The sequence below is a fragment of the Natrix helvetica genome (genome assembly GCF_964273705.1).
Source record: "Natrix helvetica genome assembly, chromosome: 8".
Taxonomy (NCBI): Eukaryota; Metazoa; Chordata; class Lepidosauria; order Squamata; family Natricidae; genus Natrix; species Natrix helvetica.
Genome location: NC_138559.1, coordinates 14,879,379 through 15,023,557, shown reverse-complemented (window position 1 = coordinate 15,023,557; position 144,179 = coordinate 14,879,379). Strand labels below are relative to the sequence as shown.

General features: G+C 39.3%; 1 protein-coding gene across 1 annotated transcript; it reads left to right on the top strand.

The window, feature by feature from the left end:
- Positions 1-59,927: 59,927 nt before the first annotated feature.
- On the top strand, positions 59,928-138,320 carry KCNU1 (potassium calcium-activated channel subfamily U member 1; the record flags this gene model as incomplete). The annotated part of the gene is made up of 25 exons (XM_081960713.1): positions 59,928-60,080; positions 61,102-61,203; positions 64,368-64,429; positions 67,335-67,425; positions 68,080-68,191; positions 69,241-69,316; positions 70,274-70,349; positions 74,022-74,192; positions 76,841-76,932; positions 78,274-78,384; positions 80,028-80,133; positions 82,546-82,628; positions 83,687-83,756; positions 85,369-85,521; positions 87,522-87,634; positions 88,467-88,535; positions 89,890-89,976; positions 90,272-90,378; positions 94,052-94,151; positions 107,836-107,956; positions 110,220-110,444; positions 114,785-114,959; positions 128,573-128,694; positions 136,873-137,073; positions 138,210-138,320. 25 exons carry the CDS (start codon positions 59,928-59,930, stop codon positions 138,318-138,320), a joined length of 2,889 nt encoding a protein of 962 aa, XP_081816839.1.
- Between the last annotated feature and the right edge of the window lie 5,859 nt (positions 138,321-144,179).

The window sequence follows — 144,179 nt, the reverse complement described above, 5'->3', positions numbered from 1 at the left end:
CTTCTGTGCCTCTCAGGTTTCATCATCATCATCATTGATCCACTAATGAAGAACTCGTCATTCAAGGCATACTCATATACCTATGTATGGCTTGTGTAAATAACTGACTTGTATACAGACTTGTGTAAATAAATAAGAGACTTCTGAAAATAACATACTTTTCTCTACAGATTTGTGTAAATACATTACGGTATTCAACAACAAGTTTCCCAGTCAGTAAAATATCATTGTAGCAAATAAGATTCTATTATGTAACAACTGATGATTTAAGACAACTGACAAGCTAAACTCTCCCCAAGACTTATGATTATTATTATTTCCCTTTTTTTCCCCAGAACCTATTTAAAAGATAATGATCCAGCTCTATAAGGCTGTTGTGATGACTCAGGGCTGGGCCAAGTAACACCGCCAGAATGAAAGCTTAACTCTCCTTTATTGCTCCAACTTTTCCCCAAAGGTCCCACCACTCACTGCAAGTCCAGGAGCCCAGCTCTAAACATGCACCTCCAATAGTTCCTGGCTGCTATTAGTCCAGAGGAGCAGCACAGAACGGAGAGCAGCCACAGTCCAGGGAGTTTGGTTCCAAGGATTCCTTGTCACAGGAACAGTTCGCTGGGACTGCAGGATAACCCAGAGCAGAACTGTGTCTCTGACAACTCACACATAGCCAGGCCAGGCGAGCAAGGCAAAGAGGGCAAGGCAAGCGAAGTATCCAGATATCGGTAACAGCATGTGAGACTAAAAGGAGACAACACTTTATTTATTTATTTATTTTATTAGATTTCTAGACCGCCCCCTCTCCCCGAAGGGACTCGGGGCGGTGTACAAGTATAAATTTTAAAAAACCATACAAACAATAGTATACATAGCTAAAATTAGATTAAATAGCCCCTGTACGAATTTATAAAAATTAAAAACTTAGACCATAAAACCAATCATAAAAAATTAAAAATAAAACTGAGGTGGGAAAGCTGGAATTAGGCCAGGCCGGCTAGCTGAAACAGGTGGGTTTTGAGTTTCTGACGGAAGGAGCGGAGGTCCGTAGTCATTCTAATGTCAAGGGGAAGGTCATTCCAGAGGGTCGGGCCCATCACAGAGAAGGCTCTTCCCCTAGGCGTCGCCCGCTAGCACAGCCTAGTGGACGGCACCCGGAGGAGTCCCTCTCTGTGTGAGCGAATCGGCGAAAGGGATGTATGGGGCAGGATACGATCCCGCAAATAACTAGGTCCTGTGCCATGGAGCGCCTTGAAGATGATGGTCAACACCTTGAAACGCACCCGAAAAGCCACAGGCAGCCAGTGTAGCCCGCGCAGGAGAGGTGTTACGTGGGAGTAGCTAAAGACTCCCGAGATTGCCCGCGCGGCCGCATTCTGAACTAGCTGCAGCCTTCGGGTGCATCTCAAGGGGAGCCCCATGACAAGTGTCCCTCCGAATGGCATCTCTTTAAATCTCATTCCCCAAGTGAGCCTTGTGAAGAGGGGTGGGGTACCCTCCTCCAGACTCATCAGGTCACCCTGCACTGATTCTGCCTCGTCTCCATTCTCCATGCTCAGGGATTGGGGGGTGGGGTGGGAAATTGCTCATGGCCAGAGCTTCATTGCTCCTCTGCTCTATTGCCTGCCTTCTCCTCCCCACTTGCTTGGTCATCCTGCACCTTCTCTCATTTGCTGGTGACCCTTCCCAGGCCTGAGGGACCTGGGATTGTGTTAGATTCGGGCAACGAGAGAACAGACTCGAGACGATAGTGACAACAACAGCTCTTTATTTGGTAGTAGTAGTGATCCAGCTTGCTATGGGGTCATGCAGGTCCCCTTTTATAGGGATCTGGCAGACCTCCCATCCAATCAGAACAACCCCTTGTTCCCGCCCTAGTGGCGGACCTGAGTGGAGACTACAGCAGTTTATGCAAATATCTAACAGATTGCTTCACCGTCTTCCTCCAGTCATTCCTCCATTGGCACTAGCTCCATCTCATCGTCCTCCTCAGACCCAGGTTCCGATGGGACCATGACAGCTGTGCTGGCGTAAATTATATACATCAGTGGGGGGTTTTCAGGGTGAGGATTTCAGTCTTGGAATGACAAGCTAAAGTCTGTAATCCAACAGGTTAGTAAAGACAGAGCAAAGAATTGAGGAAATGGCAGGGTAGAAATTCATTCATTTTTATACATCCTTTATTATGTTTGTAAATGCCTCAAAGCAATTAACATGCACAATACTTTTACCTCCTCCTCTTTTCTCCACAACAACCATCCTCTGTGGTGGGTTGGGTTGAGAGAGAGAGAGTTCCTCACTCAAACTCATTCAACTGACTTTCATGTCTAAGTCAGAACTAGAACTCACAGCCTCTTAGTTCCTAGCCTGGTGCCTTTACCATTAGGCGAAAGTAACTCAAAGTTAATTGAAACTTAAAACGTAAATTATAAACTCAAAAAATTAATTGCAAGCAATTAAAATGACTTCCCATGATTTAAACAGTTTTCCTGTCTGTAACAAGACTGCAAGGAACTTTGCAGGGGGGGGAAGGCGAAGTTTGAGAACTGCACCCCAAATTTTCCTGTATTTGATTGCACCACTGAGGCTTCAGCTTGTTCTGCATCAAAGTGGCAGGAGTGATCAGAGGTTGGCCAGTGCTATAATTCATTCAGAGAGTAATTGATTGACTCTCTGGATTACCATATTTTTTGGACTATAAGACAAACAGGAGTATAAGACGCACCAAGATTTTGAAGAGATATTTTTTTTAAAAAAAAGTTTTTGCTCTCCCTGGCCCCTGGGAGCATTCTGCAGGCCTCCCAAACCCTCTGCACGCCTCACTTTTTGTGAAAAACAGGGCATGCAGAGAGTTTGGGAGGCTTGAAAAGTGCTCCTGGGGACTTGGGAGGGCAAAAACGTGATGCGTGGGGGTTTGGGAGGTGAAAAGGAGACTGGTTTTCCCCAAAACAAACCTGTTTTTCACAAAAATGAGGTGTGCAGATGGTTTTGGAGGCCTGTAGAGTGCTCCTGGGGGCTGGGGAGGGCCGAAATGAGCAAAAAACCTGGCATACAGAGAGTTTGGAAGGCCTGCAGAGTGCTCCTGGGGGCTTGGGAGGGCAAAAATACCCCAATTTTTGTGAAAAACGGGCCCTTTTCCACTCGTTTTTGCCCTCCCCAGCCCTTAGGAGCATTCTACAGGCCTCCCAAACCCTCTGTGGGTCCATTTTTCCGAAAAATAGGATGCATGGGGAAGAGGGTTTGGGGGGGGGGCAAAATGCTGTATTAGGTGTATAATAATAATAATAATAATATATTTATTTCTTAGCCGCGCCCTCTCCCGAAGGACTCGGGGCGGCGTACAACAAAACATTCGAAATAAATATGCAGACAAAACAAACATATAACAAGGTACACTAAAACATACATACATATATATAAGGAGGAGATCGATTAATAAAAACAATTAAAATACTGTATTTAAAACCCCTAGAAATTAAATGTAATTAAAATACCCAGTTAAAAACCCGTCAGGAGCGATATGGTTAAATCAAAGTTGAGCCAGGCCAGCTGCTTGGAATAGGTGGGTCTTAAGCTTAATACGGAAGGAGCGGAGGTCAGAGGTATTCCTAATATCCGGAGGGAGGTCATTCCACAGGGCTGGGCCCGCCACAGAGAAGGCTCTACTCCTAGGCGCCGCCCCACGACATTGTCTAGCGGACGGCACCTGGAGGAGCCCCTCTCTGTGCGAGCGGATTGGTCGCAGGGATGTATGGGGCAGAATACGATCCCGCAAGTAACTAGGTCCTAAGCCATGGAGCGCTTTAAAGATAGTTATCAAAACCTTGAAACGCACCCGATAGGCCACAGGAAGCCAGTGCAGCTCGCGCAGGAGCGGTGTCACGTGGGAGTACCTAGTACTCCCCATAATTACCCGCTCGGCTGCGTTCTGGACCAACTGCAGCCTCCGGGTGCATTTCAAGGGAAGCCCCATGTAGAGAGCGTTACAGTAGTCCAAGCGAGACGTCACCAGCGCATGAGTGACTGTGCGCAAGGCATCCCGGTCCAGTAGGGGGCGCAATTGGCGCACCAGGCGAACCTGGTGGAACGCCCCCCTTGCCACGGCTGTCACATGGTCATCCATGGACAGCCGGGCATCTAGGAGGACGCCCAAATTGCGCGCCCGCTCCACGGGGGCAAGATGGATGCCCCCAATGGCCAATGATGGAATTAATTGGCTGAACCGGGGGGCTGGTACCCACAGCCACTCCGTCTTGGAAGGGTTGAGCTTGAGTCGGTTGTCATCCATCCAGATCCGTACGGCTTCCACACACCGGGACATCACTTCGATGGCCTCGTTGGGGTGGTTCGGGGTGGAAAAGTACAGCTGAGTATCATCAGCGTACAGATGGTATCCCACCCCGAAACCACGGATGATCTCACCCAGCGGCTTCATATATGTGTTGAACAGGAGTGGCGAGAGGACCGACCCCTGTGGCACCCCACAGGTAAGGGGGCGTAGGGTCGACCTCTCTTCTCCTGTCAACACACGCTGCGTCCGGTCAGAAAGGTAGGAGCCGAACCACCGCAAAACGGTGCCCCGGACCCCCAGCCCCTCCAGCCGGCGCAGCAGGATACCATGGTCGATGGTATCAAAAGCCGCCGAGAGATCTAATAGGACCAGGATAGAGGAACAACCTCTATCTCTGGCCCTCCAGAGATCATCCACCAACGCGACCAAGGCCGTCTCCGTGCTGTGACCGGGGCGGAAGCCGGACTGGCGCGGGTCTAGATAATCATTTTCCTCCAGATGTCGTGGGAACTGGTAGGCCACCACACTCTCTACAACCTTCGCCAAGAAGGGAAGGTTGGAGACAGGACGATAATTAGCCAGCTCCAAAGGGTCCAGGGAAGGCTTCTTGAGCAAGGGTCTCACCACCGCCTCTTTCAAGGCGGCCGGGAGAGACCCCTCTCCCAACGAGGCATTCACTAGGCCCAGGAGCCAGTCTCGTGTAACCTCCCAGGATGCCAGTACAAGCCAGGAGGGACACGGGTCCAATAAACATGTGGTGGGTCGCAGTCGTCCACGCAATCTGTCCAAATCCTCGATGGCAACCGAGTCAAACTCCTCCCAGATAGAAACCTCAAGACTCGCCATGGGCGTCTCCACTGGATCACTGACAGGAACCCAGTCTCTCCGGATTTGAGCGATTTTATCCTGCAGATATTTACCAAATTCCTCTGCCCTGCCCTGTAGAGGGGCCTCCCGCGGCCTCTGAAACAAGAGGGAGCGGGACACCCGAAACAGGGCGGCAGGGCGGTTCTCCGCGGATGCAATGAGAGTGGCACAGTATTGACGTTTGGCCATTCTCAATGCCACAAGGTACGTCCTTAAATGGGCTCGTACCTGTGTTCGATCAAATTCGGAGCGAGAGGATCTCCAACGACTCTCTAGACGTCTCTTGCGGCATTTCATCACCCTCAGCTCCTCGGTAAACCAAGGGGCCAGGGTGGATCGTTGCCGCCGGAGAGGCCGCAAAGGCGCCATCCGGTTCAAGGCCCCGGTAGTTGCATTATTCCACGCAACCACCAGGTCCCCTACCCGGGGGCGGGTCAAGGTTACAGGAGGTGGCCCAAGCTCCCTCTGGAACCTATCAGGTTCCATCAGGCGCCTGGGGCGGAACCATCTAGAACTTTCTTGTTCCGCCTCCCCGCGGCGGGAGGTAGCACCAGGGAAGTCAAGACGAAGGAGTGAGTGGTCTGACCATGACAGGGGAGTGATGGTTAAGTCACCTCCTCCCAGATCACTCAGCCACTGGCCAGAGACAAAAACAAGGTCCAGAGTGTGACCTCCCTCGTGTGTTGGGCCCTGAATCATTTGAGTCAGGTCCATGGCTGTCATGGAAGCCATGAACTCCCGAACCCCCTCTGATGCTTCTCCCACCGACGGCAGGTTAAAATCCCCCATCACTAAAAGTTTGGGGGTCTCAACCGCCACCGATGCGATCAGCTCAAGGAGTTCAGGCAGGGCCGCTGATGTATAGCGAGGAGCCTAAGATGCAGAGAGATTTTCATCCCCTTTTGGGGGGGAAAGGTGCGTCTTATACTCTGAAAAATACAGAAAATCATTAAATCACATCACTGGAACGATTTGAAGAGTTAAATCAGATCAGCTTAATTCAACAATTACATTGATTTTTATGCATAAGCCAAGGTGTGTTTCTGCATCAAACCAACCATTCAAATTGAATCAACTTGATTTCATTCCATTGTTTGAAATCAAGCAGTGTTTTGAGTCTAGACAATGGCTCAAATTGGGTCAGAGCTGAGCTGCATACCCCTAATCAGATGTGCTTTTCAAGAACTTTGCCTGGGAAATAAATTCTGCCTTTCACTAGAGAAGACTGAACTTGCATTAAAAGATTGTTAAATGGGTTATTATAATCATGTTGAACATAGAATTGCTTCTGTAGAAAATTTGAAAGCCTTTGCTAGTGAATAATCATACAGCCCATTATTGACCATGATGTGCAACATAAAGGATAGAAAGAATTGCTGTAATCCAGCCATGTGAATATGCATTAGAGTCCTGGGCTCAAGGTATTCGTTAGTTTTAAAGCCACATGTTAAAGAAGCGTCCTTCCTTCCTTCCTTCCTTCCTTCCTTCCTTCCTTCCTTCCTTCCTTCCTCCCTTCCCTCCCTTCTACCGGACATTTACATTTTCTAATGTAGATGAAAACAGGACATGTAATTAATTAAAATTGAATTATTTTTTAAAGTGAATAAAGTATTACTGACCCTATTACCCAAAATATTTATAATAATCTTTCACAGGGAACAAAGATTATCATCATCAGAAATGATGTGGATAATAACTTTTGGACCATCAAAGGCCTTTAGTTTAAACAATATCTATGTCTTCCATATGCTAATCTAGTGATATCAGAATTTCACCCTCAGTTGCAGAGATAGGAATTGCTTGTCTTGTTTCCAAAATGGCATCAGTGTCTTCATATATTTCCATTAGATTCAGAAGTGGCAATTTCATACCACAATGATATCAAAATGCAGTGATCTTCTTCAGTTTTCCCAGTTGTTAGTGCTTTGTTGATATATAAATGCACACACAATTGGGAAACAACATTTAAATTGTGAAATGGGAATACATAAGGCTTAACCTTTTCTTCTCTTTGATATAAAAATATTTTGCTTTGAACTCAAATAAAAAACAATGTATTTGCATATACACTGCCATCAGATATAGTTTTGCTTTTCCAATAAACTATAAATATCTACTATTTTCCTGCAAATTTCAGCATGGCCTTGTTTTTCTAAGCACATAGCTTAATAATTGTATATATCAGAGGTAAGTGCCAATGTTCTTAAAGTCATTCTTCCAAAGATTATTTTATATTTATAAATTAAAAAAAAAAATCCCACTGGGTGAATATGCAGTCGAGCAGTTGACGAGATCAGTAAGAAAATGTTTCATAACCCAATATGCCTCTTTTCCATCCCATCACAATTAATATGACCTCAGCTGAGCTTGCGAGGATGGATCCCATAGAGCAAACCAATCAACCACTTATTACATTAAATCTCAGAGTAGAAATTACACTCTTTGGATATTTCCTGAATATCCAAATCACTTTGTGCTAGAGTTCACTGGAGTGGACAGCCATAACAAATTTAATGAAATACATAAATACAATTTTGTGTATTGCTGCTGAACAGTTTGGGGGAATAGGACAGGGAAAGATGAATTTGATCCCCAATTCTTCCAGCGTTTTGGATAACTCTCAAAACTTAGATAAGCAAGGCTTGGCTTAGGGATCCCAATGGAGTTGCAGTGTATGTAGTTATACTGTGCTCGCTTCTGCCTTTTTATTTAATCCTGACTGGCTTGAAGTTGTCTCATCCTTCCATCCTTCTGGGGTCAGTAAAATGAGAAGCCAGAGTGTTGGGGGTAATATGCTGACTCTGTAAACCACCGGGAAAGGGCTGTACAGTGCTATGAGGTGGTATATAAGTCTAAATAACATTGATATTGCTATTATTGTATATTTTAGATATATTTATTTATTTGGCATATCTAAGAACCACCTATTTCCCTCACTCTGGGCAGTGTACAATAAAATATCAAAAGCATTAAACATGTGAAATTTAAAAGAGGTAGGCAATGTTAAAAATTGATTAAAAGGCAGGGGTTTCAGGATGCCAATCAGCCCCAAGGTCACAGTCCTATGTTTTTAAGCCTTTATGAAAGGCCCAAGACAGTGGGGAGCTGCCTATACCTCTGTGGAAGATCATTGCATAGGATAAGGGCAATGGCAGACAAGACTCTCTTCCTAGACCCTGGCAGTTGAAATTCTTTGATTGGCAAGTTCCACAACATACAGTTTTTATTTTTTTAAAACAGGTTTTAATGGTGGAAGACTACAATTGTTTCTCATGTCTGTGTCTGCTGCCCAGAGTTAGGTACAAGTGAGAAGAGTGGTCATTTAATTTAACAATAAAGGAATAATTGCATTAACATTTTTAGAGTCTGACAAAGGTTTATGCCATTCTAGCAATATTTGAGGTCTTGTCTTGCTGTTAAAGATGAAGTAGTGTATATCGACACAATTGTATTAACAATAAGGATGAGCCAAGGATCCCTTCCAAGGCATGTTTCACAAAAACCCAGAAATTTACAAAGCATCACTAATGATCACTATGTCTCTGCTGTCATAATCAAGAGTTCAGTGGTGACAAGTGAAGCTTCTTCTAGAGCAGGGGTGTCAAACTCTGCCCATGGGCTGGATGCATCACGCACTGGCCACGCTCATGCCCAGTTTAGCGAAGGAGAAAATAGTCCCAATATGTCATGTGATGCTGCCGTGATGACGTGAGTTTGACACCCCCGTTCCAGAGGAACCTTGCAAATAAATGCATCCTAACATAGTCAAAATAGAGCCCATGGAAATTGGTTTTACGTTTGTGTGCATTCCAAATCAAACTGGAAAATCTCACTTATCACCAGGGATGATGTCAAAGGGCCCATTCCAGTTTAAAATATTTTAATAATATGCAAAGTGAACATTGGAATTCTTATTATTTTGAACATTATCTGAAAACAATAGAACAAAGGAGCTTGTTTGTTTTTTCCTTTATTAAAGTAGTCAATTTAGCCATCTCTGCTAACTCCATTGCAGCTGTTCATCATTTTGGGAATCAAAGGGTCCTTCCATTTTTGTCTATTAAGTAATCTTGCTGCCATCAATATATGTTATACCAAAGTTCCAATTTTTTTCAAGTCTTTTCCCCCCCCCATTAAACTCAAAATAAATGCTTACCTTTATATTCCCTTTAAGAATCTTCTGTGGTAGAATATGAATCCTACTCCAATATTGCTCGGCTTTATCAGATGTCCACCATAAATGATAAAAAGTCCCTTCTTTACATTTGCATTTCCAGCATTCACTTGAAATACCCTTATACATTCTTGAGAGTAGGACATGATTGGGCAGGGGAAACCTTGACCTTTATTCCATCAGGATGCCTGAACTTTTCATAATTGTGATAAAAAAAGAAGAAGACGTCTCTATATAGCAGCCATAGGTATAATATCACAATTGAGGTTCATACTTCTACAATTTTAAGGAAGTGTTTGCAAAGAGTTCATGGGAGAGTTATATGAATTTAGATAAACTTGAGAGATGAGAGATTGGCTTTTCATCAACTCCACTTTGAATCAACAGATAAAACACTTCTGCTCACTCTGTGTCAAGAAGCAAGGGCTATTTAATGCCCAAGGTCCTAGTACATTAAATTCCCCAACTAATATAGAGCATCAGCAGCTTTTCAGTCATTAGTTTCATGTTTTGATAATGAATGAAGCTGGAATGGAAGCAGGGGAATGCTAAGATATAATGGTTTTAGCTGCTGTGTGTAATTATGTACCAATTCCATTTAACATATTTTCAGATGTGTTATCGTTATTCATAAAGTTTCAACTTGATGCTGTCAAATCTTCCCTGTATTCTCCTTTATAAGCATTTCCAATTAATTGAATAGAGATAACAGAAACAGAATGTCATTGAATTTCTTTTTACTTCTAATACAAGGAGGATAGGTTTAACTATGTTTTTTCTTTTCCTTTTCTGGAAAATACAATGCTAAAATTGTCCTTCTATTTTCCTGAGATTTTTCCTGCATGAAAAAAAACATTTTTTTTCAGTTCTATTCTTTTTCTACCTCGTTCTCCAGGCATATTGGGACTTCCTTGACCTCCTTTTTTATTAAACGTTGTTATCTTTCTTTTTTTCTGATACAAGGTGGTGAACGTCCAGTCCTCCATCATTTTACAGCTTTGGTAGTTTGTTCCTATTTCCCTGTCACACCAAATGCGATGAAACTGTTTCCTAGTCATATCAAGTCCAGTGCAGGCTTGAAGATCTACAGCAGGGCTTCAAACTCAATTTCACTGAGGGCCGCATAAGGGTTGTGTTTGACGTTGGAGGGCCAGGGGGCATGGCCATGGCCATGGGCGTGGCATGGTGGGTGTGGCCACAGTGGGCGTGGCCATGAGACTCATGTTGGGGGCAGCTGTGGTGGCCAACTGCTAATGCAAGACTTCCCTGAGACTCTCCCTTACTTTAATTAACCTTTGTTTTTCCTTCCTTCCTCTCTTCCCATCTTTCCTTACTACAATACAATACAATAGTAGAGTTGGAAGGGACCTTGGAGGACGTCTAGTCCAACCCCCTGCCTAGGCAGGAAACCCTATACCGTTTCAGACAGATGGCTATCCAACATCTTCTTAAAGACTTCCAGTGTTGGGGCATTCACTTCTTTTCTTTGGGGCATTCCTTCTTTTCTTTGTCTTTTCTCTTTTCCTTTTTCCTTTCCTGTCCCTTCTGGTATGCTCAAATGCAAAAGGGGAAACATTTCTCTTTTGGTTTTCTTTTAAGTTGGTTTGGTAGCCTTCTGCCAGTGAAAATGGAGCTCAGAGGGGCTGCTCTTGGCCCACCACACACTGTTTTCACTGGCAGAGGATTGCAGGAGGCCATTGTGGCTGAAAATGGGGCCCTGGGGGCCCTCTGCAACTCCCCCCCCCAAGCTTCCTTTTGCTGGCAGAGCTGCTGCCAGCTGATCTTTTGCTGTTTCCAAGCCAATCCTGTTCTGACCACCCCCCTTCCTCCGTTGCCCACACAGAACACGCTCCGGAACAGTACAAGGGAACAAGGTTTATTGCACAAACAGACAGAAGGTTCCATGGCAGCAAGCCACCAAGACAAAACTCACAGGAACAGAACACAAAAGCAGCTATCCAGCTTGCTAGAATTCCAGACTAGAACTTCTGGCATAAGTCCTCTGTTGACTGCTGCAAAGGGCGTATGCACAGTCAACCCTTTTTATAACCTGGAGAGGAGCCTCCCAAACAGCAGCTGAGAGCTCTTACCGCCGATAATTATGCCCACGCTCCTTGCGTCTATGGGCGCGGCGGTAACGAGCGTCCAGAAACTCCCTGCTGAGTTCTGACTCACTGTCTCGTGACTCCTCCCCGCTGCTCCAAGGCATGGCATCGGGAGCCCCCGTCCTCTGGCTCTCACCGCTGCTCCATGCCTCAGGCGCCTCCTGGTGGCCGACCAGACTCTCGGATCCCTGCTCAGCATCCGAATCCTCTCCAGGGTCGCCCATCTCCTCTGGAGCTGACTCGTAGGGACCCTCACTCTCGGAGTCTGGTGGCAGCGGCAACGGCTCCTGCTGGGCCACAACACAATCCTATGGGCCAGATCTAAGTACCCTATAGGCAGGATCCAGCCCCTGGGATTTGAGTTTGGCACCTCTGATCTACAGCCACCTTATTGCTCCATAAACTTCATTAAATCCAACAACTCCACACTTCCTCTGCAATAATAGTTTTGAAATAATCTTCTCCATCCTTTGGGGGAAAGAAAACAAAAGTTTTCTATCAGCATAAGAATGGCTGAACAAAAGATTGGAATAAAAGTTTGCTACAGCAATTGTATATTTTTGCTTTTGTTATTTTTTAGATGGTGTGATCACAGCTGATGTTGCTTACATGTGAATTGTGATCTTCTTTAAAAAAATAATGCTTAGAGGCAGGAGCAGGTTACGATAATGCTTACCAAAGGCCTTGATTTTTACTTCTTTATTTCCTTTATTTATGAAGGCATTTGTTTGAGATTTAATATGCTGCCCCACTGTTGCCACTCCTGATTCATCTTTTGAAGACTCTCTGTCAATGCATCTTCTTGGTCCCATTTGAGTCTTGGGGCACTGTTCTCTTCTGTTGTGACATTGTGAAACGAAGGTCATTCTGCTGACATTTCATAAATCAGAGGAAAGCCAAAGTTACATGCAGTAGCTTTCATCATTGTTTGCTTTGCCTTCCAGTGTTCTGAAGCCTTTTCACTTTGTATTTGGTTCTCACACGAAATAAAACGAGCATGTTGACATCTCAGGCGTCATTCCCAGAAGGCAATACAGGAAGGGATTATATGGGTAGAGGACACCAGATTTGCTTCTCCCAAGAAACACGTACTGTGATCTTGAATCTATTGTATTAATACAGAGAATAACCTCGGTCTCCTTCACAATAAAACCTCATCTGTATAAGGCCTGAGACAGGAAAACATATTTTCTGACTGTTTGAGATAATCAGCTTTTACAAAATTCCAGATTTCATTATGTTCGAGCTTGCTTTATTTAACACAGCAGCATACTGTAGCTTAGACTTTGATAAATGAATGAGCAAGGAAAATATTTCATTAGGTATTAAAATATGCTTTGCAATTTCTCAGTAGTTCCCTTTTAACAGAGGTTGCTGTTTTTCAGTCTTGATGAGGGTAATGGACAAGTTCTAAATATTTCTCAAATCTTAGAACACTATTTTTGGTTGGAAGAGGCTATTGATGTTTTTTTTAATATCCCATATTTACCGTCATTCAAAAAAGTTCTGTTTCCCCAACTGTCCAATCTGAAAAAGAGATCCTTCCCGATACCTTTGTTTTATAAGTTTCTTCCTTCCTTCCTCCTTTTCTCCAGATCCTTCCCCTGTCTTCATCTTTTTTTTGTTTAATAAATTTATTTTAGAACTTTACCATATAGCTTTCATTTATTTATTTATTTTCATTTCAATATGATGGAAAACTGAGCTATCATTTCTCAGCAATCATATCAGAGGGCTATTGAAAAAGGACTTAAACTTCAGATTTCCCACAGCTGTTTTAAGAGATGCTTGTTTGATTTCAAACCATCGATTGACATTGAGTTGTTAGGAGATTCTTTCTCCAGACTTCAACACTTTCCCTAGTTATTTTTAATTAGTTTATTTTTACTTTATTTCATTCATTCGGCCTGACTTCCAATGATGTTGGGAGGTTTACAATGTAACAAATAAGAACAACACAACAATAATGGGGAGAAAGACTTGGAGCCATGTGGCCGTAGTCTCAACCATCAATTTGCTCCATAACATGGAGAGCATGTCTTCAATAGCCTGTGCAACACCATCAGGATGAGAACTACCTAGATTTCTAGTGAGATACTACAACACTTCTTGGTTCTAATTAGATGAGAACACTGGTTTTATCATTCATGCATGCACATATGCCCAAAGTACTATGATGTGCAAGAACAGATAATGTGTGGCTTTCCAGATGTTTCTGAACAATATATATCAGAGATCCCAACTATAGCCAGCGCTATGAGATTCTGAAAATTGTATTCAGCTATTGTTGCTTTTCACACATACAGTGAATAGCTAGTATACAGTGAAGATGTAGAGTTCAAATTGAACTCTGTACATGTTCTTAGTATCTAACTAATGAAAAAAGAATTCCTTTGTCTCTTTAAATTACTGGAATAAGAGTTGCTTAAACAGTGAATGAATAGAACAAAGACAGAAATTTTGGCAAAGTGATAGAGAAGCAGGGATGAAAAAGAAGCTTTAGTATAGGCAAACAAACACTGAAGCCATGTTTTCATTTATAAATGAAGAAGAATATGCAGCAGCCCACAATTAAACTGGATAATTAGTGGATTGTATTCAATCTAAAGGATAAAGAAAATCATCTACATTTTATAGTCCATCTGCAACTCTGCACTTCTACATTTTTGTAATGTTAATTCTGGCATTTAATGGAGACCAATCTCCCATCACCATCAGGAATAAGAGGAGAAACATATAGAATGTTTTATCTAGGTAGCAGATATCTGAAGAGTGGAAAACAACTAGCAAGCAACATATAAAATCTACTTTGCATGTAATCTCTTACACATCATTTTCTTAATTCAATTGGAAGTCACTTTTTTGCTCACCCAACTTTTGATTAGAATCCATCCTTAATGCAATTATTTTTTGCAATGGTTAAGCTGGATATATAAAATATCCTGCATTCTTTTCAAATCAAGAAATCTAAATTAGATATCAGCTGTATGAGTTTTAATTCCCCTCCATGGACAATATAGTAGCCTTCATCCATATCCCCCCCCCAATATTTTATTTTACCTTGATGTTGCTTTAATTTCCAAAGCCCTCTTAATGGTCAGTTTAGAGCAAACTATATGATCTATGTCTTCTCAAGGAGCTCTGCAGATCAGGAAAAGGAGCCCTTACTTGAAAAAGAAATTAGAACACAAAAAGTGATAATCAGAAATAGACCAAATGGACAGTTCCATCAACTTTGGATTCCAGATTCATTCTGTACTTGCTTTAACCCTATCAATCTTGGTTATAAATGCAACTTTCAATAGGGGATTTTTTAAATGTAGCTGTCTCCTGTCCTACCCTTATAAATAGAATTAGTCTCTAGCTGTCAAAATCACTTCTCCAATAGCTTCCTTGACTCCTTGATTATTTCCTACCAGCTCTCAAGTAAGGTTGAAATAGAAGACAGGTTTGTCAAGTTGCCACAAATTGTATTTTCTTTCTCTGCTCCCCATGTCTATTTCTATAGTGAATTATTTCAGCTGTAGAATGAAATCCGCACTACGAGTGTCAAGAACTTAGGACTCAGTCTTATAACATGGAACTAATTAAGAAAACAATGAAGCTGACAAATATCAAAGTTCTACATCCATCTCTGCCTGTTAATTCTTCAGATCTAACATACTTTCTCCTCTTGGTTGAAATTCTCATTTTTAAAGTTCTGTAGAACTTCGCTAGAGTAAATCTGAATTGGCTTCTTCGAAGCTGTAGGGGGCAATGATCATTTTTTTTATTACAAAGAATGTACCATTTACTAGTACATTTGCTGAATTATAAAAAGATAATTCTAAGAACTTCTCCCCAAAGCTCCTAGTTCGATGATGGCGAACATTTTGGGCACTGCAGCCATGCACTGGGACATCAGAAACCCAAAGACCAGGTAGAAGATCACACCGGCCACCTGGTCTTCAGGTTTCTGGCTCTCCAGTGTGTGTGAAGAGCAACTGCTGGCATGCATGTGCATGCCAGAAACCAGAAGAGCAGCTGGCGACAGTGCATGTGCCAACAGAGAGGGCTCTGTGTGCCACCTCTGGCACATGAGCCATAGGTTTATCATCACGGTCCTAGTTTGTACACATTTATACTGACATAGGGTTTCCAATCATAATATAACAATTTAAAAAAATTCTTCAACTTAGAACAGGAAACGTATTGTTTCTATAGCTACACTTGTCCTTTAGAACATCATAACCCTCAAGGTTGGCCCAATTCTGGTCACTTTTCAGTAAGTCTTCATGTTTGATTACCCACACGTAGAACTTGAGAGAGTAACTGAATTGTTGGTCAATTGTGTCTTTGGAAGCCAATTGCCCAGAATGGTATAAATTATATAAATTATTTAAAATAAATAATTACAATGGAAATCCATCCTATGGTCTAATTCTTTAGAGCATTTAAAAAAAAATCCTTTGTGGACATCTGCCCAGTTCTCCTCAAACTGTGATTAATCTCTTGAGTTTGGACAATAATAATAATGACGATGATATTTTGAGTGGCAATTGAAAACATGCTGATTGTCCACGTGCAAACTCTCAGCTTACATTCCAAGTCAGAAAGAAACTTTTTGAGAAACAATGAGGCTTGATTTGCAATCCAATTGACCATTGCAATCTGGGTATAGATTAGTATTTGAATATCAATGCAAACATGGGGGTGATCACAATGCAACCATATATAATGAAGCAAAACAATGTGAAGAATGGAATCCCAATTCAAACCATTGTACAAGCTTAAGTCTGTGAGTAATGGTTAGGCCAGCTCCTCATGAAAGCCTTCTTCAAAGATACTGCAAAGAATGCACAGGCTACCAGCTGGTGATGATGAGCAATTAGTGTAAGCAAACAATGACATTTTATTACAATCTCCTGCAAATAAGGATGAACCTGTGCATTCATGTGTGACCTTTTGGTCTTGTCTCTGGAAACTGCATTGCCAGAATAAAGTCAGTCAAAGGACAAAAGGAGGGTAATGATTATGACCATGAATTAATATTAAAAGCTGAAAGAAGATTGTGATTAATTACAAGCTACGCAAATGAAAACATTCTACTCTACTAACTAGCTTAATTATTTCCCAGTTCTGGTCTGAATCTTGGATAATATGAAACTCTCTCATCTTCGGAAGTAGGAAAAAAAAAATAGGTAAAAAGGAAGAAGCAGTTGTGATTCTGAAGACATGAAAAACTTTAGAGATGTGTGGTCTAGAAGAGATCCACATCTTTGTTTTCTTTTCTATTCATGCAGTACATATATCCCCCACTGATAAGCTCTATAAAAGGCTTAATGGCAAAATGGGTTCTATAGACTTTCTCTTTTTTTTTTAAGTGCTAGCAATATTTCTGAATGTGCTGCTGAATAGATCCCTAATTGTACAAACCCATGGAAAGTACTGCATCACTTGATCTTCTACTGATGATTCATGTTTTTTCTGAAGATGATAAAGACAGATGGATGACTAAACCAATTTGAAGTTTTGGGAGGGCACAGCTATTAACTGAGACTCACAGGGTAGGTCTTCAATGGGGCTCATCTTATTTATTCTTAAAACAAGAAAGAGACAAATAGAAAACTGCTAAAATGCTTAAATTAGCAACTCTATCGATTGTGTTGTGTTTATCTGCGTGATAATAGCATGATGATAGCATGATAGAAGGAAAAATGAATTAAAAAACGGACAGCTCCTATTAAGCCAGAAAACTGTGGTGCTTTGAAATAACAGAACAGAATTCGAATGGAACTTGGAGAAGTTCTCGTCCAACCCCTTGTTCAGGCAGGAAACCCTATACCACTTCAGAAAAATGGGTGTCAAATCTCTTTTTTAAAAAAAAAATCCCAGTGTTGGAGCACCTGCAACTTCTGTTGGCAAGTTGTTACACTGATTAATTATTCTGCCAGGCAATTCCTCCTTACTTCTAGATTGGATCTCTCCTTGATTAGTTTCCATCCATTATTTATTGTCCTGCCTTGACAGGTGCTTTGAACAATAGGTCCCCCGCCCCTATTTCTTAATGCCTCCCATTAAAAGCTACTTAATTTTAATTTTTTTTTTCAAATTTTATGTATGTATATAGTGTATACATATTCATAGAGGAAAATCTACCTTAAGTCACTAAGTGTCAATAGATGATGATGCCATATATATTTATTTTATTTATTTATTCATTCATTCATTTATTTTATTTATTTATTATTTATTTATTCATTTTTATTTTTAATGTTACCTTTGCTATGTTATGTTATGTTGTGTATGTATGTATGTATGTATGTATGTATGTATGTATGTATGTATGTATTTGTGTTACAACCCCTGGTATGCCCAAATATGCTCACTACTCCCCCTTTCTGTCCTTCGGCTCATTAGAGAGGACCATCCAGGCAGAAAACCATATTTTTATTTTTAATGTTGCCTTTTTATATTTGTGTTGTATTTGTGCTGATAAATAAATAAAAGGAGACTAAATCCTTACTGGGATTTGAACACAAATACATACCTATTTCCCTGGCTCAGCTGATAAGGAGGAGAACCTGTGGCTTAGTGGCTAACAAATCTGCCTAATATGTAACACAGCCCAGGTTCAAATCCCAGTAAGGGTATGGCTAGCTGATGAGAGCTAAATAGCTTGGAATAGATTTATACTAGTCTCCCTTTATTTATTTATCAGCACAAATACAACACACACACACACACACACACACACACACACAAATTTATATATATATATATATACATATACATATACATATACATATACATATACATATACATATACATATACATATACATATAAATAAATAAAATTTATATATCTGTGCTGATAAATAAATAAATAAAATTTATTTATCAGCACAAATGCAACACAAATATAACAAGGCAACATAAAAAAATGGCTTTCTGCCTGGATGGCTCCTAGGGTGAGCCGATAGACTGAAAAGGGAAGCAGTATGCTCCCTCCCATATTTGGGCATACCAGGGGTTATGACACAATACATACACACACACACATACACAGAGATACATATGTATGTGTGCATGATATATCTATTATAGTAAGCATCAAAATGGGGGACCTACATTCTTATCACTCTAGCTTCTTCTTTGATTCCCATGTGTCTCTTAAAATTCTCCATCATTGTTGAGGATTCAAAAGTGTATTGGTCTGATTTGATTTGACACCACTATGCGTCATCTTGAGCCCTGTATAATTTTAGACCAGTTTACTTGTAGTTTTTGGATATGTGTTTTTCTGACTGTATAACAGATTGTCCAGGGGGAAGCCACGAAACCAGAGTGACTGTCTGAGGAAAAGACAACATTTTTTTTCAACATAGATGCTGCTCCAAATAAATGGACCAAAGAATAAAAAATAATCACACAACTGGTAGATTTTGGCAATTAAAGTGTACATATCCAAAGACGAGTCAGATTGCAGGAGACTGAACCACTGAACCAAGTTCTTACATCCCACAGTCATTATATCCTCATAAAGAAACCATCCCTCTTTTTCCAAATTCTGCAGCTTCCTTTGTTGTGATGTGCCTATATAACCTGGCTCTACATATTGAAGCTACAGCTACATCTATGGTGAACCGAACAGAATAGCAGAGCTGGAAGAGACCTTGGAGGTCTTCTAATCCAATTCCCTGCTCAAGCAGAAAACACTATACCATTTCATAGCTGTCCAATCTAGTCTTAAAAACCTTAAAAATGCACTATGAACAGCTGGTTTCTTAATATCATTTTTAAAAAAAGAAATAAATGAATTAATTAAAGCCTCCTCCCTCTTTGCTCCCCCTGGCCAGCAGACATGTCATCTGTATCTCAAACTGCCTGACAAATGAATTATACAGCAGAGCTTCTTAAAGTTCAACCCATATTGAATGGCAGATGTTCCAATACTATTAATTCAGGAGCTCTGTGCAGACATCCTATTGTTAGCTTTTTCCCTTGAGGCAATTTATCGCCTGCTCCTGTTACACAGTATCATATTACAGCCATATTAATGCAGAGGATGCATTGACTTCACCTCTGCTTCCTTGACTTTTTTTTCTTCTTCAAACCTTTTACATGTTCACGTTTATTTCTTCTTCCCCTGAAGGTTCTAGCATTCTGCTCTATATGTTCCTATTAGCTTCAAGGTGATCGTTTTCACAAGCTCCTAATTTTTATTCTTTCTACCATCGTTTATCTTCTAGCACAGGTGTTGATCTATGCATAGCCCCTAACTCAGAGTCATCCTTGTAATTTTGTCCCCCCACCATACTAGGAAAAAGAGGCTAATCGTCTGACAACAGTTTATATTTTATGTCGGGGGTTAATTCTCTCTTTTAAAAATGGCATTAGAAAAAAAGGTTGAGAAATAAAATATGCCCAGGATGCTAAGAATTCAAGACTTGCGAATGAACTTCATGTTAAATTAAACTTCAGAAATGTTTTGGATCAATATATTTATCTTATATACTTAATTTGTAACTTGTCCTTTAAGCTACCGGTATATACTGTATCACTTTTCTGTTTGGGTTTAGGTTCTGTTGGGGTTCCATTTATTTCCCCCTCCTGTTACAACCAATTTTTGGGATGTGCCATTCAGTATCTGTCCACCCAATATGGTTTATACATTCAGGGTCTAAGCACGTCTCTCCCTAAATAACATTTGCTTTAAAAAGTTGCTTTTCTTTTCTTTTAATTTAATTTCCCAGTCAATTTCTCTTTCAGATTTAAGGAAAGCTTTTTTCATATGCTATAAAATGCTACATACACTATATTGCCAAAAGTATTCACTCACCTGCCTTTCCTTGCATAGGGACTGACTGTAAGTGACATCCCATTCCTAATCCACAGGGTTCAATATGACGTCAGTCCACCCTTTGCAGCTATAACAGCTTCAACTCTTCTGGGAAGGCTGTCCACAAGGTTCAGGAGTGGGTTGATGGGAATATTTGACCATTCTTCCAGAAGCGCATTTGTGAGGTCACACACTGATGTTGGACGAGTTTGCGTGGCCTATCACTTTGTGGCTGAGTTGCTGTCATTCCCAAACACTTCCATGTTCTTATAATACAGCTGATGGTTGACTGTGGAATATTTAGGAGCGAGGAAATTTCACGACTGGAATTGTTGCACAGGTGGCATCCTATCACAGTTCCACGCTGGAATTCACTGAGCTCCTGAGACTGACCCATTCTTTCACAAATGTTTGTCAAAACAGTCTGCATGGACAATGCTCCTCCAGGCCTCCCTGTCCTCTACCATCCTCTGGAGTCCATTTAAGTTCACACCAACTGCTTTAGTGACTCCAGCCAGCCAGCTCATTCTCTGTTGTCCCTTCTTCTTTTGCCCTCAAACTTTACCAACATTAGGCTCTTCTCCAGTGAGTCCTTCCATCTCATCAGGCGGCCAAAGCATTTGAGTTTCATCTTCAGGATCTGGCCTTCTAAAGTCAGGGTTGATCTCCTTTAGGACTAACCGGTTTGATTGCCTTGCAGTCCAAGGGGCTCACAGGAGTCTTCTCCAGCACCATAGTTCAAAGGCCTCAATTCTTTGGCACTCAGCCTTCTTTATGGTCTAGATTGTAGGTGTTAGATACTTGTTCTAACTACAGTGGTTTCCACCAAGGTTTAATCCTATTGGTCGAAGGGTCTTACAGCTCCCTATAAAAGGGCTGCTGTCAGACTCAACCTTCGCTGGATTGTTCTCACTTGTTGTACTTAATAAAGAGCTGTTGTTACCATTAAGCCTGTGTGTGCCTATCCATTACCCAATCTAACAGTACTGTTCAAGCTATATCTTTTTTTTAAGAACCTCTGATAAGTTTTAGATTCAGGCTTTTTCTCAGAAGCACCTGGCATAAATATGGTCATTACTTTCTAGCCCCACCCATCACTAACCACAAACATCTAGATCAGCCATTAAGTCTGAAATGTAATAGTGCTCTCCAGTTGATTTCAAGAATGATAATATCCCATCCATTTTCTAGAAAATTATAGTGCTTTGCAGAAACACATTAAACTATCAAATCTTTCTCATTACAGATTTCTCACAAGGCTTTTCATTTCAAATGAGCTTTGAGCCCACCTAAATCTCTAATGGAGCTGCCTCTTTCCCCTCTGCATGAAATGAGATGTGCAGCTTCATTGCAGTAATTTGAAACTGAGCCAATTGAGTGATATTTGGAGGAGGAGGGGAGGAAAGACAAGGGAAGAAAGGAGGGAGGGAGGAGGAGGAGGAGGGAAAGGAAGAAAGGGTAAAAGCAGAGGAAGTAAGGGAGGGGAATTAAGAGTAGGAGAGAGGGTAAGAGGGAGGAGAAGAGAGGAGGAGGGGAGGAAAGAGAGGGGAAGAAGAAGAAATGTTACGGTTGGGGGTCACCACAACATGAGGAACTGTATTAAAGGGTCGCGGCATTAGGAAGGTTGAGAACTATTGCCCTAGATATAAATTATGTAAATGAATATAAAGGGAAGCCTTGGACAGTTATTCAGTTAGATAGGAATAGTGACATACTGTATTTTGCAAAATATCTGAAGGGAAATTAATTTTCGATTCCAGCCTGTGTTTTCTGTGTGATATTTGTGGGTCTAATAAAGAAGAATATTTTTAGCTCAGGATTGAAATGAGGAGCCCTTGGTGTTCTCTGAGCTTGGTTGTTTTCTTGAAGACATTTCAACTAGGTAACACCATCAGGCTAGCACTGATGTTACCTTGTTTGGGTAATGAAGCATCTGCAAGAAAACAGACAAGCTCAGAGAGCACCAAGGACCCATCATTTGCTTCTTGTTCTGTCTTCAGTACTTTGGAGAATAGGTTGACCCCAAGGCTGGGATTCAAAAATGTTAGCAACCAGTTCTCTGCCCGGTTGCTGGGTGGGCGCGGGCATGGTGGGCATGGCCTACTCGGCTTCCTGCACCATGGGGGGGGGGGCAGACGTTTTCTCCATCCCCAAGCTCTGGAGACTTTCTTCGAGCATCCAGGAGGGTGAAAACGGTCTCTCCCAGACTCTGAAGGGCCTCCAAAGGATGGAAACAGGCACGTTTTTGGACTTCTGGCATTTCCGGTAGGCCTGTTTTTCATCCTCACCAGGCTCCAGAGGCTTTCCCCAAGCCTCCTAGAGGATGAAAATAGTTTTCCCTGGGCTCCCCCCAGACATCCAGGAGGCCTGTTTTTCACCTTCCATGTGGGCCCTGCACTTAGCTTGTACTCAATTCCTACAATTGTTCTTTATTTTTTATCCTCCGTTACCCTAATCATCTTTGTTGCTCTTCTCTGCACTCTTTCTAGAGTCTCGACATCTTTTTTTATATCATGCTGACCAAACCTGGATGCAATATCCCAAGTATGGTCTTACCAAGGCATTATAAAGTGGTATTAACACTTGTCTTACTTATCACCCAAGTATGTGGATTTACTGGCTATTTCTCCAAACAGGATTTATAGCCAAGGAACAATGGGAATAAAGAAAATGCAGATGTTTTGTCCATGCAAGACATTATGCACTCTTGATGAAGTGAATAATCTATTTAATATGCAGAGTTATTCAAATGCAAGAAGGTCTAAACTGGCAAAGCAGGTTGATTTAGCATCTCTTTTAAATACTGCTTGTGTTAGAGCTGTTAACTTTACTGCTGAATGGTGACAACTATTTCTGAAATTTGCATTTATGGAACCATTATAATTTTGCAAGAAAGAAAAATGTCGATGTATGGCTCCCTAAAGTCTATGAAAATTTACAAGTTGAACACATCTTGGCATTTCATCTTTCTCAGTAATTCAGAGCAGGAGCAATGCAGATGCTTGTGGGTTCCAGAAGGAGGAAGAGGAGAAACACATTAAAAAGTACAGTTTGGGAAACTGGATTTAGTCCTTTAAATGATGTGGGACGTTTCTCATAATGAAACTGAGGATCCAATTCTAATGCGTAGGAAGAAAGATCCATGTGGTTCCAAGTTGTTGGAAATAAAATGTAGGCTGATTGGAAAGAAGGGTTCAATTTACTGCTGAGCAGAATCACAGCATCCAAATTACCATGATGAGTGCAAGGATTTTTATACAGTTTACAGGGTTTTTTACAATTTTTTGAGGTTTGCTTTGTGTGCTTTTATTATTGGATTAGTTTCACTTGTTTTGCTAAGGCTCAAGATGGGTCTTCATTATCACTTCCTTGGTCCTAATCTTGTGAGGTATGTGGAATTGATTTTATCCTGGTATCTATTGCCCCTAGCCTGCCTTTCTAATGGACTGGTGTGGTTTTCACTTTTCTCAATGAATGGGGTTAAGAACCTGCCCTGTCCTTAATGCCATCACTGAAGGTATTTGGTTTGTGAATAGGCTGACCCAGTCTTTCTATAGGCTGTTTTAGTACGCAGGAAATTGGGACTGTTTTCTGCCTCCATTTCTCCTTTGGGGAAAGGTACCGTATTTTTCAGACTATAAGACACTCTGGGCTATAAGACGCACATTAACTTTAGAGGAGGAAAACAAGAAAAAAAATCTGCCTCCGCCATCCATTTGCAACCGGGGCCCGTTCGCTGTGGCCCCTTTGCCACTACCGGGGCCCCATTTGCCGCTCCCCACTTGCTGCCACCATGGCCTATTTGCCACCACTGCTGCAGCCTGTTTGCCGCTGGCATGACCCGTTCACCACATCCCATTCGACGCTGCCGCAGCCTGTTCACTACCACCACTGCCTGCTCACTCGCCCACATGGCCCATTCACTGCCGCGATGGCCCATTCACCACAGCCCATTCGCTGCCGTCCATTCGTCATCAATTGCTATGAATGGGTGGCAGCAGCAGTGATAGTGGCGATCCCCACTATCCTAGAACCAAGCTCCTCCCCCCTGCCACAATATTGACTCTATAAGATGCACAGACATTTCCATTCGCTTTGGGGGGGGGGGGGAAGTGCGCATTGTAGTCTGAAAAATACAGTAATATTCTATCTCTTTTAATATTCCCCAAAACATTTCATTCTCTAGGGTGTGTGTGTGTGTGTGTGTGTGTGTGTGATTATTTCTTAAAAATGGATTGAGAAAACTGTTCATACTGGTTGTGATTAGATAAAATCTCCAATAAATGATCTAGGGATGCCTAGAAGCTGGAGCTTTTTCTAAGAGGGGTTTCAGATAGTTCAGGTTTATTCTTCTATTTGTATAAGCCCCCTTTTCTTCTGGTTTGACTTGGTAGACAAAATGCTTCTTGCACATCTTATGCATTCCCTTATGCATGCAATCATTTTTTTATAGTACTTTATCAATGCATAAAATGTAGCAGCTATGCTTTGGAGAAGAAATCCCAGAGGGAATGCAAAAGTGTAGCATTCTTTGCAGGTATACCTAGCTTACACAATTTCACACTAACCTTTTCCATATTATTTACAATATATTGACTTATAGTGTTCCTTCAGAGTTGAGACAGGAGATTTTCTAGAGATGCCTTCCTCATGCAAAGTTTGTACTTTGCCATCAACCATTGTATGTATTTTCACTGAGCCAGTAGAATCAAAATAGGGTATTTAGAACCTTACTGAAGGACTTCAACATGAATAATAAACACTTTAAAATGAAAGGGAATTAAAACAATCACCCTGAAAAGTCAAGGCAGGAACAACTTATCAGGAATTGGAATTGAGAGTCTTCTTGAAAATAAGGGACAATGAAGGATACAAAAGGAAAGTCAATGTTGATTCCAGATAACATCATAAACTAATCCATACTGCAGTTTTGTCAATATTCCAGAAGTGATTTGCCATTGCTTTATCTCTAGATCAACACCATCACCATCATCTCCCCATCCTCTTCCTACTGCTCTCTCCCAATCCTAGATGCTATAACTGTGCTCAAATCACTTTTAGAATTATGTATCAAATGTATGATCAGAAAAGGAAATCAGGAATTATAGATTACTGGACAGGGGATTGCACACTGCATATTTCTTAGGTCACTCTGTAACAAAAATGCCACATTATAACGAGGAATCATAATATTCTCCTTTTATTTGACACCTACTTTAAAAGCAAATTCTCTTCTGTCAAATTGTACAGAGAAAAGTATAAAAAAATCTATGCCTAGCATTTTTGCAAAGTTAAAAAAGAAATGTACTGTTGGAAGGAAAATCCATCTGGTTCAGTTCCAAGCTGGGGAAAATTTTTTTGGAAACAACATGGAGGCTAATTGGAAATAAAGTTTATTGATGAACAGAACCACATACAAAGACAATGTGTAGTTCCGGTTCAGCTGAATAAATGGCTGAATGAGCAGATGGATCTTTATAGTTTCTGTAACTTTGAAGTTTGGGATTTGTGCAATATGGGCTTTGTGTTCTGAAAGGGTGTTGGGTAATTCTTATTGTGGCTGATGGCTATGCCTTGGGTTAGATTTTTGGATGAGGGGCTGCTTGCTCTAATCCTATCACTCTGTTTTTTGTTAGACTGTCAAAATTGCTGTAAGGAATTTCAAAATATTCTGTCTTGAATGGACTTCTGCCGACAGTATTTGCTTTCCTTATGTATGGAGCCATCTAGATAGTTGGCTTCCTCTTTCAATAAGCTCATGATCTCCTTAAGTGCTGGCATCCATCAGCAGTTAGCTTCTTATTACCATGTTTTCTTTAAGTGTCTGGCTGGAATGTGGAATGGGCTTCAGGCAGTTTTTCATTAGCATCTTGGTCTTTTGCCTTTTCTGAGGCTTTTCTTTATGGTTCCTATTTTATTTGGGATAACGAGGGAGGGGGGTTGGTTTCATGTTTCAGTGCTTAGAAGGAGGTGAGATGGATTTCTTAGCTGGAGCCTTTTATATCATTCTACAACAATGCTACAGAGATCTATATTGCCAAAAGTATTCGCTCACCTGCCTTGACTCGCATATGAATTTACTGTAAGTGACATCCCATTCCTAATCCATAGGGTTCAATATGACGTCGGTCCACCCTTTGCAGCTATAACAGCTTCAACTCTTCTGGGAAGGCTGTCCACAAGGTTCAGGAGTGTGTTTATGGGAATTTTTGACCATTCTTCCAGAAGCGCATTTGTGAGGTCACACACTGATGTTGGACGAGTTTGCGTGGCCTATCACTTCATGGCTGAGTTGCTGTCATTCCCAAACACTTCCACGTTCTTATAATACAGCTGATGGTTGACTGTGGAATATTTAGGAGCGAGGAAATTTCACGAGTGGATTTGTTGCACAGGTGGCATCCTATCACAGTTCCACGCTGGAATTCACTGAGCTCCTGAGAGGGACCCATTCTTTCACAAATGTTTGTCAAAACAGTCTGCATGCCTAGGTACTTGATTTTATACCCCTGTGGCCATGGAAGTGATGGGAACACCTGATTCTGATTATTTGGATGGGTGAGCGAATACTTTGGGCAATATAGTATACATGTACTCTTTAGTCAAACTGTTCATTTGCCATTATGTCTTGATGACTCAAATTGCTTATATGGTAAGCTGCCCAGGAAGTGAGTTTACATAACAAAAAAGGCCAACAAGAAAATGAATAATAATAATATTTATGCCAGGTTTCAAACCAATGATTTATTGATTTTTAATATGCTAATGAAGAATCCTAGCTAAAAAGGTTTTCACCAGAAATTAGAGAGCTAAAGGACAGCCAACATTAAATCAGGTGAAGGGGGTTGACTCAAATGCAGAGAGTTATCAAAAAGAACGTAGCATACAAATTTGATAGAAGCATTTGAGTTGGCCCAAATAAAAAGCCTCAAATTTGAGAAGGAAAATAAGAGCAGTAGGCTGGAGGTGAATAGAAGATTTATGTTCTTGTCCTCCAGAAATACTTAGTGGTTCATGGTCATAATGGAGTAATCTTGCAATATGGTTAGGACCTTTGAGACCTGATACTAAATTAGAATTTAGCTGCATGTGATTGATTTTATGTTACATCTATTTAGATCAAGAAGAAAGTGAAATAAAGCCTCACTTTTTCTATACTATTATGCTGTCTACTCTTTCTCCCAGTTACCTGCAACTATAATGTATACATTTGAGTGTGTGTATATGTGTGTGTGTGTGTATATATGTTGTATTTGTACTGATAAATAAATAAAGGGAGACTAGTATAGATCTATTTCGAGCTAATTAGCTCTCATCAGCTAGCCATACCCTTACTGGGATTTGAACCCGGGCTGTATATATCTTAGGCAGAAGTCTTAGCCACTAAGCCACGGGCTCACTTCCTTATCAGTTGAGCCAGGGAAATAGGTATGTATTTGTGTTACAATATCAGTACAAATACAACACAAATATAAAAAGGCAACATTAAAAATAAAAATATGGTTTTCTGCCTGCATGGTCTTCTGTGATAAGCCAAAGGACAGAAAGAGGGAGTAGTGACCTTCCTCACATATTTAGGCATACCAGGGGTTGTAACACACACACACACGTATGTATGTATGTATGTATGTATGTATGTATGTATGTATGTATGTATGTAGTACCCATATACACAGAGAAATATCCATATATCTGGGGAGGGGTGGAGAAAGAGGGAGAGAGAGATTGGGAATGTTCAGGGAAGTCTCCATCACCTCTGTAGTTGGAAATAGGCATGTAAACAATAGCTAATATTTAACAAAAGAGTAAGGCTAGACCTGACACGAATCACACACTTCCATTCAAAAGCACACAATAGGAAGACTAATGCATTTTAAACATACTCCCAACTGTCTTGTCAGTAACAAATTAGACTTGTCACATTCGCCAAACAGATTTAGCAAGAGCATTAACAATGTCAATGATCTGTGATCACAGCAGGAGAAAGAAGTTGAAACCTAGCTCTAGTCCCTGACAGACAGCGAAGCCCCTTTCCTGAAGACTGTCTGCAGGAATGAATTGCACGAAAGCAATGCCCAAACACATCTTCACATTTGTTTATTTATGTACTGTATTGATATCCTGTCGCATTTCCTGATGACTCAAAGTTGCTTGAAGGAGTTGAAATCTGAGGTTGCCATTATTGGAGAGATACAGAGGTCCAGGGAAAAAAATAAGGCTCCCAATGCAAATTGCCCTAGAGTTGCTTTTTATTTTTTTACTCCATGCTCCCCTTCTGTATTGTTCTTACTTCGTTACTTTAAGCTAACGTTTCTCAATGTTGACCACTTTAAACTGTGTGCTATTCACCAGCAGGGATACTTTAGAAGCAGAAATAGCAATGGAAGCAGAAATAGGAGCAGTGACAGCTTCTCCCCATATTATTCCCCCCCCCCCATAATATTGACACAGCTAAGACTCAGTGGGAGAGGACAAGCAGCATAAATAAATAAACAACTTTGAATAAATACACTAAGGGGCACTAAATGCACTAAGGGCCACTAATAAACTCTGTGAATGATATACTTCATTGTATGCTAATCACTGTACAGAAATCAGGAAGCCACTGTGTGAACATCACAGGGTGACATTGGTTGGTTTAAGATAACAAAAAGAGTGTGTATGCCAAAATGATCTTGACTGTACAGGGGTCGGATTCAGCCGGTTTGTACCGGTTCACCCAAACTGGTAGCTAACTTTTTCTGCAGTTCAGCAAGTCAGCTGATCTCACCATTGGCTGGCCCCGCCCTGCCCCTCACCCCTCTCATCTCAGTCACTCTTTGCATGAGTGGCTTTTGGTCTAGGTTTGTCTGTCTGTAGGGGGGGAAATGGATGGGGGCCTGGGGAGGAGGGGCCTCCCCTTCTGTGGCTGCCAGCTGGCGGGAGGATGGCCAGGGACCACAAGGCTGTGCTGCCCACATCGCCCCTCCACAAGTTGGCCCTCCCACACCTGCTTACCAACTCAAAAGCCCGTGCCCTTCAGCCGAGTGTGGTGGGCCTGGAGCAGATCTCCCACCCTCGCCATCAGCCTTCCAACTCCTGGATCTTGCACCACTTTGCTCATGATGGCTGCCTGCAAAGGTAAGGCTGAGATCAGGAGAGGGAGACCCTCTACGGGCCCACCACACTCAGCCAGAGGGCATGAGTGGGTGGGCATCTGGGTGGGGAAGGGCCAGCTGGCAGAAGGTGATGCAAGCGGTGCAGCTTCATGGTCCCTGCTTGCCCCCTGCCTGCTGGCAGCTATGGCAGGTAAGGCCCAGCAGCTGCAAAGAATCCGGGTAAGGGACAAGATGCAGGCTGGGGAGGGGGCTTATGGGCGACAGCTCAGCCCTGGCTCACCTTCCTCTCTGCCACCAGCCACGGGAGGAAGGAAAGGGCAGGTGGGGATCATGGGTTGCGGCCAGCCGGGAAAGCTGAACCGCTGCCCAGTTCAGAGCTACTGGTGGGGGTGGGTGAGGCAGGAGCTGTGGGGCATGACTGCCTTGAAGTTCCCAGCCCTTTCTTTTTAAATCTGCCCAAATGAGGGAGTGGGGAATCCCCCCCACTTGACCCCTTTGTTGGACATGGAGTCTTTATAGGCATGATGGTGGGGAAAGAAGGCTCTTGAAAGAGCTTGCCTGCCTCCAGACACTCATCCCACAGTGTCCTGGTTCAAGTGTTTCACGGCTTTGGAGTTGCCAGTCTTTTGCTAATGTAGTGGCAATCCCAGGTATGCTGCCACTTCACTGTGCAGCAATCCTCCCACCTTCCTCTCTGCAAGGAAGCCATGGCAAGTGGAGGGAATTCAGAGCTAAACTGGCTGAGTGTGATTCATTTCCAGGAGAGAAAATAACAGCGCTGTCAGGGTTCCAAGTAACACGTCCCACTTAATAAGAACTCTGAGGCAAGCAAATTCCTCAAGGAACATTTTATTGGGACATATCAAATTGGCCTGGCTTTCCTGGTGAAAAACCAGCCCCCTGGTTTTTCACCCAATTAAAAATAAAACTTCACTTCCCTGCAGAGTCTCCAGTCACATGGCCCAATCAGCATACAGTCCAGTTGCTGACCTCAGTCTCCACCATTGGAAGACCTGCACCAACATCCTTGATTCCCAGGGAATTTTTTTTTTTAATTTAGCCTACAAACCCCAGTTATCGCTACACCTCCCTCCTTGGCCCCTTTGCTCCAGGCTGTGTCAGCCCAATCCTCCTTGGGATTTTACATATAAGGGGAGAGAGCATTTATTTATTTATTTTTATTTATTTACTGAGCGCTTATAGACCGCCCCCTCTCCCGAAAGGGACTCGGGGCGGTGTACAGTCCATATCAGAAATACATCATATAAATAACTATAAAATTAAACAATTAAAATGATTAAATAGATAAATAAAGACAAAGGAGGATAAAAAAGGTTTAAAGAACTGTACAGCTGAGTAAATAATTTAAAACCCCAACAAATATCCCATAAAATTAAATTTAAAAAACAATTCCCCTAAAAAACCAGTTAAGAAATATGTTTGCCAGGAGGTAGCAGTTATGATTATGCCAGGCCAGCCAATCGGAACAGGTGTGTCTTCAATTTTTGTCAGAAGGAGCGGAAGTCGGTGGTGGTTCTTAGGTCCATTACCCTCCCATATCTATCTATCTATCTATCTATCTATCTATCTATCTATCTATCTATCTATCATCTATCTATTTATCTATCATCTATCTATCTATCTATCTATCTATCTATCTATCTATCTATCTATCATCTCCCTCCCTCCCTCCCTCCCTCCCTCCCTCCCTCTCTCTCTCTCTCTCTCTCACACACACACACCTACCTACCTACCTACCTACCTACCTACCTACCTACCTACCTACTGATCAATCGATTGATCGATCCTCACTCGAAATGACTGGGCAGCATACAAATAAAACCAAATTCACAAATGATTTATTCTTTAGTATCCTGCTCTGCATAAAGTTGGTACGGTATTAAAGCAACGTTTTTAAAGAGCACAACTGCAAAAATCATTAAAAGCTATAATAATGGCAATAAAAATATAATAAATAAGGCAATAGAAAATAGAAATACCAGTAAAAGTTATAAAAATGCTAAAAAACAAACAAACCCAACAACCCCCAAATCATGAGAAAATAAAAAAGAACTTGCTCTCTAAGGACGATTATAAAAGCGGTTCAGTTACTCTGCAGGACAGGAGCACCATAACTGAAAAGGCTATTTTTTCCTGCCTTGCCATTACTTTTAGAAGCTCCTTTTCTAGCTACTGATAAACTGTTCAGCCTGTGATTCTTTTCCCCTGAAATCACTGTTATGAGATCCTGTGCATTTCAACTCAGAAATAAGCCTTGGCTTGTATTGGTACAACATGGTTATCCTATAAAAGATATAATACAGCCCAGGTTCAAATCCCAGTAAGGGTATGGCTAGCTGATGAGAGCTAATTAGCTCGAAATAGATCTATACTAGTCTCCCTTTATTTATTTATCAGTACAAATATAACACAAATATAAAAAGGCAACATTAAAAATAAAAATATGGTTTTCTGCCTGCATGGCCTTCTGTGATAAGCCGAAGGACAGAAAGAGGGAGTAGTGACCTTCCTCCCATATTTAGTCATACCAGGGGTTGTAACACAAATACATACCTATTTCCCTGGCTCTACTGATAAGGAACAGAGCCTGTGGCTTAGTGGCTAAAACTCCTGCCTAAGATATATACAGCCCGGGTTCAAATCCCAGTAAGGGTATGGCTAGCTGATGAGAGCTAATTAGCTCGAAATAGATCTATACTAGTCTCCCTTTATTTATTTATCAGTACAAATATAACACACACACACACACACACACATATACACACACACACATACACACACACATATATACATATATACATACATACATACATACATACATACATACATACATACATACATACACATACATACAGTAGATTTAAATACTGTATTTTGGATGTTCATTAGTAGTAAATAAATAGAGGGGAAAATTGTACCTTGTTGAGGCCTTTGAGGCAAGGGGCCCGGTGAGGCGAGCCACCTTGCGAGGTCAGGCCAGGCCTGGCAAGGAGTGGTGGGGAGGGGAGGAGCCAGACGTGGCAAGGAGAGGCCAGGCAAGGCATCCCTCGAGGTGAATGACATCAAATTGGCCATGCCCACCCAGTCACATGCCCACCCAGCCACGCCTACCCAGCCAATCATTAGGGCAAAGAACCGGTTATTAAATTATTTGAATCCCACCACTGTCTGGACACCATCAAAAGTGATACCAGCCAGAGCATAGAAAAAATTCAAAGAAGACGAGCAAGGTCAGAAGATGTGAAAAGACTTAACTCCTAGACTCACCAAGAGTCTGACATGACTGAATGGATAGCATTAACATCAACATCATTATGCTAAAGAAGATCAGTTTTGGTGGATTGTAACATCTCAGTAGAAAAGAGATTTGTGATGGATATTTTTAATTCTTATCTTTAACCATTTGTGAAATACATTGTTCCTGGTGTATCATTAGTGAAAGCTCCAGCATCAAAAGACTGATGTCTACCAGATTTTCCAGTGGAGAATATTGTCAGTTGTAGATTCTCCAGCATGGGTTTCTGCAGCGTGGTTGCTATTGGCTGCCATAGAAATGGGGAGGGGGGCTTGGGCATTTGGGATGGGGAATGAGCTACTATGTAGCAGTCCCATGAAAATTGGAAGGGAGGTTTGTACTCATGAATTATGGCACTGCTGATTGGAGTGGTTTATACTGTGTCAAGGCCAATCATCTAGAGATCCAGCACGAAATACCCGAAGAGTAGCTTTCCCACAAACTTGCCTTGTTTTTACTGCTATCATTTCAAACTTAGTAAAAGTACCTTTTCTCTAATTCAATGGAGTTGGGGTTTTCTTTTTCAAATTTTGAATGGAAGCAGGCCTGAAAAGTACAATCACTCAGATGAATATATGTTTCTGCCTACAAAGCTACTTCCATCAATTAAGATAGTCTTCAACTCTATCCCAATTTCTTGGAGAGTATAGATCTGAAAACTGGAATAGTTTTCTAATTCAAATGATAGACCAAAGTAGTGATATTAAGCAGATCCCAGAAATCAATTTCCCTCTCTATTCCTACAACCAATTAATGGTTATTTGCCTTGATTTGTCCCACTTAATGATATCAGTAAAATAAAATAACAGATTAATGATGCATAGATATCAATAGATCACTATCTATTCCTTTTATCAATCAATTGTATTAGGGCAATGGTGCATATTTATTTATAGAGAATGAAGGATGATTCATTCAAACTGAAGACAGTTTGGTAATTAATTCAACAAAACAAACACACTAATTACTAAAAGTAATAAAACTTTACATTACTTTAAAAGATCTAATAGGTTTTCTAAGAGGATTCTATTACATTTAGTGTGATAGAAATGTGCTATTTATAAAAGTGAGCTTTGACAAATGTCAATAGCTTGGTATTTTCTTTAGAAAATTGGAAACCGTAAGGGGAAAAAACCTTTCAAAAAGCACATTTGAAGATTATTTCATTAGTAAAATTAATTGCATGATCTTAATTGCATTGATAGGACATGAGTGGCTCCTGTGCAGGGTGATTTCTAAAAAAATATATATTAAGGAATATAATTTGTTTGGGGAGGGTGTTCTATCCTCATTCAGATATTTGGAAAATACAGCTAAGAAGTAAAACCATCTAGAAGAAGAGATTTTGAATGCAGAATTGTAATCAAGAGAAAACTAAACTTGAGTGTTTTATTACTTTTGTTAGTAAGCCAGAAATTAATAAAGACTGAGAAAGAAACAACCTAGAGAATTCTTGCAATATTGTGGAGGGAAAAAAAAACTAGAAACTCTGGAAAGAAGTTAGGAGACATGAACTATAAAATACGGAGAGATGCACACACCCAGCATCTGATGAGACACTGCTTCCTGCTCACAGACAGATAGTGTTATAGGTTTGCAAGAAGGAGAAATGAGAACTGCCATTCCCAAGAGACCCTGAATGCATCTTTTTTGGATGACAAGCAGTTAACATTATGGATCATGTCTTCCCGGTTTTTTTTTTTCATGATTTAAATTTGTTTTTTTATTCACCAAGCTAGATTTCAGGAGAATGCTGAAATGTGTGTGAATCACCTGTCAGAAATTTTATTAGCATCTCTGTAGTGATCCTAGGGCAGAGAAAGAAAGTTTATGAACAAATAGGAGTACAAGATACTCTGTCTCCTCCAATATTCCCTGTGCAAAACTGAAAGGTGTAATTGTTTTTTCTAATAACGGAGAAAATACTCCTTTGGAAGCGTAATAGCACATTTTGAGTCCATGTCTGAGTTGTGTAATCCACACTATGTGGGGCCACTTGAGTCTTTTACTGCAAATGTCTTGCAGGCTTATTTGGTCTTCCGAATGAATGCACAACATTAGAGATTCCCTAACCACTGAGGAAATTACATAGCCCAGAATAGTTATTTATTTTTCAGAAACATGGAATCCAGAATAGTAGATACCGAGTAATGAAAGAACAAAGGCTGTTTTGTTTCCTGTCTTTCCTTGCAATAGATCCCAAGGCATGTCACGATTTCATATTGACCTTTTTTTAGAGTTCTTTCATTTTGTGTACCTGAGTTTTGGTTGTTCAGGTGGAAGGTGGCATTAAATAAGATGGAAACGATGCTGATTTCTAGAAGGTATTTCTAATGGTATTCAGGAATTGTTAGGGTTCCGATCGATGCCTTAATTCATCGATGCCTTAATTAAATCATGAGCCTCAAGCCAAGCTTTAGAAGAAATCCAGTTATTTATTAGGAGCTGCATGTCAGCACGTTCCAAGTGAAGCCAACTCTGACCCCACATAATTTACGGTCCAGCTCTGACCCTGTTTCCCCACTCCCCACAAGGTGTGTCATTAGTCACATTCTCCAACAAAGCAATTCTGTGGGTTGTACAGATCATTCCCCTCTGGCCACTGTGGGTAAACCCGGAGACTGCCTTTACAGATATATGGCTGGAATGTGCTTTTGTTTTGACTGACATGCTGCCCTGCCACAGCTGCAAGTTTGTTTTTCCATCTTCCTTCCCTATGGCAACTCAAGAGCAGGCCACGGATGCTTTGTGAGTTGACAGGAATAACAATGAGAAATTAGGCAAAGGGACACTGCCAAGGGAATGGCAATAGCCCTTAGACTTATATACCACTTCACAGTGCTTTACAGCCCTCTCTAAGAGGTTTACAGTCAGCCTATTGTCCCCAATAATCTGGGTCCTCATTTTAGTGACCTTGGAAGGATGGAAGGTTAAGTCTAAACTGCTGGCAGCCAGTGATCAGCAGAAGTAGCCTGCAGTACTGCACTCTAACCACTGTGCCACAGCAGCTCTTCTTATGTTATCTGAATGTTCAGATAAAATATCCAGCATGGTCTGCAGCTGGATAGTTGGCAGGGCAAGAAATTCAGAAGGGATCCTTTCTAGTTCCTTAGGCTGTAAAAGAGGCAAGATGAGAAACAGACTTTGAGGCTTGCAAGATTCTGTCAACATAGGTTTATCATAAAGTGGAATTAATCCATTTGTTTGCATTTCCTATCTGATCTGTCCCACAAAGCCAACAGTAATAGACTAAAGGACAAGTATATGTGCTTTAACATACCTTGGGCTAAAACATACCTGCCATCTACTGATATTGAGGAAAGCAGGACTCCTACTGGCCTTGCAAGTTCTCCCACCCACCAATCAACAAACACTATCATTCAATTACACAGAATTGAATGAGAGTCTTGATCAAGACTCTCATTCAATTACCAATGGTACCAATTACCATTCCAGACTTACCAAGTCTTGAATGGAGAGAATGAGAGTCTCTCCATGGGCTTTCCTCATAGACAGCGTAAAATTGTAAAACGTGAATGAGGTGGCAATTACAGAGGTTCATAACACTATGATGAGGGTTAGGGAGAAAATTGTAGGCTCTTTTGCCCCTCCCTCTTTGTACAAAACAAGACCTGGGGAAATCACACCATAAAATGCTTTGCAATGGACCAAAATAGATTTTATTCTCACAGAGTGGTGGCTCCATGGCTTAAAGATGCTGATGCTCCCAACACTTGCCTCAGCTTCTGCCAATTTAGCAGTTCCAAAGCATGTTGCATGCAAGTAGATAAATAGAAGCTGCTTTGGTGGGAAAAATAATGGTGCTTCATGTGGAAGTATGAACCCAAACTGTGCCAAATCTGCTTGAATGTTATACCTGAATGTGAGGTGACATCAATAGAGGTAATGCAGATGATGCTGCATTAGCCTTTCTGAATGTGGAGCTTGTTCCCACTCTGTGGTTCACTTCTGGATAGTGTGTGAAATGAGCCAACTAGACTTAGGCAGCCAAACAACTGCTCTGACTTAACACTGTGACCTCTTGGCTAGTGAACCATCACATATGTTAAATAAATAAAGTAAGTAAGTAAATCTTTACTACGGTCAAAGATCAGCAATGCACATTAGTTTTTACAATATGTTAAAAAGTACTGACATTAAGGTGCAATTAAAAAGTATTGACATTAAAAGTGAAAAATAGCATACATGTTCTCAGATTGTCTGGGTCACTCCGTGGTTTACCTGGGTGCAACGCTGTTAAGTATAGGAGTAAATACAATGGTCCAAAGATTGTTAGAGATATATCCAGATAATTGGTACAAGATGACAACTATACTTCTGTAGCCCATTTTTTTCTTATGGACATTGCAGCAGCACAGAACTTTGCCACTGCATACGTGGTAACCAATACAATGCAATGCAATGCAATGCAATACAATACAATACAATACAATACAATACAACACAACACAACACAACACAACACAATACATTACAATAATACAATACAATAGTAGAGTTGGAAGGGATCTTGGAGGTCTTCTAGTCCAACCCCCTGCCTAGGCAGGAAACCCTATACCATTTCAGACAAATAAATATCCAACATCTTCTTAAAGACTTCCAGTGTTGGGGCATTCACAACTTCTGGAGGCAAGCTGTTCCACTGATTAATTGTTCTCACTGTCAGGAAATTTCTCCTCAGTTCTAAGTTGCTTCTCTCCTTGATTAGTTTCCACCCATTGCTTCTTGTTCTACCCTCAGGTGCCTTGGAAAAAGTTTGACTCCCTCTTCTTTGTGGCAACCCCTGAGATATTAGAACACTGCTATCAAGTCTCCCCTGGTCCTTCTTTCTATTAAACTAGACATACCCAGTTCCTGCAACCGTTCTTCATATGTTTTAGTCTCCAGTCCCCTAATCATCTTTGTTGCTCTCTTCTGCACTTTTTCTAGAGTCTCCACATCTTTTTTACATTGTGGCGACCAGACCTGAATGCAGTATTCCAAGTGTGGCCTTACCAAGGCATTATAAAGTGGTATTAACACCGGTTTAGTGTCCTGGAGGAGAATGCCTAGATAAAAATTGCCTGCCCTCCCTGGCAATCTCTCTAATAAGGGGAGAATATGTGCAGACCTACAAGCTCTGTATAGCTCACAGTGTAATAGAACATGCGAATTATCTTCCCCTTCTCCTTTACCACATATACAAACCCTTTCTGCTATAGGTGTTATCTTATACCTGCCCCGGAGGAGTGCTGAAGGGAGTATGTTAAATCTGGCTCTGAAGAAAACTATTCTTTGTTTTGGGAAGATCAGGTCATTTAGATATCTTGCTGATTCCCACAGACCCTGTTTGATTCTATCCCTACTGTGGATAAATAAATAAATATTCTCTTCATAATCCTAAGGAATAATCCCAAATAACCATTTTAAATGAAAGATCTGACTGTTTAATATAACTGAGTATATTGAAGTTCTTTCCAGGTATGATAAAAAAAGTAATTCCTAAAATTCTAATGCTGAATATAAACATAGGGAGCTGGGGGGCAGTAGCCTGGGAAAATAAATGAGGTATAGGTATGGAATTCTTCAATCACAGGTTAGAAGAATGAATATCTCCCTGTTCCGAGAACTTTACATTTGTGCTATTATCCAAAAATATGAGCAAAAATCAAGTACAGAATCCATCATGACTAATGAGTGGCATCTCATTCCATCTGCTTCATTCCTTCTTGAAATTGCATTGAGCACCTGCTAAGTTGTGAAGGGAATAAAATTCACTGTAATTCAAATCGAAGGGAAATCAAATCATAGCCAACTCACAGTCATGTGTGACTTATTTCCCATCCAATCTGAAGTTCTAATTGAAATAGCAGCTCAGGGCCTAATTAAGAAATATATTTGCGATTATTAGCCAATTTATCATTTGTCAATTAAAAGTCAAAAGGAGGGAAGGAGGGAGGGATCGGAGTCCAGAAAAACATATCATTTCAAAAGGAAATATATGTTTAATGTTTCCTTTTAAAGAGTGGGAGTAAATAATTTGCTTAACTCCAGCAATACAGAGGATCAGCAAAACTCCTGACAATATATTGACAAATATCTGCTTATTATCTATTCATGAACCAAAGTTACTACAGGAATTCAGCTTCTCGGTTTGGTTTTGCAATTTGGATTCTTTAGAAGGTTGCTAGTCCATATAAATGTGATCAATATTAGCAGTGCCATGTTCTAGATAAAACACAGCTCCAATAACATCATCATGCATGCCTCTTCCTTTTGCAATTTGATGATTTTTTTTGTTTTAAATTTAAGCACTAATAAACAATATTTAGGTGGGGAGGGGGAATGAAAGGTCCATTCTAATTAGATGCATTAAGCTTACCAAAGGCCTGGGAAATGTGTATAGGAGAAGAGTAGACATAGCAGGAAGGTGGAGTTAAATGAGTCATCAGCCTAAAGTTACATTTCCATAAATAATTTAAGTCCACCCTCCAGAATTCTGTTGACCCTTATCTGATGCCAATTTAATGTTGAATTTTAGTTGATTAGATTCTTGACTCTACCCCAAATTAAGGGATTACAGGATCATAAAAAAGAGTTTTTTATTCTTGTCTATAAGCATGAGCAATAAATATTCTGAATTCCAACTTAATGTATGATCCTGATTCTTTGCACCTGATATAGTGCCAATGTAATTTTCTGAATTTTGATGGTCTTATTATGGGGGGGGGGGGGGAGGCCACAGGACAAAGGAAGTTCTAAGGGAAGAAATCAAGGGTATAATAAAAACAATATTTCAGTTCCTAAAAGCAAGCGGTATAATTAAAAATTACTTTGAAGCAGCCACTGCTTCACATATAACACACTGCATTAGTTTCACTTATGTGTTATTTTGGAATAAGCTAGAATTTCCAATCAACTGAAGAGTGTATTTTGGTACAGAAAATTTGATCAGTATCATCAAAGAAAATGTTTGGGCATCAAAATGTATTTAATATCTGGGAGAAACTTTTTACAATTTCAGGTTTTTAAATATACTTTATATGTAACATATTGGAGGACAAAACTTTATTAGGCAGTATGAAGTTTTTGGGGATGGACTATTTTTTTAAGGCTTAAATGAAAATAAATGATTAAAATTGGAAAGCGAACACATAAGTAGAATAGATATAATTTTGGAAATGGTGCTGTTTCATATTTCAGGGGTTGAATTTTTGCATGTCATATGCTTCAGCCATTTGAGTTGAATAAATTGCCTATGTAGACATACAATCATGCAGGAATCAACTTCATGCTTCCTTCTGGAATATTTAGCTTTTTCTTTTTTTCCCCTCTCCAACTTTTTCCAATCTAGCCTACAATCCAAGTTCAGTGCTGATTTCCTTTTTTAGATCAGTCAAGATCATATATTAGGAAAGTCATAATTGATATCTTATGAGAGATATCTTATGAGAGAATTGAATGTGAAACATTGATCCTAGAAGACAAACTAGAAATAGCACAGACTTATATACTGCTTCGCAGTGCTTTACAGCCCACTCTAAGTGTTTTACCGAGCCAGAAAATTGTCCACAACAATCCCCATTTAATTTGAACTTTCCTGAGGCTGGTGGGAGAAGCTGCTGGCTGCAAGGAGGGAGTCAGAGAGATACAGAGGACTAAGGTAGAGTAAAATTGCCTCCATTTCATTTGAACTTTCCTGAGGCTGGTAGGAGGAGCTGCTGGCTGCGAGGAAGGAGTCAGAGAGATACAGAGGACTAAGGTAGAATAAAATTGCCTCAATTTCATTTGAACTTTCCTGAGGCTGGTGGGAGGAGCTGCTGCCTGCGAGGAAGGAGTCAGAGAGATATAGAGGACTAAGGTAGTGGCCCACGTGCATGACAGTGCACAAACCATATAACTATAAACCAAAAAATAGCAATAATACATTCTGGGTTAGTGCGCTTGAGATTGTGATTTTATTTTATTTCAAAATGACCTGCTTAGTTCAATGTAATAGTTGTTTTGCAGATGTCTTTCACAGTACTCTTTTCAGATTTTGATACTGACCCCTTTGTAAACAAATTACTAGTCCATATAAACAGATTACATATCTAGAATCTCTAATCTGTGCTCTCCAAGCAAAAATTAGGTGCTCAATTAAGCCATTCCACTCTATGGAGATGCTGCACTATCAGCCCCCTCTACTGCAAAGATCCCGCAGGAGAAGAGCAATCTGGACAACCATGGGATCTGGCAGGGTGAGAGCTGTGAACCATAAACACAAAGCTTTTGCTGTGTCCCAGCATAACAGATATAGTGCCCTTGCTGACCTTAATGGGGACACTAACGTGACAGGTCAAGATAGTTGTGATAGGGATGACTCAAATAATCAGGGGATCGTGGTCCAAAATGAAGAACTTACTTTGGAAAGGTGAAAGTGTGAACCAGGTATTACACATCAGTTGCACAAGAAGAGCAAGGTATCCAAAAAGAGAAGTCATCTTCTGGTTGGTGATTCAATCGTAAGAGATATAAATTTAGGAAAGGATATGGAGGTACTGAAAGAGGTCAGGTGTCTTCCAGGTGCTACTGCCAACAGAGAAAAGAGGCATATTCTTAAGATAGTCAAGAATGTAAGTAAGGACTGTGATGTTGATGCTATTATACATATCGGCACAAATGATCTGTCCCAAAAAGATGTACTTTCTGTGCAGAATGATTTCCAGAGCTTGGGGTATGAACTTAGTAGTATGGGTTGTAGGTTTATCTTTTCATAGGTTTTACCAGTATATAAGAAACAAAAAGGAAAGGGCCAGCATGTAGCGGAGTTTAATGTGTGGCTAAAGGAGTGGTGTAAAAGGGAAGGCTTTGGTTTTATTAGTCACGATGTCTGCAGCTAGTCCAATGAAAAACTGTACAAAAGAGATAGTTTGTACCCATCCAAAAAAGGGACTGAGTTACTTGGCATTAAATTCATAGATTTTCTGGATAAACATTTAAACTGAACAGCGGGGACAGAGAATTAATTGCTACAGAACATTTCTGTTCCCAGCAATCTAAAATTAATAGGGTTATCAGTGCATGTAACATAGCTGTTTGTGAGAGTAAAATTATCAGTCTTGCTGTCAAGTAAAACCAAGCATTTAATAGTGAGTGCTATACCATGTGCACAAATCAAACAAGTGGCAAGAAAGTAGGGGCAGTCAGGCATAACACAGGTTATGTAGGCAGCAAACACAGGGTCAATCAAAATGGATTCAAATGTCTATACACTAATGCATTATGTATTAATGTATGAGTATGAAGAATAAACAGGGTGAATTAGAAATTCAAGTAAATGAGGGCAGATATGATATCGTTGCTATTACAGAAACTTGGTGGGATGAAACCCACAAATGGAACATATAGCTAGAAGGATTTAAATTATTTAAAAGAAATAGACCTAATAAAAGAGGAGGTGGAGTTGCACTATATATAAGAAATAACTACATCTCTTCAGAAATAGAGCACAACAGTGACGAAAATTATATTGAATGCATTTGAATAAATATAAAAGGGGAACCTTGGGGGCAAGTGATCATGCAATATTGGAATTCAACATTATGCAAACACAAGTAGTAGAACAAAGTCAAACTAGAGTCTTCGACTTTAAGAGAGCTAATTTGAATAAACTTAGATAGAGCTTGGGAAGGATTCCATGGATGAGAATCCTCAAGGGGAAAACAGCTCAAGAAGTTTGGGAAATTTTGAAAACTGAGATTATAAAAGCCCAGTTAAACACAATACCAATGAAGAAGAAAAATAACAGCTCTCAAAAGAAACCAGCATCGTTGCATCAAGAACTCTCTGACAAATTGAAAGACAAAAATGATACGTATAAAAAGTGGAAAGAGGGGCACATAACTAAGGCAGAATATCAGCAAATAGCCTGAGCCTGTAAAGTTGAAGTGAGGAAACCTAAGGCTCACAATGAAGAAAGGTTTGTGACAAAAGTAAAAAATAACAAAAAAAGCTTCTTCCAACATGTTAAGAACAAGAAAAAAGTCAGGGAAACAATTGGTCCATTGCTGGGAGATAGTGGCAAGAAGGTGACAAGCAACAGGGAGAAAGCAGAACTATTTAACTCATTTTTTGCATCTGTCTTTACACAAAGGGAAAAAAACAGTCCAACCTATTAAAAACAGCACTACAAAAATCAGATTAGGAACACAAATTGAAATAGGGAAGAAAATGGTAAGTGAGCACCTAGACAACTTCAAATCATCAGGACCGGATGGATTACACCCCAGGGGAACTGGCGAACGAGATCTCAAAACACTGAACTATATCTTTCAGAGATCCTGGAGCACCGGGGAACTGCCAGAGGTGGTGGCTGTTGTGGCTGTTCCCATCTACAACAAAGGGGAAAAAAATAGATCCAGGAAACTATAGACCTATTAGCATGACCTCAATACCAGGGGAGATTCTGGAAAAGAGAATCAAGCAACAAATTAGCAAACACCTAAAAGTAAACAAAGTAATAGCCAAAAGCCAACATGGGTTTGTCAAAAACAGATCATGTCAGACTAATCATATTGCATTCTTTGACAAAGTGGCAATATTAGTGGGCCAGAGGAATGCCATCAATATAATTTACTTGGACTTCAGTAAGGCATTTGATAAAGTAGACCATAACCTACTACTAGATAAAGTAGAAAAATGTGGGTTAGACAGCATCCCCACCAGATGGATTTGTAACTGGTTGAGCAACAACACTCAATGTGTAGTCCTCAATGGAACTGCATCTACATGGAGGGAACTATGAAGTGGAGTACCCCAAGGCTCTGTTTTAGGCCCAGTACTCTTCAACATCTTCATCAATGATTTGGATGAGGGGATAAATGGGGAACTCATCAAATTTGCAGATGACCCCAAACTGGCAGGAATAGCCAACACTCTAGAAGATAGGCTCAAGATACAGAAGGATTTTGAACATTGGCCACTATCTAACAACATGAAATTCAATGGTGAAAAAAGTTAAGGTTCTACATTTAGGCAACAAAAACAAAATGCACAGGTACAGTATATGTGGTATCTTGCCCAATAGTAGTAACTGTGAGAGGGATCTTGGAGTCCTAGTGGACAACCATTTAAATATGAGCCAGCCGTGTGAAGCAGCTGCCAAAAAAGCCAACACGGTTCTAGGCTGCATAAACAGAGGGATAGAATAAAGATCACGTGAAGTGTTAATACCACTTTATAATGCCTTGGTAAGGCCCACTTGGAATACTGCATTCAGTTTTGGTCACCACGATGTAGAAAAAATGTGGAGACTTTAGAAAGAGTACAGAAAAGAGCAACAAAGATGATTAGGGGACTGGAGACTAAAACATATGAAGAACGGTTGCAGGAACTGGGTATATTTAGCTTAAGAGAAAGAAGGACTAGGGGAGACATGATAGCAGTGTTCCAATATCTCAGGGGTTGCCACAAAGAAGAGGGAGTCAAACTATTCTCCAAGGCACCTGAGGGTAGAACAAGAAGCAATGGGTGGAAACTAATCAAGGAGAGAAGCAACTTAGAACTGGGGAGAAGCTTCCTGACAGTTAGGACAATTAATCAGTGGAACAACTTGCCTCCAGAAGTTGTGAATGCTCCAACAGTGGAAGTGTTTAAGAAGATGTTGAATAACCATTTGTCTGAAGTGCTGTAGGGTTTCCTGTCTAGGCAGGGGGTTGGACTAGAAGACCTCCATGGTCCCTTCTAACTTTAAACACATTGGTATTTGTTATCAGTTGATTGCAATCCATGCACTAGCAAAAAAATGTTGTTGTTTGTATCTATTGCCTCCTTTACCTAAAAGTAAAATTGAGTTATCTTTGGGAAAAACATTTAATGGTTCATTTGGTGGCACAGAAAATCTACAGTCCCACTTCAGTTCCACTTCTGTATGCAGCCAACAATGGAAATAACTCCTAAACTTCCTTCTTTAATGGTCCTCTTTTAAATTATTGACCATAAATGCATCTAATTTGGCAGGATATCTGGATTTAAGCCATCATGTCCCATTTGGAAAGGTTTTAAAATATTGACGCTGTCAGTATCATTTATTTCCAAGGCAGACAAATGAAGGTGGGAATAAAGGAAAGAAAATGCATATAAATTGAGCTCAACAACATTGAAAGGGAAAAAAGTTTCTCCTTTCACCCAAACAGTGTTAATCAGAAAAGGCTGAAATACAGAATATCATTTCTCTTGAATAAAACTGACAAAATATAAATCATTCTTAATACTGCCAACTCTCCGCAAGAATGTAGAAGGAAGGTGTGTTATTGCTCTATACACATTTTGTATGCTTCAAAGCCTTCCACTTTGTCTGGAAATTCTGAATAATAGAGGATCCTCAGCCATGTATATGAAAGTTGGATTAATGTGCAAGATTTAATCTATAGTTTGCAAGAACCAGGCAAATTCCAGGGGAAATCAAGAGTTTAAGCAGTCTCTCCCAAACAGGAAATAGGTCTCAAGTCCGACTTGTAACATATTGCTTATGACACATTCCTCGTTGCAAGCCAATTTTCTCTTCCCCTCCCCTACTGAATTGAGTGTAGTAGTATGAAAAAAAAACCCAAGTAAGGTCTCCAAAGAGTTCAGAGCTTAGATTTTCTAGGAGGCGAATGCGAAGATTAAAGCTGTGGTTTTAACTGGGGCTGATGAGATCACTGGACTTTGATCTGCATTAAAGCATGTCAGACAATCTAAGCATTCATTTCTGCATTGTCCATTGCAACCTTCTCTAACTTGGTGCCCTCCAACTGAATTGAGATTAAGACAGATCTCTCGGCATAATAATAAACTTGTATCTTGAAGTGATGACCCAAAACTCGGAGTTTATGGAACAAGGAGAAAGAAATATGTCATAAAATGTTGACCTGGATTTGGAAAAGGAGCTAATAATTTCTCTAGGAATGCAATGCAGCACATCATTGCTTACTACAGGGCCATGCTAGCTGAACTGATATGAGAATGAATGACTTTTTACCCCTGGACATCCCAGCTGAAGCTGATCTCAGCAAATCTTACACTGCAAATAACTCGGAGAATTGCAGATTAGTGATTCTTCTCTATTTTAGCACTAGCACTAGCATTTAAACTTCTATACTGCTTCATAATGCTTTACACAACTCTCTATGCAGTTTACAGAGTCAGCATATTGCCCCCAACAATCTGCGTCCTCATTTTACCAAACCTCAGAAGGTTGGAAGTCTGACCTTTCCTTGAGCTGGTGAGGATCAAACTCCTGGCAGTGGGCAGAATTAGCCTGCAACACTGCATTCTACCCACAGCACCACCATGGCTCCTTATGAGTTATGACTTTGTTTTGTTTCTATCATGGGAGGGTCCTCCGAGTTCCCCATCTCTATAAGTTTCTCCAATTAAAGTCTTGTTGATGTTTTTACTGGTGTTACTATTTGACATCACAACTGAACAAAAGCTGAAGCAGAATGCAGAGCTGTCTTCTGCAGGAACAATAGAGAAGCTCTTGCAGCATTTCCCTTCTCTGTCATTCTGACCAACTCTAATCTATATTATTTAAGAAATGGGACAAGCATCTTTTCTATGAGCAGGAAAACATAATGATGTGGATATGTCTGATATTTCCCTATTTTTTGTGGAGGGGCACTTTAACAAATTGTGACTTTGGAACAGCTTGTTTGGTGCCAACAATTGCAGAAAAACCATCAGGTGAGAATTTGGAAGACCCAGCCTTCTTACATTGCTCAAAAGCAATTCTTCAGTGTTTCCTGAAAGTGGGAGTTTGAAGTACTTAATGATTAAAAACATGATATCCTTGAATACAAGTTAGGGGAAGTCATGGTCCTTTAGGCTGCCAAAATGAATAACATAAAGACAGCGGCAATGAGTCTGCCTGGAGTGATTAGATTTCTAATTAGAAGAACACATACCTCGTTCAAGTGTGGTAATCCCTGCCTGTTTGTGACACCAGTTGGCTTGCCTCCATCCACATTCTGGAATCTAAAAGAGAATACACAAGATGGAATGCCATACAAAACCTTCCTTTTACCAGCCTACCACTTAACCTCGGGTTTTCCAAAACATGTCTGGGAAAATAATTATGATGTCACTTTTTAAAAGTATACTTTTCCTTAATTTGCATTCAGTGGCTCAGCAGTTAAAGATGCTGAGTTTTTTCACTGAAAGCTGACAGTATGGGTTCAAGACCTTAGCACCATACAACAGGGTAAGCTCCCATCCTTGCCCCAGCTCCTGCCCACAAAAGCATGCAAATGTGAGTAGATAAATAGGTACCACTTCAGTGAGAAGGTAATGCCATTCCATGCACCTTTGTTGTATAGCCATGCTGGCCACATGGCCATGGAAAATGTCTTTGGACAATGTTGTCTTCCTTGGCCAAGAAACAGAGATGAGCACTGCACCATAGAGTCAGATACAACTGGACAGGGAAACCTTTAGCTTTACCTTTAGACCAATGTACACTACATGAAGTAAGGGAATGGAATAGATTATACATGGATAAGCAGTTTTCAACCCTTTGGCATGGAATAGGGATACAGGTATTTCAGTTTATCCATAATCTGCAGGACCTGGGGTGGAACAATGATTTCCCTCCCCTCTGTATTGTCAATGCTGCAATGTTCAAAGAACTGAAGAGAACCATGGATTATTTTCATGGAATGAAGTATCAGGAGAATGAAAATGATGCTGGTGTGAAAACTGCCTTGGGGAAGCTTTAAATTGACAGATGCTCATTCGGTGAAAGAGGAGCAGAGCAGGTGGTTAAAGAGTGCAACATGTTTTCCATTCTAACAACGCTGTGCGAAGAAAAGACCACTTGCAGTCACTGAAGAAAATAAGGTGCTTGTTAAAAGATTCAAACTTGCAAAAGTGTCCAATTCTAGGAAGAACAACTAAAGAGAACAACAGCAAGTTGTCCTTAAAATAATTGACTCTATATACTACTAAGAGTCTTGTGTCTGTTGGATTGTAGCATTCATTTGGCCAAAATGGTACATAGGGCAACATTTTTTTAATCAACATGCCTCTGATGCGGTAATTTATGGAATGTGTCAAAATGGGAATCCATGGCTCCTATGCGCTTGAAATTTCACAAAGTTGTGGCTGCTTCAGTGCTGCCATGCTGCTACAGTCAACTGTAGTCACATGGTCGTCATTTGTAATATTCCCTGTCAGCTTTCTACAATTCTTGCACACCTGGCAGTTCAAAACATGCAAATGCAAGTAGATAAATAAGTACCACTTTGGTTGGGAAATAACAGGGACATGAAAGGAGCCCCCTCGGGCATCCCTGGGGCAATGGTGATGTCACTGGCTAATCCTTTCAACCAGGAAGCTTCTGACATGAATGCAGCAGCAGCTTTCTGGGGAAGGGGAGGGGAGGGGAGAGGAGAGGAGAGGAGAGAAGAGGAGAGGAGAGGAGAGGAGAGGAGAGGAGAGGAGAGGAGAGGAGAGGAGAGGAGAGGAGAAGAATACTTTATCTGACCAAGTGTGATTGGACACACAAGAAATTTGTCAATGGTGCAGAAGCTCTCTTTGCTCTACTTAAAGTCAGAGCATTTACATCAGAAACAATAGAAAACATTGTACAACTAGCTGCAAGGTTACTAAAACACTAATCTGGAAGAGAAAGCAATTGTAAACTCATTAACCTTATATCCAAAGAGTTGTAACTAATATTTAATATTCAATTTAATACCAATTATCCCTAAAACAATCCCAGGCTTCAAGATGAAAAGCATTTGTTTCTTTAGGTAAACACTTCCTTTAATAAATTAATTTCTGCTCATCTTGTCACCAGGGGGTGTCCACAATTCCTTCTACCCCTTTATCGCCTAAGAGCTGTAATGCCCAGATTCCCAGCTTTCATTTCAAACAACAGCTGGTTTTGAATAGGGCTGCTGCAAAGTTTCAAAGGAGTACTTGACTTTAATGAAGATTCATGAAAACCACAACTTCAAATCTACTTTGCCACACAACAACATCTCTCTTTGTTTAAAAACCAAGCCCCACATGACATCCTTGCTTCCTCCAATGACTCTAATCTGCTTTTAGAAACATTAGAAAAAAATTGCATCCGTGTGTAGTACATATGAAAGTCTTTTCCAGCTTTAGAATGGCTGAATGAGAATTCCTGGTGATGTAAAAGATCCAATTAAGGAGAAATCAACTAACTGACTAAAACCGTAGTAAGTGAAAGTGAAATTGAGAATTGGGGAGGAAGCCAGATAAATTTATTCATTAGTCTATACCTGGCTTTTCTTTCCAGAATCTGTTAAATACATCTAAAAACAAACCTGTCCAGACAGAATTAAACAGAGTATAAATCCTTCCGTTCCCCACAGTCAGTCAGAACTGAGGAAGCTTATTGGATGAAGTTCAGTTGCCTCTTGAAAAAAAACACCTTTGGGATATTCAGGTAGATAAATAATAAAAGTTTCCATTTGGCTACGAGGGAGATCAGATTTTCTTATGAGTTCTCTATGGGCAGCTGAGTTTGAAGCACTACAATCTGAGCCACAGCAACCTCTTCTTAGGGCCTATGGCCTTAGGAACTGGAAGGGAGGCAGGGAAGGAGGGAGGGAGAAAGGAAGGATAGGAGGATAGGGAAAGAGGAAAGAAGGCAGGCAGGCAGAAGGGAGGGAGGTGCAAGGAAGGAAGGAAGCATAGATAAGCAGGAGGGAAAGAAGGCAGGCAGGCAGGAGGAAAGAGGAAGGAGGGAACTGGAAGGGAGGCAGGAAGGAAGGGAAGGAGGAAGGGAGGATGGAAGGAAGGATAGACAAGTAAGAGGGAAAGAGGAAAGAAAGCATCTGAATGTACTAAACACGAGTCTTCAGGGGAAAGATGCATACATTGTGAAAACTCAGCTGTCAGTTGATCATAATGTTATGAAATGACATTTGCATTTAATTGTAATTGTTCAAAGAATGTTCAGAAAAATGTTTGGCCCTCCAGCATGTTCACTTCATCCAATCTGGCCCTCTTTGAAAAAAGTTTGGACACCCCTGTCTTAGGCGTACCAGTAATGGGTTGTTTAATTATGCATTGTAGCTGCCTTTCTCCCTTAGGTTTTTAGTTACAGATTAGCATATACCCAGGCATGCACATAGACATACCACATAAATGGTCTGAGAGGCTCCACCAGATAAAAACACTATTTCAAAATTAGCTTGGTTGAGGCCATCAAGAGGCCTGTGTAAGGCTTTCAAGAAAATTCCTCATTAACCTGAAGGATCTCTTTTCATAGTGAGCCCTGCAGCTAAGGAAGGTCATCGACCGCATGAAAGGAAACTATCAACCCTGAAGAAAACAAGATGAGGGGTCAATAAAGAGTACAGCGACTGTTGTGCAGGAGGAAAACCATCCAGCCAGTTGTGGGAGCAACAGGACTTTCTCTAAATCCATGTGGAATAACCTTTGGTTGCTAAGTAACCATGTCTGTGCTTGCATGCACCTTTGTGTCAATTGTTGATTCCTGACGACTGCCTGGACTGGTCCTTGCAGTTTTCTTGGCAAGGATTTTTGAAAGTGGTTTTGTCATCTCTTCTTTCCAAGGTTAAGAAAGAATGACTGATCCAACGTCACCCAGCTGGCTTTGCGCCTAAAGCAGGACCCTCCCATTTTCTAGTGTCTGCTCTACTATATTTAAATGACTTTCTTCTATCAAAGTGGCTATCCGAGTAACCCTAATAAGATCCAATGCTTGCTGGGGTGAAGTCACTTCCAACATCTCACGAATGAAAATAGAGGCATGTTTGCAACACTGCTTTGCCTTCCTGATTCAATAGCTGGGTTCACACATCGTTCTAAATCTGCATTTTTCGGTTAATGATTTATTTACTTTTTTTAATTAAAAAAGTTTACCTCTTGTTCACACACTATGCTATGTGGTGCATTGTATTTTATAAATTACAATGACAGGATATTTATTTTTTTACTAAATCAGACCAAGACAAATCACTTAGCACTTAATGTCACACAAGTAAAAGCAGATTTCTCTTTAAATTCACTGCTACATACTTTGAACATGCAGACAGAGTCTTTACATGTATATACGTACATGTATGTTGATGCTTTCATGTACTTAGGAGCCCCTGGTGATTTGGATTATTTCTTGTATGGACACTCTACCTTTGTAGCAAACTCTTCCACTCATTCATTAGGAAGGCATAAATGTTGGAACCTGCAAGCATCAGAGGACATGGAAAGGATATTAAAATCCATTATGAGGCAAAGTAGATTCTTATCTGAAGGGGACACTGTTCTCATAGCAAAAATTAATGATGGAAAGGTTTACTGAGGTTCTGAAGTTACCTTTGAGGATAGAACCTGCCAAAACCTCTGGTATCCATGCTAAAATATTATAGGAAGGTAAGGGTCATCTATCTTTCTTAGACTGAATGACAGGAGGGTGAGGAGTTCCTAGCATTATCATAAGAAAAATATGTAACACAAGATTCTGGCTACCTGCTGATATTCTGCCTTAGTTATGTGTCCTCTTTTCCATTTTTGGTGCTTATCCTTGAGGCAAAATTCACTTAACAAATGTCTCACTTAACAACAGAAATGTTGGGCTCAATGATGGCCGTAAGTCGGGGAGTACCTGTACACAATCAAGAACTGCATCAATTCCTATCTTGTTCCCCATCTATTTTAGCTCTTTTTAACTATAGAGAGAGAGACTGAGACAACATAGTTGCAATGACTCAAAAAGGGACCCCTCACTTATAAGCAGCAGCTTCTGAAGCATGCCTGGCTTAATCCAAGCTTCTTTATGTGAGGTGGGATAAATTAGATTGGCTAAAGGAAAGATCCAGCATTTAAATACACACAATGTGTGCGTACACAGACATGTAGTCTACCTATTATGTTCTACTATGAGGTAGACTTAACTGAGAGATAGCAACAGGCCAAGAACTTACAGTGAAAAATCAAAGGAAGGGGTGAGGATTTCCTGATTCACTCAAGCAGTAAAGCCTGTATGTGAGAAAAAGAGAAACAAAGAGATTCAGTTTGTTTATCTCTAAGCACTATAAAAGGAAGTATATTTGTCTTGACTGTTGTTTGTTATACCCTGGATAAGGTATGGTATTTGTCTTTTGCCTTAGAGAAAATACAGATGATTACTGTTTAACAATGCATTTTTAAGAATCATATTTTTTGTTGAATATAACATCTCTTTCTGCATGGCTTAGTAAAGGATTGCAAGCAGAACAGATGAATCTATTTTCTACAACCTGCTAGCCCCCAAGCCTTATGATGGTCCTGATCCAGTCCTAACCTGGAGATGATGAAATTGATGGCAATTATAAAGCCCTCTACCATGCTGGACCTATTTTTGTCATGTATAAACTGAGCTTACAAGGAGAAAACCTATTTTCTCACCCATGTGCCCTTCAAATTAGCATTAACAAGGGTCAATTAAAAGAGAACCTCATTAATATACCATCAATTTCTTTGCAACGTTTTGGCAGATTCTTGAAGAGGGAGCAATTGTTGGTGCCCCCCCCCCTACAAATCTTGCAGGAAGCTTGCTACAGCTAGAATCTTCTGCCTGTTCTCTTCCAAGTGCAATGGGACATCTTTTGCTCAGAAGGAGATTTTGCTTTGGCATACTGATTATTTTGATAAATTAAAGTCAGCATAGATCCATCTCTGCAGCATTTGGGCCCAATGCATCCAAAGAAACATCACATTTTCACTCAACCCATCCTTGGAGCTTGACAGGAAAACAGCAAGTGGTAACCTCAAAATCAATTGACAGCAACTCCCTGTATTCTCTTCCTGAGCTAGATAGATAGATAGACAGACAGAGACATATTCTTATTCTCTGTGGCTGCCATTTCTTCCTAAGTCGTTTGTGCCAAGACAGAGAATAAAGGCAGCACTGAATCTTAAAAGCAAGTATATGCTGCCATCCAATGGTAAACCCTAGCCATGACCAATAAGATGTCCCAGACAGGCTACGAAGAAGGAACAAAACCTGGTGTTAAATTATAGTTAATAAAAAAATGACAGCTGCTGGTGAATTATATTTCTGAATAAACATAACCCGGGAATGTTGATAGAAGAGATAAGAAAATGATATTTAAAAAATGAAATTCCTTCAGGTCAAGTTCAGTTCCTGCTGTCTTAGTGGGCTTATATGGTGTTCTTGAAAACAATGCAGAATTCGGTGTGTGTGTGTGTGTGTTTTTCCTTTTTATTTCCGAGTCTACAAAATCCCATGAAGAAATTCACTACTAATTCACTATCCTTTTGCCACTAGAAAAGTAGCTATTGGTACCATATCAAGTAGGAGATTATCGGGTGCAAGGAACCAAGAACAACATGATGAATTGCTCAGAGCAGTTTCTTTGTTGCTGCTTCCTCATAGAAAGGAATCTTGCCAGACGAAAGCAAAATTTGGATAGCTATAGCAATTGCAATAGCACTTATATACTTCCCATGGTGTTTTACAGCACTCTCTGAGTGGTTAACAATGTCAGCATATTGCTCCCAATAATCTGGGTCCTCATTTTACCAACTTCAGAAGGATGAAAGCTGAGTCAACCTTGAGTCCTATCAGGATTGAATTCCTAACTGTGAGCAGAGTTAGTTTGCAATACTGCTTTCTAACCACTGTGCCACCATGGTTCCTATCATGTAAATCCTGTGAAGTCTAGGGAGGATCATTCTGTATACCCAGGACTCAAGGCTGATTTGCTTCTTAGCTCTTGGGAAAGGACCACTCTGTCCTGCAACTCAGCACCAGATTCCACCACAGTGTGGAGAGTTTTAAAGAAGCACTTTTCATTGAAGCTTTGCACCATGCAGTCTATTGGGACTAAAATCACACACACACACACACACACACACACACACACCTTCTAGGGGGCTGAATGGAGCACCATCTCAAGTAACCAAAGTGGTTTCTATAAATGTGTAACAATCAGTAAAATCCACTTTGCAAGGTAAAGCACGGTAGAGCTAGCCTATTTCATGCAACTTAAATATTGGGATGGAAATACTTTTAATCATCTATTTTAATTGAATGCAGGCGCTTGTAGCTCAAAAAAGTATATACGTATTCTTATCTAAAAATACCTTCCCCAAATATAATTTGTGTGTAATGATGGTATATTGGCATGTGACATAGGGATTTTATTTTTACACATAGATTTTATTGAAAGACATGGTTTAAAATTTACTTGATTCAGGAACATGCATTTTTGAAGGCACCTTCAAAAATAATTTAAGCTGAGGGATACATTGCAAAGTGTAGAAGCACAAAAACTGCAGAAGCACAAAAACATAAAGAGAATTATGTTCTTCTAAATGCATTAGAAGAGGTGTTATTCTAATTGGGCTGCAATACTTGGTTGATTGATCAGCTAAATTAATCTATTGAAATACTTTGTCTGATTAAAAATACATTGCTCAGTTACTCAAGACATTTATTTTGTCTAATTAAATTTGCATTCTTCCATTAATCAGGAACTTTAAAAATATTAAAAAATACATTTGCTGTAAGACCTTGGGGGGGATGGGGAGTATCATACAGGTGGTCCTTGACTTATGACCACAATTGAGTCCAACATTTCTGTTGTTAAGTGAGACACTTGCCAAGTGAGTTTTGCCCAATCTTTCTTGCCACAGTTGTACAAGTTGCAAATAGAACTGCAGATCACTACAGTTGTTAAATTAATCACATGATTGCCAATCTGGCTCCTCCATTGACTTTGCTTGGCAGAAGGTCACAAAAAGTGATCCCATGATCCCAGGACACTGCAACTGTCATAATATGAGTCCATTGCTAAGCATCTGACTTTAGGTCACATGACCAAGACCATACTGTAACAGTCATAATTGTGAAAAATGGTCACAAGTCACTTTTTTCAGTGCTGATGTAATTTTCAACAGTCACTAAACATGCTGCTATAAGTCAAGGACTATCCATATATGCTATTTTAGGAAAGTCATTTTCATGTTTCTTCCTTTACATATAGGTGTAATATTTTTTTTCCAAAGACTGGTTTTATTCAGTGTATGCAATGTAAATCCTATACATTTTCCCTTTCTGAATTAATGTGCATAGATATGCAAATTTCATTGTTTATTAATTCCTTAAAACTCACACAGTAAAAACGAAGTTTTCTTTACAATCCCTTGAGAATTTTAAAACACAGAGCTAAACCATCAAACCATGTGTGTGCTTTGAAAATGATTTGAAGGAGGCACTTTGGAATGGGCAGCCTCTGCTTCGCTTACTTACTATCGGCTGCCATAAGAAACGGGGAGGGTGGGGCCATGGTGTTTGGGATGGGAATAAATAGTACAGGAGTGAGTTTTCTTCTCACCATCTTCTGCGCATGCTGGTGGCCGGGGTTTGGACTTGGTCAAGGCCAACCGTCCTGCATACCAACGTGATGATGCCTTTTGGAGATGCACCCCATCTGACACCTAAGGGAGTTGCAGATTGGACACTGGGGTGGGGTCGTTGGAGGGAGGGGACTGGGTTATCATTTGATATGTATTTGTTCGTGCCTTCCTGGCTCAGATCTTGCTTTACTTTCGCTGCTATCTTTTCATAACCAGTAAAAGTATTTTAATTTCACGAACCATGGAGTTGGGAATTTTCTTTCTTGGTTAGTGAGGGAGGCATGCCTTACAGATACAGCCTCTTTAAAGCAGTCACATCTGTTTCTAGACTCTCCCATGATCTTGAAAAAAAGACATAGCTATATTAATAAAAAAATTTAAATGATACAGCTGTTTTAAATATTTCCTTGTAATATCCTCATTGGAAATGTTTCACAGCCCTGCTTCGATAGCATCTGAATCTAATTGTTATTCCTGATTTGAGACCTTTCTTGACCTAAATTTGATTTACACTCAACGTATAGTTATCATGATCAAAACTTCTGACAGTTTGGTGATACTGCAAATTCTAGCCACTTCTTAGGCATGGAACCTGGTTGGGTGAGTATGGATTGATCACTATCTCTCAACCCAACTCACTTCACAAGGGAAATGTTGTAAGGGAAATATAAGAGAAAAGCATAATATATGCTACCTTCAGTTATTCAAATAAGAGTGGGATATAATAGCAATAACACTTCTATATCACATCCCCCCAAAATAAGATCTATCCCAAAAATAAGACCTAGCTTGACTTTTACATGTGCGCCTAATATAAGCCCTACCCCCAAAATAAGTAGACACTCCGTCCCACCATCTACTTGTACAAGCTGGAATGAGGTGCATGAGCTAGGCAGGGGTGGGGGGGTGGAGATGCCCCCCACATACTGCACCGAATTACCTTAGAGTCTCTGCAGCTAGGCCTCCCATGCTCTGACACCTGTCGTGCCATTGCCGGATATCTTCTGCTGCCACTTGTGGCTAGACACCACACGGTGCATGCGCCAGTGCCGATGCTCATGGTAGGAGGCTGTGTGGTTTGTCACACCAGTGCTGCTACTTGTGACAGGACGCCACATGCCACGTTGCGCCAGTGCCACTGCTCGCATGAGGAGGCCATGTGAAGCATCGCACCAGGGCTGCCACTTGCATTCACAATGGCATGACATGCCACGCAGCATCCTGCCACAAGTGCAATGTGCCATGCGGCATCCTACCACAGGTGGCGGCACCACAGAAGTCGGGCAGTGGCACAATAGGGTGTGAGAGGCCTGACTACAGTGGTCCTAAGGTAAACGGGTAAGACATCTCACATAAATAAGACCTGGTGCTTATTTTTTGGGCCCAAAAGAAAATAAGACCGGGTTTTATTTTTAGAGTAAAATGGTTGTACTTTACAGCACTCTCTAAGAGGTTTTCAGAGTCAGTATATTGTCCCCAACAATCTGGTTCCTCATTTTACCAACCTCAGAAGGATGGAAGGCTGAATCAATCTTGGGACAGTCAGGATCGAAATACTGCCAGTGGGCAGAGTTAGCCTGCAATACTGCATTCTATTTATGTCTATCTATGTGTCATATGTATGTATGTATGTATGTATGTATGTATGTATGTATGTATGTATGTGTTACAACCCCTGGTATGCCCAAATATGGGAGAGAGCTCACTACTCCCCGTTTCTGTCATTCGGCTCATCACAGAGGACCATCCAAGCAGAGAACCATATTTTTATTTTTAATGTTGCCTTTTTATATTTGTGTTGTATTTGTGCTGATAAATAAATAAAGGGAGACTAGTATAGATTGATTTCAAGCTATTTAGCTCTCATCAGCTAGCCATACCCTTACTGGTTCGATTCCCAGTAAGGGTATGGCAAGCTGATGAGATCTAAATAGCTTGAAATAGATCTATACTAGTCTCCCTTTATTTATTTATCAGCACAAATACAACACAATATATGTATGTATGTATGTATGTATGTATGTATGTATGTATGTATGTATGTATATACTGTATATGACAACCTGACACTTTAGCTCTTCTTTGGTCTATACTGTCTATACTGTATACTATACTGTGTACTATAAATGTCTTCATGGTTGCTGCCCCTTTAAGGTCAACTCTAATAATGCTCTGGATTATAAATTATAGGCAATTCTGATGACAAGATGAGATGACATTAGTTTCCATCCTTGGAGGATCTCAATGAAGGGCAAACTTTGTTTTGGAAAAAAAAGTTGGTTTATACAAGCTTGTAGACAGGAATCTGGTCAACTAAAATCCAATACTAAATTGGTGCTAGATAAAGGTCGATGGAATTCAGGAGTGATTGGACTTGGAACAAATGTGGGAATGCAATAACTTTAAGCTGATGATTTGTTGAACTCTCCTCTCCAGCTCTATCTGCCCTTCTTCTGCAGTATGATCCCATAGATTGAATGAACTGATGCTAGAGAGACAAGCCAAGAAAATCCTTTATCTTGTTGTCTTGACTTCTCCAACCTTCCAGATGAGTTGAGCCTGTTTTTCTCAGAAGTCTTAAATGTGATTTGGAATTCTGAGTGCTGCAATGCTGACATATCTTAATCGGTGTTAAAATGGGGGGGGAGGGAGTCTGATTTACCTTCACCTTTTGGGAAAGTAAGTTTTGAATTAGCAAGAATACCTCCACAAAATGAAACATAACCTTTACAGTAAGGCCTCCCTCTCTGTGTTGAGCATATAGGCGAAATGCTGGAACGTTTTAGCAGATGCCAGTTGATGTATTAAGATATCTATAAAGGAGAGATGATTATAATTATGCCATTAGTCAGAATGACTCCACATATGCCCTTCAGTTGAATAAGAAGAATCATTTTCTCAGAGTTGCAAAATGGCTGCTATTGGCACATTATGCCATTGTCTTTCTGTCTGTATCCAGATGCTCTGTCTGCAAATGGGCTCCTCTGGCTTTTAGAAAGGAAGAAGAAAGGGCATCAACTAATCACTGCATTTGAAGCCCACTGAATTGTCTTATGTATTTGCCACCTCCCATGCCAGTAAGCGAGCTGTTGTTTTCCTACTTAGTTTGCCTGAGCGTGTGTCCTCTTTTCAGATAAAACCATCCCTCTCCCTCTCAGCTGTTCTGATTGCATGAAGAGGAACCTGATTGCAATATTATTCTTTCATCAGCTACATAAAAGATTAAAAAAAGTCTTTTCAGGAATCCTAAAGGGTTGGATGAGATTACATTTCAGTAGGGTGTAAGTCGGTTGAGCTCAGAGGCACATCTGATCCCAGCAGCTGCAAGGGGACTTCAAGGCTTGATTAGAGAAAATTGGGCTGTTGTGCTTTATTTAGCAATTTGTAGAATGTAATACTTGGATTTTTTTTTCCTCTTTCCTTCTGGTGGTTGGAGAAGTCCTTTCCTTCTGCCTTCAAGCCAACGTACGTGTGACCTATGAGCCATTAATTCTTTCTGTATTTCTAAAAACATTAATGGAGCTGTGGAGAAGTAAAAAACATATTAAGGTTCCAAGAAGTGCCAGGTATGAGGAAAAACCTCTATGCTTATAATAGAATAATAGTTAGAAGGGACATTGATAGGTCTTCTAATCCAAGCCTTGCTCAAGCAGGGCATCCTATGCCATTTCAAACAAATGGCTGCCCAATCTCTTCATAAAAATCTCTAGTATAGGAGCTCCCACAGCTTCTGGAGGCAAGTCATTACATTGGTTTATTGTTCTCACTTTCAGGAAACTTCTCCTTAGTTCTAAGTTTGTTCTCTCCTTGATTAGTTTATGTCCATTGCTTCTTTATGTCAGCCTCTGCTTTGCTGCTTGCTTTCGGCTGCCATTGAAACGGGGAGGGGGGGAGATGATATGGTATTTGGGAGGGGAAGCTTAAGCACAGGAGTGAATGAAGAAGGGAGTGATTTTCTCACCATCTACTAAGCATGCCGCAGATAGTGGAATTGCCGCCAAGGCCAACCATCCGGCATACCAACCTGATGATGGGTTTTGAAGCTGCAGCCCACATGACACCTGTGGGGTGTGCGGATTGGACTGGGGGTTGGGGTTACTAGGTGGAGGGAGTTGGGTCACATATTGATATCTATGATTACGCACGCTTTTGCCTCAGATCTTGCTTTGCTAGCTGCTTTCTACTCATAACCAGTAAAAGTACTCTTAATTCTGAAAAATGAAGTTGAGTGGTTTCTTTCTTGGTTACTGATGGAGGCCGCCCTGACACTTTATCATCCATGAATTTTCATGAAGTGATCCCTGGGTATAATCCTTGGATATAAATTATGTAAATGAATATAAAGAGAAGCAGCCTTGGTCTGTTTGTCAATTAGAAAGGAATAGTGACATATTGTACAAAACATCTGAAGGGAAACTAATTTTCTATTCAAGCCTGTGGTTTCTGCATGATACTTCTAATAAAGGGTCTAATAAATAAGGATATTTTTTAGCTCAGGGTTGAAATGAGGAGCCCTTGATGTTCTCTGAGTTTGGTAGTTTTCTTGCAGACATTTCATTAGCCAACTAGGTAACATCATCAGGCTAGCACTAATGTTACCTTGTTTGGGTAATGAAAACAACCAAGTTCAGAGAGCACCAAGGACCCATCATTTGTGGATCTATAAGGTCTCTCTCTCCCTCCCTCCCTCTCCCCCCTCTCTCTCTCTCTCTCTGTCTCTCTCTCTCCCTCCCTCCCTCCCTCTCCCTCTCCCTCCCCCACCTCTCTCTCACAGACAGACAGACAGACATTGTCTGCATAGTGGAAGTGACATCACAAAGATTCTGCAAAGGAATAGAATTTCTTAGAATTCCCCAAAGGAACAAAAAGGAAGTGGAAAAAATGGCCAACAAGCCACCAGTAGTCCAAAGTACTTCTCACTTCACCGAGGAATGGTCTGAAAAATTTGGAAGCCACTGTAGTGATATTGTCCAGCTGGCCTTTATCACATCTTGTCTCTTTATTTTTGTGGGAGGTATCATTATCATCTTGATGGTGAGAGTAATCCGATCCCTATTACATAGGTGCTTCTTTAGATATTCCATTCATTTTCAGGTAAGTGTGCTCTATAAGTCATCAAAAGAAAATGTGGCTGGGAACTATTAGGATTATATATCTGAATATTGCACACCTTACTCATGAAGTTAAAATCAGATAGAGAGTTACATGTAAAGGAAGTGGAATATCTTGGGCTTTTCTGAGAATTCTGATGTAGAACCAGTGTGTTGATTGCATATTATTGGTGTATTCATTTGATATTCATTGCTTATTTACAGTATTCCCTAATTACCTATGGACACCCCCCCCTCACACACACTTTCCATCTCCTGAAGAAAACAAACTCTACCACCATTTGAATTTCATCACATGTAGGAAGAAGTAGGGTATAATCTATAAAATGATAGATCAGAATATTTCCTGGTAACATTTACTATTTTGGGGGCAAATAGGTTTCTGATTTTGTTTTCTATTATAACACCCTGATAAGAGATTGGCATTTCAGTTGAGGGTACTTTTTAAGGCGCTTTCCATCCCTTCCTTTCCAGATGTTATACTTCATGGTTCATAATTCACTGGAAGTTTTTATGAAGAGATTGGACAATCATTTGTCTGAAATGGTATAGGGTAGAGGTCCCCAAACTTGGCAATTTAATTGCTCTGCTGGCTGGAGAATTCTGGGAGTTGAAGTCCACAAGTCTGAAAGTTGCCAAGTTTGAAGACCTCTGGTATAGGATTTCCTGCCTGAGCAGGTGTTTGGACTAGAAGACCTCCAAGGTCCCTTCTAACTCTGGCATTCTGTTGTAATCCTAAAATAACCAATGAAAAGAAGTAGCATTGAGATTGAATTTTGGTGGTGCAGTAGCCAAATAACTAAATAAATCTGTTTGACAGCAATTCCAGAATAAATGTTTGGCCCTGCACCTTATGAGAGGCACACAGAGGGCAATTAATTAGTACCCTTATTTTAATGTAGACAAGCAGTGTAAAATGTTAACATTTATTTTTATCTTGATAGTTGTTTACCAATAAGATGGGCTTGCTGAGTGTATGGAAAGGGAAGTTTCAAGACAGGGTGGTCATGATGATCTCAGCTCAGACGTCTATAGGCCGTATTCTGGTGAGTTATTTTAAAGGTGGCTAAAATATTGTTGGTGAACATTCATTAATTATACTGCAGAATGATTTCATGATTATTTCAGTATTTGACGTTAGGCACAGGAGTCAATGCTTAGGTTACTACAATAGAATTTACTATGCACAGGAGACAGGCATCAGCAAGTATAAAGGTGTCTTCCAAGATTTATAAAAATGCAGGATGAAAAGTGGTACCAAACCCTGCAAGAGAAGATTTCATGTAACCCACTTAAAATGAAATGGTGTCATGGACAAAATAAATGGTTGATAAGATTACCGCTTTGGTGCTACTAAAGCAGGTTTAATAGGTCTATCGCTTATATGACAAAAATAAACACGAAAAAGCTAAAGGCAACGGGGAAATCTATATTAATTTTAAATCATTGTCTATTGTGAATTTAATCAAGAATAGGTGAAACAATGAATACATACATAATGAAAGGGAGGATGACGATGTATTTACTATAATTGCATGTGAAATATTATGTCAAATCTCATTTGAATTGAATTCAATTCTGGATGAATTCATGGATATGGACATTATGGGGTTGTTACTTTTTTAAAAAAAAATAGGACAAAAACCTGTCTTTGCCTTCACCCAGGATATTCCAATTTCCTAATTTAGCAATACCTTAATTTCCATCCAAAATTTAACCATATTTGACTTTGCTTTGCTCTTAAATCAGTTTAACAGTAGGGATGTATAAAAGCGCATTGGTCTTCACGCAAAAAGAGACTATAGCCCAACCTACCAGAAACATAACTATAAAAAACAAATTGAAAATAAAAGTTAAAATAAGCAAAATAAATAAATAAATAAATAAATAAATAAATAAATAAATAAATAAATAAATAAATAAATAAATAAATAAATAAATAAATAAATAAATAAATAAATAAATAAATAAATAAATAGTAAGAGAACACCTGTCTGATCTGGATGAATACAAATCGCCAGATTACAGATTACATCCCAGAGTTCTAAAAGAGCTGGCAGATATCATCTCAGAACCACTGTACCACATTTTTCAAACATCCTGGAGCACCGGAGAACTACCAGAAGACTGGAAAAAGCTGGTGTGGTTCCCAGCTTCAAAAATGGGGAAAAAAGCAGACCAATCAGCGTAATATCAATACCCAGGAAAATACTGGAAAAGATAATTCAAAAAACAGATCTACCAACACCTAGAAATGAGTAAAGTAATAACTTGCAGCTAGCATGGGTTTGTTAAAAACAGATCATGCCAAACAAATCTTACTTTATTCTTTTTTTTCCCATTTTTTTTTATTTTTTATTCTCTTACATACCATTGTAAGTATACATTCACATAAAAAACTTATTTCATTCTTCAACATAGTGACTAAATTAATACTAAATTAGACCAGCAAAATACTGTGGACATAATGTACTTAGACTTCAGCAAGGCATTCAACAAAGTAGACCACAACCTACTTCTTGGTAAGCTAGAAAAAAGTGAGATAGATAGCTTCACCACCAGATGGATTCACAACTGGCTGACAAACAGTACTCAATGAGTAGTCCTTAATGGAGCTAAGTCTACATGGAGAGAAGAAACAGTGGAGTACCACAAGGTTCTGTTTTAGGCACAGTACTCTTCAATATCTTCATAAACGACTCAGATGAGGGAACAGAAAAGGAACTTACCAAATTTGCAGATGATACATTGGGTCCTATCTAACAAAATGAAATTCAATGTGGAGAAAAGTAAAGTCCTATACTCAGGCAAGAAAAACCAAAAGTACATATATAGACTGGCTGAAACCAGGCTTAATAGCAGTGACTGGGAGAGGGATCTTGGAGTCTTAGTGGACAACCAGCTAAGTATAAACCAGCAGTGTGCAGCGGCAGCCAAAAAAGCCAATGCAATCCTAAATTGCATTAACAGAGGGATATAATCAAGATCAAGTGAGGTACTAATACCACTCTATAAAGCCCTAGCAAGACCACACCTAGAGTACTGCATCCAGTTTTGTTCACCACACTATAAAAAAGATGTTGAGACTCTAGAAAAAGTGCAGAGAAGAGCAACCAAGATGATTAGAGGACTGGAGACGAAAACATATGAAAAACAGTTACAGGAACTAGGCAGGGCTAGTCTAGAGAAGAGAAGGACCAGGGGAGACTTGATAGCAGTGTTCCAATATTTGAGGGGTTGCCATAGAGAGGAAGGGGTCAAGCTATCCTTTGTGGAGAGGGAGCGGCCTATAAATTGAATAAATAAATAAATAAATAAATAAATAAAATAATCTGTTAATCAGTTCCTATATGTTTTCCTCTGTCCATTCCAAATGTAGCTTTCCTTCCTTAAGACCAGTGTTTTGATTCCTGGACAGCTCTTGGACTAATTCTTGGCAAAATTTCCATAGAAAAGAATATTTGTAGCTCAGATTTGAAAATGAGAAATCCTTGGTGCTCTCTGAGCTTAGTTGTTTCTTGCAGAAGTTTCATTACCCAAGCTAGATAACATCATCAGTACTAATGATGTTATACTACCTAGGTTGGGTAATGAAATGTCGGCAAGAAAACAATCAAGTTCAATAGCACCAAAGATTCCTCATTGGGAAGATTTTTCAGAGGTGGTTTGCCATGGGCTGTGAGAGAGAGCCTAAGGCGTGCATTATTTAAATGAAAAGTTTAAGAGTGGCCAAATTGTTATAACAAACTGGAGATAATCAATGGTTTATATTTATGTATATTACATTGAAGTGATAATGGAGAATATCAAATATATGTTTTTATTCTTACGCCACCTAGTAGTTCTTGAGTGTAAGATCCACTAGGACAGCCAATAGCAATAGCACTTAGACTTATGTACCTCTTCAAAGTGCTTTATTGCCTACTCTAAGCCGTTTACAAAGTCAGCATATTGCCCCAACAATCTGGGTCCTTGGAAGGATGGAAGGCTGAGTCAACCTTGAGTCTGGTGAGATTCGAACTGCCAAACTGCTGGCAGCTGGTAGTCAGAAGTAGCAGTCTGCAGTACTGCCTTCTAACCACTGCACCACCAAAGGCTCTTTTAAATGGTAAATATGGCATTAGAAAAACTAGAAACCCTAGAAAACTCTGGTTTTGAATTAGATTGGCAAATAAAGAGTGAATTAATTATACGGAGTTTTCTGTTTTAGGTAATACTGGTGTTCCTATTTAGTATCGGGTCACTCATCATTTACTTCATCAACTGTTACAGGTAATTAGAACCTTGTAATTTATCCTATGTGCATGTATTTCTTTAAAAAAACATATTTCACATGTCTGTTAATTTTTTTTATCAAAATATAGTTGCTTTTTTTTTTAAAGGAAATCTCTCTCTCCCTCCTTCTTTCCTTTGGTTAAAAAAAAGTCATTTAATCAAATGAAAGAAATACATTAAACTTACCATATAATAAATTAAATTGAGTTCAACCCCTAGCTATTTCATGTGCATATTTTCTTGTAAGAATATAAAATTGCTTTGCTGTTGCCTCCTCCTAGGGTATTGTGTGCTATATTTGTGTGTGGTTAATTTCCAATCTAGCCCACAGCCGTGAAATTTTATGGTTTCCCATCAAAGTATGAATCAGAACTTATCCTGCTTAACTTGGGCAGATACTGCCATCTGCTGTAGACAACAATAAATTCTCTGCAGTTTTCTTGGCAAGAATTTTCAGAAGCTGTTTGTCCTTGCCTGCTTTTTAGGGCTGAGAGAGAAGGACTAGATTCATCTCAAATCACCCAGCTGGCTTTGTGCCTATGGTGGGACTAGAACTCACAGTCCTCTGGTTTCTAGCCTGATGCCTTAACCACTATACCAGACTGGTATATCTTGAGGGCTGGATCTAAAAGCTGTTGTCTGTTTAGGGACAATGGAGGATCAGAGGCTCATTTCTTTTTTGTCACTGAGAATGCAGAAATGCCCTGCACACTCAAAGCAGCAAGGCTTCAGCAGATGTTCTGCAGCTGCTTTGCAGCACTTACTACTATGATTGTTTGACACAGTGGTGTATAGACATGCAGTCATTCCAGAAAGCATTGCAAAAGGAGCACAGCATCCAAGGAGAGCCCCATGCTATTACAAACATCTGGAATGCTTTGTTCTAAAACAAAGGAAAAGATCAATCATCCTCCAAAATGTTAATGCTGAGAGATGTTAGGCAGATTTTATTCCTTGCTTGTATTTATCCCATTATGGTTCAATTGGAAAGAAAGAACTCAGATTCATCATCAGAAGCATCTGTAATGTTATTCTTTCATATCCCTAAGAATAGTTGTATGATCTGTTCTAAGTCTCTCTGACTGCCTGTCTCTAATTTATTTGCCCCTACTATCACTATCTAAATAGCAATGATAGGTTATCCTCAACCTATGACCACAAATGAGCCAAAAAAAATTGTTAAGTAAATTTTGACTCACTTTACAACCTTTCTTGCCTGTATTGTTAAGGGAATAACTGTAGTTGATAAGTTAGTAACCTGGTTGTTAAGTAAATCTGGCTTCCTCGTTGACTTTGCTTGTCAGAAGGTTGTAAAAGGTGATCACATGACCTTGGGACATAGCAATGGTCATAAATACGAACCAGTTGTCAAGCATCTGAATTTTGATCACGTGATCATGGGAAGGCTGCAAAGGTCATGACTGTGAAATACAGTTATGTAAATTGATGACTACCTGTATTTCTCTTTTTAGACTAGTTCTTTTGCATTGAATTAAAATATCCATATTCCGCTAAAGTTGTCCATTTAACTGGTCAGGATCCTAAATTCAGGATGTGTATACGCATAAGCTTCTGGAGTACACCATGCAGTGAAAATAACTACCATATCTTTTTGATACTTACAGCTGGAACATCTTTCACTTTCGAAAGATATAAACCACATTTTTCAAACAAGAGATTTCTTTTTCCACTACTTGATTGAAAAAAACAAAAACAAACCAATAACAGCATCATCCTTTTGCAAAATGCAAATCAAACCAGTTTTGGCAATTTCATTCTGTCATTCCTCATTTGTCAACAACACAAAATGTGGAAACTATCAAAAATGTCAAATAAAATTTGAAATTCTACTTGTTGATATTCTGCAGCATACAGTGAGAATATGGCTTGGCTCATATGCTGCCAGCTTTTGGATCATTCAGTTAAATCATGTTAATATCAAATGCTTTACATTGGAGTACCCTTTTGTACAAGTGCCAACATATTTGGTGTCTGTGTGTGTGTGTGTGTTTTTGTGTGTTGTGTGTGTGTGTGTGAGAGAGAGAGAGAGAGAGAGAGAGAGGGAGGGAGGGAGGGAGGGAGGGAGGGAGGGAGAGAGGGGGAGAGGGGGAGAGAGAGAGAAGCATAATCTGTATTTCCAATGGAATGCATAGAGAAGAAAGGAGAGGCAAATGATGACATGCCCTTTTGTGATATTATTGTATAAATAACCTTTATGAATTTCCATCAAACATTATTCATTCCTTTTTGTCCTGCCTTCAGGTGCTTTGGAGAATAGATTGTCCCGCTCTTCTTTGAGTCAGCCCCTCAAATTGGAAGACTGTTATAATGTCACCTTTAGTCCTTCCTTTTTCGAGATTAGACATAACCAGTTCCTGCTATTTTCATTCTATGTTTTAGCTTCTAGCTGTCTAATCATTTTTGTTGCGCTTCACTTTTTCAGCCTCAGATGTGGGTACATATCTAACTCCTTCTTTGTGTAGTCTGTGGCTCCTTCCTTTGCTATGACAAAGGATTTCCATATTAAGAAGCAGCTCCCTTCTCTGCCTGGGCAAAGATTCCTGGCCAGGCACCATGGGAGGATGGTTGTGTTTTTTTATAGAGCCCACACATCTGGATTTAGAGTCAATCACAGACAAACTGATCTTCCATTAATGAATTTCATGAGGACATGTAGAATTCTTACAAATGAAATCAGACACTTGACTGAGTTTTGATTTCCAATTCTCTTCCTGCTCTGATTTTTCTTAATGATTATTAAAACTTTTTTTGAGGAATATGCAACCTGATTGTTTTAAAGAATTGCTATGGGTTGATTTCAAAAAAAATTAATGAAAGTCCTGCCTTAATATAAACAACAATTACTCATAAATCATAAACAATATTTTACCCCTTACTACAGTGTTAAAGAATTTTGCCTCACCTTTGAAGACCAGACAATTGTGATCGATCTATTCTTTAATTTATTTTTTCTTCTGCATTTTGGATTGCGGGTAAGAAATATTTGCAATTAAAAATATTTTAAAAGTGTTGGGAAAAATAAAATAAGAGGGAGAGATCTAGGAATGATTCAGAAATTTGTTTAAATTTGCAACACAATGTGGATTGTAATACAAACATGCCTACTTCTCATTTCCTTAAACCAACTGAATAGCAATGCAATTATTCTGTGCGTTTCACATTCTTCCATTTTTTTTCTAGTTGGAATACTTTTTAAAATAATTTGTAGAAAAGTGCATGCCATAATATATCTATCTGTGAAAATGAGCATATTTTTTGACAAAGTTATTTTACATATTTATTAAATTTATTTGCTGTCCATCTCACCATCAGGAGATTTATAATGAATACAAAATTGTATTAGTTTAGAGAAGTATGTAAAAAAACAAAAGTACAAAATAAGACTCGACAAATTATTACACTGATAGAACTATTAAATTCCTACTTTAAATTAAAGATAGGTCTGGGAGAACAATAACTATATCACTCAGGCTGTGGGCTTTCATTTGACATTACTTCTTCTTTTCTGAAGTCTGATCACATCATGAAGCAAAAAGACCAGGATAGGCTGAAAATAGTTTCATTATCTCTGACTATGTGTAGTGCTGTGTTTGTTTGTTGTTTTGATTTTTTTGTTTATGTTTTAGTTTTTGGCAGCAAGTGACAAGCTAGCATTCTGGTTGGAGCTTAATTCCATTGTGGATTTCTTCACCATAACTCCAGTCTGTATAGCTTTCTATCTAGGAAAAAATTGGCTTGGTAAGTACACACCTCAGTTGTATATTTCTAGGGAATTTTCAGTCATCCATGTCATGGTTTTCCCAAAGGTGCTTTTTTCAAAAGGCCACTGGACTTTCTTTGTTTTTCTTTGAAGACATTTTGCTTCTCATTCAAGAAGCTTCTTCAGTTCTCTGATTCAGTGAGAATCAGAATAAAGGAGTGACATAATGCAAATATTACCAGAAGCAGGATTCTCTCCCAATTCCATGTGTAAAGCATGAATAAAAACTGTATTAAGAGAAATTAGAAAGAAATTCTAGAACATCCCGAGAGAGAACATTAATAGTTTTCCCCCCTAAAACATGTGAGAAATTAGATGCTTGTTAAGGCAAGTGAAGTGGACAGGGGGGGCTCAATGGTTAAGATGCTCAGGTTGTCAATCAGAAAGGTCAGCAGTTCGGTGGTTTGAATTCCAAGTGCCGTGTAACTGAGTGAGCTCCCTTTACTTGTCCCAGCTTCTGCCAACCTAGCACTTCAAAAGCATATAAAAATGCAAGTATAAAGATAGGATTGGTGGGAAGGAACAGAATTCCATGTGCCTTCGGCATTTAGTCATGCTAGCCACATGACCACGGAGATGTCATCGGACAATGTGGCTCTTCGACTTTGAAATGGAGATGAGCACCACCCCCTAGAGCTGGGAATGACTAATGCATATGTGTGAGGGGAATCTTCATCTTTACCTTTAAGGTCAAGATAATTTCCAGTGAATAAAGGATTCCTTCTAATAAACTATCAAAAATGGCTGAGCCATTTTAGCAAATAATTGTGGAATTCAGTAACTTCAGATTTTCTGTAATGTGCTATATTTAATGTCACATTAAATGTGACCAAATATATATTTATGGCAACCATCCCACATCAAATGTGTTCAGCTTTTAATTCTCTGCAAAATGATAATAATACCACCTACTACCTAGAAATTAGTTAAATAGGTATGCATTATTTCTAAATGTTGTCACCATATTTCAATCTCCAGAAACCCAAAACACAATTTCACTTATTTCCTCATTTCCTCCTCTTTCTAGGTTTACGCTTCTTAAAAGCATTGAGATTGGTGGAACTTCCCAAAATTTTGCAGTTCCTTCAAATCACAACTAGTAGGTAAGACAATTTTTATTTGTGTCATTAGAAAAGTCATCTCTCTCTTTTTTGCTTCCAACTGGCGTTTGTGCAGTGGTCAGCTAGAACAAAATCAAAGTTCTCTCCAGCTCAAAATATGTTGATATCCTTTGTCCCAATTTGAAGAGTGGGCTTATAATCCTGGTCAGGTTAGCTAAATAAAATTGATTTTAGATCTTCCTATTCGGTTATCTCTTGAAGGTTAATAATCCTTGTACAAAAGACCAGTGAAGATTCAATTAAAGTGATTTATTGCTATAGCCCCGGGAACCTATGGCAAGTGTGCCACCAGAGGCAAGCGGAGCCATTTGTCAGGGCACGCAAGGCATTGCCCTGTCAGCTGGCCAGGGCTCCAGTGGCTCTATAGCAGGGGTGTCCAAACTTGGGAACTTTAAGACTTGTGGACTTCAACTCCCAGAATTCCCCAGCCAGCCATGCTGGCTGGGGAATTCTGGGAGTTGAAGTCCACAAGTCTTAAAGTTCCCAGGTTTGGACACCCCTGCTCTAAAGGAACCTGGGGAGGGCGAAAAGAGCTGCTTTGTAGTAGTATTTTTTTAAAAAGTACTGGGGTAAGTTAAAATAATGGCATACAAAAAACCTATGATAAACTGCCTACTCTATCTGAACTGTTACAATTCAAACTCTACCACAATGGGCTGATAGAAGACCTCTAATGCTTCGATTCCTTTTGGTAGCAGAAACGGGGATTAAAACCTTGTATCTAACATATTATTATTAGTTTCATTGGGTCACTGTGGGATCTCTAGGGCCAGAAACAGGATGAGAAATGCAATTAATAAAACAATCAATGTCTACTTGAGTTAAGAACATTAATTAATAGTGCCTCACTTGGAAGATCCTCAAAGGATTAAATGGAGGTGAATGTTGCACCTATTCCTTTGAAACTCATCCACATCAACCCTCTCTTTGCATTTTCAGTACTGCAATCAAGCTGTCTAAACTTCTTGCGGTATTTGTCAGTACTTGGCTCACGGCTGCAGGATTTCTTCACTGGGTATGTATCAGAACTGGGTTCCTCCCTATACTGTCTGGTACGCCAGAAGAGGTAGTGAAAATCTGGCATACTGGATGGGACCAGTAGTAAAAATGGTGGCTTGGCCACGCCCCCGAACCTGTTCTCTCATCAGAAGATTTTCTAAAAAAAGTTTTTCCCCCCCTGCCAGTTCAGCTTTAAAAAGTAAGAGGGGGGGAGGGAGGGCGGACTAAGGAAGAAAACTCACTTTTCTGCCGGGAGATTAAGCAAAGGAGAAAAATAAATGTTGTCACTTTAAATTGGAACTGAACATGCCTGGCTGTGGAATTCTGGGAGTTGAAGTCCACAAGTCTTAAAGCTGCAAACTTTGGAATCACACTTTAAATTGAAAAGCTGCTCAGGTTTGCAAAGTGACATTCAGCGGTTATTTTTTTTGGGGGGGTTGCTTCCCACAGAGGGAAGGGAGAAAGAAAGAAAGAAAGAAAGAAAGAAAGAAAGAAAGAAAGAAAGAAAGAAAGAAAGAAAGAAAGAAAGAAAGAAAGAAAGAAAGAAAGAAAGAAAGAAAAAGAAAGAAAACAGAAAGAAAGAAATGGAGGGAGAGAAGGAGGGAGGGAGGGAAGGAAGGAAGGAAAGAAGGAAAAAAAGAAAGAAAGAAAAACAACACAGCAATTTAGGGCTAGAATTCTACTCAGAGGTCATCTAGTCCAACCCACTGCTGCAGCAGGAAACCCTACATTGTCTGAATTATTTTGGTGCGTCTAACAGAGAGGAAAATTGCCAGAAAAGAGAAGGAGTTTACTAGGACAAGACTGCCATGCAGTGGAAGGCAGAGACAGTCCTTGACTTATGACTACAATTGAGCCTAACATTTTGGTTGCTAAGGATTGTTAAGTAAGCTTCACCATATTTTACCCAATCCATGACATCTCCTGGTGAGTGACATCAAGTTGGCCACACCCACCCAGTCACATGACCATCAAGCCATGCCCACAAAATAGGCCACGCCCACATAATAGGTAGTAAAAAGTTTTGAAACCCACCCCTGGTATGTTTCAAGATGCCTGATCAAAATACCAGTGAAAGCAAATGTTTGGTTATTTAACAGTAAAGGCAGATTCCCTACTGAATATCCTGATGGAATGTAGTTTGATTCAAATAAAACTGCAGGGTTTAACTTTGAAACTGCTTGCAATCTATACTAACATGTGATGTTCCCAAAAATACCTTTTAACTTAAGTTGACATTAACTTACATTGGATTTTTTGTTCTGTAGATGCTGATAGAAATAGTGATCAGTGAATGTTTAATAGCAATAGCACTTAGACTTATATACTACTTCATAGTGCTTTACAGCCCCCTCTAAGTGGTTTACAGAGTCAGTATATTACTGCCAACAATCAGGGTCCTTTTTTACTCATCTCAGAAGGATGGACGCCTGAGGCAACCTTGAGCTCGTTAGGACTGAATTCTTAGCAGTGAGCAGAATTAGACTGCAATACGCACTCTAGCCATGACTCTATATCACTTCACAGTGCTTTAAAGCCATCTCTAATCTCGATCCTTATTTTGCCAACATATGAAGGATGGAAGGCTGAGTTAACCGTGAACCAGTCAGAATCGAACTCCTGGCAGTGAGCAGTGAGTTAGCATGCAATACTGCAGTCTAACTAATGCACCAGAGTGGTGGGCTTGACATTTTTTTAGAACCTATTCTGTAGGTGTGGCCTGTTTTGTGGGAGTAGCTTGGTGGTCATGTGACCGGGTGGGAGTAGTTTGGCGGTCGTGTGACCAAGTGGACGTGGCCAAGTTGGAAAATGTGGTGAAATTCACTTAACAATGCTCTTGCTTAGCAACCAAAATTTTGGGCTAAATTGTGATCGTGTTCTCTTTCTCTTTCTTTCTTTCTTTCTTTCTTTCTTTCTTTCTTTCTTTCTTTCTTTCTTCCTTCCTTCCTTCCTTCCTTCCTTCCTTCCTTCCTTCCTTCCTTCCTTCCTTTGTTCTTTATGTCTCTCTCCCCCACATTTTCTTTCTTTCTCTTCCTTCCTTCCTTCTTTCTTGTCTTTCTCTCTCTCCAACTTTCCTTCTTTCTCTTTCTCATTCTTTCTGTTTGGAAAGCCCCACGTGGAACTCCCCTCCTGTTCTTTCTTCTGCTGTTTGTAGAAGCCACGCAGGGTGCGTTCCCTTGCCTTTCACAGCCGCCTCATTTCCAATTGGGGGGGATCCATGGAGAGGGAGGAAAAAGATGGCTTTCTTTCCCCCCACACCCAATTGGAAATGAGGCGACTGTCAAAGGCAAGGGAACGCACCCTGCGTGGCTTCTTCAACAGCAGAAGAAAGAACAGGAGGGGAGTTTGGCTGTTTGAAAAGCTGGAAGGACCTTGTAGATCTTCTAGTCCAGAGGTGTCAAAGTCACGGCCTACAGGCCATAAGCGTCACGGTCTGACCCCACCCCCGCCTGAAGGGGGGAAAAGTCCCCATACGTCATGTGATGCCACCGTGATGCCGCAAGTTTGACACCCCTGTTTGACAACCCTCAACCAAATTTGACAACCACCTTTTCAAGCAGGGAACCCTATACCATTTGAGACAAGAGCCTGTCCAGTCTCTTCATAAAATGAAACATCCAGTGATGAAGCACCACAACTTCTGAGGGCAATCTGTTGCAGTGGTTTATTGATCTCACTGTTAGGAAATTTAATTCCAGGTTGCTTCTTTCCTTGATTAGTTCCCATCGTTTTTTTTCTTACCATCCCCTCTTGTGCTTTGGAAAAGGTTGACCCCCTCTTCTGTGTGGCAGCTGGTGAAATCTGGAATGCTGCGATCTACCCTTGTCCTTCTTTTCTCTCGACTAGCCATGCTCAAATCCTGCAACAGTTTTTTTTTAAAAATATGTTTTACTTCCAGGCCTTTAATCATTTTAGTTGCTCTTCTCTGCACTTTTTCCAAAGTCTCAACATCTTTTTTGTAATGTGGTTACCAAAACTGAATGCAGTATTCCAGGTGTGGTCTTACTAAGGTTTTATAAAGCAATATTAATGCTTCCCTTGATTTTGATTCTGTAACTTTGTTCATGCAACCAAGGATTGTATTAGTTTTTTTTTTTTTTTGGGGGGGGGGGGGTTGCTGCTGCACACTGCTGGCTCATATTTAAGTGATTGTCCACTAGGATTCTAAGGTCCCTTTCACCATTACTGTTTTTGAGCCATTGTATAATTCAGTAGATAAACTCAATTTTATTATATGTAATCGAGTTTTCTTGTCTAATGAAAGAAAGTTAACACAGACTTCATGAGAATGATACGTGACATACAAGAGATCCAGAAACCTAGTCACTGTATTTAGCATGTTGTGTGAACTATACCATCTGCTTAAATTGTGGCATAGGTTACCCATTTGAGCATATTATGATGTGTGAATAGAGTAACTCACATTTAGAATGCACCAACCTAGTCAGTTGATATAATGAAGAAAGCTCTGAGGACAAGAATAATGTTAATTCAGGAAAAGCCTGAACAGATGAATTTCACAAGAAGTTCAAAGTTGTTGAATCTAAGAACATTTTATCTCTTATTTTTAATTTACAATGAACAATGACTTAATCACAAGCCTACCAGGATGATGTCAGCAAATGACAATGTCTTGCTGTATTGGCAACAATTCTCACCTTTTTTTATAATTTATTTTGTTATACAGATGGAGAATTCTGGAGATCCCTGGGTATATCACAGCAATCATCAAAACTTGACTTACTTTGAATGTTTATACTTGATCATGGTAACTATGTCTACAGTTGGATTTGGAGATGTAGTTGCCCAAACGACCACAGGACGTGTGTTCATACTTTTCTTCATTGTTGCTGGTCTGGTAAGGAACCTATTAGGATTTGGATGAACACAGAAATTTTAAGTCAGCTTCACTTCATATATTTTTGTTGCCCTATAAGCTGCCTGAGAGGTGGTGCCTGCTAGTAGAGAGTGGCAGCAGTGAAATTGTGAGAATCTAAAGTACAGCAAGGGTGTCACTTATAGAGAAAATAAATAATAATAGTGTAATATTTCACTATGGACAATCAGGAATGATGGAATCTTGTTCTGTGATCATTAGAGTTGATTAGGAATATGATAAGTTTTCTCATATGATCAATAGAATGTTGTTGTTTGTAAATAAGCATGTTCAAGCACAATTTGTAATCTTCCCTTTTTAAAAGGTGCTGAAAAAAGAATAAAAAACGGAGCAATACAATACAATACAATAGTAGAGTTGGAAGAGACCTTGCAGGTCTTCTAGTCCAACCCCCTGCCTAGGCAGGAAACCCTATACCGTTTCAGACAAATAGCTATCCAACATCTTCTTAAAGACTTCCAGTGTTGGGGCATTCACAACTTCTGGAGGCAACTTCTGTTCCACTGATTAATTGTTCTAACTGTCAGGAAATTCCTCCTCAGTTCTAAGTTGCTTCTCTCCTTGATTAGTTTCCACCCATTGCTTCTTGTTCTGCCCTCAGGTGCCTTGGAGAATAGTTTGACTCCCTCTTCTTTGTGGCAACCCCTGAGATATTGGAACACTACTATCATGTCTCCCCTAGTCCTTCTTTCTCTTAAGCTAAACATACCCAGTTCCTACAACCGTTCCTCATATGTTTTAGTCTCCAGCCCCCTAATCATCTTTGTTGCTCTTCTCTGCACTCTTTCTAGAGTCTCCACATCTTTTTTACATCGTGGTGACCAGAACTGAATGCCGTATTCCAAGTGTGGCCTTATCAGGGCATTATAAAGTGGTATTAACCCTTCACGTGATCTTGATTCTATCCCTCTGTTGATGCAGCCTAGGACTGTGTTGGCTTTTTTGGCAGCTGTTGCACACTCCTGGCTCATATTTAAATGGTTGTCCACTAGGATTCCAACTATAAATCAAAATCAATATACAGTATATTTAAAGATTCTGAGTTATGCCAGATATTCTAGAGATAGCAATAGCACTTGGAGTTATATACTACTCAATAGTGCCTTATAACACACTCTGAGTGGTGTAGAATGTCAGCATATTGCCCCTAGTAGTCAAGGTCCTCATTTTATTGACCTTGGAAGGTTGGAACGCTGAGTCAAGCTTGAGCTGGTAAGAATTGAACTCCAGGCTGTGGGCAACTTTAGCCTGCAATATTGTATTCTGTTTACTGCGCCACCATAGTTCATCCAGGATGGCCTGGATATTGTTGAGAAGTCACCAAATGGATGTATTGTACCCACTGCCAATTTCCTTATGCCACATTTATGATTTGGGGGAAAATTTGGTAGGCATTTTAATACAAATTTAGCAATTTTTTTTCATTTCAAAACCAATATTCAGATCCTGAAACTAGTAATCTTTCAAAGGTAATATTTTTACAAATGTTGCAGTGCAATTTTCTATTTTAAAAATTGCATCTCCATTGTAAGTATAAGAGGAAAACTGCAGGAAATGTGTACTGATGCAAACCATACGAACATTATGTTTGTTAATACACACACACACATTGTTAATACACACACACACACACCTAGTCTTTATATATATATAGAAAATCAGTCTAACAAGAAACCAATGCAATATTGGAAAAAAAGAAACTGAAACTCACAGTTTAATTTATCTGTTTGATCGACTCGTTGCTCTTAGGAATAGAGGAATATCTACAAATATTTGTTATTTCTCCTCTTTCCTATGAATGGATAATAACAACTGCAAACAATTCTTGTCAATGTAACAGCTAGAAGAAAGTGGTATATGGTAACAGGTTGAGGCTGAAACATTCCATGTTTTATTATTATAAGAATGAATTGCTCCAAACCTCAAATTTACATTTTGCTCTTTTCCTTCTAGAGGAAACATTCAAATCTAATGTATAATTTGAGATTGAAATAATTTCCAGTTTGCGCATTTTTAACTGTGTCTGCTGTCTTGCTTTAATCTGATGTCTACCAAATCTCTTGGGTTACAATTCCAAAACTTCACGTACAACAATTACACCACATAGCACTGGATTTGGGTTGACAATAAATTTAAATAAGTAACCTGTCATACTAAGTCTGAGTTCTGGCAGCTCTATCCATTCATTTGGAGAATAGGTTGGAAAAGGCTAATTACATACTGAATTGTCCATTATTATTATTATTTTAAAAAAATGAATATGTACTTTTCCTGATATAGAATAATAGAGTTGGAAGGGACCTTAGAGGTCTTCTAGGTCAACCCCCTGCTCAAGGCCCTACCCTATTCCACACATGTGGCTGTCCAATCTCTTCTTAAAAGCCTCTAATGATGGAAGCATCTACAGCTTCTGAAGGCAAGCCATTCCATGGATGAATTGTTCCCACTGTTATGAAGTTTCTCCTTAGTTCTAGGTTCTTGCTTCTCTCCTTGATTACTTTCCATCCGTTGTTTCTTGTCCATCATTGATTCATTTCGAGTTGCTGTGGGAAAATAAACATTTTATATGAATCTTGGAAAACTATTGAAACTGGGTTCCCATTGCCTAGATCCTCTTTGCAAATTTGGTGCCTGAAATAGCAGACATTGTTGGAAGCAGAAGAGTCTACATGGGCTCCTATATATATGTGAAAGGCAGAAAGTAAGTAATTTTTATGCTATCCTCCTTGCATTTTTATAGTTCTTAATTTGGATATTTCTTGCACGTGAGGTTTTTTTTCCCAAATGATATACTTAATCAATCAGGCCCAGTATTTAAATACCATATTAAACTTTATTATTGTTAGATATGGTTGGTGCTTTTGTGCTAATATTGTTGTTTGGCTAATTTAATGTATTATGCAAATTGAGATAATAGTTCATTTCAGAAATCAGGTTTTATTCATTAATATAGAAAGAATAAGATAGAAAAACACAAACTGAATTTAATTGAGAATGAAAACTTGGCAAATAAACTGAAACCAACAAGGCAATAAATTTTTGAAAATGAAAATAAACCAGGATGATGGCTGGCATATAAAATGAAAAAAGAGAAAGAAGAAAAATTAATAAATCAATTAATAGACCAAGAATGAAAAATATGCTACCAAAATGAGGAAAAGAAAAATAATTGTTGAGAACTATTATAAAAACTAATATCAACTTGAGACAATTGCGGATGAAAATATAAAGCAATACTTAGAAAAAAATGAAATAACCTAAGATTCCAGAAAAAAAAATTAAAAAGGCACTAGAACGGAGAATTACAATGATGGAATTAATGGAGAAAATTAAAAAAACAGGACCAGGTGGACTACCAGCAGAGTTGTATGAAATATTACAAGATGTATTAAGCAATGTAATGCTGGAAGTATTTAATGAGTTTTTATTAGAAGCAAAGACACCGGACTCATGGATGTAGGCCATTTGACTGTACGCCGCCCCGAGTCCTTCGGGAGAGGGTTGCGGCTAATCAAATAAAATTTGATTTGATACGTCTTATACCAAAAGAAGAGTCATATTTTCAGCAAATAAAGAATTATAGACCAATTTCTTTACTAAATGTGGATTACAAAAGTTTTACTTCAATAATGGCTGAAAGACTGAAGAGATGGTTAAATGAATTTGTACATCCAGATCAAAATGAGTTTCTACCCAAGAAGCAGATCAGAGATACCATGCGGATCATACTGAACACTTTAGAATATTATGAAGTGCATTCAGAGAAGCAAATGGCATTGTTATTTCTAGGCGCTCAGAAGGCCTTTGACAATGTGAACTGGCAATTTATGACAATGCAACTACAAATGATGGACTTTGGATTCACTGGTTGTAGTTCTCATAACCAACTTGCTGTTTTGTTTATTTTTATTTCTAAAGCAAACTTTCTCCCAGAGCAGTTTGGAAAATAACAAGAAAACCCCACTGTGAAATAAAACCCACTGTCTTATGAATATGATGCCAATTCTTGTCAGTGAGCAGTGAACTTCTCTTCTTTCTATAGGTTTATTGTTGTTTGTGGCAATATCACTCTGAGCAGTGTGACTGCTTTCTTAAGTGACTTCCTATCTCAGGACAAAGGAGACATTGCCAGTGAGATAGTCTTTCTGGGAGAGTAAGTATTACGGTGCTATTCTATCTAAACCTTATAGGCAATTCCTTCTCCAAACTAGGAAAATGCAATAAAAGTTTTGTGGATAAACCCACTGTGCAGAGTAAAGAAAAAAAGAAAAGAAAACCCCTACATTTCTCTATTTGTTCCCTACTGTTCTAATTCTATTTGACAAAAGAAACTTTGGTTTTAAAAATGAAGGAGTTAATTTTTGGCAAAATCCTCACCGACAGGAAAGTTCTCAGGTGATCAATGGATGTCTGTTGGCACACTATCCATCTTCTTTCCAGCAATCTGCATTACCTTCTCTGGCTTCCTATGCTTCAGTTATATCCAAAAGGAAGTAATCAGGAAGGAGCTTTTCCTGTTTGGATATTTCCAGACTGCGGAATGGGACAACTCTCTGTGGCCAACTCAGCATGGCCAACTCCCCATGGGACAATTCAAAAATTCAATTTAATCATTTAAAATATTTTTTAAAAAATATCTTAACTTTTGTCATTCACGTTTCATTTTGTTCCTCCTTTTGCATCCTTTCTTTAATGACTCTATTCCACCATGTGTTTGATATTAGTTTAACTCTTGTCCTGTGGTGATTGTCCCATGGCAGGTTGGCCACAGAGAGTTGGCCATAATGAGTTGGCTGTGGCAACTTGGTCAAAGTCAATTGTCCTAGACAAGAGGTTTCAAACTTAAGACCCATGGCTTGGATCCTGCCTGAAGGGTGCTTAAATCTGGCCCACAGGGCCAGCTTGGAAATAGCAAAGGACTGGCCCACAGTGCCTATGGCAGCCAAAATGGGGCACATGGGGGGAAAATGCACCCCGTGCCCCATTTTCAGCCTGGACGGACTCCTGCAGCACTCTGCCAGCCAAAACACACCCCTGTTTTGGCCAGCAAAGTGCTGTAGGAAGCCACCCAGGCCAAAAATGGAGTGTGGGATGTCCATACCCAGCACCCCCAGTGCCCTGTTTTGGCCGGCAGAGTGCTGCAGGAAGTCCCATCTCTCCCTCCTCCCACCTTGGCCAGCCCGCGAAGGAGAACTACAATGCTGATCCGGCCCTTGAAGAAATCCAGTTTGACACCCTTGTCCTAAACCCTCCAGACTGGTAAATTTGAACTGAAATAAATGCAAGATTATTTTTCCCTGGAAAGACACTAGTTTAAATGCATTTCCCTTCCTAGGGTGTCTTTAAGTGTGTATGACAAAGTTGGGAAATCATAGTTAGTTCTTCCCCTTCCCAAAGTAAACCTCCTATCTATTGCTTCCCAAAGTAAGCCTCTGAGTTGATGAAGTGTCATCTTCTTATGAAGGAGGCCTACACATTTGTGTTGGTATACACAAGCAGAGTGTTGTCAAATGTACAGCCAATAAAGCCACAGAACATTCTTTTACATCATTCTATGTTTTTTTTTTTTTTGGAAACTGAAGCAACTTCCATCCTGTTGGGATTTACTCTTAGGGCAGAGTGTTTTGGAATAGCAGGATTAAACAGAGTTGGACCACAATAATAAATCTAAGGCTGCATGATTCAAGTAGTCATCGAACATATATACAAGGTCTATAACTCCCATAGGTAGCTATATGGAAGAATAATTATTTTCTCAAGAATTAATAGTTGTTTTTCTTCTTTCACCAAATATAGACACCCTCCCAATCTGGAACTAGAAACTATATTCAGATGTTACACCGCATATACCAGTTTTTTCCAAGGTTCTGTCAAGAATAGTAATGATCTTCTGAGAGTTAACGTAAGGATAGCATTTGATGGTACATTACGGTCTTGTATAAACATTAGACAGACTATGATAGATGATTATATGTCAGACATATACAGTATGTTGAAGGAGGATGGGGTGTGCCTGGGCATCCTGTAATCCCTAAAACTGGCTTCTGCAGTAAGATGCTAGAGAAGATGATTCTCCCACTAATATCACGAAAGAGTCAATTGATCTTATCAATGACTTTGACTTTGGACATGGAGTGACAGAACCTGTCCCTTTTTTTCCCACTAAACATATCTGACCAATGTACTAATCATGCACAATGGATGTTAATTGCAAAGTCAATGATCACAAACTCTTGGCTGTTTCTTAACACAGTGACCCAAAGTTGCTTACTATGTAACTATGGCTTGTAAACTATAATTTATGGCAGAATGTCTATGGAGATTCTCAGTCATCCAAGTCATGGTTCAGAGGTAGTATCCAACTAGTTTGCACCAGTTTGGGTGAACTGGTAGGGAAACTTTGAACTGGTTTGCTGAACCGGTAATGACCTCTGGCTGGCCCCACCCTCGCTCGCTTGCTCGCCCTGCCCTCAACGCTTGCTCACCCTGTCCGCTTGATGTTCGTTCGCCACACTCATTTGACTCTCAGTCCCCTCACCCACCCGCTCGATGCTCAACCCGCCCATCCAACCCTATATATGTTGCCTTTGCCACCCGGCCCAGCTAATCGCCCCGCCAGTCACCTCCACACCTCGCACACTCTGCTTAGCTCACCAAAGGTAAGCATGCTGCCCACTCATCCTTTGCCAGGCCCCTGGGATATGCCATTCCCTGAGGCCCCGGATCTCCTGCCTGCCTCAGCTGGGTCGGGGAATGTGCCATTCCCTGGCTCTGGCCTTGCCCTGGATCTGCTGCCCACTCACCACCCATCTCGGCTGGGTTGGGGAACACACCATTTTCTGGCTCTGGCCTTGCCCTGGAGCCATCACTCACTTGCTGCCCATTCGCCCTTTGCCTCGCTCATCTACCTTCCATTCCATTGCCTGGGGGGGGGGGGCACAGCGAAGCTAGGTCGGCTTTTGTGGGAAGCTTGCAGCGGCCAGTTGTTTTTGGCTGCCTTCCAAGCATTTTTGCTGCGATGCCATTCCTCCAGTGCAGCAGGCCATTCTCCCAAATGGATTTGGCCCCAAGCAGTACTGGCAGGGAATGGACAGTGCCGGTAGGACAAGTCCCGTGACCATCACTGCCATCGCTGCCCTGTTTCCGCTGGCCGTGCATGCACATCCCATTGCCTGCCAATGCCACTCCTGGATGGCCAGGATAATGGCCTGCTGCGCCGGAGGGACGGTGTTGCAGAAGTGCTGCTCAGAAGTCAACCTCCAGCCACAGTCTTTAAGGTACTTTGACACAGGGAGGAGGGGAACCATAAAGGGACAGGCAGCCACTGCAAAGTGGCTCCTCCGCGAAGGTAGGCAAAAAGGTTCGGCTTCTCTCCACCGCAATATTCAATGTGGCTGCTTCTTTCCTCCTTCTCGGGCTCATACACAGAGTGCAAACATGAGAAGGAGGTGAGAAGCAGCCAGGTTGAATGCTAGAAGACTTGGCCAAACTTTTATGTGGGTTCTGTGGGTGTGGTTTGGGTGGCTGTGGCTTGGTGGGGTGATGCTGTCCCACTTTGCCGTGAGGGACATTGAGTTGGCCACACCCACTTAATCACATGACCCCTCCCCACCAATCCACGCTCACAGAACCAGAAGGGAAAAAATTTGAATACCACCTCTGTCATGGTTGTCCCAAGGGTGAGGAAGGAGGCAACTGAGTTTTCTGTTTTTTCTTCGAAGAAGTTTCATTCCTCATCCAAGAAGCTGAAGAAGCTGAGTTGCAATTCTATTTAGTTTCCTTGGAAAATATACTTTGTTTGTTTGTTTGTTTATTAAATTTATTTGCTACCACGGGGTTACTCTAGGCCAGGGGTATCCAAACTTGGGAACTTTAAGACTTGTGGACTTCAACTCCCAGAATTCCCCAGCCAGCATGGCTGGCTGGGGAATTCTGGGAGTTGAAATCCACAAGTCTTAAAGTTCCCAAGTTTGGACACCCCTGCTCTAGGCAGCTTACAATGAAAGGCGTAAATAATAGAACAGTAAACAATGGCAAAGGAACACGGCAAGAATAAATGGAACAGTATGGTAATGAAAAAGATGGATGGAGAACAGACAGCAGTGGAGGGAGGTGGAATCTGACATCACTCTAGCAGCCACTTCCAATTTGAAACAACAACCCCCACCCCAAATTTGGTCCCCAGGTCAACCAGCACAGCCATATCTTCAGGCATGCAATATAATTATAGATAGTACAATGGATAAGTCTATTTATTACATAGGCATAATATTTCAGTATTTTCTCCTCTCTCCTTTCTCTCTTTGAAATACAGATGGGTAAGGCTGAAGCATGCCTCATTTTAGCTGATATATGTTCTACTGATCCTTATACAGAGGATATTTCTAATGTCATGAGGTAAGGTAGGATCTAAACAGCTGTGTATTTCTTTTTTAAAAAAATTAGGATAACCCCCAATACCCTCTTACCAATTTTTAACATATCAAAACTGGCAAGGAGGTTTGCCTGCTTTTAAATAATAACATCAGTCTTGTCCTGTTCTTAATGGTTCTGCAAATGTTGCCCAAATATAACTTTCAGTGGTCCTCATTATTAGCCAATATTGGTTATTGCTATTGGGAGTTTAGTTAGCATACCTGAAATATGAGAGAGGGAGGGAGAGACAGAGATACACAGAGACAGAGACAGAGAGATACAGAGAGAGGGGGGAGGGGGAGGGGAAGAGGGAGGGAGGGAGGGAAAGACAGAGACAGAGACAGACAGACAGACAGACACACACAGAGAGAGAGAGAGAGAGAGAGAGAGAGAGAGAGAGAGAGAGAGAGAGAGAGAGAGAGAGAGAGAGAGAGAGAGAGAGAGAGATTATCTTTTTGGAGTACTTTGTTGGGAGAAATAGGAAAGACAGATGCAAAAGTAGCAATTCTAGTTAGCCTAGAATTTAAAGACTTTGTTGCATTTGTATAAAAGTATGTGTGTGACAAAGAATATGAGTGAGAGTGCATACAAATCATGAAGAGATATGTCTGAGTAGCTGAAAAAGGAAGCAAAAATGTTGTAATGATTATATATTGTTAGAAATTATCTTCTTCTTTTGGAATCCAGAACAAACTGTATTAACCGGCACTTTTATTCATTAACATGCTGGTTTTTTAATCCCACCCCCCTCTGCTAATCAATAAAAATGGAGAAGCATTTTCTGATCTGAGCCTTGCAATTTTAAGTGGCACAACTTAACGACTGGAAACTGGGGCTCGGTTGTCTGTGAAAGATAGATGCCTGTCCATAGCTAATCCAATGTGAAGTTTTTGATGCTGCTCTTCATCAGTTAAGCTGGTAGCAAATTTATTTCCACTCTTCATTTAGTTTAGCTAATATTATTTACTGTTAATACTGTTAATTTACTGGCATACCCCTATCCACAATGTACACTAACAACAGTTCTGTTTTTCATGCAGCGTACTGTCTATCAAGAATAATTTTCCAAATACCAGAGTTATAATACAAATCATCCAGTCTTCTAACAAGGTTGGGTTTTCCCCCTAATTTCTTTCTTCTTGTATCTTTGAGGTAGCCCTAGTTTTATACAGCAACTCATTATGAGCTTGAGAGCTCATACTTCACCCACTGAGATTTTTCCAAGCAAAACCTTTTTTCCCCTGTCTTGTAGAATTAACCCACGGTCAAGCCTTCCACCAGCAGAGATTGTAAAGCAAAAAATACACCATCTCCTTCTATGGTTCCAATATTTATTTCTTTAAAATCCAATGTCACTCAATTCCTCAATGACGTTGGGCAGTTTCCAAGTATAAAAAGAGAAAAGACAGTTGCCAAGTCTTCAATTAAAGAAAACTAAAGTGACTAATTAAAAGGGCCTATACAAAGTCTGGGAAAACAACTATAATGTCATAAGGGTGTGAGTGACATAAACCTCTGGGGTGGATTTTACATCTGGCGGGCAGGTCCTGCAACTAAGCAGGCACACCCATAGGATCCTGCAAGATGACATTTTTGATAGATGGGACCTGGAGGATATCTATTCCACAGAAATGAATGAAGATAAGTGATATCTCAACCTAGGCAGTCTAGGGCTTTAAAGATAACTGGCACCTTAAATTGCACCTGGTAACCAGTACAACTAACAGAGCAATGGAGAATTGGCTGGAAATTGTAAGAAGGACTTCCACCAAGACAAAAGGGAGATCTGCAGAACACTTAACTGGTGCAACCACTTAAAAATTCAAATTCAATTCAATTATACAAACTTTGTATAAGAAATCCCACAAAGAAGAAGGAGCTGCCCAAAGAAGAGGGGGTCAAGCTTTTCTCCAAAACACACGAAGACAGGACAAGAAGCAATGGATGAAAACTAATAAGGATAGAGTCAACCTAGAACTAAGGAGAAATGTCCTGATAGTTAGATCAATTAATCAGTGGAACAAGTTGCCTCCAGAAGTTGTGAATGCCCCAACACTGGAGATTTTTAAGGAGAGATGAGACAACCATTTGTCTGAAATGGTGTAGCATTTTCTGCTTCAGCAGGGCATGGGATTAGAAGACCTCCATGGTTCCTTCCAACTCTGTTATTCTGTTATCCTTTATCCTTATTCCTACCCTCACCTGTTTCTGACACCAGTGGTGTTTATCACTGAGTTATGATGAAACATGCCTTCAACAACATTCGCAGGACAGTACAGAACAAGCTTTGCAAGATGCAGGACTCCTGGTTGAGAACGAAGCAGATGAAATTCAGAAGTTTGCTTATAGAAACGATGTTAAATGATTCTTCGAACACAATGGAGAAACATTATGATGAAACATAACATGTTTTCCAAATCTTTGTTCAACTTTACACAGGTTCCTGATGCTAAGTGAATTAGAAATCAGATCTAATTTTTATAATATCTATTTTTTTTTTTCATTTCAGAACCTTAGCACACCGTTTCATAAATACAATATACCATTATATATAATTTATGAAAAGAGAGTGAATAAATTTGAACTATATATAAAATCATAATCCCTTAGTCTTCCCAAGAACGACACTCTTGGACTATGTTTTTCCCCCCTCTGGTGACATTCCAAATGTATCATTCTGCTGTTATGAATTATTTTTTATATGCTGCTCTCTATAAATTAGGTTTACTTGCCAAAGCTGCCTGGGTGGGACTGGAGAAAAGGCGATAGTATCATCTGCTTTGCTGAACTCAAGCTTGGATTAATAGCTCAGAGTTGTGTGGTGCCAGGTTTGTCCACGCTGTTGACCAGCTTGTTCATTAGAGAAGATATCGAGGTACTTCTCTTTAATCTATGTTGACCTCATTGCCCATCAATACTTATTGATTGTATTGATTTATTCACCACCCATTTTACTATAAGGTATCTCTAGGCAGCTTACGATTACATATACAGTTAAAACATACAGTTAAAACCAGACATTAAAACCAAGGACACCTGGGGAGGGCAGGGGTGCAGTGGAGGGAGGTGGAATCTGTTGTTACTCAATCAACCATCTCCAGTGTGCTATTCTGCTAGTGGGGTGCCAGGCCAATTTGCAGATCTAGGTCTTTAGTCCCTGATGAAAGGATGGGAGAGCTGGGGCCAACTTCACATTGGGGGGCAAGATGTTCCACAGTGTAGGAGCAACAGCAGGCCCTCCTCCTGTACCCTGCCAGCTGGAATAATCAGGCGGATGGGACCCACAGCATGCCTCCTCTGCTGGCACAGGTGGCATGGGTCAATCCCAGTGGGGTGAGAAAGTCCCTCAAGGACCCATGCCACAACTGGCTTTAAAGGTTATCACCAAAACTTTGAACTGCATCTGGAAGCAGACTAATAATCAATGCAGCTCGTGGCGCAGCGGTGCTAGGGGGAGCATTCTTGGAGGGCCCAAAACTGCCCACGCTGCTGCACTCTGCACCAATTGTAACTTATTTGTTAAATGCCTGAATAAATTGACAGCAACCTCTCAAATAAACTTCCTCAAAGCAGCAATCTTTTTTTCTGGAGAATTGGAAAAAAATAAAATCAGGTATTTTCAGTTGAACTCCAGAGTGATTTTTTTTAAAAAAATTCAATCATTTCCTTAGATGTTAGTATTAATGTGGAACTGTTTTACCGCTTGGTCTTACTATTTTGCTTAGCAGCTTTAAGGGTACTGCTATGAAGTGCTCTATAAAAATGAAATATATGTATGCATATATCAATAGATACACATGTAAGGCAGTGTTTGCGGGGATACACTATTAGAATTCGCAATAGTGGTGAATATCTGTAGCTCGGGTGTAGGATGAGGGCAAAGGTTAATTCTCTGAGCTTGTCAGTTGGTTTTCGAACATTTCATTACCAGGCTAGGTAAATCTTCAGCGGAGTTCCTCTAAATTCTGCTGAAGATGTTACCTAGCCTGATAACAAAATGTTCAGAAACCAACCCACAAGCTTGAAGAACCTTTACCTTCACACTATTAGAATTCAGTTAATGTATCTTTATTACCATATCTGTGGAAAAAAAATCAGGCCTATAAGACAGGTGACAACTTGGGTGGGATATGGATTTGATATAAAGAATTAACTCAGCATATGCTAGAACACGCAATGTTCCAAGGGAAGTTCATGTTAAATTTTTTAGAAAGACTACAAGAGATGAGATTCTAGGAGTTCAAAGGGGGAAACCTTTAAGATATAAGGACAAAGAAATAACCATTCTGAAACAGATACCAAAAAGAATAAGAGATAAGAGGAAGAAACACATTGCAATTGTTAATACAATGAAATGGTTAGAAGTGATATAAAGTATGGTTGAAGATGTTAAAGAATTTGAAGTAAACCTAAACTGCTCATATGTATGTAATAATGATATTTTGATATATACAAAATAAGAGAGAGATGTAAGACCCCGGGGAAGTACCACCTTCCGTATGATGTAGCTGTCAAAATTTTTCTCCACATTTATGTACCCTTTTCCCCAAAATACTTGAAAAAACCAATAAAACTTAAAAAAAAAAAAGACAGGTGACAACTTATTGCTGTCTATTTTTACCAAAACCTTGTTATACCTTTCAAATCATTCTGCTTGTTAGTTGTGTGTGCGAACTGAAATGCCTGTTTTGGTTTAATCTTCATTGGAGCACTAGAGCTTTGTTGGGACATCCTGATTATTAAGGACTTGATATTTTTAATCTGAAGGACTAATAGGATGAATTATTATTAGGGTGGTTTGTGTCCAATTTAGATAACAACTCAACCACAGGGGATCCAGTTAATAATTGTTTATTTATTTTTTGTTAAACATAGCATATGGATGTTTTGATTAAGCACCAGCATGAAATAGAAGGCCAAGACTATAAAGTGATGACTCAGCTTCTTTCCAATGACTTTGTTGGCATGTCCTTCAAAGACATTTGCCGGTAAGATTCCCCTCTACCTCTACTTCCTTAATTTTTCCCTTTAAATTCCATTTTCTTTGCCACATACACATTTTCAGATTTTCACCTACGGTACCCAATCAACATAGGGACAGAATAGAGTTATTGCTGCATCTAGGGATTAAATTTGAATATGGAAATCCAACAATTTATTCATTTGAGATTCTGGATTGCATATTTTGGATTCCTAGAAGATCTGCTTACTTTGATCTCAGGATACCAAGTTCCTGAGATCTGAACACTCATTGGCATGTTAAAGGCATATTTCTGATAAGATTCAAGGCTTAGGACTGCCAATGTTTGGACTTTACTATAAGACAGAGGAAAGGAAAATCAGTTGGTTATGCTTTTAGGAACCTTCTAAGCTAGAAGACACAGACTCTCCATTGTGCTTAAAGATTCTGCTTCAGACACATCTTGTATCGTACCAGCCATGGCAGTAAAACTATGCAATTCATATTCTTTAAAGTTCCTCCAGAGAGGATGTAGGTGATCACCATAAAGATTTTAGCTGGCCACTATATAAGGTTTCAGACTATTGTAGAGATGGGTATTGATTCTAATAGAGAAGAAACTTAGCAAATAGGGCAGAGATAGAACTATCCAAGGTTCTGCTTTCTGCAATTCTTCCCTTGCCTGAATTGTGATCATAAGAGAGTTCTACCTGGGTGTTTTCCATCATGCTTGAAAAAGCCAAAAATAAGACCTCATCCAAATTAAATAATTTTTTTAAAATAATGGGACAATAATCATAACCTTGCCTCTTTATTTGTTTATCCTTTTTCAAACCTGAACTTATCTCTTTGTGTTTAAGACTGTGCTTTCTGAAGCTGGATCTCATACTTCTTGCTATTGATTTTCGAACTGGAAAACAAGGAAACAGGTGATGCTTGAACCTCTCTGTGTATCAGGTTAATAACTCCTCCCACTATTTTCTTTGAATGTGTTTGTGGTCATATTATGTTGCCAAGAATTGGTTGATAATACTTCAACTTTGCTTAACTCATGTTTCTTTGCTGCCTGTAGGAATATATAACGGAATTAAAAGTATTTCATTGAGTAGAGGGGGTGACCCTAAAATCTTAGTTCTAATTTGTGAAAATTTAATCTGTATCTCATCCAGTATAGAGCTGAGATGTATTATGATATGGGCTTGGTGTAGGACAATATGTGACAATGTATGGCTGCAGAAGAAAAAATACATTCTGCTGAAATATGCTTTATTGCAGGGTTATAAAGGTAACCCAGAGACTTCGGAGATTATCTAAGATCTAAATTGTTTTCTTCATGTTTAACTTTTTATTGGATTATAAAATGAAATTAGGTACAAAATAGGAAAATAAATAGGAAAATGAGGGGGAGAAAAAGGGAGAAGAGAAGTAAGGGAGGATAAGAAAAAAAGGGAAAAAAAGAAACATTGACTTCCGACTCTGTCTATTGCAGTAAAATAAGGCATTAACATCAAATCACAACTTTTTGTTTTTTCATAATAATATGAACAAGCCATTTCTATAAATTCTATTAATCTAATTGGTAAAACCCCAAATCAAAGTTTCATTCTTTTCCACTTCAAGCAGAAAGTTTAGAAGCAGGCTCCATGTGGAAATAAAAGTACTTATATTCTTTTCTTTAATCAAAATAGCCAATTTTACAATTTCAGCCAACTCCATCAAATTCTACAAACATTTGTCCATGTTAGGAATCAAAGTGTCCTTCCATTTTTGTGCATACAATAGTTTTGCTGCTGTCAACATATATAGTAGCAACGTTCCATTTTTTTTCTCCATTTTTTCCATTACACCTAAAAGGAAAAATTTTGGTTTCATCTTTATCTCTATTTTCAAAATTTTCTGTATTAAAATATGAATCATATTCCAATTTGTTGTTGCTTTATCACATTCCACCATAGATGATAAAAAGTCCCTTCTTTATTTTTACACTTCCAACATTCATTTGACATACCTTTATACATCTTAGATAACTTATCTGGCTATATAAGTATGCATATGATTAATTAACTAATTCTCTGCTTCACTCTCCTGATCATGTGTCCCAGAGGAGATCTTTGATTAAAGCATTGAAAAATTTGTAAAAGTCATGCTCTGCGTATTTTGCCTTCCCTATTAAGCACCAACTTTACTTTCTTCTTACATGAGTTAGATGTATTTTGCAGATAGTAAGTTAAGTGGAATAATGGCCATGTTGACATATATCATTAATATACTATTTGACAATAGCATCCTGATCAACCCACCTTCTGCAATTAAACTCCATTACAACACAATGGGCTTTTTCATTGCTGCCTCTGCCCAGGAACTGAAAAGGTAATCTCTTTTAATTGTTTGTTTGCTTTTGTTTTGTTTTTATTGGATTTATATGCCGCCCTTCTCCCAAAGGACTCAGGGCGGCGTACAACATTAAAAAACACACATCCCGAAAAGTTAAAAAGAAATTAAATATATATCCAAATCAAGATCCATTCAATTGGGGGGGGTGGGGGGGTAATTGAAAAGTAGTTTCTTACCAACGAACATGAAGAAATGAAATAAAGCGATCTTGTCTGTTTTCTCAGCTTTTCTGTCTAATCCAAAAATTTTTTGTTTCACTTTCATTATCCAGAGCTTATTATTATTGTTTACAATGCCACAGTGGGATCACCAATCCTGAGCTCATTGTGAAATGTCATTGCAAAAGAAAACGTGTGAAAAATCCAATCCAAGATTCTGGTAATTTAATTTTCATTTCAGCCGCTTTAATGTATTGACAGATAATTGCTGGTGTCGTGCAACGTAAGTCTTCTGCATTTCTTTTTACTATTCCCATGCCGTGTTATGAAAAAGAAATCATTTCTGATTTTTTTTAAGAAGAAAAAAAATGTGGGTGGAATTCTCATGGATGAGGCACTTACTTAATCATAAAATATCACCGTTCATCATTAGGTCCTGTGAAGAGCACATTGGGTAGTAAGTGTTTTCCAGGTACAAAATAGGCAATTGGCTCAATAACAGTAACTGTGAGAGGGATTTTGGAGTCCTAGTGGACCATTACTTAAATAAGAGTCAGCAGTATGCTGCAGCTACCAAGAAAGCTAATGCCATCCTAGGCTGCATTATCAGAGGGGTAGAATCAAGATGACATGAAGTAGTAGTACCAATTTATAAGGCCTTGGTAAGACCACACTTGGAATATTGCATCCATGTTTGGTTACCACAATATAAAAAATATGCTGAGACTGGACAGAGTGCAGAGAAGAGCAACAAAGATGATTAGAGTGTTGGAAGCTAAAATATATGCTAGTAAAAAGAAGGGCTATGGGTGACATGTTAAATATGTTCTAATAATTGAGGGACTGTCACAAAGAAAAGGGGGGGGTCAACTTATTTTCCCAAGCACCAGGAGGCAAGACAAGAAACAATGGATGGAAACCAACCAAGACAGAAGCAAACTGTTCTGTCCCTTGATTCCAATGAATATGCAGACACAGGATTGGCTGTCTGCCATGACTAATTACATAGATAAAGCCACCCCTTGGCTAGGAGCCTAGAAAGTTATCTTCAAGAAACCAAGATTAAACTTACGGAATGCTTTCTCAACGGCTAGTAAAATGGACTGTTGTTTCCTGCAAAGATTCCCCTCCCGTCGCTCCACCTATAAACTCTTTGGGAGGGGCCACAACCTTAGCCAGCTGTCCCTATTTCCTTCAATGATGTCTTCTCCACAGCTGTTCCTTTTTCCTCTCAGCTTTACATACACGCACATCAGGGACAACCTCCCTCTGTTCCTCTTCACTGCTCCCTGACTCAGATGCCACCTGGTGACCAACAGGCCTCTCTAGTTCCTGCTCTGACTCCAAACACCCTCCAGAGTCTTCCTCATCCTCCAGAGCAGCCCCATAATGGTCTGAGCTGTCAGAGTCCACCAACAGCTCCGCTGGCCACTGCTGGGCCACAACACAACCCATTTCCTGACAGTAAATACAATCAAACAGTGGAACAGCTTGACTTCAAAAATTGTGGATGCTCCATCATTGGAGGCTTTTAAGAATAGACTGGGCAGCCATTTGTCTGAAATAGTACAGGATCTCCTGCTTGACCTAGAAGACCTCCAAGGTCCCTTCCAACTCTGATGAAATGTTCTAAATGTCACCCTATCCTTTGTCTATTCATATTTTCAATAGTTTGCATTCACCCTGATTTTTAATGCCTCAACTGAACCCAAGAGAACATCATGAGGAATCCTAAGCAACCTTAGGATTTGCTTTGGATCAGAAGCTACAGTCAACCAGAATCCTATTAAGTAATGGAGACATGTAATTCTAAACAAAGAATATTAACATCTTCTGTCCCATCACAACAATAAAGGAAACTCAAGAAGTCTAGAAAAATCAACAGTCTAAAATAGCAAACTATTCTAAAGCATCCAGAGAATGAGTGGAGGAAAGAAACCTTTGTGGGTGAAAAATAAATATTTGTTAATTTAGATAGATATACACAGTAATAGCCTTCATGCTGAGCTAGTCTGGTGTAGTGGGTGAGGCACCAGACTAGATGGTATGTACTAGTCCCATCTTGGGTTTGAAGCCATGTGGGTTACATTGGGCTGGTCACCCACTTTAAGCCTTAGGAAGGAGGCAAGGGAAAGTGACTTCTGAAATCTTGCCAAAAAGGGAGGGACTAGCCCAGGCAGTCACCAGAAATCAACATTGATTTGAAAGAGAAAGAAAGAAAGAAAAACAGAAAGAAAAGAAAGGAATGAATGAGGGAGGGAGGGAAGAAAAGAAAGAAGGAAGGAAGAGGTAGTGGAGGCAAAGGCAGAGGAAGAGGAAAGAAAAGAGAAGAAAAATGAAAATAAAAGAAAAAAAGAACGCCTTCATGAAAGATGGGGCAGATTATTTAGATGCTTTCTGACCATCACCTTTCAAGACAATTATCAATCATTGAGAGGGCAAGTTCTAAGAATAACTCTAATAAAACATGGGAAAAAATAATCCATCGATGATGTGCACAGACATTCTTCTATTTCATTTTTTTTTTTTTAGATTGCAAAAGGCCATATAAAAAAGCACGGAAAATATTCTTGCTAAGTAGTAAAACACCCACTGATAATCGTGTATTCCATTTTGAAGGGGATTCTAACTCATTCATGACGATACCACAACTGCGTAAAGACTTCTATCGATGGTATTCTGCCCAGTAATTGTTGGACTATAGTCCTGAAGGCATGGACTGCTTTAGTCACTGTTAGTCAAACATGCAGTTGTTGACTGATTAATGTTCTGCAACAGGCTGCTGATTCAAAAAGACTCAGTAATCATACACCTGTAAGATATCGATGGAAGTCTCCTAATATTCCATGGCCATTTCTTTCTTGGTGATTCTGAAAGGAAGGGGAGGGGAGGAAAGGAAAGGATTTTCTTCCTATCGCTCAGTCCTAAGTGAAAAAGGAATTATTGAAGCACTTCAGTTGGCTCCTTGCATCTTACATTCTCAGGCACCCAAGCTCAGTCTGAGTTGCTCTTCCAGGAATAGCTGTTTTCCATGCAGTTTTGAGTTCTAAACAAGTCCAATTTCCCCTGCAAAGTAAACACTATCCAAGGTCCTTTATCCTATTCCAAGTATTTCTTTTTATGAATAATCTTTTCATCTCTTAACTGAACAACAGATGGCAGGCAAGTCTTGCTGGTGACTTAGCTTCATTTCCTTTGCAAATTGCACAGAATTGCAATAAGAAAAACTGAGGTCTGGGAACATATACACTGTAGGCTGTTCTTTAAATTCTGTGATCAATATAACTACAGCAATACTCTTCAGAAGAACAGGGCAATTTGTCTAGCATTCACCAGGAGAAATTTGTAATCAATGCTGTTTACTTTCTATTTCTTTCTGCCATGAAAAAAGCAACAGAGAAACCAGACAGGGACAGCCATTGATCACTAGCGCCAATGTCCACTGACTTATGAACTTGCAAAGCAAAGATTATTGTTTATTTTTCTTGGTCCCCTTTCATTCTCCACCTGATATTTTAAAATCTATTTACTCAGGGATATAGTAATCCCAATCCTTCAGGAGGTCAGCTACTTCCAACTGCAACTTCAGTTGTATTTCCTTGGAATCTCTAATCAGTAAAGCTGAATATCTTTACAGAACAGTTAAGTAGTATGTAAATAATAATAATTAGGGAGGAGGAGGAGAGAAGGAAAACATTTTCAAAGACTTCTTGACATTGCCTGTATTGATAAATATTATAAACTTGGGTAAACTAGTAGATTAGCAATTTAGCATTACTAGAATATTTTCTTCATGTACTTGCTCTGAGTACATGGCCGGAATAGCTTCAGCAGAACATAAGCTGTTGACCTGAAGGAAAGAAGAAATCTCCTCTTAATAATTTTCATTTCAGAAAAGACATCAAGCATGCACAGTAATTTGAGACGTTCAGATGAAGTTGTAGTACATTCACGATCCCTTGGGATTCTCTCTTTCTTGGATTTTTTCCCCAGGTAAGAGAGTTAAACAGAGTTCTCCTTATATTACAAAAATCCATTTTTTTTTGAGCTAGAATAAAACAAGAGAAATGGGTATTTGCTTCTCTTTATATCTTAGAAGTTGTTTAGGTACTTACCTTTGATGGTTAAAAAGGGCTAGAGGTTATGGCCAGTTTTTCACTAGTAACGGAAATTAATTTGAAAATAATGTCATGCCATGTTTCAAAGAGCATCCCAATCATATTGCATTCAAACCAGTAGTGGGATTCAGCCAGTTCACACCACCGGTTCTTAACTTTCTGAGAAGTTTGGTGAACTGATTGTTGGAAGAAATCATTAGGGCAGAGAGCCGGTTGTTAAATTATTTGAATCCCACCACTGATTCAAACCCAGCTAATAAGGAGCTTCTCACTCCCTTCTAGGCAGATCCTCCATCTTCAACGGTTTATTTAGTGAGAGTAATTATCTTAAAACACACATTTCCATGCACAATGGCACTATGGATGAAGATTTAGAACAGCTGAAAACACCAAGGGACTCCTTCATCTTCTGTCATAGCTGTACCTTTGTCTAGTAATTGTGCGTGAGATACCTAGCACATACAGCCAGGAGAAAGAAAGAAAAAAAATTAGAAGCATACCATATTTGTGCAGTTTGGAGCTACGATGAACATTTTTATGCTGTTGTAGGCTTCAAAAAATAAACCAGTTATTTAAAATGAGCAAGGTTGGCCTTCCTCCTCCTCCCCTCCTCCTCCCCTCCTCCTCCTCCTCCTCCTCCTCCTCCTCCTCCTCCTCCTCCTCCTCCTCCTCCTCCTCCTCCTCCTCCTCCTCCTTTTCTTCCTCCCCTTTCTCCTTTCTCCTTTGCCCTTCCTTCTCCTCCTCCTTTATAAGTGTCTTTCAACATTTATACTATAGTTTCCATATGTTCCTAACTCAAAATTGTGGGTAACTGGTGCCAATTTTCAACAATTATATTGCTAACATTCAACTGTAATGACCAAGGAGTGATATGGGAACCACACATGGATAAAGGGCTATTGTTTCCTCACTCTTGTTTTAGCACTCTTTGAAATCCCTCTTTCTCAGCTGCTGTTTGACTAAGGGGGGAAATATGCAGGTTCTCCACAGACATTTGTTGACAACAATTTTGTCTGGGGCACATATCAGATTAGAAACTTACCCTAAAGGGCATGAATAAAAGTATCCATACTATTGTATTATGCCGATCTGACTAAAAAGGGAATCATTAAGTTTATAACACCCCTCCCATTTCTGCCCATAACATAATCTGAAGCAAAAAAAAAAAAAAAAAGGAAGGAGGGGAAACCCCTTTCTCAACCTGCTGAAATATCATTATTAAAATGTGCATGAAAAGTCAATTATACCAGAGGGAGGTATTTAAGAGAAGCAAGTTTCCATACTGTTGGATTACACCTCGGGGATTACAAAATCTGCTGAATTCATTGCAGCTGTTTAACTTAAAAATGGAGCAGATTAGCATAGTCAGATGTTCTATAGCCCTCACAAGAGGAGAACAAATATGATGGGAAAACATTGCTCCTTTGACCATGGGAATCTAAGCCCGGTCATCAAATGAGGCAGATCTACAGCAAAGGACATGACTCCAAGACCTGGAATTGTCCCATCATGGTTACTAGACATGACATTAATGATCTGGAACTTTGTAGAATTTTAAACTGTTTGCATAAATGTTGGTGGTTCTATACTAATTTGTAGAAAATTAGATGGATGGATGGATGGATGGATGGATGGATGGATGGATGGATGGATGGATAGATAGATAGATAGATAGATAGATAGATGATGATGATAGATAGATAGATAGATAGATAGATAGATAGATAGATAGATAGATAGATAGAGAATGGAGCAGAGGAGCAGGTTAGTGAAGGCATTGTGACTGCTCTGGGGTGGGGTGAGGGTACAATACAAAATCCTAACCTTCACCCCAAATCCAAATCCTAACCATAAGCCCTGGTGCTTATTTTGGTGAGCAAAAGAAAAAAAAAGAATGGGTCTTATTTTCGGGAAAACATAGTAGGTAGATACGTGGGTGGGTGGATGGATGGATGGATGGATTGATGGGTGGGTGGGTGGGTGGGTGGGTAGGTGGATGGATGGATAGATAGATAAGTAGATAGATGATAGATAGAAGATAGATAGATAGATAGATAGATAGATAGATAGATAGATAGATAGATAGATGATAGATAGATGATAGATAGATAGATAGATAGATAGATAGATAGATAGATAGATAGATAGATAGATAGATAGATAGATAGATATTCAGCATGCAGTTGGACTTTCTTACACCCAAGCTGCAGTTTTATAGATATTTATCTGAAAAGTGTTGAATGCAGCAAAACATTTCACTAAATAACCATAGGATTCATCATCTTCTTCACTCTCTTATTTTCTTCCTAAAGTTCTCTCTTTTCTAAATCAGCACTTCCTAGTGTTTTAATTTTTAGGGGTTTCTGCACCACATAGTTTTTGAAGAGCATCATTACAATTCAGCATCTGCCTGCCCAGTGCCCGGAGGTACTATCACATACTTGTTCCTGTTTGTCTAGCAGATACCAACATTATTAGTTTTAATTAAAATGCTCAAAAACTCACAAATTTTATAAGATTTTTTTGCGTCCCTGCCAAAAATCTGGCAAAACTATGGGGAAAAAATGTAGAATGTTTCTCTCTCTCCCGCTCCCTCTTTCTGTTTCTCTCTCTTTGTGGAATAGTTTGTTCCACAAGTCATAGCAGGGTCATTCTTTTAGGACCAAAAAAACCATAACTATTTTATAAGGATGACCACTTTATTTCTAAATTTAGTTAATCTCCTTTTGGTGACGCCATTAAGCTTTCCAGATTTCTTTTGGTTGTGTTTCAGTTTAGATAATGGGATTGTCATTTGACACACAAGAACATAAAATGGATGCAGAAATACATTCATTCTCTGTCTCTCTCTCTCTCTCTCTCTCTCTCTCTCTCTCTCTCTCTCTCTCTCTCTCTCTCTCTCTCTCTCTGTCTCTGTCTCTCTCTCTCTCTCTCTCTCTCTCTCTCTCTCTCTCTCTCTCTCTCTCTCTCTCTCTCTCTCTCTCTCTCTCTCTCTCTCTCCTCTCTCTCTCTCTCTCTCTCTCTCTCTCTCTGTCTCTCTCTCTCTCTCTCTCTCTCTGTCTCTCATTAAAAAGCTTCCAACCCAACTTCTGCCAATATAAAATAAGATTAAAACAACTTAGATGAAAGAGAAAATGTATTCTTGGTTGTTTCTAAACAGAACCACCACCCAAATTTGTGTTCCTTCTTAATTAAAATTTATCTAACATCTGGATAATTATTCCTAAGTACCTGTTGATTGTCAAGGCGTGTCAGTCTTTCATAAATCCCCAGCTTTTAAGATTTTATTCTTTGATACTATCCATCACATCCAGGTCCAAGGGCAAGTGGGGCGTGGGATGAGTTTGGGTAGAGGTGAGATTAGAACTAAGCACTCTGCCTTTCCTTAATCTGGCAAAATGTGATGCATTCTTTATGAATGTGAAGGGGAGGCTGTGCCGAAGTATACAGAAAGGTCACTGATATTTTTGGAGTAATAAATCACAAAAGAGAAGGAAGATTTGCATTTTGGCCATATAACATTCAGGGATGGATTAGAGAGAGCAGGGGAAGAATTCTTTGAAGTAATATTTCTCCGCTGACTTGTTTTATTAGCTCACTTTTAACATGTTACATTATTGCTTATAGAATTTCATTTACTTGGATTGGCAGCTTGATAAATATGTCTATTGGCAATGATTTGGATTGCTCTGGGCATTAATATTATTAAAACCTGTCACAGGGAAATGTCTGAAAGATGACTTACTGTAAAGATTACAGCACAAAATAAATCACACAGTGGTATTTGTTACCATTTATGGCCTCTTGGAGCTGAGTCAATCCCTTTTTATGTTGCATTATTTTTCAAGTTTTTATAGCTTTACATTATATATCGCTGTCAGAAATGAACAGATGGGGTGTCAAACATGAGCTTTTTGAATAATTCCCACCCTTGGGTTATTTGTGTGAAGGACAAGTGTAAAACTCTGTTCTCCAGAAAGAGAAGACAGACAGGGTTAGTTAATGTGTTGTGACATTACAGAAAGCCTACACACACACACACACACACACACACACACACACACACACACAATGGCTTTAGTCTCTGACCTCCTCTGGTTTTTATCTCACAATGGGACTTGAGAAAATTCTAGCTGCCTATATTCTTGTGGTGGTGGACCCATTCAAGATAAATAGACTAGAAGAGAGACATCAGCTGGAATGTTAGAGAGTTTCTTTGTGTCTTCCATATCATGAAGATCTTTCATGGGTCTATTCCAGATGAGTGAAGGCAGGATTGGTTTCTTTCATGAATGTCTGTAGGAATGCAATCATGGGTGTCTTTTCTTCAATCATTTGTGAATTTGGGGCTGCTTTGCTGAGAAATGGGTCTAGGAGGGAAAGGAAATGATTTCAATTTAGTAAGCAAAAGAGCAAATTAAGTAACACTCGCAAATCTTATTGCTTGAGCTGTACCTTGAAGCATGTGAAATTGACATATGAAGGAGATCTGTCAATCAGTGCTACATAATGTTTACAGGATGTGGTGATGTATAATTGATTCAGTGCCAATAGACTTTTACACCCACCACCTGCCCAGAATGGGACTATAAAAGTCATTTCCACTTTGATTCTTTTTAGACTACGGAATCATTTTCCTATCTTTTAAAATGTAGCATCTTGGAAAGCCCTTGCATTTCTTTTTGATTTATATCGTGAAGCAAGATGGGCAAATCAAAACTCACATAAGGCCTCCAAACTGTCTGTCTGTCTGACATTTATCTGTCTGACATTTATCGTCTGTCTGTCTGTCTGTCTGTCTGTCTATCTATCTATCTATCTATCTATCTATCTATCTATCTATCTATCATCTATCTTTTTTCAGAGAGAGGGAGGCAACGCATGGTTGAAAAGCAGAAAGACAACGTGCATTATATAACATACAGAACATTGCTTTGTTTTATTTTCTTCCTTTTTTTCCCATCACAGAAATATTTTCTTGCATTGTGTCCCCATGTACTTATTTTCTGCAGGGGAAAAAAAAGAATCCTGATCTTGGTCACAAAAGAAAAAAAACACTTTTTGTCTACACTAGTTTTAGAAAATAGAACAGGAGAGACAAAAACAGATATATATGTACATATACATGGGATGTTCACATGATTTACTTATCACATTTCCTTAAATGTGTTACACAGCAAAACCTATATATCCAGATAGAATTTCCTTGTACACTGCTCTGGGGAAAAGTTGATTATCTAAATTTACTCAGTCTAATCCAGATGCATAAAGATGTTAGCTAATTATTAGTTCTGCCCAGTTAACTTGTGCAAACCTGCCTATTTATAATATGGTCAGTTCCTAATTCTGTGTTGAGGATGTGGAAAATGACAGACCCCTCCCGGCAATGCTTACTTTATATTTTAATAACCCAGAGTAATTCTAACGATTACACACATATCATAAATCATATCATAATGGCCCTTATTGAATTACTGATTGGGGACTCAAGTTTAAACAGATTGAAAGAGGATTAAGAAGGAAATTAAGGCTCTAAGGAAACACAAGCTGGAAGTTAAGTGGGAAAAAAATTCTGTCCCTTTACTGGGAAACATCTTGAACGTTTTAGCAGATTTTGGTCTTTTGGTATTATTTAAAATAACATAAAATGTGATAACATCTAATATTTACATAACGTATTTAAAACATGCAAAATTATAAAGAGAAATCAACAATAAGTCACCCAGGTCGTGGTTGTACCAAAGGTGATTTTTTAAAAGGTAACTTGACTCAGCCTTCCATCCTTCCGAGGTCAGTAAAATGAGGACCCAGATTATTGGGGGGCAATATGCTGACTCTGTAAACCACTTAGAGAGGGCTGTAAAGTTCTGTGAAGGGGTATATAAGTCTAAATGCTATTGCTAATGTTAAGGGGACTTTGTTTTCCCTTGAAAACATTCTGCTTCTTGTCCAAGAAGCTTCTTCAGTTCTGACTGAATGGTGGAGAATGAAAGGATTGAAGAAGTGTCCTTCGGGAGAGGGTGCGGCTAAGAAATAAATATTTTATTATTATTATTATTATTATTATTATTATTATTATTATTATTATTATTATTATTCTTGGATGAGAAGCAAAATGTCTTCAAGTGAAAACAAAGAAAGACCAGTTTTCTTTTGAAAACCACCTTTGGGATATCTAAAATAGCATAAAATAATTCCTATCTAGCAGAAACCTGGCTCACCAATATCTAATGTATCTTATATGCCTTCTTTGTTTTATTTCCTTCTTATGAACATTTTCCCTATATTTAGTGTCCGAATGACAAAAATGCAATCTACCTCATAAAAGACACTTTTGAGTAATGCTGTACAGAATTCAGTTCCTACCTGCTTATTAACTTAAGCATCCGTTCCTGTAAAGGATTGTATAAAATCAGCAAGTATTAGGGAAGGAGGCATTCAAAAGTAGATAGGAGCGTCATACCTTGTTAAAAAGAAACTTGAAGCAATTATGCAAATTGGCTTATTGTAAAAAGATAGATCAACATTAATATGACAACTCATTTTTCCTGGTCAAGTTTTTCTGCACCCACCTTTTAATAATTTTCCACTATGACTTGGAAGGAAGTCAAAATACCTGAATTTTTATCCCACTAATACTGTATGCATTGGATATTCATTGACCCACAAATTATATTAGGTAACCTTCCCTATCATTCATTTTCCTCCCATCTGTGCGGTGTGTTGTAAGGCAATTTGCTTATGAATTACTCATTTGTAGGATGTGGTATTGAGCAAAGAAGAATTCTATTTCTAATCCCAAATGGTGTATTCTATGCTTCCGCAATCCCGGTCATAATTAAAATCAATTAGATACCTATATATGAGCAGTTGCTCATATATAAAGAATCCATGCAATGTGAATCTATACAAAATTTATATTAACATACCAAAGCGATTCATGCAACTAACATATAAGTCAGGGGCATACATGTATAGAGAAGAAATAATAATTACCCACGTTCCGATATATCTGTCTCTATGGTTCTCTATGGTTCTACCCTGGTTCTTCTGGCACATTTTGCATCAATCATTATAGCTTAATTTGGGTTGAGTGGTGTGATGGCCCAAGTGGTGAAGGCACTCGCCTTCAATCCTACGTAGCCGCAGATGTTTCTTTCCTAGCAAAGAAAAAATATCTGCTGCAAACTCTTTCTAGGACATCTGGGCAGTAAACATGCAGCTCCATCCAGTTGCCTTGACTTTATATTGAAACGAGACCATAGATCATAAAAAGGAAGTTATTACAGCTTAAATTGATATTTATACACATTGTGGAGAGATTTAAAGAGGCTAAAGAATAGGGCCTGGTTGGCTGGCTGTATCCCCTATATCGGGAATGGCGAACCTAAGGCACATGGCACGCAGAGCCTTTGTCAGGGCACGCGAGGCATTGCCCTGTCAGCTGGCCAGCACACATGCACATGCTGTCAAGATGAGTTCAGCCTTATTTAAAGCCATTTTTGCCCTTCCCAGGCTCCAGAGGCTTTATAGGAACCTGGGGAGGGCGAAAACAGCCTCTTCCCCCCCCCCCGGAGGCCCTCTGGAGGCTTCAGGAGCTTCCCCAAAGCCTCTCGAGTGCACAAAACAGCCCTATGGGCAAACCAGATGTTCGGGAATGGCCTTCCAGTTTGCTTGTAGGGAGGGTTTAAACCCTCTGGAGCTTTCAGGGAAGTGATTTTCGGATTGCTCGTAGGGTCGTTTTTTGCCCTCTGGAGGCTTTAGGAAAGCTCCTGGAGCCTCCGGAGGGCTTCCGGGGGTGTGGGGGAGGCTGTTTTCACCCTCCCCAGGCTCCTATAAAGCCTCTGGAGCCTGAGGATGGCAAAAAAACATGCAAAAAAGGGGGGCAGCACCTGTCATGCGCGCATGTGTGTCTGGGGGGTGTCATACATTGCATTATGGGTGTGGCACTCCCACACACAACCCCCCTGCACTCCCCCCGCTTATGGCACACGAGCCAAAAAAGGTTAGCCATCGCTGCTATATATCTACTCTCTCCTGCATGGAACAAAGAGCATTAAAGCAGAACTGGGGAACTCATTCTGGGTCGGGACACATGGTTGAATTGCCAAGAGTCACAGTAGACAGAGACTTACAGTAGACACGTAAGTAATTTCAGTCATGATTATCTAACTTGTTTCTCTCTTGGGATCTGGAAAGACAGGATTTTCCCTCCCTCTTTTTATTAGGGTTAGCATATTTTAATGTTTAAATTTTATTTTGTGGATGCTTCCATCTCAAAATGTCAGAATACTTTTTTTTGCAATTTTTTTTAAGGAGAAAAGGGGTGGGAGATGGTTTCACAAGGATGAAAAAGTGTAGTTGTGGTTCTGTGACTTCAGCTTCCCTGCCTCTAATAGAAAGAACAATGAGCTTAGATGTATCTGAATCATTTGACATAATTCACGGTCTCACAGTTAGACAGATTGAAGTACATATGAAGATAAGTCCTTTTCAAATCTGCCAGGTGGGGAAAGCAAAGGATGGAGAGAATAGGTAAGAATATGAAGAATCAGACAATGGGCGGTCACATACAGAATCCCAACCTCTACCCAGTTTCATGTCCTCTCATGTTTGAATTGAGCTTTTGAACTCCTTCATGTTAGGAATGTAAGCTAACAGTTGGGTCAGCAATATATAAACCAGGATGGTAGTACTGTTGCTTTAAGTACTGCTGTAATATGATTGGTTGCTGTTACCTCAAGCAGCCATAAGAGGGAGCTAGAATGACTGTTAGCTCTCTGTTTGTTAGACTCTGATCGGTGTATTGTGAGGTACTGTGTTTTTGCTACTGTTTGTGTGCTAAACTGATAATTTGATACTGGACTATGTTCAAAGGATCATTCCTTAACTGAGAACATTGATAACTGACTGACTGAACCGTGTATGACTTGGACTGTAAATTGAACTCTGAATACCTCTATATTTCCACATAGTAAACTACTATATTTAATACTATTCAGTGTCCCTATATGCTGGTTTGTGCGTGTTCTTGCATACCACTCTCATTATGCTTCTCTGCACACTCGCTCTCCTAACGGGGAGCTTACTTACTTAACACTTCATTTGAAATGATCATGGCTTGTACAAAGTTAAAAGTAGGTATGCTGAGAATTGGAGGGTGAGAATACCTGGCTCCACCCAGTTATGACATTTATCCCCGACAAATTATCAGAAAAGAACCAAGTTCTCATTAATAAAAATAAGGCAATGATCAGTCTCCAAATTTTCCCATGTGAGCATCTTAATCAAGAAAAAAAAAAAAGAATTGAAGGCTTCCTTGCCCTATCCAGATCCCCACCAATCTATAGACAAGCACTACCCATAATTAAATTAATTTACTAATTAACCACTCTATTCAAGCTGATTAGCAGTGGCCAAATACAATGAAGAGTTGTCAAGAATGTCTTACAGCTGACAATGTTGTCAGTGATGATTACTGGCTGTCACAATTTCCCTTTCTGCTTTCTTAAGGGCATTATGTTTTGTTGTTCTTGATGATGATGTTGTTTTCCTTTTATGGAGTTTTCCATTTAAGCTCCCAATCCATCTATTTTTTGATATATTTTCGGGGAGGGGGGCATCCCACACACTTGACTTCAGTTGGGCAACAAATAGCACATTAAAAAAAAAGGGGGGGGGGATGCCAAATTAGAAAGTAAGTATTCTTAGAGTTTTCATTCCAGGAATTGGAATCTATTTGATTGGCTTTTGCGTGCTGTATGGACTGATCTACAATATTTAAAAACAGTTACATATCAGCTATATGTATAAAAGATTATAGACTTTTTGGGGGGGAGGGCTAGTGTACGGAGAAAGAGATAATTGCATTACTAATTTTCTCATGTCATTCCGTTCCCCCCCCCCTCTAAGCGAATACAAATATGAGGTCTAGTTTGATCGTTGAAGAAAATCTGAAATCACCATAGTAAATTTGGATTGGAATTTAATATGTGTACCTGCTGTTGTTGGGACTGCATATTGAAGTCCCTGTAAAGGGTGGTGACATCACAAGAAGGGAAGCTGTAGCACTTCATTTCTTGTTCAATTTTAGTCCAAACAAGTCTTGATCAAAACGTTGGCAATGATGAGATGATCTATAGTTTCACAATGGCTACGTAGGAGATGACCAAGCTGAGCTTGAGGAAGGGGTCAAATGCATCATAAGTGATGAGTCCCTGTGCTCCAGCAAGAGATAAGAATGAAATGAGGGTAGCCCAGGGAACTACAGGCCAGAATAATCATAATAACAGAGCTGGAAGGATCCTTGGGGATTAAGTAGTCCAACTTCCTGCTTGTGACCCTACATTATTTCAGACATTGAGAGAAGATTCTTGGTGCTTAAGTTTATTTGATAGATTTAACTATTGCTGAGATATTGCTGCTTGTGTGATTGTTGGATTTACCTGTCTGCAAGGGCTTTTCATTGATAGCAGTTGAAATGATATAAATCTTTTTTTAAGAACTATACAAACTGAGGCTCTGCATGAATCTTAATTTATAGTATTTCAATTGATGGCAAGCAAAAGCCTTCATTATTATAAACCGAGTGGTATTAATTCAGGGTAATGAAGTGGAAATAGAGGAAGAGATGACAGCTTCCCATAAACATAGCATCAACGTGACATGGAAATGTTACACACATTTGTAAGTATTTGTGCATTTCATATCAAGCCTTACTACTCTAGGGTGAAATGAAAACCCATATGACATAACTGTTAAATGAGTTAGGGATACTCAAATCCAAGGCTCTCTGTCATTTTGCTCATTTTAATCCTTCTGGTGCATTTACATAGATAAATTACTAGGAACCTCATACATGGGGGAGGGAGAACAATATTAAAAGTGAGTACAGTAGAACCTCTGGTCACAAACACTTCTGATCATGACCAAATTGTGTTCCAACCAAAAAGTGGTTGATTTCCCCTTCCGTGCCTTTTTTTTTTTTTTTTGTAAGCACCAAATTTCCAAAATTAGGTTTGGGTCACGCCCAAATCGGTTTGCGACCAAAGTTATGAAACAAATTATGGTCGTGACCAGAGGTTCTACTGTATTGTGCATGCAATGGATTTTCTATAGGGATACAGTGGGATCACCAATGAAAGGAGAGAGGACAGTCAAGAGGCATGCCATTATGAAGTCACTCCAGGGGAGGAAACATCATAGACCCGAGATGGCGAACCCATGGCATGCATGCCACAGGTGGCATGCAAAGCCATTTGTTAGGGCACGCGAGGCATTGACCTGTCAGCTCCAGCGTGCATGTGTGTGCTGGCCAGCTAACTTCGGCCTTCATTTTTGGCTGTTTTTCGCCCTCCTGAGGCTTACCTGAAGCCTCTGGAGTTGCAAAAAAACAATCCACTGCACAAAATGGACATCTGGTTTTTGCATTGGGCCATTTTTCTCCTTCCAGAGGCTTCAGGGAAGCCTTCTGAAGCCTCCAAATGGCCTCTGGGAGGGCAGGGAGGGCCGTTTTCACCCTCCTGAGGCTCCTAGAAAGGTACATTATAACAAAGCAGCCCTGAGACATATTCTAGAACACCTTAGCTATTGCTATTTATTTTGAAGAAATAATAAAAAGGGAACATAATCATCTACTTCACTTGCCTTTTCTCTTTAGGCAATCATGGGGACTGTTGGGAAAAGAGAAAGGAAACTGGTAAAGAAAAAAAATGACACCATTCAAAGATCGTATCTTAGTAAAAGCCATTGTTGATTGGTAAAAGATCCTTTCCTAAATTTCAAGCCTGAGACTAGATTTTGCAGTGGATCTTAATGTTTAGCTTGCTCAATTGGCTTGAGCAAAATTGTGTCCAGTCAGGAAACTTCCTTGGAAGACTGGATTCTTATCTTGATATGTCTGTTTTTCTCTCCTTCTCATTTCATGTTTCCTGAGACCTCCCACCACAGAAGCTGCATTCATTAAAATTGCTCATTGACCTTCCTACGGCAGTAGATTCTAGACAAGCTCATATTGCTTGTGGAAAATATGGCAGATGGGAAGAGTAGTTAAGAGATACATGAGCACCCTCTCCGCCTTCTCCCCCTTTCACTTTCACAATGATATCTGAAGAAAGATGCCTTTATGATGAAGTGCATTTCAAGCATTGCCTTGCCTTTTTATTTCTTTGCCCAGGGCTCTGACAGGTGTTCCCTCCAGGGCATAGATGCTTCCTATAACATTTGAGTGAAGGGAGATATCATCTGTGACAGTTTGTGTACATAGATCATGGTTTTATGATGATGGGAAAGTGTGCACTGATTGATTTGCTGAGCTGGGCTGACTTAAAAAGAGCTTGCAACAAGATAGCTTCCCTCATGCCAAAACACAATTTAATCAACAGCTGACCAATCCATCATCTGGGCAGCAAGGAGGAGGTTGCAAATGCTGGGGAGGTGCCATATGACTAATGGACAAAAATGTCTATTCTTGGCATAAGCACACTGAGATACACATACTAATTTCTTTCCCCGTATTATCTACTAATACCAGATCTTCTCTTTTAAAGACGTCTGTGTGGAATGGCAAGGAAGATGGCCCTAGACTGTTTTTCTTCCTGCTGCTTAAACTTGAATCCTGATATTATTTTTGACATTTACTCATTAAAGGCTGCGATATTATTTGGTGAGAAGGGATCTGTCACTCCTTTCTGGTTTTACTTAAATATCAGCCATCTGTGGCAGGTGTAAATTGTGTTGATTTTGTAATGCACATGTATTTATGAATCCTGGAAATTATTTCTTGTAATAAGGTTACTTTTTAGGTGTTCATGCACTGCCCCAGAAATGAAGTTTGATGGAAGTAAGAGGAAATAAAAGAGGATCCCATTGGTTACAATTAAGGACTTATGTTGTTTCTTGGTTTTTAGGATCATCCTTGCCTGATAACTTTTGATTATATAGCCTCATTGTCAATGATATTCTCAGTCATATCTATTACAATCACTTTCTCAAAGGCATATGCACAATACAAAAAATGAATGCTATGTTCTCTGACACATATCATTGTCTAGTACCCAGAAATCAATAAAGAAAGGGTAGAAAGGACACCATGTCAAAAAGAAAGAAGCATCTTAGCATGAACCCAAAATTGTCGTGAGTTTCTATTAGTTTTGGATTTTTGTCTTGTTTACCAAAGAACATAATACAAATGTCAAATAACTTACCAGCTGGATAAAATATATTAATCCTTGCTCTGTATTTGATACTTTTAAAAATCTTGGTACTGTCCATTCAAGTATACAGATGTCCTTAAAATTAAAGTATACTGAATTGTCTTGGTTGAGAACTCATTCAACAAGTTGATTCATAAATGAGAGCAAAGTATCTCACTTTCCTATGTTTATCTTCCAACTATGTCCTTCTCACTTTTGCCTGCCTGTCCCCCTTCCTCTGTTTTTTCTTTGCATCCAGTTGTATGTTGTAAGCCTGTTTTGGTAAAGAAAATCTGAAGAACGTATATTATTCTTCAGACCTTAGAAGGCACCATGTTAGTTATCCTATGAAAATCTGTCATTTAGTCCAACTAGATATTCGGAAGAAGGAGGAGAAGAAGAAGAAGGAATAGCTGGTCCTTGCTCATTGGATACTACAAGAATGTTTCATTGGTGTGAAGCTGTTCCTTTTGAAATGGCACTCTTGGTAGGTAATGGACCTAGATGATCCAGATTTATTCAGGGCATTATTTACTTTTTTAAAATCACAGAACCTATTTTTAATATGTAGAAACTGTTTCTATGTTAGGCCATTTTTGCTTGTATTTGCTTATTAGTTTCTTCCATGCAATTCCCATGTTTTAAACTAAGTTTTCTAATGAGGAATTTAACCTCCCCAGTTACATTTTTCTGTCTCCTTCAAGAAGAAACTAAAGAGTTCTGAGGTTGTCCTTTTGCAACGTTTAGATCTACCTTCAAAGTATTCTGCACAAATGTCAGAGATTAATACTAATGTGGTATCATCTGTCATTGGGCAGAATCCTGCAGCTTGTAAGCGAATCTGCTATTTACATGTGCAATTATACAGACCATATACTTATTCACCCAGTGTTGAAATAAGATCTTTCTAGACAATTTTTGTCTGAGTGGCTGCCATTAAAATATACATTTTAAAAATTCTACAGACACACTGAGGGGAGGATGCTAGGCCCCATTTATACAGAGAGGAGCCACAGTATGGGGTGTAAATGCTATTCAGGATTGTCCATTGCTGATGTGATAGCCTGGCACCTTTTCCGTGTGGCCATTTATATATCTTCCTATGACTGGGTGTTAATGTTTACTATGGTCATAGTAATTTGGCTGATTGGAGATTTTATCAATAAACTCAATAATATATAAAAAATTAACTTATTATTTAAATTATTCATTGGAGTGCCAAACTCCAAGAAGAAATTCGAAGCCTCTTTAGTTTGGGGTAAGATATTTATGTTCAAACCTCTTCCATCAGACTTAATATGCACATTAGTCTTTGTCTTCAATATAGCAAATCCATCTTTTTGTCTCATATTCTAATCAGACCAGCCCTCCTCCTGTACCCCCAGCATCTATTAAAAGGTTATAGAATGAATCACTTCCATTGTTTAGCATCACTTGACAGACTAATAATTGGATTTAAAGCACGTTCCACTAAATACAGCTTGAAATTTCATTATTCAATTTAAACTAATCCAATTAGTTAGAGATGATCATTTAATTTGGCAATGATTCTAATCACTCATCAGTAAAGTTCCCTGACATGAATCTTTTATTTTCCTTTAAAGATAAAACCATTATGAAGAAATGGTTTTATGAATGTTTGCTTGGCAGTTCTTGAGAGGGAATGTTCTAATCATCTAAAGATTTCTTCCGCCACTCCTAAGTATAGTCACCTTGTCATGTCACATACCCAGTATGACAAATCACCATTATGCTTTCTGACATATTAACGACGTTATTAGGTTCCCAGAAATCTATAACAAAAGGCTATAATAGACAGATCAGATACAAATCATCTTATAGTGGACCAAAGGATAGTTTAGATTTTTCTAGGAGGTTGAGGTATAGATTTTTGCTTTGCAAAGATGATGCTATAAATGATAAATCTGTTGAGTTCTAAGAGCTAATCCATAGACTAGAACTAGATTTTTTTAGTGTGTGTGTGTGCTTTTTTAAAAAAGAAAATGGCACGGTGACCTCAAATTTAATAAATTTCTAATGTTAAGTACTTGGTTAAAATCTCATTCAACATGATGAGTCACAAGGGATATCTCTTGATGGGTAAACTGCCAACATGGTAAACTTGTAAGAGGTGATAGATTCTACTTTGTACATAAAACCTTCCCAATTTCATATGTCTGTTTTTAGGACCAGGAGGACAATGAGAAGAGCAATGGAAACCACAATTCTCAATGTCTAAATATGATTCAAGACGTAGAGCATGAGACTTACATTCTCCCCTTTAGATGTTTAGGGTTTCAGATTTATTAAACGTTTTCTTTTCTTTGCCATTCTTGGTGTTAAACATGACTGGTATCAGGTCTGTATCTCAGCAATGCAGGTTACTACCTCTCTCTGAAGCTCATGCCTCTCCTTGATGCATTGCAGTAGAGAAAGCCCTTCCTTCCTTCCTTCCTTCCTTCCTTCCTTCCTTCCTTCCTTCCTTCCTTCCTTCCTTCCTTCCTTCCCTCCCTCCCTCCCTCCCTCCCTCCCTCCTTCCTTCCTTCCTTCCTTCCTTCCTTCCTTCCTTCCTTCTTTCTGAGTATGTTACCTAGTTGAAAATTTAACCAATACCCAAGGCTTGTGAAAGAGTTGCATATTGTTACAATCAATGCATTCTCTGTAAACACTGGTAAAATAATCTAACTTTTCAATTCCATTGCTCTTTTACCAAATTCATTTCTAGAGACCCTCTGTTTTATCTTATGTAGAAATCCAAAAAGAAGTTTTCCGGTGACTTGCGTGATCACATTGTAGTCTGTGTTTTTGGAGATGCCACTTCAACCATGATTGGATTACGGAACTTTGTGATGCCACTGCGAGCTAGCAACTTTGCACTCAGTGAGTTGAAGGACATCGTCTTTGTTGGCTGCATTGAATACCTTGAACGGGAATGGGAATTCATCAACAATTTCCCAAAACTTCACTTACTGAAGGTATGAATGTGTTTGCTAGTGAATGGGAGGATCATCGGATGGGGCAATAAGGCAAATTTCTTTACCACTGTAGATGAAGCAAGAATATAGTATTCCTCTTCCTCCCTTGTTTTGGTGAAAAGGTGAACTCTTTTAAAACAACAACACTAATTTAGTCTGTCTGTCTGTATGTCTCTCTGTCTGTCTATTTCTCCCTCTCTCTCTCTCATTCTCTCCCCATCAATTTACTTGCATTTGAATATTAGAGAGTCAGAGACGGCTTTGGAAAAGCAAAAAGGAAGCTTAACTACTCCATCCAAGCATAGGTTATTTTTTTTATCCATCTCATGCAGCATACTTCTTAAAGCTGCACAGATTGTCAAAGGAGAAATCTGTCCTTATTGAAGCTTCAGTCTCAATACGATTCTTAGTCCTGCACTCTCAATTGAAGCTGTCTCTAGACAGAAGAATATATGAGTTCATTTTCCTGGATACCATTTTCATTTATTGGTGGAGGATAATAGAGTTGAAGAAAGTAGCTTCTAACCTATTTTCCATATATTTCTTGGATTTCTGCTTTAAACTAACTGGACTTTTCTAGGAATATCTGCTATTCCAAAATCTAGGAATCTGATTTTTGTTCTGAGGTCCCATAGCTTTTACTGATTGGATATGTTCTATATTTATACAGTTTGGAGACTATTCTGTCCATTTTTTTTTTATCTCAGGAAACCACATGTCTCTTCAAAATGTTATTAGGAATGTTTATATTAAATTGAATATAATTTTAGTGTTTAGTTCTATGGTTCTCATCTTATAAGCCACCCAGGGTAAACTGTAGAGAAGATGACAGCAGAAACATATATTTTTTTTCTTTTGTTGTTGTTAGTTGCAAAGTCGTGTCCAGCCCACCATGACCTCATGGACAACGTTCCTCCAGGCCTTCCTGTCCTCTGCCATCCTCTGAAGTCCATTTAAGCTCACACCTACTGCTTTGGTGACTCCATCCATCCACCTCATTCTCTGTCATCCCCTTCTTCTTTTACCCTCAATCTTTCCCAGCATTAGGCTCTTCTCCAGTGACGCCTTTCTTATCATTAGGTGGCCAAAGTATTTGAGTTTCATCTTCAGGATGTGGCCTTTTAAAGAGCAGTCAAGGTTGATCTCCTCTAGGACTGATCGGTTTGATCGCCTTGCAGTCCAAGGGACTTGCAGGCATCTTTTCCAGCACCATAGTTCAAAGGTGCCAATTCTTTGTCGTTCAGCCTTTCTTATGGTCCAAACTTCACAGCCATACATTGCAACTGGGAAAACCATAGCCTCGACTCTACACACTTTTGTTGGCAGGGTGATTCGTCTGCTTTTTAGTATGCTGTCTACATTTGCCATAGCTTTCCTCCCCAGAAGCGTCTTTTAATTTCTTGGCTGCAGTCCTCATCTGGGGTGATCTTGGAGTCCAGGAAAATAAAATCTGTCACTACCTCCATTTATTCCCCATCTGTTTGCCAGTAATTTTGAGGGCCGGATGCCATGATCTTAGTTTTCTTAATGTTGAGTTTCAAGTCAACTTTTGCACTCTCCTTCTTCACCCGCATCAAGAGGCTCTTTAGTTCCTCTTCACTTTCTGCCATTAGAGTGGCATCATCTGCATATCTGAGGTTGTTGATATTTCTCCCAGCAATCTTAATTCCAACTTTTGATTTGTCTAGCCCCGCTTGTCTCATGATGTGCTCTGTATATATATTACACGGCAACAATATACTGCCTTTCTGGACTACTTTCTCAATTTTGAACCAATCAGTGGTTCCGTGTCCAGTTCTCACTGTTGCTTCTTGACCCACATATAGGTTTCTCAAGAGACAAATAAGATGGTCTGGTACTCCCATCTCTTTAAGAACTTGCCACAATTTGTTGTGATCCACACAATCAAAGGCTTTAGCATAGTCATTGAAGCAGAAGTAGATGTTTTTTTTCTGGAACTCCCTAGCTTTCTCCATGATCCAGCATATGTCAGCAATTTGATCTTGAGTTCCTCTGCCTCTTCAAAATCCTGCCTGTACTTCTGGTAGTTCTCGATCCACATACTGCTGGAGCCTAGCTTGTAGGATTTTGAGCATAACTTTACTAACATATGAAATGAGTGCAATGGTGGCGTTTCCTTTCCTTTCTTTGGAATTGGAATGTAAACTGACTTTTTTTCAATCCTGGGGTCACTGTTGAGTTTTTCAAATTTGCTGGCAAATTGAGTGTAGCACTTTTACTGCATTGTCTTTTAAGGTTTTGAATAGCTCAGCTGGAATACTGTCCCCTCCACAAGCTTTGTTGTTGCTCAGATTTCCTAAGGCCCATTTGACTTCACATTCTAGGATGTCTGGCTTGAGGTCAGTGACCACCTCAGTTTGGTTGTCAGGGACATTAAGCATGTTGTTGTATAGCTCTTCTGTGTAATGTTGCCACCTCTTCTTAATCTCTTCTGCGTCTGTTAGGTCCCCACCATTTTGGTCCTTTATCATGCCCACCTTTGCATGAAACGTTCCCTTCATATCTCCAATTTTCTTGAAGAGATCTCTGGTCCTCCCTATTCTATTTTTTTCTTCTATTTCTTTGCACTGTTCATTTAAGAAGGCATTCTTATCTCTTCTAGCTATTCTCTGGAATTCTGCATTCAATTGGGTGCATCTTTCTCTTTCTCCCTTCTTTCCTCAGCTATTTGCAAAGCTTCCTCCGACAGCCATTTTTCTTTCTTGCATTTCTTTTTCTTTGGGATGGTTTTAGTTGCCACCTCTTGTATAATGTTGTGAACCTCCATCCATAGTTCTTCAGGCACTCTGTCTATCAGATCCGATTCCTTAAATCTATTTGTCACCTCTACTGTATAGTCACCAGGGATATGATTTAGTTCATACCTGAGTGGCCTAATGCTTTTCCCTACTTTCTTCAATTGAAGCCTAAATTTTGCAATGAGAAGCTCATGATCTGAGCCACAGTCAGCTCCCGATCTTGTTTTTACTGACTGTATAGAGTTTCTCCATCTTTGGCTGCAGAGCACATAATCATTTCTGTGTTGACCATCTGGTGATGTCCGTGTGTAGAGTCATCCTTTGGGTTGTTGGAAAAGAGTGTTTGCTATGACTATCGCATTCTCTTGACAAAATTTTATCAGCCTGGGCCCTGCTTCATTTTGTACTCCAAGGCCAAATTTGCCTGTTATTCCAGTTATCTTTTGGCCTCCTACTTTAGCATTCCAAGGACATCATTTTTTGATGTTAATTCTATAAGGTGCTGTAGGGCTTCATAGAACCGGTCAATATCATCCTCTTCAGCACCAGTGGTTGGAGCATAGACTTGGATTGCTGTGATGTTGGGTGGTTTGCCTTGGATTTGAACTGAGATCATTTTGTCATTTTGGGGATATCCCAAAATGCTTTTCCTAGTCTTTTCCTAGTCTTTTCCAAAATATCCCAGCATTGCTTTTCCTAGTCTTTTATTGACTCTGAAGGCTACTCCATTTCTTCTGAGGGATTCTTGCCCGCAATAGTATACCTGATGGTCACCTGAATTAAATTCACCCATTCCTGTCCATTTTAGTTCGCTGATTCCTAAGATGTCGATGTTGAATCTTGTCATCTCTTGTTTGACCACGCCCAGCTTGCCTTGATTCATTGATCTTACATTCCAGGTTCCTAAGAAGCATAGATCTTTATAGCATTGGACTTTCCTTTCACCACCAGATACATCCACAGCTGAGTGTCCTTTCAACTTTGGCCGAGCCACTTCACTCTTTCTGGGGCTACTAGTACTATCTCTCTGCTCTTCCCCAGTAGCATATTGGACACCTTCCACCCTGAGGGTCTCACCTTCTAATGTCATATCTTTTTGCCTTTTGGTACTGTCCATGGGGTTTTCATGGCAAAGATACTGGAGTGGGTTGCCATTTCCTTCTCCAGTAGATCATTTTTTTAAAGCTTTCTGCTATGACCTGTCCATCTTGGGTGGCTCTAGCCCATAGCTTCATTGAGCTACGCAAGCTCCTTTGCCATGACAAGGCAGTAATCCATGAAGGGGATTTTTTTTCTTTTAATGAAACTGTAATCCCTTGCTTCAGGGTGGAGTCGAGATGACTGAATGGAGCTGAGCATTTACTGTAGAGATGCCCTTCCTGAAGCCTATGCAGAGTTCACAGCAGACATTTTCTCTTTGTGCCCAGAGAGAAAAATGTCTGCCGTTACCCAGGATCAAACTCAGAGCCTCCTGATTGGGAGGTGAGAGCTCCACTTCTAGGCTACTATGCCCCTCAGGCATAAAAAAAAAGCAATAATTTAACATAAACAAACAAACAAAATTCTTACTTTTCTTACCAGGGCAGTGGACTATCTTGTTCAGATCTCAAGGCAGCTGGCATCCAGCACTGCAGCATGTGTGCCATTCTGTCAGCCAATGCCAGAGCTGCCAGTGATCAAACTCTAGTGGATGCCAAATCTATATTGGCTACCCTGAATATACGTTTCTTGCAGTTCAAACAAACTTCACCAACAGGTAAAAAAACATGGGCATCCACTGAAGGATGGAGGTTCAAAAAATGTAGTATGGATAATGTTTCGATCATATAAGGTAGAGTTTATGGGACGATGCCATCACAGGTGTGTTGTCATTCAGGCATTATCAGGATTTGCTGTAGGTGTAACTGGATGAGAGAGAGAAGCAGGTGAGAGGAGAAGGAGGAAGAGGAGGAGGAGGGAGGGAGGGAGAGAGGAAGGAAGGAAGGAAGGAAGGAAGGAAGGAAGGAAGGAAGGAAGGAAGGAAGGAAGGAGACAGACAGACATTTCAGGACATAATACCTTAACTAGTCCCTACTTACTCACCATTTCTTTTTTAACATTTGTCTCACCTCTAAATTACATTTGATGAAGGATATTAATCTATTTATGAACAAAATCTACAGGCAATTCCACAAGAGATACTATGAATGGTTTTTAATTTTCAGCACAGCTGGCCTTACTATTAGAACAAGTAGCTGTGTTAGACAGCAAAATACAGAGGCTCTCCTGAGTCCCCCACCCATTCTCCTCTATGGTTCTTGACCTTGCAACTCTTTTTCAATGACCTTTATATCTTGCCCCAGAAAAAACGACTCAAGCCTGGATTTATATCAGTGCGCCAGACACAAAATCTGAAAAATTACCTTACATCCAACATCATTTATTTTTACCATTATAGATTCTTTTCTCCTGTCTTTTCATTTACAAAAGAGTGAAGATTTCTCCTCCTCTTGGGAACGGCAATATTAATTAACTGAAAATGAATTGGGGATGGATAACTCACCTAAGGGGTCTGCCCATTTCTTTATTAACATTCAGGAGGTTTTACAGCACGGTGGGCATGCCAAGACAGAGATTAAGAGGGAGGGAGGAAGGGAGAAAGAAAGGGAGAAGGGGAAAAGGGAGAGGGGGAGAGGGAGGGTGGGGAGGGGAGAGGAGAGAGCACAACAGAAAATAATTTCATCCAAAGCTAAGGGAGTTGTAAAAAGAAAAAGAAAAGAAAGAAAGCTTCCTCGTGGCAATGTAGCAATGCAGCAATGCATTTCATATCCAGGAGAAATGTTATTTTTTCCCAGGAGCATGGCAATGCCCAAGGTTTTGCTGTGTCATTCCCAGCTTCATTTGTTCTTCATTCATAGTATCACCTGAAACAAGTATCTCCATTCTGCTGCTTGGTAGACCCAGCCTAATTCTTTTCCTTGACAATTAAAAAAAAACAACAACTTCAGACATTAAAAAAATGTTTGAGACAAGCACACTGTGCAAAAATTCCACTTTATCTGATGGGAAGACTGTTACCTAACAGCTACAGTAAGAGCATAGAAAAAGCAGCTTCCATTCTTAGTGAAGTAAAGGAATTTCTCTCTAAAGATGCCATCAAATGCTTCTGTGGATAATTTACTGTTCTCTAATTATATTGTGGTTTTTATCTCTCTCTCTCTGTGTCTCTATCTATATATATATACAGGTAGTCCTCAACTTAAAACCATTTGCTTACATTCAAAGTTACAACAGCATTGAGAAAAGTGACTTACGATCATTTTTCACACTTACAGCATCCCTGTGGTTAGATGATCAAACTTCAGATGCTTGGAAACTTGCACATATTTATGACAAATGCTGAGTCCCGGAGTCATATAATCCCATTTTGTGACTTTCTGACAAGCAAAGTCAATGGGGAAGCCAGACTGACTTAAAAACTATCACTAAACAACTGCAGTGACTCACTTAACAATTGTGTCAAGAAAAGTAGTAAAATAAGGCAAAACTTACTTAACAAATGTCTTGCTTTTTGGGCTTAATTATGGTCATGTTGAGGACACCCTGTACTCTTTATCTCTCTGTTTACATCTATCTATGTCTGTCTATCTATCATCTCAACTATCTGATTAACATAAACATGTGCATGGATGAAGGAAAGGATGGAGGATGGGAAAATCTTAAAGATAACCTAAATCATGTACATGATGTACACTTTTTTGTGTAAAATATAGTCCATAACAGTGACGTGCGGTGAGGTTTATGGCTGGTGAGGCTGGTGACGTCATCAGGAAGGTGGGGAATGGGACCAAGTGGGCAGGAGGCTGAGGCTGCCTCAGCCTCCTGCACACATGGTCCCATTCCCCGCCTTCCTGAGTCAACATGAAGGGGACCACGGAGCGCAAGCCGCAGGACTGCAGAGCGTGCTCCTCTTGCACACGTGGTCCCATTCCCCGCCTTCCTGAGTCAACATGAAGGGGACTGTGGAGCGCGAGCTGGCGGAGCGCGAGCTGGCGGAGCGTGAGCCAGCGGAGCGTGAGCCGGCGGAGTGCGCTCCGTGGTCCCCTTCATGTTGACTCAGGAAGACAGGGAATCGGACCACGTGTGCCTTTTCCCTTTTCCCTTTTTTTTCTTTTCATGATGAGAGCGGTGAGGCTCTGCCTCCCCTGACCGCACGTCCCTGGTCCATAATGTCTCCTTTACAGAAAGTTAAATTAAAATATGAAGGTTTACAAACGTTGACAATTCCAATTCTCAAATGTTGAATCTAGCATGTTACTCTTGGAAAGGGGAAACAAATTTAGGCTATGCCTACTTTCCAGGCAGTGAGTTCTATAAAGTATATTAGGACTTTCATATAAATAAACACACACTATTAATATGCTTTTTAAGTTAGAAGGTTCTTCTGTTTCTCTCTTTTTTTAAAAAAAAATAAAGACAATTAAAAATGTGCCTTTTAAATGCAATGCTTCTCAGTTGCTGACAGACCAGTTTTTGAGTTGTTTTGACATACTGCCACCCTGCTGTTCCCATTTAGTTGTTATTTTAAACTTTGCAATGGTAGATAAAGTCTCTTTGTTTCATATCAAAAACTTTGCCAAAACTGGAGTGGAGAAGAGGTTGTCATGAATGTGATGTAAGATTCAGAGTTTAACTCTTTTGAATAGTTCTAGAGGGGGGGGGGAAGTCTAGTAGGAAATGTTGGGTTTACACTGAAGATAATAGTAATTAAATGAGAATATTTTCCATCTGAAAAGTTTAATTTAGGTTATACAGAACCTTGAAATAAGCTTGTGTCTATTTAAGGTTTAACCCAGAGGTAGGAAACAGGAGGGGGGGTTGCACAAATTGTCAATTATCAGATTTGTATCTAAAGGAGATAGTGGAAGGTAAGATTAAAGTATTGCATCTCCAGGTCAGAGGTTTGGAAACTTTATCCGTTCTCTCCTTTTTATAGGCTGTGCTCCTAGAACTGAGTTGTCTGAGGAAAAAATGGTTGTAACAAGAAGTACCAGAGAGAGGAAGTTAAGGATTTAAAGCTAATATCCTTCTATCATAGCATTCTCTGGCCAGATGTTGCGGTTCTGTTTACAGTAACCAGATTCAGACAGCTACCTTTTGGGACTAGTGATCAAATGCAGACTATACCTGGAAAAGTTTCGGGCTTTTACAAAAACTGAAAGGCCAGTGATACAACCAAACTTGTAACAAAATACAAAATACAGGCAGTCCTTCATGTACAACCACAATTGAGTCCACAATTTCTGTTGCTAAAGTGAAATATTTGTTAAGTGAGTTTTGCTCCATTGTATGACCTTCCTTGCCAGGTTTGTTAAGAGAATCACTGCAGTTGTTAATAACATGGGTTGTTAAGTGAATCTGACTTCCCCCTTCCTGGTCAGGAGGTCACTAAAGGGGATCACATGACCCTGGGATACTGCAACCGTCATCAATATGAGTTAGTTTCCAAGCATTTGAATTTTGATCGTGTGATCACAAGGATGCTGCAATGGTTGGAAGTGTGAAAAATGGTCACTTTTTCAGTGCTGCTGTAACACCGAACAGTCACTAAATGAAGTGTTGTACATCAAGGCCTATCTGTTTTGAAATCTCAACTCCATTTCTGAGACAGTAAGGGACTTAAAAAAAAACCCTCTATTCTCCATGTGCTTTAGAACAACACTGGATTGTTTTCTCCTTCCTCTTCTTCTGCTTCTTCTGAGGTAGTTGCTTTGGCTGGGACTCTTTGCTGATAAGACTTTCTTAACCCTGCTGATCTAATTTCTTGATGAGGAAAGGATTGAACTGAAGTGTGGCAGCCAGGGTCAAGGAAGTTTCAGATTCTGTAGAGCTGATTGTAAGATGAAATGCAAGATACCCTCAGGAACTCTTCGGTTGCCTTGTAATGAATTTATTAGAAGAAGTAAACCTTCCCCCCTATTTAAAAAAAATGCTTGAATGGTTTGTCTATGAAAATTCCAGATCATGGTTGTCCCAAAGGTCTTTTTTTAAAAAAGAGGCAATTGAACTTTCTTTGTTTTCCCTTGAAGACATTTTCCTTCTTATCCAAGAAGCTTTTTCAGTTATGACTGAAGTTCTTGAGGGCTTCAGTCAGAACTAAAGAAGGTTCCTGGATGAGAAGCAAAATGTCTTCAAGAAAAAAACAAAGAAAACTCCAGTTGCCTTTTGAAAAAGCACCTTTGGAGCATTTTTTTAAAGCTAAAACTCAAAAGATTGCAAGATAATGGCAATAAAAGTACAATGCTGGAAATTATTTCTATTATAAACTGTGCTGTCGGAGTTCATTGAATCCCCAAAATCTATCACTGCCACTTTTTGCTACCTATTTAAAAGTACAGGAGATTCATAAAGGTAAAAAAAAAGATACAAATAGGGAACAGTGATATGGATCCCTATCTATATGTGTCTAAATACATATATAGACAGTGTGGGTCGCTGAAGCTTCCTACAAAAAGGAAAAAAAAATAGATTTCCCCCCAGTTTTACTCTAATTAGTACCCTGTCATGTTTCATCAAATTCAGATTGGCAAAGTTAGTTACTGAACTAAATAATCTTTGGCATAAACTAAACATACAATAGTAATTTAGTTTGACAATTTAATATGATACTGAATTCAAATGTACAGTAGAAACGTATAATTAACTACTGTTTTGTAATAGCACCCTGCCAAGATGAGAAATTTCAGGTAGAGGTGATGTATATTGTTTGGGAGCAAAAATATTGACATAAGAAAAATGTAACCAACTATGAGTGGCTGCTTATAAAAATCTTCCTACTGAAATTCTCATCTACTTTCTTCCAGATGTTTGAATTATTTTCCGATATACTTTCCTTTTCCAGGTGAATTTATTTGCCTACCTTTCCCTCTGTTATCCAGTCTGATCAACAGGAGCTCTCAGGAACCATCACTGGGATTTTTTCACTATTTCTTAGTTGAGAATTTTCAGTGAAAAGGACAGGGAACTAAAACTGAGACCCTCTGTATTCAAATGGGGTTTCTTTTCAATATGATGCATTTGAATAAACACACACAATTCTCATACTTATCCTAATATTCTCGGTTTGGAATGGTCTCTTAATTATCAGGCAGTGAAAGTTGTTTTACATCCAATGGTACTTGATCATTTGAGCTTATAAGTGGATAACCTGAAGCTGAAAATCTGTGTGTTTTCCCATAATTCCTTAGTTGGTTTTTTTTTTTTGGAAGCTCTGTATCCACAATTGTTTCAAATTGACTTCTAGGGTGAGAAAATATTCTTTCGTCCTTCCATGGTCATTGGGAAAATAATCAGAACCCTTTGAAATGGCTTTGATGACTTATCAGCAATAAAGGGCTGAGTCTTCTGCTTCCTCATTTTCCAAATATTATTTTTTAATAAACTGTGGAGCAGCATTAATCCATGAAATAAACCTTGCTGAGATGATAGATTTTTCTTTTCTGATGCCAAACCAAAATATGTTGCTCCCCGAGGCAAATTCCATTCCATATACTCAAGTTGTTGGCAGTTGATCGTTCAACATTGGCAAAGTTCTTCCACTCTATCTACTTGTTTTCTGGGGCAAGGCAGAACTTATGGTATGGCACATAAATTTCCTTCCTACATGAAAGTGAGCAGGTCTAATGCCTGAATGGCTGTGTTATTATCCAAGGCAGCTGATCTCTCTAAGGTTAGAGCTGGTACAGTTCTCTTTGGCAGTTGTGATCTGTTCTTGTGTCTGAGCTTTTTTTTTTTTACCATTCAATGGTTAAAAGCCATTTCTGAAAATGTTCTTTCAGAACTTGTAATGTTTTGGGTTTGTGTTTCAAGGGAGATCTTGTTGGGAATTCTTGATTCAATGTATTAGCCTCTGGACCCTAATGTAGGAAAATGGGTCTCTTGAAGAATTTCTGATAGCTCATTGTTACAAATCAATGGGATTTGAACGGCATAGGAAATTTGCTGGCATGGTGATGGTGAAGATATTTGGGAGGGGGCATTTTTTAACACTTGCCTCTCAAATTGTGCTTTGGTTTTTTTAAAAAATATAGAAAACTGGAAAAATGTTCACAAATATATAGAAAGGAAAAAAAGAAGGGATTAAGAGAAGGAGAATACCAGTAGTTTGTTTTACATTCCTTTTTTTTTAGAGAAGAAAGAATATTTTCTTAGACATGGACGAAAGGGCAGCTATGAGGTAGCTATTCATCAGTTTGAAATGAAAGCAAATCCTAGGTGTTTGATAGTTCTTTGGTTAAATATTCCTCTGACATTTAGGTATATCTACAATATGGGTTGCCATAAATTACAAGGGTTGCTTAGGTTATTAAGATAAACCTGATGGAGATACCTGATGTGATGGCTAGAAAGGACAATACTTTGGCTTATGATTATCTATAAACTCTGGATTATTAAATATATAGACATGACCATAATCATAGCATCCTAATGTCTCAATACACACAAAAAAAAGTAAAAACAGTTTGGCTCAGTCTCAAATATATTCTAAAGATTCAGAAGGACTGGACATCTAAAGAGTCTCAAAACTCAAAAGAAAACTACAAAAGAAAAAGGACAAATTGGAGTGGTTTCTTGAAAAAGGAATATATTAAATTTGATTGCCTACAGATTATCTATACAGGTTTTAGCTCTGTAATTAAATTTCACCTCATATTTTGCAAGGCGCAGATCTTCAGAGTTATTTGTGTCAAGAATGAAGTTGCTTTAAAACAGGCAAAACCAAGCCTCAATGATTCATAATTTGACACAATTATGGACATTTAAACATTTTTCTGCAAGAGAAGGATTGTTAATTCTCAATAAATTAAAGGACACTAGTGAATAAAACTAACGAAAGGGAATTCCAGTTGTTGAATTCCATGAATGCCATTTGGAAAACTCATATTTAATTACATGCTTAAAATCAACCTTTTCCTGTTTCTCAAAAGACTTTCCAATTCAAATATGTATAAACAAAAATTCTTGAAAAACCAAACACCCCAAATATGTCAGTAAATACAAAAATCTATGATAAATGCACACAAATGTCAAGTAGTCCTTCTTTTCTTAATGGGGGGAGGAGCTTTAACCAACATTAGCTCATCCCAGAATACTAACTTCAACATTTCAGTTTTGTCCTATCCTCCTCCAATGAAATTGTGATCAATTATCTGATATTTTAATAAAATGAATGCAAAAATCAGTAAAATGGCTTAAAGTGATCACAGTTAACAAACAATTGCAGATTTCAACTGGTAGCAGTGGGTGGTCAATTGTATCTGGACTTCGGTGCTAAACATGGTCAGCCCTGGTTAATTTTTGGATATAAGGTTATTTTTTACTTAGATTAGCCAGGTAGGTACATAGGTAGGTGGGTGGGTGGGTGGGTAGGAAGGCAAATAGGTAGGTAGGTGGGTGGGTGGGTGGGTGGGTAGACAGGCAGGCAGGCAAGTAGCAGGCAGGCAAATAGAGAAATTGAGATAGATAGATGATAGATAGATGATAGATAGATGATAGATAGATGATAGATAGATAGATAGATAGATAGATAGATAGATAGATAGATAGATGCTAGATAGATAGATGATAGATGATAGATGATAGATGATAGATAGATAGATAGATAGATAATGATAGATAGATGATTGATTGATAGATAGATAGATAGATAGATATAGATGATAGATAGATAGATGATAGATAGATGATAGATGATAGATAGATAGATGATAGATAGATAGATAGATAGATAGATAGATAGATAGATAGATAGATAGATAGATGATAGATAGATGATAGATAGATGATAGATAGATGATAGATAGATGATAGATAGATAGATAGATAGATAGATAGATAGATATAGATGATATATAGATAGATGATAGATAGATAGATAGATAGATAGATAGATAGATAGATAGATGATAGATAGATAGATAGATAGATAGATAGATAGATAGATGATAGATAGATAGATAGATAGATGATAGATAGATAGATAGATAGATAGATAGATAGATAGATAGATAGATATAGATGATAGATAGATAGATGATAGATAGATAGATAGATAGATAGATAGATAGATAGATAGATAGATAGATAGATAGATAGATAGATAGATATAGATGATATATAGATAGATGATAGATAGATAGATAGATAGATAGATGATAGATAGATAGATAGATAGATGATAGATAGATAGATAGATAGATAGATGATAGATAGATGATAGATAGATAGATAGATAGATAGATAGATAGATAGATAGATAGATAGATAGATAGATAGATAGATAGATAATCTCAAGAACTGAATCTCAAGTAGGGGGCCCAACTTTCTGTAATCTTTTTCTTCAACTGTATTAACTATCTTAATGCTGTACGCCGATAGATAGATAGGAGAAAGAGAGGAAAAAAGACAGAGGCCGAGGCAGACAGACAGGTTTCCCAAAAAGCAATAGCAAATTATGTGTTTTGTTGCCAAGGTAACAACACAGATATGTCCACCTAAGGCATCAGGGGTCAAATCTGACTTGAAAGAGCTTTCACTTAAGCAGCGTAGATCCTCTTTCTGAGATGCTGATAATTTCACTGTGTTTAGGAGCCTCTTATAGCTTGTGTGAAATCCCTTTCATCTCATCAGACTCTTTTTACAATTTGCTGAGTGGCTGCTATAGATTCATTGACATATAAACTGGATTAACAGCTGCATAACAGTTCCCCCTGGGTTGCATTTGTCTACAGTATGTGGATGCGCCAGTATCTATTTTTAATTCCTTTAGCTTTTGACAAAACAATCCTACCAACATGTTTAATACTGCCCAAATTCCTGCTTATGCAGCCAATTTTACTTTTAATCCAATTTATTACCACCTTGGCAGTATGACTTTGCTTTTGTCATTAACATATTGGAGAGAGAAATAATTACTGCAGTTTTTTTAAAGGATTTAAGTTAAGAAGTAAGGAATGTTTCCCTCATTTTCAAGGCTTATGTGCAGGGCAATGTGTGCGTTGTGTCAAAAAACAACAATTGGAAGAGACGATTAAGTCAATCAAATGTGTATTTTTTCCTCTCCCTTTTTCATAAATGTAGTTTGTTCCTTTGTGTTGAAATAATTGCACTTGTCCTTTTCTTCAATGTTATTCTATGATTGAGACAGGTTTTCTCTAAATATCTAGGGTAGACAGGTGCTCACTTACCATTTTCTTCCCTATTTCAATTTGTGTTCCTAATCTGATTTTTGTGGTGCTGTTTTTGATAAGTTGGACTTTTTCCTTTGTATAGGTTGTTTTTTTCCCTTTGTATAAAGAGAGATGTAAAAAATGAGTTAAATAGTTCTGCCTTCTCCCTGTTGCTTGTCACCTCTTGCCACTTTCTCCCATCAATGGACCAATTGTTTCCTTGACTTTTTTCTTGTTCTTAACATGTTGGAAGAAGCTTTTTTTGTTATTTTTTACTTTTGTGGCAAATCTTTCTTCATTGTGAGCCTTAGCTTTCCTCACTTCATCTTTATAGCCTCGGGCTATTTGCTGATATTCTGCCTTAGTTATGTGCCCCTCTTTCCACTTTTTACATGTATCATTTTTGTCTTTCAATTTGTCAGAGAGTTCTTTATGCAGCCATGCTGGTTTCTTTTGGGATGACAACTAAAGAAAAGCAGATCAATGTGGAACCAGTTCATGCCAGACATCTTCAAGTGTGAAAAGTCACTAACCTAAACACCTCAGCATTCCCAAAACATCCCCATGGCATAGCATTGGCTGGGTTTGGACTGGTCATGCGGGGACGGGGGGACGGGACTGAAGGAAATAGTTTCGTCTTGTTGCTTGGGAAACTCAGATTCCGTCTGACTTTATTGCAACCAGCATCTCTCAGTAAAAGTACCTTTCACTTCAATCAAATGGAGTCTAGGGTTTTTCTTCCCTAAGGGATCAGACTGGGTCAGGTCCCACCATTTCTCTAATCTAGGTCTGTTTTACGAGTATGTATTTATCAGTCCTTTTACTTCCTGCTTTGTGCAAGGGTCGGGGGATAGGTAGCGCTAAGAAGCCTTGCACTTAATCGTGTGAATTTATTGCCCTTCATATGCACATCTTACCACCAAAATATGCCTTTCCAATTTTAAAGCCAAGTGCCATACCGCAACATCAGAGACAACCTAATCTATTGAATAGCTGCATTCGCTACAGCACATTAATTAAGGAGGGAATTAAGCTGGTTTATTAAGAAAAAAGAAAAACAGCCTGGACAAAATGAATCCCATTTGTAATTCTGCAAAGCTTCCAAGATAATGAAGCTCTGGAACTGAACTGAAGGCCAAAGAAATGTCTCTTTGTTTGCATTAAATAATGTTTAAGAACCGTTTGTTGGCAGACTCAGAACCTCTTTGTTTCTTTTCTCTCCCCCCACCCTCTTACACTGATATCAAAAGTTAATCCACAGGGATTCAATGAAGATTCAATCGGAGTTCAATCACAAACTTTTTCCAAACGGATCTCTGTCATCACCGAGCTTAGTAAGTTTTTCTTTAGGAACAAATTTGACGAAGCAATATGCCTGATGCATTATTTATTTACTGCCAGCTCTCTTTAGAATCTGCAGATAGAAAGTGACAGTGTGGCGTGTCCAAAGAACAATAAAAGGGTTGACTTAAGTGCTAATTCAGCAACTTTAAAGACGTCCCAATGGTTTATCAGGAGAATAAATATAATGAAGTGTTCCAAAGACTCAGCAGGAAGCTAAACCAAAGTTTTCTATCTGGAGGGGTTTCCTCTCCCTCCTGCCCAAGGGTGGGTACACCCAGAATGATGATTTTTAATTGGTGTAGTTATGATGATCACGTGGACTTACATTCTAAAATAATAGAGTTGGAAGGGACCTTGGAGGTCTTCTAGTCCAATCCCCTGCTTGAGCAGGAGACCTTATACCATTTCAGATAAATGATTGCCCAGTGTCTTTTTGAAATCCTCCAGTGATGGAGGACCCATGACCTCTGAAGGTAAGTTGTTCTATGGGTTGATCGCTCTCACCGTTAGAAAATGTCTCCTTAGTTCTAGATTGCTTCTCTCCTTAGCTTTCATCCATTGTTTCTCATCTTGCCTTTTGGTGTTCTGGAAAATAGTTTGATCCCCTCCCCATATAAAATAGAAGATGAGGTATATTCTATACTTCTATTCCACTCTCCCCTCTTTTTGGTGCCTTAAATATTGTTTATTTGTAGACAAATCCTTGCAGTTTTCTTGGCAATAATTTTTTCAGAAATGGTTTGCCCTTGCCTTCTTCCTAGGCCTGAGAGAGAAAGATTAGCTCAAGGTGACCCAGCTAGTTTTGTGCCTAAGGTGGAGCTAGACTCACTTCTCCTTGTTTCTAGCCTGATACCTTAACTACTATACCAGACTGGTATAGCTTCATACCTAGACCTAAGAGCTGTTGTCTGTTTGGGGCAATGGAGGATTGGAGTGTCATTTCTTTTTTGTCATTGAGTGTATAGAAATGCCCTGCACACTCAAAGCAGCAAGGTTTATGCAGAGGCTCTGCAGCTGCTTTGCAGCACTGTGTTAGGGTTCTAAATACCATGCAGAAATAAATCATTGTCCAAGGCAAAACATCCTTAAAGGTCCAATTTATTCTACAGGCAAGTTAGCACCTCTATGGAAAAATTCCAACTCTGACTTGCATACTGGAATTCCACCCAGTTGAAAGTTCATGATCTATCCCCACACCCACAAATCCATCACATGTTCCAATCATCATCTACACCCCTCTACTTCCGGTCAGGTGTCGAGGTGCGGAGACAAAAGATGACCTTGAGCTTCTAGAAAAGAATGACAACAATACATTCTACAATCCTACTCCTTTCTATTCCCCCCTCCCAACTACTACACTATTGAAACAGCATAGAAAATTATAAGAAAGTGTGGCAGGCCAAAGATCCTAAAAAGAGCATAACTACAGGCCTGACACACTAATTGTTCAACACAGTGTTGTGTAGTCATGCAGTCATTCCAGAAAGCACTGGTCTTCTGATTTCTAGTTTGGTGCCTTCATCATTGCACCAAACTGGCACCCTGTTTCCCAGTTTGTAACATTTCAACTTCTGGGGAAACTGCCATGATTTAATGGGAGAATATATCCTCAACATCCTTCTAAAAATCCATCCTCTTGCCAGCCTCTGACAGGGCTGAGGAAAACTCTGGTATGAAACCCTGCCAGTTGGTGGAAATGCAAAAACCAACATTAACAGTATTAAGATTATGAACTCGGGAAGCAAATTGATCTCAATAAATTAATGCATCATGTAATTAAATTAAAATGTACTATTATATATCCCATATCCAGACAATATGATAATACTGGCAGTGAAAATACTTAAGTTATGGGAAGAGAAATCTGGTGACTGATTTTCAGAATTTCTCCAGAAGAATGAGGAAATGAAAAGGAAAGGAAAGCTTTTGACAGTTTATCAAAAATAGTGAAAACGGGCATTCAACTAAAGAAATAAAAACATTACATCCACAAAATCTTCAGGATGAAATCTTTCCCCAGAATATATTGAAAATCTAGAAAAATTGGAGACCATCAGGAAAACAAATTTATGTATTATTTTTACTTATATATCCAGCCACTTACTTGCCATGCAACCTAAGGCAACTAGCAAGAACAATAAAATTAAGAACAAGAAAGTCACCCAAATATCTTTGTCTACATACTTACATATAATACATACATTCAATACATACAAATTGTATTTCTAAATACAATTTTCCTTTGAAAGCTTTCTAAAGTAATTTTTTCCATCAAACTGCTCTGCAACTGGCACAAAGCACAGAATGCTGGAGTTATGACTGCAATTGAACCTGGCAATTACTATCATATGTCGCAGTCATAAAGTGGGTCATCATGTGTCTAGACCCAATTTAGCAACTTTTTTGTGGCAGTTATTAAGCAAACCCATTGTTTGCTAACGACTTGTTTATGTCATTACCATAAACATCTGTCATTACTTTTACTGGAAGAAAACACCAGATTCCAGCAAAACCTTTGCAAATCACATGACTATGGGGCACTGCTTGCATAAATGCAAGCCAGTTGCCAAGTCCCCAAAATGCAGTCTTGTGATGGGAGAGGAGTGATTTTGTTCAAAACTGGGTAGTAAGTAGCTTTTGTGGCTACTGGTTATAAGCTGATCACCACTCGTGTGCCTTTTCATGCTGTAGCAATGGATCTGGTGGAGTTTTTCCCAACTTATAATTTCCATTTATTTAGGCTCATATATGCAAGCAGTTGGTCTTGTGTTGCATTTTTGTTTTTGTTTTGTTTTTTTGGTGTTTTCTTTTCCTACAGAGGTAGCGGCAAATGCACTATTCTTTCAACAGACTGGAATGGAAAACTCTGACAAGTCAGACCAGAACTTATCCAAAGGGGCACTGTTTTCAGACAGCTTTTTGGATTCTCTCTTGTGCACAGTAAGTTCCTCAAAGGTCACCTAGTTCAAGTTCTTATTAAACTGTCCTTTTCTGTAGGATGACTCAATTAACTCCTTGATCTTCTCCAACTGTACAAACTGATCTTCCTTGTTTAGTTGAATTAATTTTCCTTATCTAAAAATAGCTATCTCTAACCTAGCCAAGAGAACCTAAGTCAAAGTACCACATGTTATCACAATACAACATTTTAATTTACCATAAGGACAGACATATTTATTAGGATATTCATGCCCACTATAACTAATATTCTTTTTTTTAAAATGTATACATTTTTCTTTTTATTGTCTATTGTCTATTGATATTCATCATCATTATCATCATCATTCCTGATCCTGCCTTCCCACCACCAAACAGGAAGATAGGCCTCTTTCACACACACACACACACACCAATTCCTGATTGCTATGTCCAATAGTTCTCTCTCCAGTCCATCTGCCTAGGGGGTGCTGTTCTCGCTCCTGATTGGCTACCTGTTTGACAACCGTCATATATGAAGAGCTGTCAAACAGGGCTCAGCTGTTGCCGTTAGCTGAGATGCGTGTGTTATGAATTGCCATCTTGGCAACCTGTTAGCATTAAAGCAGTTAGCATTTTAAAAGACTGACTTGCCTCAGTCAATGAGGATAGGCAGCAGACTAAAGTTGACCAGATTGTTTATAGTGCAAGGGGAATTTTTTTTATCACTGTTAAGTTAGAGGGCAGTTCCTGCCCCATGGAAGTAGATACAGGATCACCCATCTCTATAGTGTCCTGGACAACCGCTAAGAGACTAATGCCTAGTTGAGTGCAGGATAGGTTGAAATCCTGTTTATGGAGGCTGAAGGATTTCCAGGGAAATCCTATTCTGGTGCTGGGCAAATATTATTGCAAAGTGCAATTGAAACAATACTGTAGAAGATTGCCACTCATTGTTGTCCAGGGACATTGCCACAGTCTACTTGGGCTGGAATGGTTTGAAGCCCTGGGGTTAAGTGTTACTGGCATTGACCAAATCCAACGTAACCCATACCTCAATCTCTTAACTAGGGAATTCCCCAAAGTTTCTGGTAAGGGCTTGGGAAAATATACTGGCACCCCCATTTCATTTAATTTGGACCTCCAGGTCCATCCAAGGTGACTCAAGCTGTGCAGAGTTCCTTTTGCATTCAAACCAAAAGTTGACATGGAACTTGATAAGTTATTAGCACAGGGAGTGTTAAAACCCATTGATCATGCCCATTGGGAGACATCTATTGTGACCCTAATTAAGAGCAAAGGGTCTGTGTGCCTCTGCACCGACTATAAATGTACTTTAAACAGAACATTTCAGCAGAGCTCATACTCTGTCCCCGTGGTGCAGCATTTGCTGCATTCTTTGGGAAAGGGGACCATTTTCGCTAAGCTTGACCTAGCTCAAGCTTATCAGCAGTTGCCTGAACCTTAGCTAGAACACTGATCCTGCCTTCCTACCACCAAACAGGAAGGTAGGCTGCTTTCCTCCCCCACCCCATTTCTGATCCTGCCTTCCTACTACTAGACAGGAAGGTGGACCACTTTCCTGCTGTGGCTGGGCCTGGACAGCTATCTGGTGCAATTACTATGGTTCTGGGATTATCATCTTTGGATCAGTAGTGGTTTAACCACCGAGAACCTTTCTTTTGTTGAATAACTCAACAAAATTCCACATCGGCTCATTTGTTGCCTGGATCAACAAGGACTGTGCCATATGCTATGGGTCCTGGACATCTGTCAAAAACAGGCTACAGGGTTCAGTTGTTACTGCCAGGGAGCCAGGGCATGCAACTGCAAAGCGATTGGAACCAAAGTGCAAAACTTGGACAACCAAAGAAAATCGAGAAATCATCAAATATTACTACCAGGCAGAACCAACAGCCAGGGGGTTTCAAAAAAGAATTATGCAACTGTGGAAGGAAAAACACCTGGAAAGTGACATAACTGAACAAAGATTAATGAATCAAAGATGTTCATCATCCATAATAAAGTTTTCACAGATGTGGAAATGCAACATCTAGAAATATTGGCTAAAAAGAAAACGAGTAATGAGGAACAAGCTGAAGAAATTACTCCAACACCTTAACAAACTGACCAGCAGTGGGGAAAAACCCAACATACAGGATTAAGATCCTCCTGTGTGCAATAACTCAAAAGTGTAGAGCTAAGTGATCTAGCTGAAAGAAAAAATTGAAAACCAGATCAAAGAAAACATAGGGAAAAAAAAGACTATCTACCATTCACGACGCAGATAGCAAATGAGTGAAAGATCTGTTAACTGCTGTGAACAACATTTTAACTTCCATCCCAGCCATCACACTGTATGAAACCAACCAACTAATGTATAGCAGAGCCGCTGTTATAACTGCAGAACTGAGTTATAAAATGCCAAAAAAAAAAAAAAGAGAGAGAGAGAAACCCACTGGAAGACCAAAGTGGAAAATTCAACTTGAAAATAAAATTTAAAAACTACAAGGGGATGTCAGCAATCTGAAGTACTTGAACGAAGGAAAACTAAAGAACAAAAAGCTGAAAAATAGTTTACACAAAAAGTACAAGCTGGAGGAAAAAACAATAATGGAAATCATGGAAGAACTAAAACAATGTGTTATAGCAAAGCAAAGAAAATTGAAAGATACAAAGGACGAATACAACAATATTGTGAAAATGTCCAGTTCAGAAGAAGCCTCGAACACTGAAGCCCTGGTCATTATGTAAAAAAGATGATTTACCTGTATCCAGAGCTTCCAGGGCATCCCTTGACTTCTAAATTGATTCTAAATTAGGTAACTTAAGTGCCAACACTTCCTTCTGAGCTGGAGAACATATGGGTTATGAGCTGTCACTGAATTAAGAGTTGCCAATTTCTTGGGAACTCAGAACACAGAGCTGAAAATTTTGCAGTTCAGGTCCAAGTATCTATCTAAGGGAATAAGCAGGTTTTCCAACCAAATCCTCAGTCATCCAGGTCATGGTTGCCCGAAAAGTGCTTTTGCAAAAAGGTCACTGAACTTTCCTTTTCCTTGAAAACATTTTGCTTTTCATCCAAGAAGCTTCTTCAGTTTTAACTGCATGATGGAGAATGGGAAGATTGGAATATAAATCCCCAAAGGGCCTCAATGTTTCTCAGAGAACTAATGACCAGATGACTGCAAAGAATATAAATCCTACCATGCAGTTAGAACTGAAGATGTTTCTTGGATGAGAAGTTAAACTTTAAGAAAAAAAAAAACCCAAGCAAGCCCAGTTGCCTTTTTGATCACCTTTGGGCCAATCCTTGATTGTACTCTTTCCACTGTTGGTCATTAACTGGGTGTGCTTTGCTGAATCCATCAGACATACATCTAATGTCAACAGTACAAGTTTTGACTGGTCAAACCAACATTATAGGTTAAACTGCCACTGGATTTGAGACTGGTTTCTTTTTTTTAAAAAAATATAAATTAAGAAGACTCTCAGAACATATTTCTTCATGTAGTTCATCCAAAGTTTATGTTATGGATTTTTTCACAGTATTATTGGCTACCGAGAACCACCAGAATTGGGTAATGTATAATTTTGCTAGGCTTTCACTAGAAATGTAAATGAAAACTGTTAAATATCTTTTCAGGAGAAATGGCATCAGCTGCCAAAATTCTGTCACGGAATAGACAGAAATGAAATCATAGAATCACTGGCATTTTTCTCTCAATATGTCTCAGCTCAAAACATTCAAACAAAAATGGGTATATTTAAGGGCGTTGCATGCAAAAAATTCTAATTAGGTCCTTACAAAGCAAAACAATAGTCAAAATAGTTGCATGTGAAATGTATACAGTAGGCAACATATGGCAACAATTTTACATTTTTTTTACAAACTCTCAGAATGATGGATATTTATTGGTAAAACACTACCTAGCAATAATTTTAAAAAGTTATTTATGTTGGAATTTACAAGGCTTTCTTGAGCATTGCTAAAACATAATTCAACGAGAACGTTGATGATATACTGGTACAATGGCCATTTTACAGTGTTTTAATTAGTAAATAGCTCTTTCTCTTCCTCAACATAATATGATTGTAAGTAAGAATGCAATTCTTGCCATTCTAATAAAGTGCTTTTTTGAATATATTAAAGCAATGATGGACAACTTTTTGGTCAGGGCTACAACTTACTTTTAGGTAATGTACCACTTTGCAAAAAAAAAAGTATGCAGGCAGGACAGAAATGAATTTGATTGAATTTGATTTGATTTAATCTATCTTAATTAAGAGAACTAGGATTGGGGTAATCTGATAGCTGACTTCCAATACTCGAGGGACTGTCACAGAGAAGAGGGGTTCAGTCTATTCTCCAGAGCACCTGAGGGCAGGACAAAAAATAAAAGATGGAAACTTATCAGAGAGATCCAACCTAAGAACTAAGTAGAAATTTCTTGACGGTGAGAACAATTAATCAGGTGAACATCTTGACTTCTGGAGCTGTGGGTGCTGCATTAGTGGAGGTTTTCAAGAAAACATTGTACAGCCATTTGTCCAGGATAACTTAAGGTCTCCTATCTTGGTCATGGGGTTCAACTAAGGACCTCCAAAGTCCCTTCGAGCTCTATAATTCTATGATTCTAATTTAATTAATTTGAATTATGATTAATCCCCATATGCTTTATAATTGTCCTCTTTGGTTACCAAATAATAATAATCAGCAGCAGCATCTTTGAAGAAGTCTGCTACAGCTGGCAAGTTATGAACCCTATGTTGGACTTTGAATAAATAAATTGCAGGGATATTCTGATAGAAAGCCATCTCTCTCTCCTTGTCTTCCTTTTTATTCTGAAAACTCCAATGATGTATTTAACTCAGCAAATAAAATACAGAGGGACCCAGGTGACACGCAAATCCTTCCATTTTTTCCCAAGTCAGAGAATGCAACAATCCTTTTGATGTTAAAAAAAGAAATGTAGCCAAGAAATGTTAAATAGCTCAGCCCTATAAAGCTAAGTATGTAAAATGCCAATTCTTTTTGAGCAAGATAAACCTGACCTAGTGCTCAGGATAATACTAGATAATTCCATCTTTAAAAAATGCTGATACAGCTGTTGAATTAATGGAGCACTACTCACCAAAATGGCCTATGTCTTCACAGACAAAGGCAAACTTATTGTCTGCTCTATCCTGATCCTTTCTCGTTGATTGGAACAGTAATCAAAACCTTATTACAGTGTTCTGGAAATCTGCAGTTATTGTGTAATGAAATAAGTGTATTGTCCAACATGTTTAATTTCTCTGATTAATCAACCTGAAAACCATATACTCTGGGTATCAAACTTGCGGCGTCACATTGTCATCACATGTTTTGTGGCATTTTCCCCCCTTCACAGAGCTTGTGTGGGCATAGCCTGCACATGATGCATCCAGCCTATGGGCTGCCAGTTTGACAACCGTGGCATAAAGTATCATACCCCAATCTCACATGCTCTTAATTGTGGCTAAATATGACATCCAGATCTGTATTCGTCATAAAGCTTTGCTAGCGCTAACTAAAATTTGGAACTATAGTTTCTTGGTCTTGTATTAAATTGAAATACCAGTCCCTTAACCTTAGAGAACCTATAATCCATGGCTAAGCATTTGTATAGTTGAAGGTATTGCATTTCACATTTAATAGGTATATTAGATGGCTCAGCGTAATGAGAGTGGTATGGAAGAACACGCACAAACCAGCATACAGGGACACCGAATAGTAAAAGTAATAGTATTTTACTTATGTGGAAAACAGAGGTATTCAGAGTTCAATTTACACACTGTTCAGTCAGTCAGTTATCAATGTTCTCAGTTAATGAGTAATCCATCGAACACAGTACAGTATCATATAATCAGTTCAGCACGCAAAGTCGCTAACAGTAGCAAAACACACAGTAACTCACAATACATCTACAAGCAGTATCCACCGATCAGCATCTAACAAACAGAGAGCTAACAGTCATTCTGGCTCCATCTTATGGCTGTTTGAGGTAACAGCAACCAATCACATTACAGCAGTACTTAAAGCTACAGTACTACCATCATGGCTTATATATTGCTGACCCAACCATTAGCTTACATTCCTAACATTATGGACTCATTTGAATACCCAAAGACTTTCAATTCAAGAACTACAGCTAGAATCACAAAATATGTTTGCTGGAAACTTGGGGAGAACAGTCTGTTAGATCTAAAAATAATTCAGAATTGGCGTGGTTTGAGTAACTTTATTATAATTTGCGCATCTCGGAACAAGCAGTTTTCCAACATTTTTATTCATATTTACAAAATATAAAAATGTGGTATGGAGAAGTAAAGTCAGCATGAATTTTCTGGAGTAATTGCAGTTACCCATTCATCCAAATTAAATTGTGTTGTATTCTCAAAACTGCTCACCAGCTTGCTTCTATTTTCTTATTAATAATCAAAACATTGGTCTGAGATTTCAAGATTCAATTCAGTTGGGCTTATTGTGTATGCTAAGTAGATGAAAAATGCTTGCAACACAATTGGAATATCATCATGGCTAACTATTTTTTTAGCAGCAGGGTAGGAAACAGTTCAAATGAATTATTTGATTTTCCTAATTCAGTAAAGACTTCCTTTTCAAAATGCTGGCTTATTTAAAACAGTATAGTTGGATAAGAACAGAAGGAACCCAGTTTTAATGCCTTACTTGACTTACCACCGGGTAGGTTTAAGACAGTAACAGACCATCTTACCTTACAAGATTGCTATTGTTAAGAATAAGAATGTTTTCTTGAGCAGTCAAGCTCCCCCCTCCCCACTTCATAAATGAGTGAGATACTTATATACCTCTTCTTAAATTTTGGAGAGCAGTGACTCTAACATGTTGTAATGCTGTCTCCATACACATTCTGGAGGGCCAATACAAAGCAGTCCCATATGAGCTGAGATAGTGTCCCTATGAACAAGAGGCCATTGAAACCACAACTCATATCCTGTTATATTGTATCATCAATAAGGATTTATGGACCCATTTTATAACTCATGATCTGGTACAATACCAGGAAATTCTCATCTTTTATATACCTCTGTTACTAGCACATAAGTATGATACAGTGTCCTTGAATATAGTTAAATTCTGCTATAGTGTCTGTAAAATTAGACAGATTGGCTGATCGTTGATGATCTTACCACTGATTATAGTATACTATTGGGTTTTAACAGAATAACAGAGTTAGAAGGGAGCTTGGAGGTCTTCTAGTCCAACCTCCTGCTCAGGCAGGAAACCTATACCATTTCAGACAAATGATTGTCCAATCCGTCCTTAAAAACCTCCAGTGTTGGAGCACATTGTCAGGAAATTCCTGCTTAGTTCTAGGTTTGTTCTCTCCTTGATTAGTTTCCATCCATTGTTTCTTGTCCTGCCTTCAGGTGCTTTGGAGAAAAGGTTGATCCCCCTCTTCTTTGTGGCAGCCCCTTAGATGTTGGCACTTTGCTGTCATGTCACCCTCTAGTCCTTATTCTGTTCTGTTTTATTTTATTTCAATATTTTAATTCTGGTCTGTGACCATGGTAAGAGATTTATTGATGGACTGTAAGAATCAAAAATCAGGGACAGCTACTTGCAAGGTGCTCTTAGTTTCTTAGAAGAACAGAAAAACATATAAAGAAGAAATGGAAGATTGGAACATATGACTCTTTCTCTCTTAGGCATATATAATGCTTTCCAACAGGGTTTGCAATGTGCTGAGTGACATCTTATAGAAGAAGGAGAGGCAGAGATAGGGGGCAGAGTCAAGAGAGCAATCAGTCTGGAGTTGTTAGTGATCCAAGTCCAGCCCCCCCTTGAATTGTATTGTCTTTTATCTAGTGCCAATTTAGTGCTATTAGTTGACTAGATTCTTCCGTATGCCCATAAGCAATACATCACCTTAATAGGAACTTAATAAGAGGTCCTGATTCTTCATGCCTGACATAACTAGATGTCCACACCATTATTTTGCTAATACATGTCTTTTTAAAAAAAGAAGGTGTATATCTGGAGATTTCTTTGCAGTCAAATTGATATGAAAGGGAGTTGGCCAATCAGGCAAATTTTACAGCCTGGTCATTTGGTTCTGGGTTAACTGTGTTTGCAAAATCTTTCTCTTATCTGATTGACACAAATGATTTTTCCCCACCTATTATTTCTCATTGCAGACCTACCATAATTATCATGTGCTGGCTTTGCTTCAGACACTGGTCACAGGTGGGACCAGCCCAGACGTTGAAGAATATTTGGAAGAGGGGAGTTCACTGACTGGCAATAATAGCAATGTCTTGTCCTGGGGAGTTAGAAACAGATGTAAACTGGCTCTGTTAACATTAATAGATGATCCACAGTTAATGGAAGGGCTGCTGGTAAGTTTTGTTAGATGCCAGCTGATCTAATTCAAGCTAATCCATTTTGCTCTCTCGGATAATTGTCTAATGAGTTAGAAAGCTAAGCATTTGATAGTCATGAGTTAACTCTTATTATGTGGCTCTGGATGACATGCTTGAATGTTGCCAAGCTGATCCTAAACAGAATATTGAAATCAAGATCCACATTTAGGACATTATACTGTAGCCAATAAACAAAGCTTCCATCAAGGTTAGGAGCACTTGGACACAGTCAATGTGTGGTTATGTGTGTAATACATATGTGAACATATGTGTAATATGACCTGCATTTGAAAATGAAAAGTCATCTCTATTTGTATTGGCTGCAACTTTTCAATTGTTCTTAGGCAAGATATCTTCAGTGGGTCTCCACACTACTTATCTATCTGCGTATGATAAGTATGATACATGAGAAAAATAGCTTGCAAGTGAACAGCTGCTTTTACAGCTGATCAATGGCAGTGGTCTAGGTAAGAATGCACTGTTCACCTGTTTAGAAGGAAAATATGATTCCTTCCTAATATTTCTTTTTAAAGTCCATTGTTTGATAAAGGATGTGAATTGAATTATTGCCAACTCTAGGACAGTGTAAGCAACTCCAATGTATGTCACTAAGTTTTCATTGTGATTCCTTCACTGGATGGAATAATTTTGTAAGCATAAAATGTGAACTAATCAGATACAACTCTCAAGTTGGATAGATTATCCTCTCTTTCTTGATATTTCTGTGGATTCATTCTGCTCAGCATTCCACGTCTGAATTCTTTGCATAAAAGATTTGCTAGAAACTGCCAATTCTATTTCTGACTTTACAAAAAAATAATAATAATCCTAGGCCAGTTGTAAATTCTATTCAGCCCCATATTTATGAATCCAAAAAAGTGTGTGTTTTATCATGTATTCAAAATATCTATTTTTTAAATGAAAATACCACATTGGAAATATCTACAGAAACATGGAAAGTGTTGGAAATAATTTTCAGCTTGCTATTTTCCCAAGAAGTGATGTGGGAAACCCAGGTTTTTTTTAGCTATAATCTTCTACTTTTAGTTTATGGGTCTTCCATTAATCAAGGATGGCTGATATAGAATCAAAAGTGTTTTCTTGTTTTGCAGCTCTTCTTCGGTGATGTATTCATTAAAGCCCTTGATATGCATGGAATTCTTTGCTTAGGTATCTATCGCCTGAAACCTAACCCCAATCCATATGAAATCAGGAAAGTATAGTAAAATTGATATATATTTTTTCATAAAGGTTTAGCTATCTACCTGCATACACAGCAATAAAATATTGGCATGTTCAATAATATTTCATAGGCTATATGGAGTTTGAATTTTGAAAAGTAGCTTTAGGGATGCATAATGCAATGAAAAATCATCATTAAAGGACAGGATTTGGGGGTAGTAATGAAGTAATGAGCTTTCTTTTGTCATATGAGTTTTATTGTTCTTTGTTCAATCCTCTTTTACACCCATTTCATTCAGGGCATCTTGTACTAACAGTAGTGAATTGTGCAATTATAATTAATATAGGGAGTTGTCATGCGATGCAGTGGTGACTGCTTGGCTCAATTGGTTTTAAAAGGTAGTGAGATAAATTCACAGATAGCGAGTCTTGGTGACTTTTAGCTGTGACAGTGAGGCGGAAGACTCCAAATGAGTGTTTCTTGCTTGGGAGAAACAAAAGATGGAAATTCTTGATGTCCTGATTGTGATCTTTTCCTGGAGACTCTCTAGTTGGCTACTAGGGCAGATAAGATATATATAATATAACAGTATAGTTCAGGGGTGTCAAATTTAATTTCATTGAGGGCCGCAACAGAATTGTGTTTGAACTCAGGCTGCTGGGTTGGGCCAGGGAGGGTGTGTCCTGCTTGATGTCACTCATGTCAGGGGTGCCTATGGTAGCCCAAGCACTCTGCCAGCAAAAACGGGCTCCTGAGCTCCATTTTCTGCTGCGACGACCTCCTGCAACCCTCTGTCAGTGAAAACAGAGCTTGGGAGGACTATGTATGGCCCTCCTGAGCTCCATTTTTACTGGCAGAGGCACTGCAGGCCAGGCCTTCACTGTTTCCAGGGTGGCCCTAGGGGCCATATCTAAGCACCACGTGGGCTGGAACTGGCCCCTGGGCCTTGAGTTTGACAACCCTGGTACAGATCATGGTTCTCAACCTTTTCTTTACTCTGACCATGTCCATAGACAACCAAGACTTAAGACCAAAAACCACAGCTTGAGAACCACTGGTAACGATGTCTACAAAATGGACCGGACCTCTCACCTACATGGCTGAGGCTTCCTTGAGGGAGTATCTTCCAGATCTGCTAAGACTTTAGCATCCATTACTGGAGTTGACGCACCACATTTTTCTTAGTAATATAAGTCAGAGACTGAATCTGTAGCCTTCTCTCTCATAGAGAGCAAGAATCCTTATACTATTCCATTAACCAAAGACAACTTCCAATTCAGAAATAACTCAGAGCATATGACATTAGCACAAGGTGCCTTATAGCCCTGCCCAATATTGCTACATCTTCCCCTAAAATTCTTTCAAGTTTTTTTTCCACATGAGTTAAGCAAAGTTACCGATGTAAGATTAGGATTTATCTATTTTGGGCTGATTTGCTAATCCAATGCTGTTGTTGTTGAAAACCATGGCATTATTATTCCATAAAAGCTTCTCAGCATCAGTGTCTTATTTGAAAACCAATTCTGTTACTCTCCAAGATACTGTACCATTTAACTTGTCAAGGAGAGAAACCAGTATAAGATGCTATTTTTAAAAAAGAAAAATCTAAGAAATCAGTATTCTGTAAAATGAATTACATTTCTGTTCGTTAACTTCTTTCTTTCCCTTCCATGTTAAGTAAGTATTCAGGTCTTTGACTACAGTGATTTTGTATGTTTGTTGCTCTAATAAAAGTATTGTTTTATACATTTGTTTTTTCCCCCCTCATGACCAATACAGCTATTGTTTTTAATTGATTTCTGTTTTATTGGTGACTTTTCTCCAAAACAGGTTTGTGATTGCTCGGCCATCTACTAATTTTGTGCTCCTGTCTTCTGATCAACTCTTTTGCCTTGTTCCATATAACATTTTATCCAAAGACCTAACAAACGTCGTGAAAGCTGTTCCACCAAAACCTCAAAGGACTATCGTTCAGAAGAAAGAAAATGACGCTTCCTTTATAAATAAAGTCTTCTTTCTTTAAGAAACATCTACAACCATTTGTTTTAAGATTTTTTTTTTAACCCCAGAGATTTGAAGTTATGTTCAGTGCAAACAATAAGGATCATTCATAAAGTTGAAACATAGAAGATTTATTCAGATCTATACACTAGAGTCTGGTCAATTAATGTTGTTGTTGTTGTTAATTGTGAAGTTTGTTTGTTTGTTTGTTTGTTTGGATTTATATGCCGCCCTTCTCCAAAAGGACTCAGGGCAGCGTACAACATTAAAAAACACACATCCCAAAAGTTAAAAAAAAAATCCATATCCAAAAAAACAAACTGAATTTAAAAGACAATACATTTAAAATAAGTTAAAATTAACAGGCCAGGCCGGCTTGCTGGAAAAGCCAACTTTTTAGGGCGCATCGGAAGGACCGGAGGTCAGGGATTCTGCGAAGCTCCGGGGGCAGCTCATTCCAGAGGTTGCGTCCATCTCATTGTGACCCCATGGACAACGTTCCTCCAGGCCTTCCTATCCTCTACTATCCTCTGGAGTCTATTTAAGCTCACACCTATTGCTTCAGTCACTCCATCCAGCCACCTCATTCTTTGCCACCCCTTTCTTCTTTTGCCCTCAATCGTTCCCAGCATTAGGCTCTCCTCCAGTGGGTTAATTAATGATCATCACTAAAATTGGCACTAGATAAGGGTCAACAGAATTCAAGGGGGAGTGGATTTGGATCCTTTGGGGCAACCCAAAGGCTTTAAACCAGTGGTGAAATTCAATTTTTTTACTACTGATTCTGTGGGCATGGATTGGTGGGTGTGGTGTGGCTGGGTGGGCATAGCAGGGAAGGATACTGCAAAATCTCCATTCCCATCCCACTCCAGGGGTAGGATACTGCAAAATCCCCATTCCCTCCCCACTCCAGGGGAAGGATACTGCAAAATCCCCATTCCCTCCCCACTCCAGGGGAAGGATACTGCAAAATCTGTGAAAAAGCTGGGATGGGATCAGCCATGTCCCATACTGAGCCATAGTGCCACAGTGGTTAGAATGCAGTATTGCAGGCTAACTGCCCACAGCCTGAAGTTCGTTCCTGACTGGCTCAAGGTTGACTCAGTCTTCCAGCCTTCTGATATCAGTAAAATGAGAATCCAGGTTGTTGGGGGCAATAAACGGACATTTGCAAACCACTCAGAGTGTGCTGTAAAGCAGTATGAAGTGGTATATAAATGCAAGTGCTATTGCTATTGCTATTGCTATTGCTATCACTCAATCCAAAATTGTGTGTATTCCCACATTGTAGTATACGCTGCTATTCAAAGATTCCAAGTCAAAGGTCATTATGCACAGCATTCCCTACAAATGTTATTTTGCCTTCAATAAGCCCTGACTTTGTTTTACAGGGCAAAACAAAAAAATGAGGAATGGTTTTAGGTTGCCCAGCCAGCTCTCCCCTAACACTAATTAGATCTGAAAGACTGTAGCCTGAGTCCAGCCACCGCATACTGAGAAGAAAGGAGCCCAAGCAGCTGACGCAGAGTTCAGACTAAACTAACTGCAAACTCTCTGGAGATGTCCCAAGGTAAATCTGATAGTCTCTGTCGTTTATAATCATTATCAGGCAACTGAGTTCACTGCTTTAAAAAAAACAGAAAAACTGGGGAGCCAATTAAGTGATCCCTCAGGCAAGAGACAAAGGCCTGCACTTCTCTTTGGTTTTCAAGGGAAAGCCATTGCAGTTATTTCAAGTAAATAATACACAGTTCTTAACTGTGGCACTTTGCAGAATTGGATGTGTTGTAGGATCAGTTGAAACTGCCTTATGCTCTGGTGAGCCAATCACTCAAACATCTATAAGAGAGGTAAACAACCTTTGTAAGGTAAACACCAAGTGCCTCTCCAGCCTGTTATGCATATGGTTGAAACACACACACACACACACACACACACACACACACTATATATATATATATATATATATATATATATATGTGTGTGTGTGTGTGTGTGTGTGTGTGTGTGTGTGTGTGTGTGTGTGTGTGTGTGTGTGTGTGTGTGTGTGTACACTCTGAGTGTGTGTGTGGGAGAGGGGGGAGGGAGGGAGAGGGAGGGAGGGAGGGAGGGAGAGGGAGGGAGGGAGGGAGGGAGGGAGGGAGAGAGAGAGAGAGAGAGAGAATTTTAATGGCCGGATGCACTTCCTGTTGCTAACACAGAATTTTGTTCAGCAAATATATTCTCAGTGTGCCCAGTGAGAGAAATATCTGCCTCTGACTAGAATCAAACTCATAGCCTCCTGATTTTGAGATGAGAGTTCGAGTCTCATGAGCAAATTGATAGTAAAATAAATTGAAACTCACCACTGATAAAGATGAGAGAGAGAGAGAGAGAGAGAGAGAGAGAGAGAGAGAGAGAGAGAGAGAGAGAGAGAGAGAGAGAGAGAGAGAGAGAATACTATAATAAGATAGATGATAGATAGGTAGATAGATAGATAATAAGATAGATGATAGATAGATAGATAGATAGATAGATAGATAGATAGATAGATGGATGGATGGATGGATGGATGGATGGATGGATGGATGGATGGATGGATGGATGGATGGAAGGATGGATGGATGGATAGATAGATAGATAGATAGATAGATAGATAGATAGATAGATATAATACTATAAGATAGATGATAGATGATAGATAGATAGATAGATAGATAGATAGATAGATAGATAGATAGATAGATAGATAGATAGATAGATAATCTCAAGAACTGAATCTCGAGTAGGGGGCTCAACTTTCTGTAATCTTTTTCTTCAACTGTATTGATATGCATTCTGTGATTCCTCCATAAATGTTAGTTGTCCATATTCCTTCTCATTCAAAAAGCGCCAGCCACATTTTCAATGAACGTATGGAAGTATCAATAATGTTATCATTGACCTTTGAATGTTTTTTTCTGACCATGATGGACAGTGAGTACCTCATAATCCATAGGCCATTTATCACCCTCAGAGAACAATTGCACCGCTGAAATTCATTGGCATAACCTTCCGTTATGGTCAGAGAGTAGTGCCAACTCTTTGCAACTTAATCCCCCAATGCATCATAAAACAGAGACATAATAAAATGTTGAAAATGCTCAGTTACCTACTTTCTTCGTGCCAGTGTGTGATTGGGCATGCTTCTTCAGATAGTCAAATGGTTGATCCAATGTTCTCCATGTTTGGCCTCATCATACATCAGAGAATATTCTGAGATAGCCTTCCTCAAGCTGGGCATTATTCATGTTTGCAGCCCATCTCTTAGCAACGAGCTAATGGCCAAGAAAATTCTGAGAATCAATATCCACATATGTGCAAGATGAGAAAAATATATATATATATTAACATCCCAATGCTGCCTGCCATACCCTATCCGATGCCAATTAATGACCGGGGAGACTCTTTTCATACTATCATGCGGGTTTTTTTTTTTATTACAGTGATTTGGGATGAAATGAGTGATGATAAGTACCTTATCCTTGTTTTAATTAAAAAGGATGAGCATGAACTGGCATGAGGGTGAACACTAAATAAAAGAGCTGCTTCCATTTTACCAACAAGCAATTAATAGTAATAGCAATAGCACTTATATACCTCTTCATAGTGCTTTACCATCCTCTCTAAACAGTTTAGATGTCAGCAGATTTCCTCCAACCATCTAGGTCCTCATTTTACCAACCTTGGAAGGCTGAGTCATCCTTGAGCCTGCCTGAATTAAACTCTTGACAGTCAGCAGTGAATGACTTCATTTTAACTACTGTGCCACCAATTTTATCAGTTCATCCAAAGGATGTCCCTAGTGGCTGCTTTGTTACCAAACATTATCTCTCTCCTTCTTCCTTTCCTGTGAGTTTACAGACCTATTGTTGCAATG